Source organism: Megascapheus bottae, chromosome 10 (genome assembly GCF_031878675.1).
Source record: "Megascapheus bottae isolate mThoBot1 chromosome 10, mThoBot2.hap1, whole genome shotgun sequence".
Lineage (NCBI taxonomy): Eukaryota > Metazoa > Chordata > Mammalia > Rodentia > Geomyidae > Megascapheus > Megascapheus bottae.
Window position 1 is genome coordinate 42,843,715 of NC_143518.1, and position 144,179 is coordinate 42,987,893.

The 144,179-nt window shown below is 43.2% G+C and overlaps 1 protein-coding gene and 1 pseudogene across 1 annotated transcript; both read left to right on the forward strand.

Annotated features, from left to right (window-relative positions):
• Positions 1-19,246: 19,246 nt before the first annotated feature.
• On the forward strand, positions 19,247-73,992 carry Capn8 (calpain 8). The gene is made up of 21 exons (XM_090339908.1): positions 19,247-19,483; positions 22,745-22,814; positions 39,278-39,396; positions 39,895-40,028; positions 40,652-40,820; positions 41,651-41,734; positions 43,010-43,095; positions 45,562-45,636; positions 46,435-46,595; positions 48,769-48,944; positions 55,559-55,570; positions 59,728-59,939; positions 61,219-61,255; positions 62,730-62,798; positions 65,314-65,371; positions 66,880-66,944; positions 69,390-69,458; positions 69,839-69,917; positions 71,228-71,344; positions 72,240-72,298; positions 73,757-73,992. The coding sequence occupies exons 1-21, from the start codon at positions 19,247-19,249 to the stop codon at positions 73,778-73,780; spliced, it is 2,112 nt and encodes a 703-aa protein (XP_090196034.1). The 3' UTR covers positions 73,781-73,992.
• Positions 73,993-77,509: 3,517 nt separating this feature from the next.
• Positions 77,510-85,359, forward strand: LOC150058353 (U4/U6 small nuclear ribonucleoprotein Prp3 pseudogene; annotated as a pseudogene).
• Positions 85,360-144,179: the final 58,820 nt, after the last annotated feature.

Consider the following 144,179-nt stretch of genomic DNA (forward strand, 5'->3'; position numbering starts at 1 on the left):
GCAATACCCTTGCAGGGTGAATATGGGTGAATTCTGACCCTCATTCATCACTGCTCTGAAAACTGCAGGCTCACAGTTCTTGATGACTTCTGTGCTTCATCTGGAAGAGGATCAGCTGTGTACCATGGCCTCTGAGACTATTGCTCTTCTCCCCCTCTCCTCATTCTCTTCCAGGGGACACTGCCTCTTCTTTTTCTTTCATCTTTCCAGTTGCTTTCTCTCCACCTCTTCACTAGCATCATGTCCACCACCTAGACCTTTGTGTACATGCTGTTGCTTCCCCTGTCTCAGAACCTGCCTGGGTTCAATGTAACATCTCCTATGTGTCTAACTTCCAATAACAGGGCCTCTTGTAAATGTAGCCAGGACATGAGGGAAAATAGCTAGCAGGCTTCCACTGGCTGAGAAGCTATTGGGAGGTGAGCCTCCCCATTCTCTCCCTCTTTTTCCTTCTCCTTCCCTCCTCTTCTCCCGCTTCCCTTCCTTTCATTTCTTTTCCTCCCTTTTCCTTCAAGCACCTGGGAGACTTTTCTATGTGAACTGAGATAAACTCACTTCTTAGAATGTCAGTTTGGGTTTTTAGGTACAACTAATGGAAGTATGATGATGTCCACATCATTTAAAATCCTGGAGAGACCATTCTTCATATCAGCCTTTCCAGGAGCTAGGCTGGCTGCTCAGTTACAGAGCTCACCCAAGGCTGCCTGAAACCAGGCTCTTCCGCAGCTTAGAGAGAAGCTCTCAAGAGATGTGATGCAAACTGTACTGGGTGCCAAAAAAGGGAATATTCCAAGAAGGGTTCAGATCAGGAGTCTAGGTGTGAGTCATAGCCCAGCAATGTGGCCACAGCTGACTCATGGTATGGAGATTTCCCTACACTTAATGGCAAGTGTGAGAGTCTCAAAAGCTGAGGATCTAAGTGGAAATAGAGGGCAGAGCCTTCGCCTTGCATCTAGTCCAGCCCCTGCAGCTGAGCAGCTGGGGCCAGAAAAGGAAGGTCTGTGGTCTAGAAGGCACAGGGTGCTTTGGTTTCTAGACTCCTGTCACAGGTCCACAGGCTCTGTTCTGCCTGCTGGGATACTGGGAATGTCGAAGTCCAGTTGTTTGTCATGACCCATTAATGCTGAGGATGGAATGGGGGAGACACAGCTTCCTGACTCATACTCAGAAGGGAGTGCCTTAGAGCAGCCGCTTTCCTCCCAAAAGCAGTCTGGGGACTGACTGGTCAAAAATACAAGTTATGTTATGACATGCATAGTTTTTAATGTGAATCAGATGGCTGCAGCTGTGTGGGTTTCTTTCTGGTCTACACATCTGTTTGTGTGCTAGCACCATGCTGTTTTTGTTGCTATGGCTCTTAGAACTTTAAATCAATGTTATGATACTCTAAACAAGGCCTGTTGCTCCAATTTCTTCTTTCACTATCGTGCTTTTATGCAAAATTTGGGATTATTTTATCTATTTCTATGAAGTATGACATTGGACATTTGATGGATTTCTAAAAATCATATCTGTAGATTGCTTTCAGCAACATAGTCATTTTTTTTTTGCCATTCCTGGGCTTGAGCTCAGCGCCTGAGCACTGTCCTTGGACTTTCTCAAGGCTAGAGCTCTACCACTTGAGCCTCAGCACCACTTCAGGCTTTTTTATGTATGTGGTACCGAGGAATCGAACTTGGGTCTTCATGATGCTAGGCAAGCACTCTACCTCTAGGCCAAACTCCCAGCCCCAATACAGTCATTTTTATAACGTGACTCTGGCCAATCTGAACACAGGAAGCCTTACCATCTTTAAGTGTCTTCTTTAATTTCTTTCTTCAGCATTTTTTGTAATTTTCATTGAAGATGTCTTTTACTTCCTTGCTTAAGTTTATTCCTATTTTTTTTTTGCTATTATGAGGAATGTTTTTTTTCCCCCGACTTCTTGCTTAGCATGTTTGTTATTGCTATATAGGAAAAAATCTACTCATTTCAGATGTTGACTCTGTATCCTGTGGGCGTGCTGAAAGTGTTTGTCAGATCTAGTAGTTTTTTTTAAGTGGAATCATTAGAATCTTTTAAGCATAGGATCATCTCATCTGCAAGCATAGATAAGGGATAATTTGACTTCTTTTCTGGTTTCTTATCCCTTTTATTTCTTTCTCTTGCCTCGCTTCTCTGACTAAGAATTCAAACACTACACTAAATAGAGGTAAGGAAGAAGATATCCTACTCATTTTACAGGAATTGCTTTGTTTTTCTCCATTAAGGATACTGTTGGCGATGAGTTTGCCACATGTAACTTATATTATGTCAAGGTAGAATCCTACAAATCTTCATTTCTTAAAGGCTTTATTAAGAGATGTTGAATTTTGTCTATTGGGGTGTATCTATTAAAGATGATCATATGTTTTTTGTCCTTGATTCAATTTAGTTCCTGTGTTACATACATTAACTTGCATATGCTGAGCCATCCTCTCATCCCTGGAATGCAATCAATTTGCTCATTTTGATCATGGTGTACGATGTGTATGTGTATGTGTGTGTGCTGATACTGGGGTTTGAACTCAGGGCTTCACACCCTTATTTTGGCTTTTCTGCCCTTTTCTGCCAGCCTCCATTCTAGCATTTTTCTGGCTAAAGGAGATAGAATCTCGTAGGCATTCTGCCCAGGCTGGCTCAAACCAAAAATCTACCAGAGCTCAGCCCCTTAGTAGCTAGAATTACAGGTGTGAGCCACCAGCACCCAGCTGTATGGGTTATTAAATTTGGTTTGTATGCAGTTTTTCATTAATGTTCATCAGAAGATTGGTTTATAGTGTTTTTCTCTGTTTCTTTTCTTTTCTTTTTTTCTGTCGGTCATGGCACTTAAACTCAGGACCTGGGCACTGAGGCTAGAACTGATCTTAAGGCTAGAACTCTACCACTTGAGCCTTAGTGCCACTTCTGGTTTTCTGGTGATTACTTGGAGATAAGAGTCTCATAGACTTTCTTGCCCCGCCTATCTTTGAACTGCAATCCTCAGATATCAGCTTTCTGAGTAGCTAGGATTACAAGCACGAGCCACAGGTGCCTGCCTGGCTATGGTTTTCTTTTTTCTTGTTGTGTTGTCATATCAAAACTTATTAGCGTTTTTAATGTCCGTATCAGTTATCAGTGATATCAGTGTGTGTGTGTGTGTGTGTGTGTGTGTGTGTCTGTGTGTGTGTGTGTGTGTGTGTGTTAAAGAGCTTCTGGATTGAGAGATTAGAGGAGAGGAGATTTAATATTCTTTGCATGATTATTCCAGAATCTGTGTTTAGAATGGGTGGGACACAGTCGTCTCCTTGTAAAAGAACAAGAACATGGTTCCCCTGAGGTGAGGCACTTGGGCTTCTAGGAGGAAAATGACAATGGGCATTTACAAAAAATACACAAGCATTTCCTGTTGTCTCCTTCCTTCCCCTCAATCTCTGAGATATGGGTCCTGTACTGGTACAGAGAGATGAGGAGAGAAGTCAAGGAAGTCTTCCTGAAGTCTTTGTGGGTCTGAACTGGCCTTTGCTCACATTCAGAACGTCTTCTCCTCTCCATTGCCACTCCTGGAGACATTGATGGGTCACAACTATATAGGCTTGGAAGTCAGAAACGTCCTGGGAATTCCCTTGGCTTTTGGAGAATCTTGTGAGGCCATGGAGTTGAGTGTAGTGCTGAGAATTGTGCTTGTAACGCGAGGGAAGGGTTTGAGGAGAAAAGCATCCAGTGATAATTGTCAAAGCATGGTAAAGAAGACTATTCTGGACCATCATGGTAAGTACGGGCTACAGCAATGGGATTTTCTTTTTCTTTTTTCTTTTTGCAATAGGAAAGAGATATTAGGTCAAGTGACTGTAACACAGCTAAGTAGGAATTGAGGAATTAAGAGGCAGAATTGGGGTCAATAGATGGAAAATTATTAAGAAGAAATATTAAAGGTAAAGGATGCTGGATAAGCCCCCATAATAGCATTCTGTTGAGGGCAAGCCAGGATATCACATGGGGGTGGTGGCAGTGAATGAATACCAGTAGATATCAGGGGTAATCAGATTTGATCAGTTTGCTAAAAGTAGATTTTATAAGGAAATGTGTAGAAAGGCCAAGGGCCTGACTAAAATATAGCCAAACTGGGAATCTTTGTGAGAGACCAGAGAGGAGAAGGAACCTGTTGGTATAAGGCCCTGTAAGGGCAATGGATAAGAGAGGTGTAGCAGCACACTAAAAGGTTAAGGAAGTGATTATGGTTGGTTGGGCAGGGAAGGGGCAGGGATCCAGGCCTGCACTGCTGAAGGGGGCCAGGCCTGGCCTGGGAGCATGCATGCCAGAGGCAGGACTGAGGTCAGGTTGCAGATTTCCCATTCCCCACAGCGCTCCGCTGTGGCCCTGGAAAAGCATTTTGCTTCATTTTATTTTACCTTATCTTTTTAAAAAAGATAATTGTGCCTTGTGGCTTCTCTCAGCTTCACGTAGTCACATTCATTCACTACTGCACCAGGCATGACGGTCACTCCTGAAGTGAAGATAGGGTGATTCCTTTGAATACAGAGGCTTGTACAGATAACTAAGGTTTCCTGACTATGCACAAGCCTGTGGTGAAAGCTTTACATAAAGCCACGGTGTCCACGGGTGGGCCATATTACAATGGGTTAGGTGATGAGGACAAAATGGCAGCTTGGAAGGGCTCTTTCATGTTGCGTTGGCTCCATCATGTGGTCAAATGCAATAATGGTCCTTTTAAGGAAAGATTGATTGGTAGTCACTCAAGTTCCCTGACTCATCCTGTATAACTGTGTCTGTGCCACATTTGTTCTCTACTTGGAAAGAAAGCCAACACAGGAAAAGACTCCTACACCTTATACTTCAGAACTTTGAGAGACAATAAACTTCTCTTAAATTCATTCAGCTCAAATATTTATTATAGTAATGAAAACAGACCAATAGAACACCCAAATTATGGAAAACTTATAAGGATTAACAAAAAAATCCCAGCATATAATTTATACAGATTCACCAATTGTTTACTTTTCCGTCATTGTTTACTTTTCTTCATTTCTCTGTCTTGTCTATCAATCTATCATGTATGTATGTATCTATCATGCATTTAGGTATATACATCTTTGTACTATATATTTACCTATGTGTATATCTATATGTATATCTATATACCTGTGCACCTATGTATGTATGTATCATCTACTTATCTATTGTTATCTGTCATATAGACTTCACATATTTGATGTACACATACATCACTGCATATGCACACATGTCTGTGTGAGTGTGTAGTAACACATTTTTTGGAACCACCTGAAAATCAATTGCAAACATTTGTGTCTATTTAGAGTTAAGGCTATATTAAAGACAGAAGAGTCAATATTGACATATTTCCATTACCTAATTCATTTTTATTTGGTTAATTGTTCAAAAATGTCTTGTATGACTGCCAGAACATTTTCCCTGGGCAATGATGCAATGCAGTTATCAAGTGCTATTTATACCTTAAACCTTTTTTAGTTTTCTTTAGCTCACAGCACTTTTTCAGCCTTATTCTCTAATTCATGACTTTGACAGTTCGGGAGACAATGGTATAGTTAGTTTGCCCCCAAATCCCTCAATTTGAGCTTGTCTGATGTTTTTCATGATTAGATTCAGAGGACACAATTTTGGCAATAAAACAAATCTCATAGACATGATGTACTCTTCTCAAGACATTACGTCAAGAGGCCCAGACAATTGACTCCTTTCATTTTTACTAATATTAATTTTGCTTACTAAGGGAGGATGGTGCCTTCCAGTTTCCCCATTATAGGATTGTGTTTTATTTTCCTTCTGTAATTAATCAATAATTCAGTGGGAAACATATTGAGACTCTATGGATATTCTTTCCCTCATCAAACTTTTCTAGCCTTCGTTGCTAATTCCTGTCTGTACCCTTACTATTGATGATAATAGTGTTTCTTAAAATTTCATGTCTTCTTCCTGTATGGGCAATTACTGTTAGGAGTAGCTTTCCCTTCTCTCCTAGTCATTTATCTAGATAAGGTCACCCAGAGTTTTAGTTCACTCAGGGGGTAATAATGCATTACCACCATCATTCATTTTGATGGTTTCCTTGTTCCAGATTTTGCCAGGGGAAAGTCCATTGAAGCGGGCTCCTCTGTCCTTTGGACATGCCCTCATCGTTTTTTGAGTGTTCTCCTATTTTCTGGCAAATAATGATATTCCAAATTCCTCTTAAAATATTTCCAGTGCAAGCTCTGAGACTATTTCTTCAAGGATCCTTGGTTCCTTTCAGTGGTAAATAGCTTTTGGAAACCAAACTCTAAGTGCTGTTGTTATAAAAATGATATAAATTTTTCTCTGGCAGCAATCTGCTAAAGGAGGCAGCTGCTGCTACTTTTTTTTTTTTTTTTTTTTTTGGTCATGGGGCTTGAACTCAGCCTGGGTGCTGTCCCTGAGCTCTTCAGCTCAAGGCTACTACCCTTCCCTTGAACCACGCCCCATTTCCCCATTTTCTAGAGGTTAATTGGAGGGAAGAGTCTCAGGTACTTTTGTGCCCAAGCTGGCTTTGAATCTTGATCCTCAGATCTCAGCCTTCTGAGTAGCTAGGATTTCAGGTGTGAACTGCTGCACCCCACTGCTACCTCTTTTTGACCTGGTGTGTCCTGGTCTTATTGATATGAGTCTGTGGGAAAGCACAGAGACAGGTCAGGTCATCAAGACCATTGAATAGAACTTGCAGATAGCTTGATGGGCTGATAAGCTTAAATGAGGAATGGGGACAGGGGCTGCAAAAGAATAAGGAAATAAGAACAAAGAAAGAGGGAGGAAATAAGGGCAGGGCTTTCCAGGAAATAGAAACCAGAAAACCATCTTCAAGGATTCCAATTCTCTTTAAGTCAAGGCTGAGCTTGAAGGATGGCAGATATGGGCTGAAGTGTTGTCTTCATTGTGACATGTTTATGCCATGTGGTCTCTTTCTCTGCCATATTTTTTGCCCAATAAACTTTGTTATTGCCTTTATTATGTACAGGTCTTGGCAAACTCTCCTCGTTCAAGATGCAAGGACCAAGGTGGAGGAACCCTAAGTTCCTGTTTATATATTTGTTGTGTAGGCCAAGAAGTTAGAGATTTAGTATATCTTTTTCTGAGTTGGATTCATGTTTTATAGCCCCTGGGCCAGGAAAATCTGTCCTGTATATAAAGAGAATGCTGTCCTGTCTCTAGCCCACTTGAGTTTTCTTACTTTCCAGTGGAATACTGGAATTCTTTCATTTGTTATTCACTATTGAGTTGGGACAAGACATAAAGTGTATTTTAACATGTGCTTTAATACAAATACAAACAACTTCACATAAAAGAGAAATGAACAAAATTTAAACAACCCTCCCCCCAAATAAACTAAAATTTTCCAAATATCCAAGACCCTAGTTTTCTTACTCTGTATGACATGAACCAGTTTTGTTCATAACCCTGAAATTTCATTTTAACATTCTTTAGTGCCCATAATATTTCATCTCAAATTTTATTTTACCAGGTTTTCTACCCTTCTAGTTCTTTGTTTAATTTGGTAAATAAATTAGGCTTATGCATTCAGGCTCTCTTTATGCTTTATGAAAGTGAATAGATAAAACTCAAGTTCAGGGCCGGGAGTTTGGCCTAGTGGTTAAAGTGCTTGCCTAGCATGCGCAAAGACCTGGGTTTGATTCCTCGGTACCACATACATAGAAAAAAAAAAGCCAGAAGTGGTGCTGAGGCTCAAGTGGTAGAGCTCTAGCCTTGAGAAAGTCCAAGGACAGTGCTCAGGCCCTGAGTTCAAGCCCAGGACTGGCGAAAAAAAAAAAGAAAAAAAAACCCAAAAAACTCAAGTTCAACTTCTACAAATTATACCTTGCTACATAAGTTTAAGTTAACCTGTAATTCCAAATAAAAATGAATACCTTGCTCTCTATTTTTATAATCCTTTTCTCCAACAATGAGAACTATGGCTTCCATTTTTTGATATTATTATTCATTTTCCTTAATCGTAGAGCACAAAGAAAGTAGCTCCAGAACTGATAACCCGCCTCACTATGTAAATGACAATTACTAACTAGAGTTGACCATTTGGCAGTGCTGGCATTTGGTCTTGTGTGTGCCACAGAAGTGCTCTTGCTGCAGTGTCATGCCTCCAGCTCTTTGCTGACAGTTCCTGTGTCTTTGGGGGTACTCAGACAAAAGGCTGTGAAAGGTGGAGTCTGTAATTTGTTTCTCTTCCCCTTGTGTAGTAGCTTCTTTCTGCATTTGTTTAGAATTTTGTTTTATTCTGCTACCTTCATCTAGGAGATAGTAGGGAATAATGGAGGTTCTTGTCATATGGCAATGAGTTGTTACTTTTTGCTTACAAAGGTCCTGCACAGAGAAATACCAAATAAATATGTGCTGAGTTGTGCGTGCGTGTGTGTGTGTGTGTGCGCGCGTGCATGCACACACACACACACACACACACACACAGACACAGACACAGACACACGCACATGCAATCCTGGGGCTTGAACTCAAGGCCTAGGTACTGTCTCTCTACTTTTTTTGCTTAAGGTTAGTGCTCTCCCACTTGATTCACAGCTCTACTTTTGCTCCTTTGGTGGTTAATTTGAAATAAGAGCCTCACAGACATTTCTGCCAGGCTGGTTTCAAGCTGGGAGCCTCAGATCTGAGCCTCCTGAGTAACTAGGAGTGTGAACCACCAGCACCAGGACCAGAACACGTTTTTTTAAAGTTGGGTTTTAATCATTTCCTAAGAGTTAAGCATTCAAGTTTCTAATGACTTGCATTTTGACTTTTTTTGAACTCTATCATTACTACACATTAGTTATTTCCTTCCCCCATGGAAAATGACAATGGCCAGATCAACACACTTTAATTAACTCCCGCTTAGGATTTTAAGAAATGGATACTTCTCTTGAGGATTCCTGGTAAGAAGAAGTAATTTCAGTTCTCTAGAGTTACCTCATTTAAAGCCAGTTTTTAACAAGAGGTTACATGATGTCACTGGATATTCAATTTTATATAATGGTTTTTAGCACACTGCCAGTGATAAGAGGATTTTCATGACATACAAATGACATCTTAATTTTTGATAGTGGGACTGTGGGCTTTGTTCATTTTATAATAGCTGACTGTGGTTTTCATCCTGGCAGGATCAAAATTCCAACAAAGCACAACTCTTAGCAAAATTTGTGATTTGTCTACAGGACTCTGTCCCTGATTTTATTACTTTTTCCTACTTTGATAGTATCATCTCCAGTGCTCCTAGAAAATCTTTTGTTGTTGTTGTTGTTGTTAGTTGATAGTCTTGAACTCAGGGCCTGGCCGCTGTTCCTGAGCCTCTTGGTGTTCAAGGCCAGTTCTCTACCACTTGAGCTACAGCATCACTCTGGTGTTTGAGTGGCCAATTGTAGATATGAATCTCATAGGGACTTTGCTGCCTAGAGTGGCTCTGAACTGCAATCCTCAGATCTTAGAGCGCCACCAGCTGATTACAGGCATGAAGCACTAGTGCCCAGCTCATAGCAAATCTTTTAATTAAAAAAACAAACAAACAAACCAACGTTTAAACTTAAAACACATTTTCATTTATGGAAGTATCTGCTATTCATTCATACCAAAGTACAAGTAATAGATACACGCCACTCCTCCCTTCTGGGTGGATGAAATTGGCAGGAGGGTTCCCTGAAGGCTGGCTATGTAATCTGCGTATGTTTTAGGACTCAGTATAAAATGAAAATGTGACCCTCTTGTTCAGAACCTAGGGGAAAAGTGCCATTAAGCGAAATGTGGTGCTTTGTGTTTATAATTCTAGATACTTGGGAGGCAGAGATCAGGAGAATCATGGTTCAAGACTATTATTTCAAACCTCCTGGCAGACCAAGGCCCTGAGTTCAAACCCTTTTACCACCAAAACAGAGTGGTCACCCTGGATGGCCTCAGTGGGGGTAGTAAGTAGTGACAATGGGCGAGCTGTGAACTTACCTATGGATCCATAGCATGAAAATGGCCCCCAACTCAACTGCTTGATGATAGGAAAGAATTGGGCAGCTCTGTGGACTTCCAGTGGCTGGAAGTCCCAGGCTTAAAACTTTCACAGTGTGGGTCACCTCCTTCCTTCTTCCTTCAGCCATCTTTTCTCTGTACTCACCCGAATCCCATATATGCATGAAGCATTAGCTTTAACATATATGTATACAACCCTACTAGTCAACAGAAAGAAAGCCAGTCAAAAAGTAGTCTAGAAGCAGAATGGTGGTTTCAAGGAGGAGGGAAATGGGAATTATTGGTTAATGGGTTTAAGTTTGGGGGATGAAAAGCAGTCTGCATAGATGGATGATGGTAATACTTGCACCACATTGTGGATGTAACACAATCCTGTATACTTAAGCTATTGAGATAAATTATGTCTCTCTCTCTCTCTCTCTCTCTCTCTCTCTCTCTCTCTCTCTCTCTCTCTCTCTCTCTCTCACACACACACACACACACACACACTCTCTCTCTATATATGTATATATATATATATATTTAACATTTAAAGTCTAAGCTAGGCATATGCCTGTAATCCTAGCTCTCAGGAGGCTGAGGCAAGCATATTTTGATTTGGAGACTAGTCTGGCCTATGTAGTGAGATCTTGTCTCAAAATTAAAAGAAAAATCAGGAAGAATAAATGCACGATAAAGCTGGTGGGATGTCAAGGGTAGAATAGAGTGCCTTAGGAGCAATAAACAGAAGAGACATTAAGCTTCTAACTCCAAACCTTATTTCTTACTCCAGACTTTTCTCTGGTTCTCCTGGTGGAAAAGTGACAAGTTCTCCCCCCCCCTCCCACAGGCTGAGCTACCAACTCCAAGTTCAAATTCCAAGGAAAGGACATGGTTCATGTTGTAGCACATTGTCTGTTACAAGACCAACTTTAGCACATGTGCATTTGAAAAGAGCAGTTTGCTGCTGTTAGGCCCAATATGTGACACATGTAAATGAGACTGTTAAGTACAGTGTTCAAATCCTCAGTGTTCTGGTTGACATTTTTGTCTGCTTGTTCTATCAGTTAGAGTAAATATATAGTAAATATATTGTATTATAACCTAATGCTGAGACTGCATATTTTTCCTTTGTTCTGTCAAGTTTTGGTTTATGTATTTGAAATTAGGGGGTTGTGAGTATACAATTTGAAGCTAATTACTATATTCTACCAATGGACTAATATTTTATTATTCTGAAATAGCTCTCCTTATTTCTAATAGTATTGGTTTGTTTATTTATTGCCTTAAAGCAGTTTTTTGTGTTACTTTTTATTTTTATTTTTTGTATTATTATTGATACAGCTAATTTGGTGTTTGTGGACAATTTCCTCCAGTCCTTTGATTTAACTTTTACTTTTTTTGGGGGGGTGCCTTTCCCCCTGGGGCTTGGACTCAGGGCCTGGGCACCATCCCTAAGTTTTTATTCAAGGCTAGTGCTGCATTCCTTTGAGCACCATTTCTAGATATTTGGTAGTTAATTGGAGATAGAAGTCTCATGGATTTTCCTGCCTAGACTGGCTTTGAATCATGATCCTTAGGTCACAATCCCCTGAGTAGCTAGGATTACAGGTGTGAGCCACCAGTACCTGGCAACTTTCCCATTTCTTTTTTTTTTTTTTTTTTTTTGCCAGTCCTGGGCTTGAGCTCAGGGCCTGAACACTGTCCTTGGACTTTCGCAAGGCTAGAGCTCTACCACTTGAGCCTCAGCACCACTTCTGGCTTTTTTTCTATGTATGTGGTACCGAGGAATCGAACCCGGGTCTTCATGCATGCTAGGCAAGCACTTTAACCACTAGGCCAAACTCCTGGCCCTCCCATTTCTTTATAATTAACTCACACCACTTTGCTATTGTTTTCACCTGGTCTGAATTTGTATTTATTTACCAATTTATTGCTATTTTTGTGTGGTTATTGGGGCTTGAACCCAAGGCTTCACACTTGCTAGGTAGGTCCTCACTGCTAAGCTATGCTTTGCTGTTAATTTGTTTTTGTTTCTAGAGTGTAATCATTTAGCCTGACTGCAAATGCGGATATGTTAGTATTTAAGCCTGCCTTCTTCCTGTTTTTATTTCTTCTACTGGTTTTGTGTTCTTTTTCCTCTTTATTTTGTGTTTCTTTTTTGGATGAGTCATTTTTATTTTATTATTCTATTTATTTCCCCAGCAAGTTGGCTAGTTATATATTATGTGCTGTTTTTTTTCCCCCCTGGTTATCTAGACGAGAATAGTCATAATGCTTTGTGATTTGAAAAACCCTGTGTAACCTCCTATTTTCTCTAAGCTGGCAGTAAGGTCTGGAGGTTTGATTAGATTCAATTTGTTTTTGGAAAGAGGACAACTTTCCCCAGAGGTGGCCTGTGTTGTGCATGCTATTACATCATATGGCAAGACAATAGCATTCCGGGCACAGATACAGGGAAGTGGCCTTAGGTGGTGCAGACTGGTCATGGCTGTTCATGTAATTGTGAGACCCTCCACCAGGGGGCAGTTACCTAGATCCATTCTTTCCTCAAGCATCATAAAATGTTAACTCTTCTCATTCTGTTAGCTTCAGTAAAGAGCATTCCTGACCTTATTAACTATTTAATTGAAATGCCATCCAGACAGAAAAGACTGAATCAATGCACCATTCTCTCCCTTTGTCAATTTTCAGAACACTTAGTCTTTTAAGCATCCGTTTAAAAGATGCTTTGTAGGTGTTTTCAGAATAGAAACAGCTAGTGCTCCACTCTCTAAAGACTGAAACAGGAAAATAGGAATGCTACAAAGGTAACGTTACCAAGACGCATGGTTTTAAGTGAGTCCACGTGGCCTGTTGGGAGCAAACTAGGTCCTAGGGGGCAGCAGAGACCACTGACCGCTGGAGCAAGACACCTTGGCTTTGATACTTTTCACATCTGCTAGGGCTGACTGTTGCTGCTTGTGGTTTAATTTTAGCTAGTCAGAATTGCAGCTGATCTGGACGCCGTATGCCTATGATGGCTGACACAGGAATCAAGGGCTGTCCCTTGTGTTTCTGGTCCTTGCTCTCTGTTACAGGAAGGTGATGGAGACACATCCCGTGAATGGCATACTCAAGTTGGGTTTCTCATCTATGGAGTGTGGGTGATGATAGTGACTCTTGGGCAAGACCATTGTTGTGGGAACAGGAGGTGGTGTGTGTAAAAGTCTTGACTGGAAGGGTGATGTGTGCATGTCACCAAGCAAAGTGCTCCTTATGTTCCTGGGTGAGGGTTGGTCAGCTTTGGGCTAAGGGCTGGACTCAGCCTACTTCCAGAGAAGTGCTCACAAGATTGACTGTACAGTGGGGCAGAGCTGGGTTGTGCCAGGGGCTACCAACACTTTTTGTGCAGGTTATCAAGGACATCCAAGTGACCCCTTCATGTGACCTGAGAAAGTGGTACAGTAGAGGCTGGGATCCAGAACCTCTGGATTCTCTGTTTTGGCCTCTTACTGGCTCTATCTCTTAGCATTTTTGTCAATCCTCCTTGGTTCAAATCACATTTGAAAACATTTTCAGAGAATTATTCAGGAAATAAGATTCCTCAATATCTATGTGCACTTAAATTCCTACAGTTATACCCAGCCTGAGTATAATTAATCGTACAATCTCTCACCGGCCCAAGGCAAGACACATAGTAGGCATCCACCTTTCTCTGGGCACTGGGTCAGGAGTTAGGCATCACTTGAGCACTGCTAAATATTGTTAAAACACTGCTAATGATATGCCTTTACTGCAAGCACCCCCCCCCCTTTTTTTTTGCCAGTCCTGGGCTTGAGCTCAGCGCCTGAGCACTGTCCTTGGACTTTCTCAAGGATAGAACTCTACCACTTGAGCCTCAGCACCACTTCCGGCTTTTTTCTATGTATGTGGTATGGAGGAATTGAACCTGGGTCTTTGTGCATGCTAGGCAAGCACTTTAACCACTAGGCCAAACTCCCTTCCCCAAGTACCCCTTTTAATGGTTCATTTTTCCTCTAAATGTGCTGAGATGTTAGGGACTATGGAGATTTAACTCTCTATTTGATAGCTGTGAGACCTTCTTCTGTCTCCCAAAGACCAAATATCAGTGCACCCAACACCCCATAGATACCTTTTTGTTGTTGTTGTTGCTTTATTTGGTGATCATTTGGAGATAAGAGTCTCACAGACTTTCCTGCCTGGGCTGGGTTTGAATTGTGATCCTCGGATCTCAGCCTCCTGTGTAGTTAGAATTACAGGTGTGAGCCACCATTTCCCAGCCTGGCAGACATCTTCAGGGGGCTACATCAAAACTGCTGTGGAATGCCAAAGCATGACTCTGTCCTTCAAAGGCTCTGGCTCAGTAAGCAGTCTGCACTGAACTTGTGCCCTTCACAGGCCTCTGTGTTGTGGAGCCCCTACAGCCAGGGGAGTCTAACCCTGGTTTCGAGCACAAGGCCTGTGATTGGTACAAATATAACTCTTCCTTTCTATGAAGTGCCGGCTGTAATTAGTACATTCTTGGTCATGCTTCTGCTCCTTTTCTGGGCATGTAAACAAACATGCCGTTCAGTCCAGGGAGTCAGCAGACACCCTCCTGTGTAGCCCAATAAAGGCTTTCCTGGAGTAGGCTTTCCTTGCCTACTGTTTTAGGTGCTGGTACTGGAATTTGAACTCAGGGCATGGATGCTTCCACTTCCAGCTCTTGGGTGGTTTACTGGAGATCAGAGTCTCACATTCTTGCCCAAACTTGCTTTGAATTGTGGTCCTTAGAGCTCAGCCCCCTGAGTAGCTAGGATTACAGGTGTGAGCCACTGCTGCCAGGCTTTCTTGCTTATTTTTGACTTTCATTGTTAGCAGAGGAGCTGAATTGGTAATGTGAGGAAGAAAGAGGTGGCCATGGAGGTAACAGCAGTGACTGTGGAGCTGGCAGACACTGGCAGCAGGAGCAGGAGCAGCGGACAGTCACTGTGGCAGAGCTGGTGGCAGCAGGATAACAATGGAGCTGGTGGCAGTGGCTGAGGTAGCAGAGCTGGTAGAGGCAGCATCAGAACCAGCTCCAGCAGCAGGTTTGAGCAAGGAGTGGAAGGAATGATTACACTTGCCTCTGATATAGAGCATGGTAGATTTGGACCCTCCCCAAAAAATCCTTCCTTAAGCCATTTATGTCAGAAATTTTGTCACAGCAATGCGAAAGTAGCTAAGTATAACCACACAATGACTTTGTGTGATTAGCTTCATCTACAAGTCACTATGTGTGTGTGTATGTGTGTGTGTGTGTGTGTGTGTGTGTGTGTTGCTAAGATTGAACTAGCACTCTGAACCACATCCCCAGCCATTGAGTTTTTGAGAAAGGATCTGTCTATGTATGTAGCCCAGGCTAGCCTCGACCTTAAGATCATCTTGCCAAGTGTTAGGATCCCAGGCATGCACCATAATGCCCAGCTATTTGACTCTTTTTTTAATAGCTAAATACTATTCCATTGCATGTATATACCACATTTTGTTTATTCATTTGCTTGTTGATGTACATGAGGTTGTTTCAGCTTTTTAACCACTGTAAGTCACACTGCTACAAATGTTTGTATACAAGTTTTTGTGTGGTCATATGTTTTCAATTTTGTTTCAATTCCCTGTGAAATGTGGAATGTTGCTGGGGGTTGTCATGCAACTCTATGTTTAGCATTTTGACCAGATTGTTTTCCAAAACAGCCATACCAGATTACATCCATACCAGGAACGTACAAGTAGGCTGCAATTCTCTTGACACTGCTCAGGAGGCAGAACTCTCTGCCAGTGTTTACCCATCTCTTTTCTGAAGTGGTATAAACTTTATTTATTTATTGTCAGTGGTGCAGCTTAACTCGGTGCCTAGGCACTGTCCCTGAGCCCTTCTGCTCAAGGCTAGTACTCTATTACTTTGAGCCACAGAGCCACTTCTAGTTGAATGGGGGTTAATCTGACATAAGAGTCTCACAGACTTTCCTTGCCTGGGCTGGGTTTGAACTGTAATCCTCAGATCTCAGCTTCCTGAGTACCTAGGATTACTGGCATGAGCCACTGGCACTGGGCTTTGCAAGCTTCAATCGCCCCAAAGCCTCTTTGGTCCTTTGGGTTATACCAGACCAATTTCTCTTTCTTGATGAGCAGTTGCTTAGGTCTGGCTCTGTCTAGCCAGGGAGGGGCTGTCTGTGAGGAAGATTCAGCATCTGGCTCAGGGGACGGGCGTTAAGAAAGGAGCGCATTCAACTGGGCTGTTTGCCAAGAATGTTCTTATTGCATTGGTGCTGCCAGGCATGTGTCTGCACGTATGTGTCTGCAAGGCCTTGTCACCTCTGTAATGGATTCTGAGGTTTCCTGGCAGGGAGCTGGTGCTGGCTCTTGTAGGTGTCTACAACATGAGGTGGGAGAGACGTCTGGCCAGGTGGACAAAGACAGCAGGGGCAGGATGCTTCCTCCCAGATGGCCAGCTGATAACAGGTAGATGTTGGCTGTCTGCTCATAAGGGGCTAGTGAGCAGAGGCCTCCCGTCTCCATTCACTGTTCTTTTCGTGACTGAGCAAATGAGGTCTCTATTTGCAATGGCTCAGACCTGCCTGCAAGATGAGGAAGGGCTTGTTTGCAAATCATCTGGATGCAGAAGGTAGACAATTTAGGCAGGTGGGGTTTGGAAAGAAGGAGATTGCTAACCCCAGAGGAATTCCCTTGTGGGGAAGGGAAAATTACCAGCTATACACTTATCAGGCAATTGGAGGCTCATTCTGCCTTTTTCTTTTTCTGAGTCTAGAAGGAATGGGAAGACATAGTAAAGAAACAGTCAGGGGAAATAATTCCATAAGGTACTTAGTGATGAAGTAGGGTGTCTCTTCCTCTTTTCACATATACTGAGGGCCTACTGTGTTCTAGGAGCTGTCTAGGACACAGGGATTTAATGATGAGCAAAACAAATGTGAACTTACAGACTTCAGCGCCTGATGTGGTAGAGGGGTGTTAACTTACTGATGACAGGGGTCGGGTGCAGGAAGGGTAACCAAAGGCTGCCATGGGAGGTGACTCTAAGGGGAGCGATTTAGTGGGGGTATGAAGGATAACCTTAATAGCAGGCCGATAGATGTGTGATTGAGGGAAAAGGGACACTGAGGGGATAAAGAGAAATCTCCAAGGGGATAGATACTAGCCTGAGCCTCTGAAGGTCATTCTGACCTTGCATTTTTGATGAACTCTGGATAGCTACATTTCCCCTTCTCATACCTGGGGAGGAGACCCTGTTTTCTGTGGGCCCAGACCCACCACTGAGGTAAGTGCTGAACATGCAGACTGCTACTGATTTAGGCTTTGGAAGTCAGCTAATCTATGGCCTCTAGAGTGTGGTCTTTTGACTCCTATATAAGCATCATCTATGGGGTAAAGTTTTAAAAACTACAGGCTCCAGACTCTCATGTCCAATCTATAGAATTGTAGATCTGTATTTGGGGGATGAGAGCAATGGTTGAGTCTAGTAAGGATTCAGCATTTGAAGCAAGTGCTTGCGGGAGGGGACTATTATGCAAACTATTATACAAACTGTATGGCTCCTGTACCAAGTTAGCACAAATATGGTGGCTTAAAACAGTAGAAATAGGGATTGGAGGCATGATTCAGTTGGTAGTGTGCTAGCCAATGAACAAAATCGGCACGTGCCAAGTCTGAGTCCCAGTCTTGGACCTAAAAAAGCAAAGAAAGGCAGAAATTTATGCTCTTTGTTTTCTAGGATCTTGAAGTCCAAACAGTCCTCCTGGGCTGGCACTAGGCATGGGTGGGGCTTCTCCTCCTGCAGAGGTCCTAGCTGGAGAGCATAGTCCAGACTCCTTCAGCTCTTGGTGGCTGCTGGCACTCCTGTGTGTGGATGAGTAACTCCCACCACCTATCTTTCTGCAGCTTGTGCAGGGTTTGATCTCCAGGCCTCATACTCATTTAGTTGCTTATCTCATGGCTGGAGCTCAACCACTTGAAACACACCTTTAGTTTTTGCTTTCTGTTGGTTCATTGGAAAGAAGAGTTTCTTGGAGTTGTCTGCCTGGGCTGGTTCTAAAATATGATTCTCGGCTCTCAGCTAGGAATTATAGGTATGAGCCACCAGCACCAGGTTTCTGTCACGTTCTTATGAGCACATTTGTTCTTACTGAGGGCCAGAATAATCTCCTTGTGTCAGTATCCTTCATTTAATAATATCAGCAAATAACCTTTTTCCAAATAAGGTAGCATTTACAAGTTCTAAAGATTAGGCCCTCATATCTTTGGGGGTTCATTTTCGGCAATGTTCAAGTCATTACCACCACCCACGTTCTTAGGGTAGACAAACCCAGGAAATTGGTGTCCAGAGAAATGTCATTCATCTAAGGTCACACAGCCTAAAATTCACTTCTGAAATGAGAACCAAGACTCCTGACTCCCAAGCTTTTTTTTTTGTTTTGCTCTGACTCTGAAGAATAATGCTCTCTGACATCTACTGAAAGCTTTTCATGTACTGTTCTATGCAAATTCCATCCACGACCTCATCATTCTTCCAAATGACCACATGAGGTCAGCTCTCTGAGTATCTGCCATTTTACAGATGAGGAAATTAAGAGGAGAGAAAAGAGGTTAAATAACTTGCTCAAGGTGGCAGAGCTAATTACTGGTGGAGCCAGGATAAAACTCAGTCAGAGGCCAAACCTTCATTCATGAGCAGAACAACCTCTAATTGAGCTCACTATGAATCGACTTCATGAATCACTCTTCTCTGATGTTTTTGCCCTTCTAGAAAATATGGAGCTGAAGTTTTATAACAGGAAAAGAGACCTCTCCAGTCACTGGTCCTCCTCTCTTGCTCAGGACTACTCCAGTACCTTGGTGAATTTTAGCCTCAACAAGATATCTCATCTCAGCCAAGGGCCAAAGTGCAGCCTGAGCAGGCCTTGAAGAAGTAGGGCCTAGCCTAGGTCCTAATGAGTTTCTTAGGCTAATAGCCTAGGACAGATGGTAGAAGGTTCCCAGGAAACCCAGTGTGAAAAGCAGGAGAAGGTGTGGTGAACTCATTTGCTCCTTGAATACATATGTGATCCTGGCTATGACTCACTTTCCTTTGGAGCAAGTCCTCAGGTGAAATGTTTACCTGTTCCACCTGCCTTATGCTGCTTCTTATCTTCCCTCCCAGTGAGACAAGTATCAGAGTTCAGAGCAGTCCTGCCTTTCTAGCCACTGCACAGAGCCCACAGCCATGGCAGCCCTGGTAGCTAGGTTATCCAAGCAACGTGCAGCTGCTGAAGGTCTTGGCTCCCACCAGAAAGCTGTGAAATATTTGAACCAGGATTTTGAAGCATTGAGGAAACAGTGCTTGGACTCGGGGGTCCCATTTAAGGACCCAGAATTCCCTGCATGCCCATCAGCCTTGGGCTACAAGGATCTTGGGCCAGGTTCCCCCCAAACTCAAGGCATTGTCTGGAAGCGACCCACGGTAAGGTGGTGGGCTTGTGGTTGGGTGTCACACAGGATGGAGAGTTTTCAAGTCGAGGAAGAAGTTGAAGAAATCTGGATGGTAGATTGGATTTCTGGATCCCATATTTCAGACTCTTCTCCTTCTGCTTTGTATGTTTAGACAATTTGGCATGCAAAACTTAGGAATGGGGCAAGTTTCATATGAATACTGGTTCTGATGAAGTGGCCTTAGGTCATAGCTTCATTTCTGTGAGCCTCAGTTTTCTCATCTGGGATAGCATTTTTCTCATCTGCTGACAGCATTTTTTCAGTTGGCGTGAGAACTAGAGATAAATCCCAGGGCACAATGGCCAACATACCAGAGGCACAGAATAAATGGGAGTTATCATTGCATAGGGCCAGGCACTTACATGCAGAAACAAATCAGTGTTAGACACCGCCAGCCCTGGATAAGCTGTGCTAACATCTTTGCTGAAAGCACAAGATTACTTAAGGTCAGGAAGGGTTCCATCAAGGCTGGTGGGTCTTTGCATGATCTAATTTAGGTATCAGTGTTCGTTTGGCTACTTTCTCTACTTCCTTTGACATTCATACAGCTTATAACCTTATCACATTACTCCCTCTCCCTCAACCCTGTCTTTACATGGTCTCACTGCCTACATAGATAATTTTAGACTATGGGCTGATTTGTGCCTGTTAACAGGGGTGATAAAATTCAGAGGTTAAGACATTGAAGCCAAGTAACATGGAAGTGAATGACTCCTTGTTGGAGTTTTCAAATGCCTGTTAAATAAATGTGTGTCAAAACTTAACCTCTCCATGCCCCACGATCTCAGGGTGGCTTTCAAGCCACACTCATGCTGATGTTCCACAAAGATTCACTAGAGGACACAGCCGTGTTCCCTGTAGTCTTGTAGATTGTTAAATAGACTCCTGAGTCAGTAAGCATGCTGGTTCTCTCTCTACTGGGGATGGGCCTCAGATTCTGAGAACATGAGCCTATTCCTAAATGCTTTGATTTTGTTCACCAAGAAGCCTCTCAGGGCCCTGCAAACAGATGGGGGTGGGGTAGGATATTACAAGTTCATTCACTGTTTGTATGTATGTATTTACAAAAATTGTGCTAAAATACAGAAAGTGTGAAAGTTACCATTTTAACTGGTGTGTGTGTGTGTGTGTGTGTGTGTGAAAGAGAGAGAGAGAGAGAGAGAGAGAGAGAGAGAGAGAGAGAGAGAGAGAGAGAGAGAGAGAAATAGAGAGAGGGACAGAGACAGAGAGAGACAGAGAGACAGACACAGAGACACAGAGAGAGACTATCCTGGGGCTTAAACTCAGAGCCTAAGTACTGCCTTAGCTTTTTTTTTTTTTGCTTAAGATTTGTACTCCACCACTTGGCCCACAGCTCTACTTTCAGCTTTTTAGGGGTTAATTGGAGATAAGAGTGTCATAGGCTTTCTTTCCCAAGATTCGCTTCAAACTGTGATCCTTAGATGTTCACCTCTTGACTAACTACAGTTACAGGCATGAGCCATAGGCACCTGTCACTCTTCTAGTGTGTATTAACTGTACAAAATAATGGGTTTCATTGTGACATTTGCTGTTCTCTCTTATTTCCCAATTGCCTTCTTTTCCCATTCTGTAAGCTAATGGTCTTTTTGTCCCCCCCTCTAGATTCCATAGAAAAGCAAAAACATGCTATCGTTGTCTTTCTGAGTCTGGTTTTATTTAATCATATATATTTCCTGCAAAAGACAGAATTTCATTCTTTCTGGCAGAGTAGGATGCCACTGTGCATCTATGTCCCATTTTCTTCATCCATCCATTGATTGGCATTTAGGCTGATTTTGTAACTTTGCTATTATAGTGCTGTGCTAACCGAGAGTACATAGTATCTCAATTGTGACCTTGGATGTCACAATTATTCTCTTGGATGTATCCCCGGGAGTGGTATAACTGTTTCTATTTAATTCTTCAAGCTGCTAAACAGAAGGGTGGACTTGGCTGTAAGGGTGACTTGCTGCTAAAGTTCGAAAGACAAATTTGTCCTAATGAAGGTCTCAAGGTCAAACCTGTGTTCTCAAGATGCGCTTTATTTGTGATTTGAAATCCCAAGACAGTTTCTGTCCACTTGTGTTGACCAAGAGCTGCATCCCTATTACAAAGTCAATGCCTGGCTGTGTAGATCGGGAGAGCTCTCAGCACCTGCAACTCAGCTTCCTCATTTCCGCGCCCCCCCACCACGCTGGGTCAGTACCAACCCAGTTCTGAAGCTGTGTGGAATGTACTGGAGGGCCATCGCAGCCTCCTCAGTGACATTTTTCTCTGTCTAAAGGGTACTTTTTTTCTTTTTTTTCAATTAAGCAGTTTATTGATCCTCAGGAGAAATACAGAGAGATAGGAAGTGAGGCCCTGCTGGATGCATAATAAAGATTCAAGATGAGAGGCGCATGGAATTATTGGGAAGTTAAGATAAGGATGAAGAAAGAATGAGAGTTCTAAATTAACCAAAACTCTTCTGCGTATATATGTCCACTCATCTCTTCCTGGTGTGCTGTAGCACATCAGCACTTGCTGACCAGTAACTGAACTGGAAAATCCAAAGTATCTCTCTCTCTCTCTCTCTCTCTCTCTCTCTCTCTCTCTCTCTCTCTCTCTCTCTCTCTCTCACACACACACACACACACACACACACACACACACTCTGCACAGAGTCTGGGGTGTGACTTTGCCGGTGGGCAGAAGCCAATTGGAAGCAGGTGAGTAGAGGAAGTGCAGGTCAGACATGTGTCTCTCAGAGTTGAGTTCTCTGCTTCCTGACACCTCCATGATCCCATGAACAACTGAGATCATTATCCCTTAATCAAGTATTTAATGAGTGTCCACAGGGTGCATAGCATTTTGCCAAACATTACTCTAATCATCTCTCTGGGTAAATAGGGGTGTTGCCTGAATTATATTTCATTGCATTATTATCATTGAGTTATTTGCCTTTCTCTTACCTTCCACACACCCTACCATCTTTTCATATCCACAAAATAATAAAAATGCTGGTCACAGCAGGGTCTCTGGGCTCCAGTTCCTGCTCTAGGGAGTCCTGACCAGGGCACTGGGCTTCAAAGACCCACAATGGGGTCTCTACAATAAAATGCATTTGTGATAAACCTACCTCCTAGGGTTTTCTTTTTTTTTCCAGCTCTGAGTTTTGTGCCTGTGATATTCATTCACCCTGACAGCCTCTGTCATTGCTGGGGCATCTTATGACTTGTGTTTTGTCTTTCAGGAATTGTGTCCAAATCCTCAGTTTATCATTGGTGGAGCCACACGCACAGATATCCGTCAGGGTAGTCTAGGTGAGTTACTGGGGTGAGTCCTATTTGTTTTGGGAGAGGGCAGGTGAGAATGTAGAACAAGCAACAGCAGATTAAGGTGTTAGCCTTCACTAACTAAATGCCAAAGGTGGTTTGCCCATGTAAGAGTGTGGTTTTGAGACTGCTTGGACACTATGGATCTGAATACCACAATAGACATTTGGTTCTCCTTCAAAAGAGATTTTCTGCCAGCTCATTCACACTCTTTCATGCCAGAGTGAGGAGCCAGGACTAGATTCACAGAGCAGATAACTATAAACTCTGATGTGTGTGTGTGTGTGTGTGTGTGTGTGTGTGTGTGTGTGTGTGTTTGTAGTTGTCATTAAGCAGACACAGGTACCTATGAAATGATTGTGTCTATATAATTGTAGATGGTCAGAGTAGACAGCTTTGTAATTAGTAAGAAAATAAAAATCCTGTCTTTCTGGTCAAACATTGTTTTGGGATCCTAGAACTTTCATTTAAGGGGGCTGAGGCTATAGCTTAGTGGTGGTAGAGCATGTACTTAGCAAGTGTGAGGCCCTGGATTTAATCCCCAGTACAAGAAATGAGCTCACAAAAAAAGGAGAAGAAAAACCCCATCATTTCTAAGCTATCCTATTCTTTTTAAAGTCAGGTGGAATTGGACTTAGGAAACCATTTCATTTTTATAAATCTAAGATTCACTTTGTGGATCCCTTAGTTCTCTCTCAAATGGGAATTTTTGCATGGCGTTGGGCAATGCTTTACATTTTATGGGACAACATGACCCTGAGTTGAATTCTCTTGGCTACCATTGCTGTCTACTTACCACTGCATGGTTGAAGTACTTAATATGCATGTATGAAACTAGAGCAATGAAACCTATTGGAATAGTTTTAAGAAGGGGAGAGGAGAGATGAGAGTGACAGAGGGGGTGAGTTTGACCATTGTACTTTGTATGAATCCATGGAATTGTCACATACTTTGTATGAATCCATGGAACTGTCACAAGAAAACCCCTCTTCTACAATTAATAGATACTAATAAAAATACTAAAAAATAGGACTGGAAATGAACTTTAATTGGCAAAAATCAGCCAAAAAAGTAGAAATCTAAGCATTCATGTTCACCCCATAACCTTTAATTTCTTAGGAAGTGTCCCTTCCTTCTCTTTTGTCCTTTTTCAGCCAAGAAAACCATTTATCTTCAGCTTGTTGAAAACTATTAGGATTTTGAAAATTGTATTTTATTTGAAGTGCTTTCAATATTCTGTCTTCTAACTAGGGTAGCAAATGTTTCCCCAGCCAGAGCTCATAGAGTATGGCTGCAAATCACAGAGAACAATTTGAAGTGAGTGACCTGCCCCTGATAAACTCCGACCTTCATCTCCCCAGCTCTAAGGGCTCACAGAGGGGTAGCATTCTGACCTTTCGTGTTCTGGGTGAGTGTGCCCTTTTACTTCAAGCTAAACAATTCATCACATTTAGTGTGCATTCCAGGGAAACACAATTTTGAATGTCTGCCTTAATATCTCCTTGTGAGGGGTGTTTTAACTTTGAGAAAGGTTTTTAATGAGTGCTTCTCTAATTGATTGGTATGGAGGGATTGTCCTTTGAATAACTTTAAGGGAAAAACATTGAGGGTTCTCCAGAAGGGGCGGGGCAGGAGTGTTACCATAGAGAGTGTGCATGGTGAGTGGAGACCAAGGCCAGAAGAGTAGGAAATGAGCTTAGTTCTCAGAATCCAGCTCACATCAGAACCAGTGAGGCAGCCACCACCATACTAGCTTTTCATGAGTGGAGCAGAAATGGGCTGTTGTGTACCTGAGAAGGACTGGGTGCTTGGAAGAGTCTTGGCCATAAGCTCAAGCAGGCAGAGAAGTAGGAAGCTCACAACTCCCTCCTAGGGGGGAGAAGACATGGTCTAGTAGCTGCCTTCTGTGTGGCCTATGAGATCTGAGCCAACACTGGCCCAAGAAATGTGTGGATTGTACAAAGGGGAAGATTTCACTGGGCACAGGTGGGTTCTGGAAGAGCAAAGGTCCTCAACAAACAGCAGTTGTTGAATTAGGGCAGGTTAATGGTTGGTTCTTGCTTTGTTGGCTTTTCAGACTTCAACTCAGCTCCAGGGTGGCTACTCCAAGTTTTTAATTTAATATTAGTATTATTTCTAGCAATGATGTAAAGGATGTCTTTTTTTCACAGAGTTCTGTATTATTATTTAGAGTATGACAATTAAAACAACTAAAAACATACCTAGTGAAAAATAATACTTCTCACCTGTCTCCTTCTGGTCTCCATCTGCTTCCTTGTAACTGCCTTGTAACTGCTTTTCAAACATTCCTTCAGTGCTTTATTATGCAAATTAATGCAAATCGATGCCCATATTCTAATTTCTACCCAATTCTATTCTAATTTCTTTCTTACATTGTTGCAGCCTATTATAAATATTGTTTGCACCACTTTTGCTATTGCATCACGTTAGCAAATATCTTTCCATATTGGTCTATAAAGACCTTTGTTCTCTTTGCTTTGCTTTGTTTGGATGAGACAAAAAAAAAAAAGGACTGGGTTGGCCAAACTAGTTTAGAACTCAAGATCTACCTGCCTCAACTTCCTGAGTGCTGGGATTACAGTCCTGTGTTACCACACTTGGTTTGGTGCACACCAGGTGTTTTTGGTGTTGGTTCTGAACTAGGGCCTCCTATTGGATGGGAAAGTCCTCTACTCTGTGAGCCATGCCTCAGCCCCCCGGTGCACTTTTCATCTGCAGGTCCACACTCTTTGCCTTAGATCATTATTAAGATACTTGAGTATAGTCTAAGTCAGAGGCTGCTTGTGTTTTTCTTTCTTGCTTATGAGTTCTACTCTTGATAGGATGAATTAGACAGCTGGAGTAAATGTAACCTGAAGTACATACTAAGTTTCATGCAAACCACTTTTCTGCACTGATCTGTTCCCGGCTTACTGACACTGCTAGATAGGAATACAAAGATGTTTAAAAGTGCTTATTGACCCTCAATAATGGAACAATGTTCTAAAAGTAGAACCCAAATGGTGCTGTGGAGAAAGGCACAGAGAGAAGCCTTTACCAACTGTTCATGACGTCCTATCATCCCTACTGGTATTCTTTTTTTTTTTTTTGCCAGTCCTGGGCTTGAGCTCAGGGCCTGAGCACTGTCCTTGGACTTTCTCAAGGCTAGAGCTCTACCACTTGAGCCTCAGCACCACTTCCGGCTTTTTTTTCTATGTATATGGTACCGAGGACTCGAACCCGGGTCCTCATGCATGCTAGGCAAGCACTTTAACCACTAGGCCAAACTCCCGGCCCTCCTACTGGTATTCTCAGAGCTGGCCTGTCTCTTCTTGACTTGGCAGTGCCTGCAAAGTCGACCTGCCACCTGGGCTCTAGTTCTTACCTTTGCTCATCTGTAGGCAGGCAAATGCTAAGATGGGGTATCATCTGTATCTATGATTGTGAAAATGCAACAGAATTTGAGATGTCTTTAGGTACTAGGGGGTCCAAGGCCACATGCCTTCTACAAAAGTAGAAGACCTGAGTCTCTGGTAAGTAAACTTTGATGAATATAGATAGAAATTAGATTATTTACAGAATAACACAAACTATAATATTTATCCAACCTTTTTATCTATTAGGTGGCCTGCCTTCCTTCCTTCCTTCCTTCCTTCCTTCCTTCCTTCCTTCCTTCCTTCCTTCCTTCCTTCCCTCCCTCCCTCCCTTCCTCCCTCCCTCCCTCTCCTCCTTCCCTCCCTCCCTCCCTTCCTCCCTCTTTCCCTCTATCTGTTCGTCTTTTTCCTCTCTCTCATTAGAGTATCAAACCTGGGCCCTCCTGCATGGTAGGCAAGTGTTCTATCACTGAGTGAAATCCCAAGCTAGCCCTTCGAGTGGTTTATGTTCCTTAAGGGGGCTGTGTTCTACTTTGAAGGACTTGGTAAGTGTAGAGATGTTTTCCTCTAACATGCCTTCTCTAGTTTTCCCTCCCAGTCTTATGTTTGTGCTGAAGTGTACTTATATTATCTCTTCTCACTCACTTTTCTATTGACCTCATTTTCCTTCACCTCTGTGGAAAGGCTTTTCCCTCCTTTGTAATATGTATCAAGTTGCATGTTAGACCCTGTATTCCTGTTTTGAGAAGACAGTGACTGGACGATTTCATATATCCCCAAAGACAAAGAACCAATAGCACTGACCGAAATTCATTGCCTTCTTGTATGCATCCCTCACATCGATTTTCCTTCATAAGCCGGGGCTCCTGAACGGAGCAGGGACTGGACTCCTGGAACAGGGGCTGGCGCACATGCTTGTCAGTAATTGGGAGGAGTGCATTTCCAGACACCTTTTGATCTGTAGCATCCTTTAAGGACTGGAGCGAAGTAAATCAATTCACTAGAACTGGATGCTTACTTTTAATAAGCAATCAGGGAGGCCTCAGAGAACATAAAGGGCCAAATCTGCTCATCGATTCTGGTGAGCACTGGGTCAGACATCTGGGAGGCAGGGAACACCGTGTATGCAGCTCTGTGTGGCCCAGTGGGCTTAATTGTGATGTGGGGAAAGTTTGATTTGCTAATGGGGTACTTCCTCTCTTCAGTGCTTCCCTTCTTCTCCCATTTCTTGTCTTTCTTTTCTCTTTTGAGAGCACTTGGTGCTCTCAAGTTGTGTTCCGCCTTTGTCTTTTCTACTCTGGACCAAGACACTCTGAACAACCTTTATGCTTTAGTGTGAATTAAAGACAGTGTGTTACAAGAGGACTTGCATATTGAGCAGTATGTTAAGAGCATGAAGGAATTCTACATTGTTACTTCCACTAGCCCTCACTAACTTGTTTCTTTCTGGTACCAATAGAAGCAGTGAAACAGTTATATTACTTTCATATCACAAAACAGTTGTTAAAAAACACTACTTCTGCTCACCAGTACCTCATCATTATATATGCTTATTGGGTCTTTCCTCCAAATCTTTTGTAGTAGTGAAGAAGCACAAATATTTATTACAATGTTTAAAGGCTTTTGGGGGGATAATTCTCATTTGAATTATTTTTTATAGTTGCATTTAAAAATCTTATACATTCAGAAGCGTTATTTTGAGAAAAGTTAACAGCCCTGCCCTGTGAGAATGTCAAGCTGTTGTCTGTCTACTAGGCAGATGTTTCTTTTGCAGAAGGGGATTTTGTCAGTGGTCTCCTATTCAGTTTTATCTGCTCAAATTGAAGAAGATCCCAAGGATTCTTTAGTTTGTAAGAGTAGGCTCAAGCAATTCTCTGGGTCTCCTGGGAGGCATTCCTTTAACCTTAGGAAGAGATGGTAGCTCTAGGCGAGGGACTGTTCTCAGAATTCTGTCTCATTTAGCAAACCTAGGGTTTGTTCTACAAATCAAATTCTACAGGGTGTCTGATTTCGTTTATTGGGGAGAGGGTGGGAAAAGGCTGCGGCTTAAATTCAGGGCCTAGGTCCATCCCTACCAGATTTTTGGTGGTTAATTGGGGGTAAGAGTCTAACAGACTTTCCTGCCTAGGCTGCTTTGAACCATAATCCTCAGATCTCAGCCTTTGAGTAGCTGTGATTACAGGAGTGAGCCACTAGTGCTTGGCTTCTATTTTACTTTATGGCATTTATCGCCATTTGGCACATACATTTATTTATTGTCTTTTTCACTAAAAATCTACACTCCATGACTTCAAAGATTTTCTTTCTACTGTTGGATCCTTGAGGCCTGCAATTATACTTGGTACATGTTCCGTATAAGCATGAATTCACAGAGGAAAACCAAGACATGTGAAAGGGTATCAATGTATGTGAATTAATGCACCTTCTATCTGGCAAATATCATGTAACCCTTTTATTAATTACAATAAAATATTTAAAAAAACAATTCTTTTGGAGGCCAGAGTCTCACCACATAGCCTAGGGTAACCTCCGACTTGAGATGTATCTACCCAGCCTCCTGTCTGCTGGGATTGTAGATCTATACCACTACGTCTGCCCAGCTCACACAGGAAATCATTAGTAGATACACCTTTAGCATACCTGCATTGGCTGTTGGCTGATATATTTTCTCTATAGATAACTAGAGCTATGGCTACCATTCCTACAAAGACTTTCTTTCCTCTCTCCTTACATTCTTTCTGATCTTAAATACCACATTCAGGATCTTCCCCCTCCCTAAAAATGCCTTGTTTTCTGTTCACAAATTTATTCCTAAGGGTGTTCTTGCATTTTACATCTGAGTTGACTTTTCCTCATCTCAGCATGTTTGGGGTAAAAAAGTCTCTTTATCCTGCCATGGGGGCTTTCTATTTAATATTTCTGTGTACTTCAAGAACCCAGATAGACATTTGGAAGCCCCGATATTTCTAGCACTGAATATTCTTAGCACTTAAAGAAGTGATGAACTTTTGGCCATTTTAATATTATATTCAACCCACATGGCAATGCTCCATTTTTGTGTCTCTCCATGCGACTTTCAGTTATGCCTGTACCTTATCATTGTATCTTACTACTTATATTTTCATTTTTCCCCTTCCATTACACCTGACTTCTGGCATTTTTTTTTGACTTCTGTCATTTTTTATTTTTTATTTTTTTTGATAAATCCGAAGGGTATTATAATTAAACCCAGTTAGCAAGCCAACCCCTTTCCCTTGAGCCTGACTCTGAGTTGTATTTACATAAGGCCCAGATATATTTACTGAATGATTTTTCTATCTCTGGTGGATCACTTCAATTTTTTATAATCTACCAGAAAATTCTTCACCCCCCCCCCACAAACAGCATTAAAAGTCTGATATAAACCTGGGAGTAGGGGAGAGAAAGACAGAAATCCCTTAGCTTTATGACATTGAATCTACTTTCTTCAACTATCACAGGAATCGGGTTATCATTGGTGTGGAGGGCTATATACACAACCTGAGGAAATTCTGACATAATTAGAATACATTCTCTTGACTATGAACTCTCCTCTTCTCCCATCTCCTCCTTGCCCTCCCTTGTTCTGTCTTCTCCTCTCCCCTCTCCTCCCCCTTTTACTTTCCCTCTCCACTGCCATAAAGCAAAAGGATTCTGATTCAGAGATGACCTGCTAAACTTTTCTTCTGGTTCTTTTTTTCTCCTTTTCATTTGAAGTTCATTAACTCTCTGGGGGTGCTCTGTAGTTCTTGGAAAGTACAGATTCCCCAGCTCAAAATTGTCCCTGGGCAAATGTCATGATGGGTTATAGCCGCCCTCCTGGCTGAGCTGCTGTGGGTTCTGCTGTGGTCCTGAGAGGCCCCTCCTGGGTCACCATGGGAACTAGGAGTTGGAAGTGCGAGTCGACCTGTGGGGGGGCAACAGAAGTGGATCATTTAGTGTACTTTATTATTACATGTAGTACAGTCACCATTATTTTGAGGACATAAAAATTATAGTTGCCTTAAAGTGAGTCACATTGCCATTGCTCAGAAAACTAGCAGTAGGACTTGAGTTTAAGCTTTGCTGTTGTTTCTGTTAGGCCTTAGTTAGGTTATTCGAAAAGGAACTGCCTTCTGGTCTTCAGACCAGAAAGTTTATTTCAGCCACGGTGACTCACGCCTGTAATCCTAGCTACTCAGGAGGCTGGGATCTGAGGATTGTGGTTCAAAGCCAGCCTGGGCATTAAAGTCTGTGAGACTCTTATCTCCAATTAACCACCAGAAGACTGGAAGTGGCGCTGTGGCTCCAGGGGTAGTAGGGTGGTAGCCTTGAGCTCAATTGCTCAGGGACAGCACCCAGGCCCAGAGTTCAAGCCCCACAACTGACAAGAAAAAAACACCACCCCAAAAAAAACTCCTGTCCCCTAGCACAGGTTGGAGATGCACATGGAAAAGTGGGGAGCACCCAACTGGCTGGGTTTCAGTAGGGAGGGGCCTGGAGAAGGTGTGGCCAAGCAGGGTAAGAAGTGACCATGTCAGATGTGGACATGACCTCAGAGCCTGGGAACCTCCCATGGTCCACCGGACTCGTGATCAGGATCTGGCCAAGGTGTGCCAGTCACCTAGGTAATACAGATGTTGGGGGGAGACTTCCTGCATGGAAAGGGTGGGATGGGGATTTATGTGCAGATTCGCACACAGACTCAGGCAGACCTAACAGTATCTGTAACTTTCTTCCAAGAGGAATTCTAATTCTTTGTATCCTATCTAGAACATGGCACCCTGGGATCTCAGCAGTTCCTAGACCTGTAATGCATAAAAACTGATGTACTCTGAAGTCTTGCTTCTAGCATGGTGTTTTGCTGTAACCATAAAAACCAGATGGTATTCAGAAAGGAGTTATAGATTCTTCATTTACAGTCACAGTAGTGGATTTAGGCTGGCGTTGAGATGCTTCTAAAAGTAAAGGAACATGTGGCTTATCTGACAAACCTATTTGACAGAATCGGGAAGAATTTTTACAGCTCTTTCATTTATTTAAATATTTATAATGGCTCTTCTCATGGCTAATAGGTATTATATATACACTTTACCTCTGCCAAGCACGGGAAGATTCAGACATGAGAAGACACTTGCTTTGTGCATTATATGAATGAGGTTGTCACTTATGTGATTCCAGAGAAAACCTTGTGGGTGAATGCCTGAACGTAGAACTGATTTTTTTTCACCCCTCTTCCACCTTCATTTTGTAGGAACTCACCTTGTCCAGAAACCATTGGCTTAACCTACTTAAGTTCTACTTTAGAGGGGTCTGTCATGTGAAGGCAGCTTTCAGATACACAGAGTCTATTGCACTCAAGGACATTTGGCAACTCAAAGGGAGTACAAAGAAAGGACAATTTTAACCTGACTTACTGGGAAGGTGGAGACAGGATGATGACTCAGTCCCAGCTTAGGGGCAGGTTTGCTACCATGAGCTGTGGCTCACAGAAACACTTCCTTTGGTCCCTTGATAGAGGAGGCCTCTGTAGATAGTCAGAAGCTCTGGCAGAAGCTCCACCTATGCTTCCATGAAGGTCCTATTTTGTCCTGGACACAGGGAGACCAAGGAATTTTCCATAGTGAACAGAGGTACCGTCCCTCCCATCTTCACTAAAGCTACTTAAGTACAGCTGGGGAGCTCCACCCACCCCTTCTTAGGTACTGAGCAAGTCTCAGATCTAAAACTGCTTTGATCTTCCTCAGAAGCCCTGGCCAAGGAAGTGAGGAACTAAATTTAGTCCAAGCCAGCTTATAACTGTGTCTGATTCAATGGTTGAAACAGTCATTCCATCATTACTCAATCCAGATTCTCACATCCTTCCATTCCCTCTCATTCCAAGATGGCACTGGGTGTGTCTGTAGTCACTTGTAGACTGGCCTCTGTCTGCCAAGGTCAGGTTAGCCGGCTTCTTACCATGGACCTTCTTCTTGTGTTCCCTGTTGGCATCTCACGGGAGCTGTCCTATCCTTTTTCTGTTGAGGCCACAGGAGGACTGTGTGGGGTTTTGAAGAAATAGCCTGACAGCTCTGTCTACTGATGGCTTAAAATTTTTAAATTGTTATTATAAAGGTGATGTACAAAGGGGTTGCAATTGTGTAAGTCAGGTAAAGAGTACATTATCTTTTTTTTTTTTTTTTTTTTGCCAGTCCTGGGCTTGAGCTCAGGGCCTGAGCACTGTCCTTGGACTTTCTCAAGGCTAGAGCTCTACCACTTGAGCCTCAGCACCACTTCGGGCTTTTTTCTATGTATGTGGTACCGAGGAATCGAACCCGGGTCTTCATGCATGCTAGGCAAGCACTTTAACCACTAGGCCAAACTCCCGGCCCAAGAATACATTATCTTTTTGGATAATGGTCACCCCTTCCCTTGCTCTCTCCATTATTTGCCACTCAATGGAGCTGCCTGGGTCCAGGTAGAGCTTCTTTCTATACCGATTTTCTCTGAGTCACAGCTGGGGAGGAGGCCAAGAGGCTCTCCTCAGTCTATTTGGTCGACTCATCCTTGCCTGGGGTTTTAAAGCCCCGTATGTTACTATTCTTCGGTGTCTTACTTCCCTGTAGTTTCACCGGCAGACAGGAAGAGGGGGAAATATTAATCAAGATATTCAAGAAGTATTCCCAAACCACCACACCTGTCATTATTACATCTACACCCCTGTGTATCTTTTATATCTTTTATGCCTTTCTACTCAACTGGAGCCTATATACACTGCCATGCATCACTCAGCATTGGAGAGAATTTCTGGAAAATGTGTTGCTGTGCCAGCATCTTAGAGTAAACTTACACAAACCAAGTGATATATGCTAATCCTTGGTGGGTCATCTTGATGCCCTCAAGAGATGAGATAAACACGAGATGTATGGACTACTGCTGGTATAACATGAGATACTCCTTTACAATACATGGCTTTTTATAAATAGGAGAACACTATAAGGATCAAATGATAATAGATTAAGCAGAGCAATCAGCAACATTGTCATTACCAAGTGTTATGAATTGTATATGATCATATGTTTTGTTCCTTTATAGACCTAGAAATGCAGTAGGTTTGTTTACATCAGCTTTATAAAAAACACTTGAGTACTGGGTGAATGAGGACTTACAGTGGCTACAGTGTTGCTAAGTGACAGGAATTTTCCACTTCTGCTGTAATTGTATATGCAGTTCATGGTCCGCCAGAATATCATTATGTAGTACTTGATTATAAATCTATATATCTAAACATTTCTCCTGTTACAAATTATTCTTTTGCTCTATATCGAATGATCTTGTTCCATATCAAATGGAATATCAACCAGAATGTCATGATATAGTACTTGATTATAAATCTATATATCTAAGTATTTCTTATGTTACAAACCTTTCTTTTTCTTTTTCTTTTTGCTCCCTATCAAGTGGTCCTGTTATATCAAGTTGTGAGGTGCAGATCCACGTTACAGGTGGAAATGCTGACAACCAGGAGCTCAGCAACTTACGTGGCTTAGAGGAAGCCAGAGTCTGGGAATATGAATATGTTCCCACGGGGCTCAGAGCCCAAAGCTTTTGTATGCATCCAAGCGTGTAGGTTTCTCAAGGGTAGAGAGCATGTTGTTTACGAGCGCTCTTGTGGCAGGGTCCAGGCCTTCCTGCTCACAAGGACACTAAGTGCTAATGCGTGATGAAAACATCCCTGGTGACTTCCTAAGTCCAAAAGGAGAGAAATCCTCAGGACATGTTTTCTGCAAATGGTTGGAGGATGGTGGGAGGTGAGGGTGACTGGAATTTAAATGGAGGCAAATGTTTATGACATTCATGGGTGGGGACCTGAGAACTCTCCCACAAGCACTAATACTGGATGGTGACATGCCTCGGAGGGCCAGGTAAGCATGATCTCAGAGTCAACAGGAGGTCTAGGACTTGTAAAAGACTATAGCAGAGCTGGAGCCAGGTGTCCGGGGCCACTGTATCTTGGATGAAAGATGGCCATAGAGGAGGGCCAGATCTGCAGGCTGGGGAGATGAAGGACCTCCTTGAGTTAATGTCACCTCGGCTTAGCAATGTCTGGTTTTGTCTGTGTTCACAGGAGTGAGGGCTGACATCATTAGGACTGGGAAGGAATGGGGACTGGTATAATTATAGGGCTTAAAGGGCCTGTAAGGGGCCAAGAGTTCAGGGAGACCTGAGTCAGACACCGTGTGCTAGGGATCTTCAGAGGAATGATGCTGGAAGCTGGGAGAGGTGAAACTCACTTCTGGCATAGATGCCCAGCTTAAGAAGCAAGGCAAGTCTGCCTTTGATTGCCACGTTTTCCTTTAGCCCAAATAAGCTCACATGCAAAAAGAAAGAGGAAGCAGAAGCTCATCTCCCAAATCTCTAATAGCCAAAGACAAATTGCACGATCACCAACATCAGTGCCAATAATAGTGTAAAGCAATAGTTTGGTGTCATAGACTTATTATTTAAAAAATTTTCCTTGGTGTCAATTAGTTATATAAAAGGGCTTCATTGTAATTCACATATGCATATAACGTACTTTGATCAAATTTATCCCATCTATATTATATTTAACTCCCCTGTTATAGTCCCCTTTTAACAGTTTGAATTTTATGGTGATACACACAAATATACACACATACACACACACATATATATACATGTATATGGACTTATATTAATTATATTCATTTTATAATTCTTCCTTTTTTTTCTCTCCCAAGAAGTCTACATTTTATAATCATGGAATCTTTTCCTCCTCCCCCTCCTCCTCCTCCTTCTCCTCGTCCTCCTCCTCTTCCTCTTCCTTCTTTTCCTCTTTTCTGTCTAGATTCTTGGGTGAAACATCCAAAATTTGTCTGTGTTTGGCTTACTTGCTTACCATAATAATCGCATGTTCTATCCATTCTCACACAAATGACATTATTTCATTCTTATCTGTTACTGAATAATACTCCATTGTGTAGATGCAGCACGTTTTCTTAATTGAGTGATTGTTGGGCACCTAGGCTCATTTCACAACTTGGCTCTTATGAACAGTGCTGCTATAAACTAGGGTGTGCTGTCGCCTCTCCAATATGCTAACTTACATTCCTTCTGATACATATCCAAGACATCATAAGATCATTCTAGTTTTAGCTTTTTGAGGAATCCCAGTACTGATTTCCAGATTGGTTGCTCTGATATATAGTTCCAATAACAGAGGGTAAAGTTTTCTTTTTCCTGAATCCTCATCGAAACTTGTTGTTTGTTTACTTGATGTCTGCCACTCTAACTGGGGTGAGATGGCATCTCAGAGACAATTTTTTTTTCTTTTTTGCATTTTATTTTATGGTTAAGGATGTTGAAAATTTCCCCATGAATTTTTTTGTCCATTTGAACTGTGTGTGTGTGTGTGTGTGTGTGTGTGTGTGCACTTACACATGTATGGTGCTTTCCCCTCCCTTACACATAGGACATTAGGCAGTGACACAGTTTGGTTGTCCTATTGGGAAAGGTGTTTTCTACTGACGTCTAGTGGGCAGAGGCCAGGGGCACTGCTCAATGTCCATATCACAGAGGGCAGCCTCCAAAATAAGAGTATCAGTCATTCTAAATATCAGGAGTTGCTGGGGCTCAGGAGCCTTGCTCTAGCCTGTGACCTCTACAGGAGTTTGACTCACTGAGTGAGTAGCTTTCGGTTCTAGGTCTTGCTCTAGTCTTATATAATAATTAGAATATAAGCAGCCCTATCTTCCCCTGTTTGTGATCCTGACTACTTGCTGGTATTCAAAGTCTATGTTTTCAAATCATGTTGGACAATTTATTTTGAAGTGAATGTATCCAGTAAACACTTGGTACTTTTGTGAGAAGCATGAAGCCCACAATCTGTCTCCAGTCAACTTCCAGTCTAGTCCGAGAAGGTGATTGTCAACTAAGCTTCCCTGCCATCCAAATGCTATAAATGACACATGGAGGGCTTCAGAAGGCCTGTTACCAACAGCAGGGGGCAAGGAGGCTTCTGTGATTACTTAGCAGTAGGTGCAGAGCTAAATAAATGCCCTGTGCATACAAGCTTTTGAATCTTATTATAAGGAAAAGAAGGCAAAGGATACCTCAACTAGGATGAAATATTGAGCATGGGTTTTTTTTTTTAAAGTACTACTGTTTATTAACAAGGTCAAAATCTTTCCATTCTATTTAGATGGATAATCAGTGAAATGTTCTTTATTTTTCTCAGCTAGTTTCAGCTTGCGAGGGAGCCCCAAATTCCATTCATTATGAATGGGATGGAACTGTAAACTAGCCAATCAAATATATCACACCTCTGTCTGTGTCCAGTTCTCATTTATTTTAGATAAAATTCCTCATTCAATTACCCCATGTCAGTGATGATATAGACTGTCCCTCTACAATTTGTATTTGAAGTCCTAACACCCAGTGTGATGGTATTAAGAGGTAAAGATTTTAGGAGGTGATTAGGTCATGAGGACGGATCCCTTACAAATGGGGTTCGTGCCCTTATAAAAGACACTCTGGAGAGCTCTCTTGTGCTTTCCACTCTATGAGGTAACAGTGAGAAATTCTCATGTACAAATCATAAAGATAGCTGTCAATAGACACTGCATTTGCCAACATCTTAACTTTGGACTTCCAGTCTTGAGAGCTGTGAGAAACGGATTTGTTGCCACAGAGTGGGTACTATTTTGTTATAGCAATGCTAATGGACTAAGGCAGATGGCTTCTCACCTCTTAAAAGACTCATTTTCCACTCTCCCAAGATGGTGCCTAGATATATAGAAGACCAAAATATCTTGGTCATAGGAGAAGGGCCAGCTAGTCTAGGCAGCTGGGCACTGACCTTCTAGACACATGATTTATGAATTGTGTGGTCTCTTCCTGATCCATCAGGGTGCACTGGAACTTCCCTGGCTGACTCAGTCTCGCCTGAGTGCTGGACAGAGCTGCTGACATGACACCTTGCACAGTGGGTCAGTGCACACACAGTAGCATACCGTCTCTACACTAGACATCACAGCCTCAGAGACTAGAGAGATAGAAAGGCTTGTCCCAGGAGCCAAACATAATCTTCATTGCCAATAAGGCCAGGAGGAGTCACAGAGCCCTGCAAGAAGGCCAAGATAGACTTCCCTTCCCTTTCCTTTCATCCCCTCCCCCCCTAACCTTCCCCTCCCCTTCTCTCCTCCCCGCTCCTCTTTTTTGCATGTGCTAGTATTAGAGCTTGAACTCAGGATCTTGTACTCCCACTGGGTTTTCTTGCTTACAATTGGTGTTCTACCACTTGAGCCATGCCTTCAAACTGACCTTTTGATGATTATTTGGAGATGGAGTCTCACAGACTTTTCTGCTTGGGTTGCCTTGGAATGGTGATAATTCAGACCTCAAGTTCCTAAGTAGCTAACATTATAGGCATGTGCCACCAGCACCTAGCGTCTTTTTGGTCATTCTTCTTTGTCATCTAATATGGGCCCAACAGCTTCTTGACTGCTTTTGTAAACTTAAACTGTGCTCAAGGATCAAGGCTATATGTCCTTACTAAAAGTCCACACAATTGTACGATAGGCTTTGAAGCAGTAGTTTCTAAAACATTTTGGAGCAGTAAAAACCATGTCACTCCTTCCAAGAGAATTTTTAGAAAGGGATCACATTCATTTGTCCATGTCCCCTAGACAAAGCATCCTTGCACAGCATTTCGACAGATACACTAACTGGCAGGAAACCAGATGTCTTCATATCTATGGCATCTCCTCAGAGCCTCTGGGTTTGAGGCAGTGACTGAGTAGACCATGTAAAATGTCAGGAGTAAAGCAGATGAAGAGAAAATTAAACCCTCCTCTGCTTGGGCTGACCTATTTGATGTCAACAGTTGATGGATATTTTGTTGAAGGGCCTCATTGTAATGTAGGGTTTGCTCTGAGTGAGCTGTGAAGGATCTCAGATTGGGAGCAAGAAATTCACCTCAGAAGCAGCTACTCTGGTTCCACTGAGAAGCCATGTGGCAAAGATGTGGCAGGGTGGTCACCTTGTACGCTCCCAGAGGACTGCGTGTGTGAGTTCTTCCTACCTGTTTATCTCTTCCACCACAGACAGCAAAGTCCCTGATGCTGGCAGAGGAGGGCTCTAGCAGGTCCAGTGCATGTCCTCATTGGGATTTCACCACACTCTAGTATACTCTTAGGGTGAGAGAGATCTGCAGGGAAAATAGAAAGAGGCAATGGTAGGCAGTAAGAGGAACTATTCCTTCATGTGATGTAGAGGTCACTCAAGGACACTGGGTCCTTGAAGATGCTGTGCCAAGAGTACATAGCTGGATGTGAGTAAAGTCACATCATATCCAAGATAGCAGCCCCCAAGCAGAGGTTAAAGCTAGTGATGCCCAGTGCCTATGTGACTCATTGATCTGGACACTAAAGTATGATGATGACATCCCAGGAAATAGCATTCAGAGGTGGTGGTCTGCTTTCAGAGATTCACATAAATGAAGATCTTCTGTTTGCTTTTGAATTTAGTTGAATATCTGAAGTGATCAACACTGAGGTCCAGGAGTTTTAACCTTTCTTGACTTTTATTTCTTCTGCTTCATATTATGGTGATTTGATGTTAATTAGTACCTCCAGGGCATTATAAGCAATGAGGCAAAGAAGACTCACACCATAATCTCACAGTGAACTCTGCAATACAAAAGGGCCATTCTGAGTCCATGACTTTTATCCACGGGAGCCAGGAAAACACACACACACACACACACACACACACACACGCACACACACACACACACACACTCCTTCAGCCCCATTTATTAGTTGCCAATAAAGAGACCAAAGAGACTAATTTTCCCATTTTTGATTCCACTGACTGAGTGCCTAGAAGACGTGCCGGGAAGGGGTTGAAACAGAGAGGAGTGGAGAAGTTACACTGTGAGAAGTAAATTTGTGTTCTTTGTAAGTCACTCAGCCTCAGGAATTTTGTTCTAGCAACAAGAAAAGGTGAAGTCAGACATGGAAGAACTAGGACAGTGAGGTCCTGACCTGACCAATGTGTGTCCCCTATGATCCTCTGCAGGTGACTGCTGGCTTCTGGCAGCCATAGCCTCCCTCACCTTGAATGAGAAGCTGCTTTATCGAGTAGTCCCCAAGGACCAGAGCTTCCAAAAGAACTATGCAGGCATCTTTCATTTTCAGGTACCAGGCCTTGTGTATGGTCTTCCTGACTACATTCCTTATCTCAGGTCCCACCCCCAGGTCTTCTGAATCAGAAATTCCAGAGGGTGAGGATAGTTATGTGCGTTCATCAAGCCCTCCAGGTGCTTCTGATGCACCCTGGACTGCATCCATATCATCATGCCTATGTCTACACCCTGGGTATCCCCGGCTACATAGCCATGAGGAAAGCACTTTGTATTTTAAAGTCAGAAGAGGAGGTCTGAGTCACATAGTGTTTCTGGGGGTGATGTTGGGGAGCATTCTCTTATCCACTAACTCAAGAGACCAGATCAGATGTTTCCTGGCACATGTGGCCAGTGGCCGTTCTATGTGCATGGATGAGGAGACATAGATCCTTTCCTTAAGGAGCCTGAAGATCAGACCCCAAGACTGATAAGACAGAGACTCCACTGAGAGCCAGTGAAGAGCTTCCTGACCTCTCCCCATGTGAACAGTCCTGTGCTTTCCTATCTCTAGTTCTGGCAGTTTGGAGAGTGGGTGGAGGTGGTCATCGATGACAGACTGCCCACCAAGAATGGACAGCTGCTCTTCCTCCACTCTGAAGAAGGCAATGAATTTTGGAGTGCTCTGCTGGAGAAAGCCTATGCCAAGTAAGTGGGCAAGCTGGGAGCTCGGTGACTCCGGAGCCTGCCTGAGGGCTTTCCCTTGCCCCTTTCCACACCTGGCTCCCCACCCCAACTCAGGGTGGTATAGCCAAATCTTTGCAGTACTGGACAGGCTAGAGAGAAATCATCCTTAGGGAATGAAGAGAAATGAAACATTTGTGCTGAAAGTTTAAGATTTCGGCTCTGCACCTTCTAAATATGTAGATGAGGCAATACCTGCCTCTCTGGGCCTTAGGTTTTTTTCCCGTTTTAAAGCCCAGTGTAAGTTCTTAGGACATTGTAAATTCTTAAAACTGATGGTGATGAAGAAGGAAACAAATGTGCTGTGATCCTAAACACAGCAAAGTTTCTTCTCATTGGCATTTAATTTTCAAAGGTTTCTTTCTGGTTCTTTGAATTAATGTTGTTTATGGATACTCTTTCCTGTAATGCAGTTTCCTTCCAGTCCTATTTCCAAACCAAGCCTCGGCCAAGGTCTAATTATTTTCCAGGACTGGAGTCAAAAATCAGCAAAAGGGTCTCCTTGATCTTCTCGATCATAATATTCTAGGATTGTCCCTTGGTTGTTAATGGCAGAGGGTGATGCATTTTTCTTTCTTTTCCAACAGGCTCAATGGTTCCTATGAGGCTCTTTCTGGAGGCTCCACAATTGAAGGGTTTGAAGATTTCACAGGTGGCATCTCTGAGTTTTATGATCTGAAGAAGGCACCAGGCAATCTGTATCCTATCATCCGGAAGGCCCTCCGTTCAGGATCTCTGCTGGGCTGCTCCATTGATGTGAGCCAAGACATGTCTCTTTGTCCCTTTAACTCAGGTATGAAGAGGGAGGGATGGGACAGAGGAAAGAGGCCTAGGAAGGCTTTTGGTAAGCACAGTCTAGGACATGCTGGGCAAATCTGGTGACATATTGGTCCTCAGTGTGTGGGAGCTGGTGAAGATCTCAAAAGTAGACAGTAATTGGTATTAGCTGCATTGTAGGAGGCCCAATTTCTTTCCGTTAGAGTCCCCATAGTGTGGCTAGAAGTGCCCTGAGAACATAGCTTGTTTCCTGAATCCTGGGCCCTGCCTCTTTTTGCTAAATGATTTTGGAATTTCAGACACCAAATATGATGATTGACAATACTCAGTGGGCGCTGAGATTCCTAAGGGACAAGGAAGAGGTTGTGAAACCAGGCAGAGACATGGCCTGATAGGAAGGGACGGCTGTATGGAACTCTGATGTGGTTTTGGAGTCTAGAGGCTGGAGGCCAGCATCCCCACAGCTCTATTGTTCCCTCACCCTCTGACTGCTCGCTTTTCTTCTCTTGCTGTCATTTCAGATAATCAGGTATCAGGGGCCAGGCTCAGAGAATAAATGTCTGGTGGCAGTTTTCAAGGTTGGTTAGTTGAGCCATGCTCCAGACTTGGCAACCACTCAACACCTGTCTGGCCAATAAAGAAGGATGACTGGAGAAGGCTCTATTTGTGTGTAGTTTATTGCTGCACCTGTGTGGCGTGTCTTTGCAAAGCCCCCTCCCAGTTGTGTGATGTGTCTTTGTAAAACACCACAGGACTGGTCTCAAAGAGCTCAGGTTCATCTGTGCTAAGTGAACTTTCTTTTGACTCAGGTCTCCAGTGCAGCAGAAGCAGAAGCCATCACCAGGCAGAAGCTGGTTAAAAGTCATGCATACTCTGTCACTGGAACTGAAGAGGTAAAATTAGGCAGGAAGAGGGGAGAGGGCAAATATAAAGTGCTAATGCTATAAATCTAGGGCACTCTGGAAAGAAAGAGAGGAGATCACCACTAAGAAGTTCACAGTTCAGTCCCCGTTTGCACAGAGCCATGAGCAGCAAAGGGACTAATTCTCAGCTTCTCAGAGATAGGAATCCTAATCCCGCTGAGCTCCAGCTCTCTGAATCTAATGAAATGCAAGTTCACTTCCAAGGTATGGACAGGAGAGTTTGTTGGTTACATTTTATACATATCCCAATAAAATATGATCTACAGATAAAGCAGTGGAAACTCATCAGAGTCCCCCAAAATGAGTGGTAAATTCCTTCCCCAACTTTCAGTATAAGATATAATAATGAAAAGTATGTAGGTAATTATTTAGCCCAAGTAAAAGCATGGCCTATAATTTTCATTACTTCAATCTCCTATATTCAGCCAAACAGATTTAAGGTGGTTTAAAATCAAAATCATAGACACAATCAGAGCATACAGCTAAGGTAAAATTTATCAATGTAGGTGAAAGGCTGTGCTACAGCTGAGGAGTTGATTTTACTTTGTGTTTCCCAATGGCCAATGCAAAAAGAGAAATGTAATGGATATTCTAGCTCTTATTGTTTATTATAATGACATGAATACTTATTTCATGTACCTCTAGTCCATGAGTATGTTTTTAAAATCAAGTCAGTTCCAGAAATACAACTTGAATATGCATGTGAAAACATTGAGCAAGGTCATAGGGAAAGATACAAAGGAAATTAAGATAATAAAGGCCTAATAGAACATGGTGCTTGGGTGTGTATAGGAATGCAAGCATATGCATAGAGGTAGATGGCGGCTCATACATGAGTGTTCAATAAATTGTAGGGTCAGGTAAAAATCCTAGATTATTTTCTGTTCTTATAACAAAATACCCGAGACTGGCTAGTTTATAAAGAAAAGAGATTTATTGAACACATGGATATGGAGGCTGGGAAGTCTAAGACTGAGTGATTGTGAAACATTTATGCTACTTTATAACATGGCAGAATGATAGGTGGACACATTTAGAGACAGCTAGAACTCACTATGGTGAGAATTAATCCAATCCCTTAGAAAGGCACCAATTCATTATAATCTAATGATCTTGTGAAAGCTCTACCTCCAAACAAATGTCATCACGAGTCTGGGAGGGGACAAGTTGTATTTAACCATATATTGTTAGGGGAGACATGAGTGCAAAGCAGATGCTTTGTGTGTATGTGTATGTAACTTGCAGGTGGATTTCCATGGTCGCCTAGAGAAGCTGATCCGGCTCAGGAACCCATGGGGTGAAGTGGAGTGGTCGGGAGCCTGGAGCGATGAGTACGTTCCTCTAGACCTTCCCATTCTTTCTGTTTCTGACTGCAGGAAGGTGGCAGGTAACTCACATGGTAACAAGGCCTACATCCTAGAGAATTCTGCAGTACTTTCTGTTCACAGCTTGTTCAGGAAAGGTTATTAAATGCTTCCAAAGTAAAATAAAACCATTTGCCTACACTCTTTAATTTTGGATTTCTGCTTTGGCCTTTAAAATGTGGCAGTTCCTTTGAATTTTGTTTAGCACAGAGGGTTCACCTGTTTTGCTGTCCACAATGCAGTGGTAGTCCAAAGGTCAAATCCATCACTCCGCTCTGCTCCTCCCCCTCAGTGAACACACTTTCTTTGACAAAGGCCAAACTTCTCCTTGGTACTGAGAGGATGGGTTGGGGCCCCGGCAGGCAGCCATGAATGGGGGTGTTGTTACCTCCATGAGCTCATGACTGGATGGTTATTGATCATTTGCTGGAGAGCAACTTCTTGGATACGCCTCTGTAGTGGTGAGGTTAGTTCAGTCAGGGGTGGTGATGTTCTGAGACACCTATACCCTGGAAATGATGTGCCCAGAAGTAGGAGGATGGGGAGGACAGGAAGTCGTTTCCAGGCCTGGGGGAGGTTGATTGGTACCAGAGTTGGAGTTGCAGTGCACTAGTTTTATTCACCGACAGGCACCGGAAATAAGAATGGCCATAATACTTCTCCTCTCCCAGTCTTCAAGCTTTCAACAGTCAGAGCTAAAGCTTGGTTCATCCATATCCTGTGACATCACCAGGACTTTGGAAGAGAACTTGACTGCATTGAATGATGGCATTGTTACTATCTGGAACTACTGCATAAACCTGGTTTCTGTCAGAAAAAAAACATGTGCCATTGGAACCATGGATATGGAACCTATATGAAAGACTTTTCATTCCACTAAGATTGAGAACGCCCCCAAACCTCAATTCAGCAAACTTTCTTGAAAGGATAACATGGCCAAAATGAAGTTTGAACCCCAGGTTTTGGTCATTAGCTTTTACTGATGTGCAGCTGCCTAATGGATTTGTTTGACTTTATTCTCTCTCTGTGATGATACCACCCAGATTCCTCATAGACTGGGAAGGAACTAGGCATGGAAACAAAGGTTGGTGAGGGAGACAGGGTCAATTTTGGGAGTTTACATCCTGGCTGCTGAAGAAACAGTGTACTTAATGTCTGAGGTGCCAACCTGAAAGTTCAGCTAATGTCTAGCTAGATTTTTTTTTTTTACTATTGGGAATTAATCTCATGGCCTCATGCTCCTCACACATGCTAGATAAGATGATTTGTCTTTTGCTTTTATCTCATTTTTTAGATAGGGTCTTGCACTTTTGCTTTTGTCAGTTACCTCTGCCTTTGGATTATCTAGGATTGAATACATGAATCAACATACTTAGGTTTTTGTTTTTTAAAGGATAGGCTCTTACTAACTTTTGCCTGGGTTGGTCTTAAACCATGATCCTCCTATTCTTAGTAGATGCGTGTGGGGGAGGGGCAGTATATTATCTTGAAAACAAGTTGCAAATACAAGATTAGGTTAGATCTCAAATTCTCTAATATGTTCCCTAATCCTTGTTTATAACAAGCTTATGCTGAGATTCAGTTCTGATTAATCAAATGTTTCAATGAATAAAAGAAAGCCCCAAGAACTCTTTCCTTAAACCTTGAGCTCTTAGAAGCCAACTCTAGCTGGGTAAGCTGGACTTGGGTTTGCCAGCTTCTCTGACAGGGAAGGAGGGTTTGGGCTTTGCTGAAAATGTTCAAAGAAAGGTTTGCCTTTTTATTACTTTTTAAAGATGGAATCTTAATACAGCTGTATTATTTAGACATTGCACACATATTTCATGAAAATGTAATGTTGCAAAGGTCAGGTGGCTCAAGATGGCATTTAAACAATGGACATGGCTATTGTAATGGAAAGGCTGCTCGCAGGAGGCCTCACAGGAGGCATTATTACAAGGAAATTGCCATAAAACTGTGCCTCCTGGTTTTTCTTGCAGGCTCAGGAGATGGACTGTGTCCATGTACCTAGTGCTAGTCAGAATCTCTCATAATACATTCCCCACACTGACAAACCCATGGGAATGACAACTTACTAATTGACACTGGAGTACCTGTCCTTCTTGTGACAGGATCTCTTGCATCTTCTTTCTTTAACTTCCTCATTCCTGTGGTCAGGGGCCAGGGAGTCTTAATTGGAAATGGAAAACTTGCCCAGAAAGTGAAAATGAGAGCAGTCCGTTATGTCTCTGTTGCATATCCAGAGTCGTCCTGCGCTGCCACATCCTCAGCTTCAGCCCCCTGTCCCCCTGGGCAGTTCCACATGCCCAGCCCAGCCTGCTTCCCATCTGCTGATTTGGGGGCATCTTATTTCTGGGTTTTCTTTGTGGGTATGGCGGGGGGAGGCATTTAGCTTGCTCTTCAGGAATGACCACCTTTGCTTCTCTTTCCCAGTGCCCCGGAGTGGAATTACATAGATCCCAGGAGGAAGGAAGAGCTGGACAAGAAGGCTGAGGATGGCGAGTTCTGGTGAGAACCTGATGCTGCTTCATGCCAAGACTGGTCCAGGTGGTGGTGGTGGTGGTGGTGGTGGTGTGTGTGTGTGTCCAGACACTACCACACCTGGAAATGCAGCGTGTGTCTCAGTCCAGAGGACTTTCATTCTTCATTCTCCTGCCCACCTCTTTTTTATTTTTATTTTTTGCCTTTCTGAGACAAAATCTCTTACATCTTCTCTTGCCCTAGTATAATTCTACCTTTTGTACTTAGGTCAAAAGTATTGAAAACCACATTTCTGAGCCCTTATCATGGATTGGCCATCCACATATGCGCCTTTTTAATGAACCCAGAACACTATGTCTATTTCTTTAGGTCTGAGACTGACCTTACCATCTATACAGGCTGCCTTCCTGTACTACAGATGCTCAGGAAGAAGATTCATGGTACACCTTGAACCTAGGAAAGCTTAGACCTCTCTAGGCTGGTCATGTTTAGAATCACAGAACTATGGGCTTCGAGTAAACCCAGCCTAGAGGAAGGGGCTGTGTATATATCACCTCCTGGGGTCTCCTCCAGGTTACAGTTCAGAGATGTGAAGAGGCTTCTGGAGGACCTGAGAAGCTAATCCTAGAGGGGAATTTGGACAATAGTCTCTGTGTGCTTATATCAGTGGGCGAGAAAAGATTCATTCAAGTCAGCTTTGAGGCTACTCACAGGGTTAGCTCCTGTGTCTCAGGAGTGTGCCTTGAGTCACCCTTCTAGCCCAGTCCCCTTGACTCTGGTTCCTCCGCCCCTTTCCCTTCGTTCCCTGCCTCCCGTCCCGCCCAGGATGTCATTTTCAGACTTCTTGAAGCAATTCTCTCGCCTGGAGATCTGCAACCTATCTCCAGACTCTCTGAGCAGTGAGGAAGTGCACAAATGGAACCTGGTGCTTTTCCATGGCCGCTGGACGCGGGGCTCCACTGCTGGGGGTTGCCAGAACTACCCAGGTGAGGTGAAGGGCTGCCTGGTGGTGTCCTTCTTGAGCTGGGGGACATTGTATACGAATCTTTGGATAATGCCTTTGTACTTGAGGCCCTGCTTTCCCTCCTTCCCCTGGCTAGGAAGAAGGGCAAGGAGGATTATGGTAGTGCAGTTAATTGCTTGAGGCCTGATCTCAGTTCTGGTATACAAATCACCCCTACTTCACCTACCTGTCCCTACTCCCAAGAGGCATGTGTCTTGCTAACCCAGCTAAGGGCTCTTGTTCTTCTCTTGGCCTGTTGATCTTGGGGACAGAGTGGCTGGCTAATGGTGTGCTAGAGGACAACATTGGCTGTTTCTACAGATGGCACCCAGCAGGATGGAGGGGATTGGGATGGCACACATAGGGCTCAGTCCTTGGCGGGGGGTCTATTCTGGTGCAAACCATGGCTTCTGTGCCAACTTTGGCTCGTCACCTTATTAAAGATGCATAGAGGTCATGAAAGGTCATTAATATGTACATAATAGGCTCCTCCTAAGTTGACCCTCCTAAGGCAGCACCTGAAGAGGCAGTTCTGGTAAAAGGACCCCACATCTCTGAGGAGGAAGCAAAACCTGCGCTCTCCACCTCCATGCTCCTGGCTGGTGTGCTGTGGACTGTGCTGATGTCTGTTGTGGATTTGTGTTATGATTTGTGTGTAGGCAGGGGTGGGGCTTGTTGTACTTTTCCTCACCCTAGTGCATTGCAGGGCTATGTTCAGCACCATGCAAGTCAAATCATCCTAAAATCCTGTGTGGAGGCAGTGCTAGGATCTCTACCCATATCCAGCAGCAGGGAGCAGATTGGGACAGACAGAAAGGGGGAGCTCACGCCCTGCCCTGATGATTAGGCTAGCAGACTGTGAGACCCCAGGGACAGTTTCTTTCTCCAAGCTTTGGTTTTCCAGTCCTCAACATACGGTAGTTAATTCCTACCTTCCTACCTCAAGGGGTCTCGGTGAGCATGGTATTATGGAGTGCATAGGGAAGCACTTCGTAAACTGTGTGGAGTTGTACAAATGGGTTGTATTATCTTTATGGCCCATTCTCTTCCTCTGGTACTGTTAAGAAATAAACAAAAAAATGTAGGGATTGCTGTAATGCGGCATTTGGGAGAAATTAAAATATGCTCATCATTAGCAAGCTCTTAGAAAATGCAGAGAAAATTTGCATGGATCATTCTGGGAACTCAAAAGTGTAGGGGGAGGAGGCCAGCGTACCTGTACACACCAAATCATATCCCCTCTGTGTTGCCAAGTAGCTGTCAGGAAGAAATGGAATGCTCTTGCCTTTGGGTAAGGATGTAAGTACAGAAGATTACCACATTCTCTTGTCTCTCCTGGAAACTGTAAACACTTGGCTTTAAAATCCTACTACACTTGAGCCTTCCACTTAAAAAAGAAATCTGGAAGTGGAGATTGTGGGAGATAAAATTGAATAAGTTATTGTTCTTGTTAACCACCAGTGGCCCTTGGTCACTTGCCAATGCAATTGTTATTTCATCAAGTGGTATCCATGCATTATTAAATGACTTGTCTTGAAGGAAATGTGTCTCCTCCTGAGTGTCAAACATCATTGTGTGACACCCCAGGGTGGTGGACAGAGGATTTTTTTCTCAGGGATGCTTTGGGTTGGGATCCCAGCTGGAGACTCTCTGAAAGAGAACATATGCTAATCACATGGCTTTCTAGCCTGTCAGCCAGAGGCTTCTTTGGTAGCTAGACTCTCTTGAGATTGTGTCACAGGGATATGCTTTCATTCAGCAGTCACTCTTTTCCTGCTTAGTGCTGTCCAGCTGAGAACAGGGACTGGTGCCCCATTTTTTCCAGGAGGTCTCAGAGGTTACTCCCTATCAAAGCTCAGAGTAGCCCTGGACTCATGGGATCTTGACTAGCTCCAGTCAAGCAAGTCTGGGTTCTTGATTGGTCATTATGTGGACAAGTGTTAACTTTTCAAGTGCTATGGGCTGTGTGTGTTTGTGTGTGTATGTGTGGGTGGGACAGGGAGATAGGTGGCTGACTCATTTTCCAAGGCCTGCTCAGCAGGCACAGTCTAGCCTGAGATGCTTTTATTAGGATGATTGAGGTTCTTTCCTTCTATTTTGTTCTTCTCCCTCTTCTCTTCCCCACATGGGGAAACCCATCACTGGGGGACTTCCAGCCACATACTGGACCAATCCCCAGTTCAAAATCCATTTGGATGAGGTGGATGAGGACCAAGGAGAGCACAATGGTGAACCTTGCTGCACGCTGCTACTTGGCCTGATGCAGAAGAACCGCCGGCGACAGAAGAGGCTCGGACAGGACATGCTCAGCATTGGCTATGCCGTCTACCAGGTACTGCAGAGATGCGTCCCTCCTCTATTGTGTACTCATGTTGAAGGTTTGGGCCAGTTATTGGACTCCATCTTTCCTGTTGCTTGAATACTCTTGATCCAGTGTTGTCTTTGTTTCTCTAAATTCCTCTGCTAGTGGCCAACCTGGGATCTGAATTCCACAATTAGAGACTCATTCCTATGACGTGAGTCTCTGTTGTTAATAGTGAAATGTCCAATTCATTATATTTTTGCCTGTAATCAAAAGCTCCATGCAAATGCATGGAATAGATTTTTTTTTTTTTGCCAGAACGCAGGGCCTGAGCACTGTCCTTTGGCTTTTTCCTCAAGGCTAGCATTCTACCACTTGAGCCACAACACCACTTCTGGCTTTTTTCTATGTATATGGTACCGAGGAATCAAACCCCGGGGTCTTAGTGCATGCTAGGCAAGCACTCTACCACTAGGCCAAACTCCCAGCCCAACAGATGGTTTTTTAAACAGAGGTGTCTTAGGGGGATAGGATCAAAGAGCAGTAGGGCAAAAGCCCTTTTAGTGATTTATGGCCTTACAGATTGGACAAGGGGACTTGGACTGGATATAGGAGCCAAATATACATGTTTTCATGAACTACATATTGAGGCCCTTGGAACACATAGGGGATGAGATGGGGTGAGGGAAGCCACATAGCCACAAGTAGTTCTAGTTTCATATTTAAATCCCTAGCTGAATATGGTATTTGTGTCTGGTAAGTGCCTACCCAGTAACTTGTCTCCTAGCTAAGTTATGAGTTAAAGTGAGATCCTCAGATATTCACAGCTTAGCCAGGAATAAGTAAGAGTTCACTTCTTTCTAGAGGCAAAGACTCATAACAGAAGATTTCATAGTGAGGTTTTTTTTTAAAAAAAAATGTCTTAAAAATGAATTTCTTGAGGCAAAAAATACAGTTCTAATCAGAAAGACCAGATCAGGCTGGAAGTTTAACATATCAGAGTAAATTAATCCCTGAAAAGGAAGCATTGTAATAAGAAACCAAGATGGAAAAGCATAGCTAAGCTTTTGCCATACTCCTTCTGTTCTTTTACTTACCATAGATTTGAACTCAGGGCTTGTGAAGCAGCATCCTGCTGTACTACCTATGAAAGATAAGTGTGTGTGTGTGTGTGTGTGTGTGTGTGTGTGTGTGTGTGATGTTAAAGAATTGGAGTTGGGGGCCAGATGCTATTACTTCACACCTGTATCCTAGTTACTTAGGAAGCTGATATCGAAGAATTATGGTTCAGTCAGCCTGAGTAGAGAAACTCATGAGATTCTTCTCTCTAACTACCAAAAGCTGGAAATGGAGATGTGGCTCAAGTGGTAGAATGCTAGCTTTGAATTTAACAAACACACAAAAAAGCTCAAGGACAGTGCCCAGGCTCTGTGCTCAAGTCCTAAAATAGACACAAAAATAAACAAATACATAAGTGAAAAAGAATAGAAATTGGTAAGGATTTTCTACTGTATGACAGGAGAGAAAAATTAAAATACATAAGGCCCAACTGTACTCCATTTTAGCAATCTAGTTCTATGTAAATTATAAATAATCCAACAAAGACTCATAGCTTACAGGCATAAAAACCTGAGGCAGACTTTTTTTTTTTTGAGAGGTTAAATCTTGTAGTCTTTATTAAAAGGCCAGCAACTACATGGTAGATTCCTGTCTCAAAGTCCAGCAGCCAGCAAATACACCTAACACAGCTATGAAACAGGCCAGAGAGGAAAGAAAGAACATAAGCACGAATACCCATTTAGCTCCAATGGACAGCTGAAGTAGGACCCCATGGTGACTGGAGAAGAGCCAGGAGACAGGACACAGGATATGAACTTGAATACATATGGCATGGTATGATGGTGTCTGAGCTGGTACAGGCCTAATAGTATCAGATCAGCTCAGGGGGCAAGGTCACAGGAAATTCCCAGCCCCAGGCACTGGACTGACAGGTCTACTAATGTATCAACCAAGTGTCAAATTTTACTGAGTACCTACTATGTGTTAGGTGTGGTTCTGGGAGTTAGAGGGATAGAGAAATGCCCCACAGTCATAGTTGTCAGAGTGCTCATGATTGAAAGGGGGAAATCAGAAACACTCATCTGACCACAGGGAAGGCCAGGTCTGCCATGATGAGATGGCTATAGTGCACTGGGTATCTCGGCTCCACATGGGAGAGACTTTGACCAGAGATTCAGGAGATGGTCTAGATTGCAAAAGTGGAGGAAGGAAAGCAGTCTATCCCCAGGGGGTTCCATGTGCTTCTTTTTTCATATAATTTTTATTGTAATTAATAGAAGGGTTACATTACATTCACCAGATGGAAGGTGCATTGCTTCACATACATTGATACCCTTTCTCATGTCTTGGTCCCCATTTCCCTCCCCCCCACCTCCACCCTCATCTTGTTTTCCCCCCTTTCCTATCCAATTTCAAATAACCAAATATACATATATACAATATATCAGATAACAAAGTGAAATACTGTAACAATATGAGATAACCAAGGGAAAGCAAAAGAGATGAGAGATAACATAGTACATTAAGGATAACAATCACTCATTATATGGATTTTGTTTCTATAGCCTAGAGGTCCTTTCATTTAGCGTCATACTGTATGGCCTTATGTATCTAGGTTTTGCTCTATTGCAAATCTCTGCTAGAAGAGTCCAAGGTTTCTACTGATTATGGCAAATGAGGGAAACCATTGAGCCTATGTTCCTTTGAGTCTGGCTTACTTCACTTAATAAGATTTTTTCTAAGTCTTTCCATTTCCTTACAAATGGGGCGATATTGTTCTTTCTGACAGCAGCATAGAATTCCATTGTGTATAAATACCACATCTTGTTGATCCACTCATCAACTGAGGGACATCTGGGTTGGTTCCATATCTTTGCTATGGTAAATAGTGCTGCAATGAACATCATTGTGCTAGTGGATTTAGTATGCACTTGTTTCTGGACGGTTGGGTAAATGCCAAGTAGTGGAATTGCTGGGTCATAGGGGAGCTCTATGTTCAGTCTTTTGAGGAACTGCCATACTGCTTTCCATAGTAGTTGAATGAGTTTTCACTCCCACCAGCAGTGTAGTAGTGATCCCTCCTGGCCACATCCCCTCCAGCATCTGTTGTTATTAGTTTTCTTGATCCTGGCCATTCTAACTGGAGTGAGGTAGAATCTTAGAGTTGTTTTTATTTGCATTTCTTTTATTACCAGAGATGTTGAGCATTTCTTCATGTGTCTATAGGCCATTTTTGTTTCTTCTTCAGAGAAGAAGTCTTTGGCCCATCTTTTGATGGGATGATTGTTTCTTTGGAGATTAGTTTTGGAGTAATTCAATTTTTGGAGCCGTTGATAAATTTTAGATGAAAACATTAAAACCCTGAAAAAGGAAATTAAGGCAGAACTGAAGAAATGGAAAAACCTCCCATGCTCCTGGATTGGAAGAATCAACATCATGAAAATGACAATCTTGCCAAGGGCTATCTACAAATTCAACGCAATACCCATCAATATCCCAATGTCATTCTTTAAAGAAATAGAAGAGGCAATCAAAAATTTCATGTGGAATAATAAAAGACCCCGTATAGCAAAAACACTTCTTAGCAGAAAAAACAGCACAGGAGGAATTTCAATACCAAACTTTAGACTCTATTACAGAGCTATAATAATCAAAACAGCCTAGTACTGGCACAAGAACAGGCCTGAAGACCAATGGAATAGAATTGAGGACCCAGATATTAAACTACAGACCTATGGCCACCTAATTTTTGACAAGGGAGCCAAAAAAAATAGAATGGAAGAAAGACAGCCTCTTCAACAAGTGGTGTTGGCAGAACTGGTAAGCACCTGCAGAAAACTAAAGTTGGATCCTTCTTTGTCAGCCTGCACTAGAATTAACTCCAAATGGATCAGAGACCTCGAGGTAAAAGCTGACACACTGAAAACTTTACTAGAAGGAATAGGAGACACACTAGGCCTCCTTGGCACAGGTCAAAACTTTCTTAATAAGGACCAAGAATCACAAGAAATCAGAGAAAGGCTGGATAAGTGGGACTGCATTAAACCGCAGAGCTTCTGTATGGCAAAGGACATAGCTAGTAAATCAATTAGGAAGCCTACAGAATGGGAAAAGATCTTCGCTAACCATACAATGGACAAAGGCCTCATATCTCAAATATATCAACAGTTCCCTGTGCTTCTTGACCCTTGGAAGTAGGTGATCATTTTGGAATGAGGCAATGAGCCAGAATGGCAGCAGTGCAATTTGACTCAGGGACAGTGGTACCAGTTCTACATTCATAAGGCCTACTTTACACAGACAGATCAACAAAATATTTTTTTGGAAATAGCTTTGGTGTGGCATGGTATTTGAGCTCATAAATAATATCTAAAATGTATTAGGTTTTCAGAGATCAAATTGTAGTTACTAATAAACTATTCTAATGTGTGTATGATCTCTGGTCCTTCTTTTTATGGCCAGGAGCATATAATTCAGAGCATGACATCTGTGAATACTAGCTGTTTTAGAGTCAAAGTTGAGAGAATGAATGTTGCCAGTAGCTGGGATTGTTAAGAATAGTTGAATGCCCGTAGCTGGGATTGTTAAGAGAAGTTGAACATAATGTGAACAATTTGGGTCTAGGGAGTAGATGGAGTAGTAGGGAGAAGCTGAAATGTAAGGAACAGCATGATTAGTATGGAGAATCTGTGGCTTGGGGAGTAGTTGGAATGGGAGTATATGAAAAATCAGGAGTAGTAGAAGTACTAGAGTAGCTGGAGTAGTAGGGAGAAGCTGGGGTGTAAGAAATAGTTGGAGCTTGAGTATAAGGGTAAGCAGAAATAGTAGGGAGAAGCTGGGTTTCCTGGAACAGTAGGGAGAAGCTGGGCTATAGGAAGTAGCTAGAGCTGGACTATATGGAAGAGCAGGAAATGTAGGGAGAAGCTGAGGTATAGGGAGTAGATGTGGTTGCAGGCAAAAGCTAGGACTATAGGACATAGGAAACAGCTAGGTGTTAGTACTAGCTGGGGTAGAGTAGCTGGGGTATAACAAGCATATGAAGCTATAGGGGACAGCTAGAATACAGAAGCTATAGGGGATAGCTAGAATATAGAGAAAGCTAAGGAAGCAGTGTTACCATACTCTTATCCCTGTGTCTCCCTCCTCTCTGTCTGGACCTGGAGTCCAGTTAGATATTGAAAATCTGTCTCTGACTGAGAAGCAGCCATAACCTCAGAAGGCTAAAATACTCTCCTTCTTGCCCCTTTATCTTCCTGTAGTGACAGCAGGCTTCTGTCCGGTAGGCAGCCTGTCATTTATACTTAGGATCCTGCATTTCACACTTGACTGCCCTTTCCATCTCTCTGTGGGTCTGCTTTCCTGCCACTCAGCTTTTGTCTGGCTCCTTGGTGACTCTTGGCAGAGTGGACTCAGAACATATTGACCACAGGATGGTGGTCGTGTTGTTGGTGGAAAAACAGCCAAGGTAGTTAGGTAAGTGACTGCTGGGTTAGGGAAGGCTTTTAGGCCTGCACAGAGGAGAAGGTTCCTGCCAGCTCTTTGCTTACCCAGCCAGCAAGGTCCTCTGCATAGGTAAATTTGGTTTAAAACGTGAAATTTAGAGGCACAGTAGTCAGTGCTCTGTCTCTGTTACAAGGATCTGGCTGATCTTAACTCCCCTGAATTTAGTCATTTCTAAGGGCTATAGGCAGTTGTTCAGCTTGCCATTCCTGGTTTTTTTTGTGTGTGTGTGGTTTTTTTTTTTGTTTGTTTGTTTGTTTTTTTTTTACCAAACAGACTCTGTGACAGGGTAAGAGGAGGGAGAAGGACACAGTGAAGACTAGAACATGACACAAGAACCCAGCTGCCATTCTGCATGTGTGAGCTCATCTCTAATGGGAGTCAACATCTTTAGTTATAATAATAGAGCTTTATCAAGCTAAGCTAGTGAGGAAGAACTGAGCATCTTAGGTAACCAAAGTAAGGGGAGGAGACGAATGATTGGGACAAAGGACTCACTTACTACTTGGACTTTCTCACACATTCTATCACAAGGGTTGATGCTACTCTCCTGGCTCAGAATTATTCACTTCCTAAAATCACCAACATGAAAGATGGGCCTCCTTTCCTTAGTTTCATCTTTTTTTTCAATATTAGAGAGGCATCTGATAGGCCCAGCTTGGGTCACATGCCTGTTTTCTGACCACTCACTATGGCCAAGGGCAGAATCAATTATTGGCTCACGTTGAGTGAAATCCCTTCCTCTGGCTAAGTCCTCCATCTGGGAGTCTATTGATTTATAAGAAGACATTAGCTCTTAATTAAACTCCCACTCTGGAGGGATTTTGGATTTTGGCAGATTATACAATTTGAAAATAAAGTTAAAAAAATAGACTCTTCTGCTACTGGATATCTGGAACTCAGCAGGCCTTAGATGGCCTTGGAATTCATTAGTGACTTTCTCAGCTCAGAAATGTTATTTTCTCTCTTTAGCATGCACTTTCTCTTCTTGATTGCAATCTGTCTGCTAGACATGGATGGTTGCACAAGCACACATGAGGGACCTTAAGCTCTTGGGAAACCTACCTTTGTCTTCTGTCCTGCAGGTTCCCAAAGAGGTACGTGAGTCCTGTGCTGAGAGATGTCTTCCCTTGGTAAGAAAGAGCTTGTCTGTCTTTGAGACAGGCTCTCAGCCTTGTCTGCTTCCTGTGATGGAAGCTGGTTCTCCTGTGGACTCTGAAGTCTGGTAAGATGGTAGCTCTGAGAGCTGATGAATACAAGCCCAAATTTCATCTGTCGGGTCCCAAAGGAGAGGAGCATGTATCATCCTTTCCCTTACCCATGTGCCTTGTGGTTTGATCTGAACAAAGTGATTAAAACACAGAGTAGACAAACAGAAGAGATGTTCTGATTAGAAAAGGAAGTACTAGTTTTATGTTCTTGGCTCCTAAATTTCTTGAGCCCTTCAGTAATATATGCCTGGGTTAGGGAGTCATAGGGTCACTATCACACTTACGTGGTTACATTTACCTCTATGTCAATTGATTAAAGATGGAGTCTCTGTGGCACTCTTGAGTGGGGAGCTGCATGGCTGGATGTAAGAGCACAGCCAGCATGAAGTAAAGCACCAGGGTATGCCAACCGCATGGCTATGTCCTTGGTTGCAACCAGGGGAGTATTTACAATGAATGTAAAGGCCAGTCTGTATCCCAGATACATTGTAAAAGAACCATTGTGGTAAGAGGACCCAGGCATGATAGGTCTATAAACAATCCAGGTAACTCCAATTTCAACCATGGTTGTACTCTGGGGCTTCCAGTTGTTAGTATCAGTTGCACTAACCATATAGTTGTGCATCTGTCCAACTGCAGACTTCCCTAATCTCCCAGGTTTTAAGGTGTGGCCAGTGGGATAGCATACCACATTTAGATCAATTTACAAGTTTAGGCCTATGCAGCAGGCCAAGGCTATAGCCAACTGGTCTACCTTTTCCTTGACTCTCAAGTGCATGTTATTATTGAGGGAATACAAGAAAGTATTTTAAACTAAACCTGAGTTAAATCCAGTTCATGTCAAATCCATTTCATGGGGGTTCCCACCACAGAGGCTCCATTTATATGAGGGGTTATATGCACACATGGTAGAAGTCTTCCAATAGCATTTTGCAAGGTCCTGAGTGTGTCCCCGTGGGTTCTATTTTGCTATTATCAGGGACTCTTCAGACAAATCCTTGGCAAAGTTGAATTTGCCTTAGAATCCTCTGGAGGGCTTATAAAAGCAGGTTGTTTAAAATTTCTGGTTCTGTCCTGCCCCTCGTAGCTTCTGGGCCCACACTGAGACTTACCTTTATTAAGTCATGTCAAGGGAAAATGTGAGGATCTAGGACCCATGTAGGTCTTTGGTTCCCTCTTTGGCATATTAGACTTTCTCTCCTCTGCACCACCCTGGGATTCTTGCTGGAACCTGACTCGTACCTTTCCCAGTAAAATCCAAATTAGAACTTGCAGTTCCATTTTAATTATACCAAGTACTTTTTCCTGATAGGACTCTCTTCTCCTCTTGCTATCATCAGGAATAACAATAATATTGAACTCATGACACTTAGGTGTTGGCCATGATTCAGCTGTCATGCTTCTGGCTTTCTTTTTTTCATATATTTTTATTATAATTAATAGAAGGGTTACATTATGTTCACCAGATAGAAGGTACATTGCTTCACATACATTGATACCCTTTCTCATGTCTTGGTCCCAATATCCCTCCCCCCACCCCTGCCCCTCATCTTGTTTTCCTCCCTTCCCTATCTGAGTTCAAATAACCAAATACACATATATACAATATATCAGATAACAAAGTGAAATACTGTAACAATATGAGATAACCAAGGGAAAGCAAAAGGGATGAGAGATAACATAGTACATTAAGGATAACAATCACTCATTATATGGATTTTGTTTCTATAGCCTAGAGGTCCTTTCATTTAGCGTCATACTGTATGGCCTTATGTATCTAGGTTTTGCTCTATTGCAAATCTCTGCTAGAAGAGTCCAAGGTTTCTACTGATTATGGCAAATGAGGGAAACCATTGAGCCTATGTTCCTTTGAGTCTGGCTTACTTCACTTAATAAGATTTTTTCTAAGTCTTTCCATTTCCTTACAAATGGGGCGATATTGTTCTTTCTGACAGCAGCATAGAATTCCATTGTGTATAAATACCACATCTTGTTGATCCACTCATCAACTGAGGGACATCTGGGTTGGTTCCATATCTTTGCTATGGTAAATAGTGCTGCAATGAACATCATTGTGCTAGTGGATTTAGTATGCACTTGTTTCTGGACGGTTGGGTAAATGCCAAGTAGTGGAATTGCTGGGTCATAGGGGAGCTCTATGTTCAGTCTTTTGAGGAACTGCCATACTGCTTTCCATAGTAGTTGAACGAGTTTTCACTCCCACCAGCAGTGTAGTAGTGATCCCTCCTGGCCACATCCCCTCCAGCATCTGTTGTTATTAGTTTTCTTGATCCTGGCCATTCTAACTGGAGTGAGGTGGAATCTCAGAGTTGTTTTTATTTGCATTTCTTTTATTACCAGAGATGTTGAGCATTTCTTCACGTGTCTATAGGCCATTCTTATTTCTTCTTCAGAGAAGATTCTAAGTCTTTGGCCCATCTTTTGATGGGATGGTTGTTTCGTTGGAGGTTAGTTTTGGAGTGATTCAATTTTTTGAGCTGTTGATATAGTTTAGATATGAGGCCTTTGTCCGTTGTATGGTTAGTGAAGATCTTCTTACACTCTGTAGGCTTTCTAGTTAATTTGCTAGCTATGTCCTTTGCCATACAGAAGCTCTGCAGTTTAATGCAGTCCCACTTATCCAGACTTTCTCTGATTTGTTGTTTCTTGGTCCTTATTAAGAAAGTTTCAACCTATGCCAAGGAGACCTAGTGTATCTCCTATTGTTTCTTGTAAAGTTTTCAGTGTATCTGCTTTTACTTTGAGGTCTTTGATCCATTTGGAGTTAATCCTGGTGCAGGGTGACAAAGAAGGATCCAACTTTAGTTTTCTGCATGTGCTTAACCAGTTCTGCCAGTACCAGTTGTTGAAGAGGCTGTCTTTCTTCCATTCTATTTTTTGCTCCATTATCAAAGATTAGGTGGCCATATGTCTGTGGGTTAATATCTGGGTCCTCAGTTCTATTCCATTGGTCTTCAAATCTGTTCTTGTGCCAGTACCAAGCTGTTTTGGTCATTATATGCTTCTGGCTTTCTTATGTTTAAAGTATAAATATTTTCAGGGTGAACCCCAAAGTCTGTGACTGCCCTAGTGGCTGGGTGAGCAGGGACTGCTTGGGGGAATCCTTGGGAGTCTTGGACAGGACAACAGGACCTGAGGAGTAGGAGGAGATTGGTGGCCTTGCTTTTCTCCTTTGATCAGTAGAACTATGAGCCAACAAGGATCTGATGGTCACAAGTGGACAGTGAACAATTCAGGATGAGAATTCTGTCTCTGGGCCACACAAAACTGACAGCTTGACAGTTTGGCAGCACCTGTCATAGGCATTGTGATGGGGATGGATGGTAAAGGTACAGTCCAAAGAGAAGTCTCATTATAGCCACAACAATGTGGATACCTGTGTTTTCAAAACCCACTGCAGTCACTAATTAGCCTGTGTCCCACAGCAACATCTCCCTCTTTCCCCACAAGTACATGGGTGACAGGATCATTTTCCCCCTTTTTCAGAGGGGAGTGAATATCCTGAGGAAGCCAAGAAAGGCCTCAAGCTGGACCTGACTGTGGTTGTTTCCTTTGCTTATCTACTCCATAGCTGCAGCATGCTTCCTTCAGAGCAGCCTGACCACTTTGGTTACCCTTCAGAACAAGCTGCCCTTCTGATGGCTTTTGCAGGATTGACATTTATTTCTACAGGCTCAGGTCTGTACTGAGAAGGTCAATGTCACACCTACAGGGATAGTTGCAGCTTAAGAGTCTGTTAGAATTCCAAGGAAAATATCCAAAGAGAAACAGCCCACATTAGAGTCCTGGAATCATTTCTTCATTTAATGGGGGGAGGCAAAGGGTTTGGCCAAAGTCATACATCAAGATCAGTGTCTCCAAAATGTTCAGAATATACCTGATGACTGACACAGTGACTTCACGGCAGAAGACAAGGCATCCTGATCGTTGGTACGATGGTAACAATGAATGATCTTAAAATCAACAGGCTCTTACCACTCAGGGTTTGGGGAAAAAATTGATCTGCTTTTTCCTTTGTACAGTTGGAGAGTCATACAGATGTGCATCTGGGCTGGGACTTCTTCCTGGGCCACCAGCCCTCCACCCGGTCCAGCACCTACATCAACCTGCGGGAGGTGTCAGGCAGGGCCCACCTGCCACCTGGGCAGTACCTGGTGGTGCCATCTACCTTTGAACCCTTCAAGGATGGTGACTTCTGCTTGAGAGTGTTCTCAGAGAAGAAGGCCAAGGCCCTGTGCGTCTCCTTTCACTCTGTTATCAAGGATGGTTGTTGAGTTCACAGGGAGCAGAGGGAAATGCTAGGTAGAGGAGCTGGGCCCCATTCCTGAGTGACTAGCCCCTGGTTGCAGCTGATTCATCCAGGAGGAGTTTGTGAAACACCTAGGCGCGTAGTCCCTTCTCTGCTGCCCCCTTCACTTTGTTCTATAGGTCAAAAAGGAAGTGCCTTACATAAAAAGCCAAGGCCGGGAGAAAAAGCATGGAGAGCCACTTGGTTAAAGGGGTTCCACCATCCAGCAGGGGACCCAAGATCCAGAGAACAGTGTCTAGGATAGAGCCTCGCCACCTCCCCTCATACATACCCCACTAGCACACACACACACTGCACACACCATAATACACACAACCCACATACCATAAATACCACCCATGGAGCACCGTACACACATAACACACACCATGCACAACATGCACACACAGCACACAATCACACACATAGCAAACATGTATAACATACACTGTGTGCCCACATATCTATAATATAACCATACAACATACATGTCCGATGTACATGACACACACACAACACCTAGTCCACATAGCACCCACACATACCACATAGTACACTTCATATATATGTATATGCATACACACATGAGCACACTGTAATACATACCACATATCTGTACACAGTATACCCGTACATACTCATGAATCTTTTACATACCTCTGTACCACACAAAGACATACTCCAGATATATCATACACTACCCAATTGCCATGGAAGTTCTAGAATACCACATACCTCGCCATATATTCTATCTGTCATTCTACACGTGTCACATACTGCCTATGCACAGCAGCACACACTGTATACATGCATGTGTTTAAGAGCCAAGTTTCCTGCTGGCTCATTCTCCAAGAGGCCATTTCCACAAGGGTTCTTATAGTAAGGTTCTCCGGGAAAGAGAAGAGTGGCCACTGAGGTAAGGTGGTGAGAAGATTCCCCAGATTTGGGGGAATTGTGAGGATTCTTCAAATTTGGGGGAAGCTAAACATTCTAGATCCCACTGGAGCTCTGTTGCCCTTGAAGCTTTTGTCTCTGATGAAAAATTCAGGTTGAGGTGAGAAGTGGGGAGTGAGGGAGGGAGTCTGTTCATGCAGTTTTCAGGAATGGAACATCTTGTGTGGAAAGGTCGGTTCCCAAGATGGTCAAAACCTTCCAAAAAGCATTGTGCCATTGGCTGAACTTTTCACTGTCTCAAGTCTGGTTTATTTCTTTCTTTGCATTTCAGGGAAATTGGAGATGTGGTAGCTGGAAACCCACATGAGGTATGCAGTCTTTTAGCACGCTCAGCTCTGACACTGCTGTATGGTAGCTCTGTTATATGGCTTTCTTTTTTTAAATGGATTTGTTTGAGTTCTGTATATATTATCTGTCAGATGATGGCATTTCTAGGCCTTGGCTCTTCCTGATGAAAATGAGCTAGAAGAAGCAGTGGAATACAACCCTTGTAATGCATCCCCACCCTTGGAAGAGAGAGCTTAGCATCTCTCACAGCCAGTCAGGAAACCACTCACTGTGTGCTTGAGAGTTCGGTATAGGATAGTCAACCAAGAAAATAGATCCAGTGTTTGTCCTTGGACTGATCTCCAGGCTTTTGGAGAACCAATGATAGGAGTGTATGAGAAAAGAAGAAGAAAGCTACATCTTTTCTAAGCTTGTGTGTGTGTAGTCCTAGGGGTGTTGATTTTTTCTTCTGATGTGTGAAGCTTCCAGACATCACTGTCACACTGTGTCTGCAGACAGGGCACTGTGGCACAGGACTCAGAAGTACGGAAGTGCTATCTTTATAGTGCTCAGGCATGACATCCCTCTACTGTCCATCCAAATGGATTGATGTATATCTGGATGAAGATGCCACACAAAACACGCTGGTGGCTGAGCTCATACTTATATTAAATAGTTGCTTATATTAGTAAGCAGCCTAGGGCTATCTTGTGCCTTTTGGATTTATCTTAGGGATGGTTTTGGAAGAACTTGGTTTTCTAGAAACTCTTTGAGCCATCTTGGGAAGTTGTGACTTTTTTGTCCTCTCTGTTAGTGACAGTTGTGAGGAAGGGGGGCACTTTATGTTGACTAAAATCCCTGTTATATCAACAAGCCTCTGGCTAAAGGCATCTGTATAATGGCTTGTAATTTTCAAAAGACTTTGACACAGATTTGCTCTCATTTGATGCTCAAAATGACCTAATGAAACAGGTCTAGTTAATTTTAATATTAGATTTAAGACAATGGATCTTCAGAGCCCTTTGGGATCCAATGAGTGCCTAATCTGCTATATCAGTCCTGGTTCTAGCTATGTGTCTTTGTTCTTAATTATTTTTAAAAATCATGTTCTTCTTTGAGAATTTGATACAAGCCAGGGAAACACATATAAACATGCCCTCCAAATTTCATGCAATTTCTGGAGCTTATGAACTTTGCTAAGAAGTCGGTGGAGCCTGACTTTGTGTTGGCCTTTCTATTGTTCTCTGAAAATGATTCAAGGTTGAAATTAGAAATACAGAGGTGGTAGGGCTCACTTCCCCTCACGTTCATAGAGAAACCCCATCCCTGGAACAACATCCCTGCTGGATTATAAAGATTCAGTCTGGGACCTTGAATGGTCCTCTTGTCTTCCACTCTAAGCCCCCAAGTAGCCTGTGTAGTATGGGGCACAATAGATACTAATTGATGGAAGGATGAAGTGAGTCTTTCATTCAACAATTCCTATTTTAACTTTGCAACTGTCCTTTCTCTTAGCCACATGCCAGTGAGGTGGATGAAGGAGATGAGCAGTTCTGGAGCCTGTTTGAGGAGTTGGCAGGGAAGGTAAGCAGAAGGTGGACAGCTGCAGCTTCCACACTGGGCCAGAGCATACTTAAGAATGCTCAGGTCACAGCTGTCTGTATTCCCTCCCATGTCATGAACTACTGAGCAGGAGGCTGCTTTCTCTGGGGTCCCCCATTTTGGGGCCTGCCATTTGTCACTTCATCCTGTCTGAAGAAGGTGGACCTTTCCTGCACTGCCAGGAGACAGTAATCATCACCCTGAGGCCACTTTTCTTGCTGTGTTGACTGACTTGAGAAAATAGAAAAGCCGAATCTCTGAATCCTGCCAGAGCTTTTCTGTTTGTAAATTGGCCCTGATAGATGGAGCCTCTGACTCACAAGCTAGGGCAGCAAAAGCTCTCTAAATCGATATCCTTCAGAGGTGGAATTGCCCAGCTTCAGCACGCAGCAGCTCGGTTAACCTGGCAAGGGATTGGAAAGGCACCTGGGCTGGCTACGTGCCCACATTGCTCCCCATGAAGAAACCTGCCTATTGCTCAGCCCCTTGCCCCCGGCCTGCTGGTTGGGGCTCTTTTTGGTAGATATGTGGTAGAGTTGACCCAGGAATCATTGTGTCTTCTCTGGCCCCCTAAATACTGACTGGTGTTGCTTTTGGGGGGATAGAGGTTGATAAAGTGCCTAAAAGGACCCTGAAAAGGGAAAAAAAGCAATGCTCTCTACTCCCCAGGGAAACTTAGAGAGACTTTCTAGACCTAAGGCTAGCATAGAAGCTGGGTGTTGTGCATTTCAGTAGTTCCAGCTACTCTAGAGTTTGGGGCAGAAAAATTACTAGAACCCGGGAGTTCAAGGTCAGCCTAGGTAATACAATAAGACCTTGATCAAAAAGAAAAAAAAAGAAAGGAATAGAAGTAAAGCCATTAGAAGCCTTTGCAGGAAAGAGAACCTTTGAACAATTCTGCCCTGCCATTCCAGGGAGTATCTGAAACCATGAGTCAGTGTGTTTTAGGAGAAGGCTCAAGCCAGAACTTTTGTTAATAAAGTCTTGCTTCCTTAACTGAACAAGAGACTGCATTTTATTTAGCACTTCCAAGGGATAGAAAGGAGAAGCTCATTTGTGGCCTGTGGCTGAACCCTTCATCTTGTTTTTCTATTGTCCCTGCGAAGGAGACAGCACTGTTCACTTGGGAGCTCTGCTCATGAAGTCACAGGGCACAGAGAGGTTAAAGAGCAAACAGCCAAGGGCACACAGCCTTGTGAGGGTCAGGACAAAGGTCTAACTGTCCATTCGGGATCTCAGCTTCTTTTCTGGCAGACAAGTGCCTTAGTCTGGAGGCTTCCCAGAGGGACCTCAGGTGTTACAACCTGGGCCCAAAGGAGGCCAGGTGTCCTTGCAAGAGATAGTTCTGAGTGCAGCTGTGGTCTCCCTTCTCAGTGCTGGGGCCTGGAAGGATGGGAGAATGGGGAGCAACTAAACCATGGCCAAAGGTGAGAAGGGGGAAGGAGTCCAGATTGGAGCCCAACTCAGTCCAGCGCACCTTCTTTATACCTCTTTTTCCATTTTGCCTGAGGTACAGCTTCTGTTCAGGGTCAGGGCATGGATATTCTCTCAGAGTTGGGAAGGGCTATCCTGCCCTTCCCAAAGTCTTCATCCACTCTGAAGTGGGCTCCTGTATGGAATAGCACCCCTCCTCCCATAGGTACAGTGGGAAACCCTGGCACTCGGAAGTGAGACAGTCACCACTCTGCACTCAGTAGCCAGGAGCCCTGAGTTGTTATATCAGGGAAATGGCAAGTGACGTGGTGAAGGTAGGAAGTGTTTTGCAGTTTACCTAATCATCGATCATGGGCTATAGTTCACATGCAGACTTGCATGAAGGTTTACACACTGGGGTGTGAGGCACACCTGGGATGGCTCCAATTATTGTTATTTGTCGCACTTTGTTCTCTGAGCAAAACTCCATGAGAGACAGCCTGGGGCAGGCCCCTGTGCAGCTGGGTACTGCATTCATGGCATCAGCACACACCCTGCCAGGCCCCGAGGGACCTCAGAAGAAACAGGGAATTTGAAAACTTCAAGGTGTCATATGTCTTTTCCTTCCTTCCTTTTCCCCACCCCTCTCTCCTTCCCTCCCACTCTCTTCTTCCCTCTCACTCTTCTTTCCTTTTACTCCTTTCTGTCTTTTCCCTCCCTCCTTCCTTTCCTATTGTCCTTCCCCACGTGGCTGGCTGACTTCCTTCCTTCCTTCCTTCCTTCCTTCCTTCCTTCCTTCCTTCCTTCCTTCCTTCCTTCCCTTCTTACTTTCCTCTTTCTGTTTTTTTTTCTCCCTCCCTTTCCTATACCAGGAATTGAATCTAAGGTCATGTACATGCTAGGCAAACACTTTACCCCTTAAATCATACTCCCCTCCCCCAGCCCAAGAGTAACATGCTTTTAAAATCACAGGGCCAGAAGGTGTGGTGTCTAAGTGTGGAGGAAACACCGCTTTAATTTAATGTCTGGCCACGGGCAGGCAAGGTTAAGTTCTGATGTGTTTGCATTTGGGTTCCTCTTCTAGGAGTCTGAAATCAGTGCCAATCAGCTCAAGAGAGTTCTGAATGACATATTATCCAAACGTAAGTCCCCGAGGGCCTCTCAGAAAGCTGATGGGCACCTTTGAGAGATGATGGGGTAAAGTGGAGCAAGGGGGCAACTGAAATGGCCAAAAGCACTCAAGGTGAGATGTGGCTTTGGCCTCTGACACCATGAGTCCTCATTCTGGCCTGCAAAGCAGGTGCAAGGAAGCAGGAGGGGCTATGGAGGGGATGCTGAGCAGAGGTTAGGGTGACACTGGAGATTAGACTACCAAGAAGGCACGATTTCAAATGTAGTTATTTTCTGGAAGTGATGAAATTGGGCTGTGGGGGACTTGTGTAATGCTTTCATACAAAATTAGTAGTGTCAGTTTTGAAGAGACATCTGCAAGTTGCAGATCTTTGTTGTTGTTTCTCTAGGGAAGTGGGGTGGGAGGGATGACTGATTGCTTTGTCTTGTCCTTGGTTTCCAAAGTCTTTAGACTCCAACAAGCCTCAGAGGCTGTCTGAGGGTTAAATTGCCCTTCTGAGGAAGCCTCATACTTTCCCTTCAAGACTTGGGTCCAGGGGAGGGGCAGGGAGCTACATTTGTTTCCAGCACAGGTATGGGCCAGGTATGTCCTCCAGTTCTCTAGGTTCTCATTCATCTACTGTGGCAGGTCCTGGAGTGACCTGGTGGAAAATTGGCATCGCCTAGTTTCCTCCTCTCAGAGCTGGGCATATGACTAGATGGCCCTCAGGGGCTCAAAGTCTTGAGCCTGGTTCAGGATGGCTCTTCCATTCTCTACTTTTCTCATGATCTTGTTGTTGACAAGAAGATCAGAGTGAACAGGAGTGGACTGCAGTATCTTTGGTACTGACTTTGGTTCCTAGGAACGTAGAAGATGAGGGGTGGAACTCCTGAAATTTAGCAAATAAAGGATGATGCCATCATGGAGCCATTGTGTGTTGTGAAAAGCACAGATGGGGAAGCACCTGGCTTGTGTTTGAATCCAAGCTGTGTCCACTACTGGGAGTGTGACCTTGAACTAATGAGATCACTTCCTTGAATCTCGATTTCTCTATCTATAAAATGGGGACACTAGTAGCATCTGTCAAATGGGATTATTCTGATAAGGAGATGTGCAAAGGCTTAGAACAATCCTTTGTTAATAACAAGTTAGCTGTGTTATAGACTACGTGGCTGGGCTAAGACTTCATGTGTCTTGTTTCAATTAAATCCCAACCAGTCCTTCAGGGAAAATATCGTCATCATTGTTGTTTTTATTCTCATTTAGATAGAAATAAGGCTCAGAAATATTAGTCCTCTCAAGGCTGTGCTCCCCAGGAGCAAAGCCAAGGTTCAGAGGTTGAACTGCCATGGTGGTATTGGTCTATACTGCATCTGGGACACTAGGAGACTTAGAATATCTGTTCTGAGCTCGCCATGGTGCTCTTTCTTTTGAGCGGAGTCCATGTTCTCTTAGATGCTCTCCTGTTGTAGAAGTCATGTATTTCCCCTGTCTTCAAACAATTCTGATTCTCGCCCTCTTTGCTACTTGAATATCTAGGAACAGACATAAAATTTGATGGATTCAATATCAACACTTGCCGGGAAATGATCAGCCTGTTGGATGTATCCTTTAAATGTTTGTAAAGAGTCCAGTAAAAAGAGAAAGCAGGAGAGAAAAGGAGGAGAATGGGAGAAGGGAAGGAAACAATCATTGAACACACATCAGGAATTGTACCCTTATTTTACAGGAGGAAAATGGAGGTCTGCCATATTGAAGTGGTTTGTCTAATGTCCTGTCATTTTGAGAGAGCAGGAATGTAGCATTTGTGTTCTTCCTCCTCCTCCACATTATTACCCCCCGTGAATTTTCTGCTAAGCACCACCTTCACTATCTAGCCTCTGCCCTCAGACCCTGCCTGGCTCATCTCTGCTCTCTCACCTTTGTTTTAGAATGTAGCATGGACGTTGAACAACTATCACCAATAGATTAAAATGACCACATGTGATAAGAATGTATCTATTCTTTCTGATATAACTTAATTCTTTCCTACTGAAACATGGCCATTTAATTTGTTCTGGTTTCTATAATGGAATATCATTAAATAAATGGCTTGTATGTAGTAAAAAATACTCCCTACAGTTTTAGAGGCTAGCAAATCTAGGATCAAGGCATGGACATATTTTATGTATGCTTCCTGGTTCATGACTACAACCTCCCAAGGTGAAAGGGACACGGGAGTTCTCTATGGTCCCTTGTATAAGGGCACAATTCCTTTCATGAGGACTTCACTCTTAACCCAGTTACTTTCCAAAGGGTCTAGCCCCTAACACCTTCACATTGTGCTTAGGGTTCTACACTTGAATATAGAAGACATAAACAGTCTATAACAATGAGGATGATAAAGGACCTTGCCAACACCCCACTCACAGCTCCTAGTGGAGTTTGTGTCTCTCATGGTTCTAAGAGGGCTGTCACTATATCTCTCAGGAAATTTTATTTCACAGTGGAACTGGTAAGGGGCAGTGATGTAGTCATGGCATAGAGCAGAGCGAATTTCCTTGAGATACAATTCATATACCAAGTAACGTGCCCACCTAAAGTGTACAAGTCATTGCTTTTCTTGGTACACTGAATGAGTTGTACAGCTATCAGCACACAATTTAGGATGTTTTCATAACCCCAGAAAGAAACTATATATTTATATCAGCAGTCTTCCTTTATCTCCTCCATCCCTTGGCAACTTCTTTCTATCTCTGTATATTTTTCTTTTTTCTTTTTTGTAAGTTCTAGGCCTCAAACTCAGGGCCTCAGTGCAGTTCCTGAGCTTCCCTTGGTCAAGACTAGCACTCTATTACAGCTCCACTTCTGGCTTTTAAAATTTTTGATAGTTGAATGGAGATAAGAGTCACATAGACTTTGTTGCCTGGGCTAGCTTTGAACCACAATCCTCAGATCTCAGCCTCTTGAATTACAGGTGTGAGCCACCAGTGTCTGCCCTCTCTACATATTTCTTTTGTGGACATTCATCTAAATGGAGTCCTATAACAAGTGATCCTTTATGACTGGCTTCTTTCATAAGCATGATGTTGCAAGTACTATAGCATGTATCAGTTCTTCCTTACTCATGGAGACTGAAAATACAGTTGCCTGCATTCCTAGGCTGTTCCAACAAGTCTGGTCTCCATGTGCAATACTTCCTAGAAGTGAAGACCACAGGTGTTCTGACATGAGGACTTTGGAATACACAGAGGTCTAAATGCTGACTTCATTACTTATTAGTTGTGTGAATTGGGGGAAGGTACTAAATGCTTGGAATCTACTTCTTCTCCTGGAATAGATAACAATATCTCTCCTGTGTGAGTTTCATGAAAATGAGATGCTAGAGTTTGACATAAACTTATTTAGTGTGCTGTGTCATGCTTGCCTTTATTCATTAGTGATGATGGCTGAGAAAAGGGTAGCATTTCAAAGTGCCTTAGCTTTATGAGGGTAAGGACAGTTTACAACCAAATCCCTATAGTCTTGCCCAGGGAAGAATAAATATTAATGCAGAAAGCATAAGCAGGATGTGGAAAATTTGACATGACCTATCTATAAGTTTTGGTTTTGTTATGGCCTATGCGTAGACCTTATGGCTGAGAATCTTTCCTGCTTCCTCCTCTCAATTTTTCTCATAACAGGTGGACCTTCCAACAAATGGTCATTATTTGAATAGTTAATCATAAAAAGTTAAATGAATTTACAGGTCATGTAGCTCCATTGATTCTAGCACCCAAGATGATGAGGGCATTCAATATGAACTAGTGATATTGCTAAGAGTCTTTAGGCTGCTAACTTGTCCTTCAGTTCCTTACTCTTACGCTTGGCCTCCAAGGGAGGGCCTTACTGAGTATTTGACTTTTTAAATCTTTGAATTTGTTTCCTGTTATCCACCCCTACTATTCTGCTTGCTGAAGACATGAAAGGTTCACTGAGACCTCAAGGGACTCACGAAAGCTCACAGGAGAAAGACATCCATAAAACAAGTAGACTTTCAGCTCCATCACGCTGACCCTTAACATACCTAGAACAATGGGACAGGTACCTTGGGACCTGTAGAATTCAAGACACTGTGGCTGAAGATTCAGAAGTATCTGGTAATTGTACTTTCCCCATGGACATCCATCAAGTCATGGCCCTCACCTGCATTCAGATCCTCTGGGACATTCATTCATGGCTTATTTTAGCCACAAATGGAACTGGTCACTTAATTACAGTCTACCCCATACATTGCCCAGGAAGATAATGAGAGATGCTGTTACCAGCTGGGCACTGAAAGCCCTATTAAGAGAGCAAAGGGATCATCACAAATGTCAGCCCAAGCTATTTTCTCTATTCTGGAATCTTTCTGGAAAGTGTCAATCAGGTGGTCTGTTTTGAGTTTGTCCATGGCATTCTGAGGGAAGTAGAGTGGAAAGAAAGAGTGTTGGGGGTTACAGGCTACTGTTTCTCATCTGGAATTTCTCTCTGGCTTTAGGAGATCTATAAGGAAATGGATCACAACCACTTAGGGGCCATCAATGCCCATGAGATGAGGACAGCCCTCAAGAAGTCAGGTGAGGCTGGATGAGGTGGCTCATGCCTGAAATCCTAGCTACTCAAGAGGCTGATATCTGAGGATCAAGGTTCAAAGCCAGCCTGGGCACAAAAGGACCTGAGACTCTTATCTCCAATTAACTTCTAGAAAATGAGGAAGTGGGGCTTGGCTCAAGGGTAAGGCAGTAGCCGTGAGCTGAAGAGCTCAGGGACAGTGCCCAGGCCAAGTTCAAGCCCCATGAACGCTTCCACTCCAAAAAAAGTCATTTGAGGACACATCTTGTTGTCAAGGTGTCAGGACCCAGAGGTATCCATTTAACGTGTTTCATCTCATGATGCTGACTGCTAATGATCGTCAGTGGGAATTCTCTCGTATTGGATATCAGTGAGCTAACGTTTTATTGAGATGAAAGAATAAAGATGTGGTAAAATGTAATGCATATCATATCTATGATCTATACATACTTGGTTATGTGTATATGCATAGACACATACAATGCATATATAGTCAATTGTGCAATAGAGTATTATTCAGCTATAAACAGCAATAAAACTATGTTACTACAGGAAAATGGATGGAATTGGAGAAGCTATTAGCTAGACAAAGAAAGACAAACATTGTGTGCTTTCTCCCTTATGCAGAAACAAGACTTTTTTTTAATACATGAACGTAGAAGTAGGGGCTATAGGGGAAAAGGAAGGAGAATACTACAGGAGGAAGGGAACTAAGAGAGGGTAATAAGGAGGTAACTATGATCAAACTACATTATATACATATATAAAATATCATAATAAAACCTATTGTTTTCAGCAATTAATTTACACTAATAAAATTAAGAAAACAGTAAGTAAAGATTAGAAGACTTAAAGAAGGAAAGAAAGGAAGGAAGGAAAGGGAAGGGAAAAGAAGAAAGGAAGAAGGGGAAGGAGGGGGAGGAGGGGAAGAAAGATAAGGCAAGTGAGCTTTATTGAGCTTTGTATCTATGCAGGAAGGTTAGGAGGCTACTGGATCCTCTATAACGTAATATTTTAGGACTTATCCAAGCACTCTGCCTTACTGAGAATGTGACAGCAACTAAAGCAATTCTCTGTTTTTACTTGCCAAGGCCACCAGGGTTTATCCAGGGGTGGTGTTGGGCCAGAGAGCCGCTGGTAATGTATATGTAGGAAGAGAAGGACCAGAAGATGGGGAACCTTCTGAGAACCCTACAGTGAGGCCCTGATATATACAGTCACAGAAGGCCCCTGCTATGTCAGTCCCTTGAGGTTTTATTGGGAACAGTGTTGAATCCTTGACACTACCTGTGACCCTGGTCCTCTTTGCCCTCAGGTTTCACCCTCAACAACCAGGTGCAGCAGACGATTGCCATGCGCTATGCATGCAGCAAGCTCTTCATCGACTTTGATGGCTTCATGGCGTGCATGATCCGTCTGGAGTCTCTCTTCAGTAAGCCAGTATTTTCTTTATCCCCACCCTGCAAAATGCAGGAGTGGTGGGGGCACGGCCAGACATTGCCATGACTAGACATTGCCTTTCAGAGGCTCAGGAGTCCAAAGAGGGACAGATGGGACTTTGGGAGGGGGGGCAAGTTGGGGACAATTACCTAATGACAGGCTGAGGAAGTCTGAGGCTGCCTTGTATTAGAGTCTTAGAAAACAGCTGTGCAGATTACAGAGCACTTGTGATGTGTAGGCACTAGGCCAAGGTGAATGAGCGCCATGCTGTGCTTGGCTAATGTATCTATTTGCAGTTGTGCTGCCAGGAAGCTCTATTTAGAAGCTCTCCATGCTTGGGGAAGGGATAGGACCCTGTCTGAAAAGCAATAGGTATTCACCTTCCACCAACAGCTTATTGAGGGAGGGCATTTCCTTCCCCCTGAGGAGATGTGTGGAAGGTGATAGTCTTATCAGGGAAAAGATCAGGTAGGAAAGATCAGGTAGAAAGAGACAGAGCTAAGGGACTGGATTATCCTTACTTGATCTTCTGTCAAAATAATCGCAAGTTTTGGGTAGGACGCCTGTAGAGGTGGAGAGGCCAAAGGGACCATCTCTGCTGATAACTAGGTTGTTCCATGTAAGTATGTGTTGTGGGTGGGGTGTACTTTGCCCGCCTCCCACCCCAGGAGAACAAACTTCAGTTGCCACAAAAGCTCACTCTGGCTGCTGGATCTAGATCTTGCTGTCTTAGGTCCCAGGGGCCAAGGGAGAGCTAGAGTGAGAAGGGGCATGGTAAGAGAAAGGGGAGAGTCCCAGATGGAGATGGGTGGGTAGAGGCAGTTCCCTGATGGTTCCAAAGTTCAGCAAGTGATCTGATTAATGTCTTTTCTTTTCTACTGTTTCAGAACTGTTCAAGCTTTTGGACAAGGATCAGGATGGAATTGTTCAGCTCTCTCTGGCTGAGGTAAAAGACCTGAGATTTGATAAATGACTTCAAGATTCTTGGAATGTATAGGTGCTAAGTCTTATTTTGTCCTATTTCCTATCATATATTTCAGTGTAAATACCATGCATGTAGGTGGGCTGGAGTAGGAAGAAAACAATGTGATTGTCTTTCAAGCAGCCTGTCACATATTTTATTTATTATCATCTTAAGATAAAGCTATAGCTATGCTTGAAATAAGTTCAAAGATGTCAGTCTCTTCATTTGGATGGAGTTGTAAGTCATCAGTATGATTTAAAATGTCTGACTTCTAGGACCAGGTGTCTTGGGTGTTGACATATAGATGGATATTGGAAACAAAAATGAAATTGCAACAAGGTAGAATGAAGGTACAAAAGAAAGGAGTGTTTTGACTGCGCACAAGTCACATAATGTTTTACACAGAGAGCAGGCAATCATTTCTCTGAAGAGGTGGAGCTCTGGAGAGTGGAGGCCACAGTAAGTGGAGGGAACAGCAGGAGGCCTGGATGTGTCCCCAAGGTCCAGCTCAGTGGAGAGGCATTAGCCTTTGATTTGCTTCTGAGACAAGGCAGCTAGAGATTATTGCTGACCAGGCTGGGTGGTCTGAACTCAACCATTTTCTTTCTTTCTCTTGAATGGCAATGTTATTAACCCCCTTTCTGTTGTCTAGGAAATACTTTCCTAGGATCCTATCTGTGGATTGCTGTAGACATCTCAATAATAGTGTAGAACCTACAATTAGTGTATATGTAGAATATATACACACATATAGGAATATATATATGCATGTCTCTCTATATACACACACATAAGAAACATGAGAATATAGTCAAAGATATATTAGAATATAAGCCTATATGCATATAGATATGAATATATATGTTATATATACAATTGTCTTTCAGTATCTACAGAGAATTATATCCAAGACCCTCATCAGAAATCAAAACCCACAAATACTCAAGTTCCTTATAGGAAATAACATAGCATTTGCATATAGCCTACATACATCTTCCTGTAGCTTATTTATAATACCTAATACAATGTTAATGCTATGCAAATAGTTGTTACACTGTATTGTTCAGTGACTAAATGACAAGAAAAAAATGGATGGTTCTGATTCAGCACAGATGAAATTATTTCTCTGAATATGTTCAATCTGTGATTGTCTGCATGCATAGATGCAGGGCTTGTGGGTGTATGAGGTCAACTATACACATGCATCTGACTTTGGAAACCCTTTTTGGGTCTAGATTCTTTTTCTAAGTCACATTTCAGTGCTGCTCTGGTTTAAGAACTAGTCACTTCAGTCATGCATGTGACTTCCTGTGGTGAAGCAGGGAACTTACTGGAGGATGGAAATAGGAAAAGTGACACCACAGGACAGGAGGCTGTATACGGGGACAGAATTCCTTCTGTCTAGAAGCCACCACCAACTCACCTGTCTCTCTTTTCCAGTGGCTGTGCTGCGTGTTGGTCTGACCAGCGTTTTGGATATCGACAACATTCTCCACCTTCCCCTTTGACCCTTTCCCCAACTTCTTTATGGTCTTATGAACATTTATCCTCAATTGGCATCTACTGGTTAATCATATGGTTTTAGCCTATCAGTGTTCCTGGAGACACTGGCCTGGCCTGTCCAAGCAGGCCACTCAGTAGAGTTCTGAGCTACATAAGCAGATCCCAAGGCCCAAGGCCCAGTGAGGGATAGCAGCCTATTAAATGTGTGGTCTAGGATGGTTTCTGTCTTTCTCTGCTGACTTCATGTGGGGAATACCTTTTCAAGCTGTGGCAAGATGTTTTCAGAAAGTTAGCTTCTAGGAGGAGAGGTCTGTTGTAGATGAAGCTCTACCTTGAGGAAAAGGCCCATCTGCAGCCCTAGTGAAGATAAGTGCAAGAAAGAACAGAGCTTTCTTCTGGTGTGTGTGTGTGTGTGTGTGTGTGTGTGTGTGTGTGTATGTGAGAGAGAGAGAGAGAGAGAGAGAGAGAGAGAGAGAGAGAGAGAGAGAGAGAGAGAGAGAGAGAGAGAGAGAGAGAGAGAGAGAGAGAGAGAGAGAGAGAGAGAGAGAGAGAGAGAGAGAGAGAGAGAGAGAGAGAGGGAGGGAGAGAGAGGGAGAGAGCTGTCACAGCCCTGGTGTAGTCCCTGAGTTTTTTGTTCACTTGAGATACTACTTCTGGCTCTTTAGTAGTAAACTGCAGTCTCATGGACTTTCCTTCCTGATCTGGCTCTGAAATGCAGTTTTCAGATCTCAGCCTCCTAAGTAGCCAGGATTATAGGCACGATCCACTTCTGCCGACTCTCTCCCTTGAGAGAGAATTCCCTGAGGGAATTCTTCCTTGACAAAGAGCTGGAGGGCCAATGCTATTCACATTAGTTTTGCTAGGATCTCTGTTGGTGGGAAAATGGAGGCTATAGCCATAAGGTCTTAATGAGTAAATGAAAGCAGGCCACCATCTTCTACATTCTCCCATGTAGGCCTTGCTCCTCTCTTCAGCTTTTGGGGATGAAATACAAAGGGGAAAACACACGTGTATGACCAGGCTTCTATATTAGTCTGATCAAGGACTGATTTTCTTCACCCAGTAGTACAGCTAGTGCATATTCTATACAGGAATTAACCTGTAAGTCTGGTGCCACACAATAGCTTTAGTACTGTCCCCATATCTTCCAGGCCAGTGGGACAGAAGAACAGGCTGAGCCTTAGCTGGAGAGGGGATATAAAAGCTCGGAGATTTTATTCTTTGCGCAGGGAGGGCTAAGTGAATGTTATAGTGAATAAACAAGTATATTTGCCTTATTAACCTGTGGTTCTGGAAGACAAGAAGTCCTTCCTCATCCATTTGGGGGTGTGCAGGTGGAAGAAGAGCACAGCTTCCACTCAGGACTCAGTAGGAATCTAGAACTTTCTGGATCCATGAAGAGATCTCCTACTAATTCCCATGGGCCTATTGATACTTTTCTCATGCCCATCCTCCAGGTTCAAGTTCTCACCTATACATTCTTTTTTTTTTTTAATGGGTCATGGGGCTTGAACTTGGCCTGGGCACTGTCCCTGAGCTCTTCATCAAGGGTAGGCTATTGCCCTACCCTTGAGCCTAGCCCCACTTCCCATTTTCTAGAGGATAATTGGAGATAAGAGTTTCAAGTATTTTTGTGCCTGGGCTGGCTTTGAGCCTTGATCTTCAGATCTCAGCCTCCTGAGCAGCTAGGATTACAGGTGTGAGCCACTGCACCTGGCTCTCACCTATACATTCTTTAACAATAGAGTACTATAGCCCAATTCTCTACAAATTTGAAGTAGTCTAGAACTGCTGCTTGATTTATGCTGGGGTTCTATCCTGACAAATATTAGATATTAGAAATAGCACCTATTTAAAAATGCACTAAATATATTTTTCATTTTATTTTTGATGATTCTTTTTTTCTTTATGTATGGTGTATTCAAGTGTATATCTTTGGGAAAGTGGGAGAAAGAGTACAGAACTCAAAAGAAAAGGGGTGAAAAAATGCAGCAGTGGAGTTCACTGGACACTAATGAAAGTGAACTAAACAACTCGTGGGTGGAAATGGGAGGGAGGGACTGGGAGAGATGAGGGAACAGAAGACACTGTTCAAAAGGAAATGTTCTCATTACCTGACTCATGGAATTGTCATTCCCATGTTCATCACCTTTAAAATAAACAATAATGTAAATTAAAAAAATAAGAGAGGAAAATGCACTTAGGAGACCTAGCCCAATAAACAGTACAATCTCTTCAGCATATTTTAAATGGGTTCAGGATGCTGCCATTAGCATACAGCCAGGCAAAGTCTTCTGACACAAGCCTATTTAAGAACAGTTGTGAATATCTCATGGAACTTATTGAATGCTTGTGTCTAAGAAGCACAGCAGCATAGTGTATTGTGGAATGGAGCTGGGAAGAAGCTCAGGCTCATCCCCACTGCTCAGTATCACAAGAGATTATTACACTTAGCCTAGGACAAGACTAGCATTCAAGATAAAGTATGCTTCCTTTTGCATGTGTTGCTTTCACAACCTTATTAAATCCAGAATGTTAAAAGGAACCACCCTAACAGGGGAACTCTCTGTCTTATAATCAATATATAACCCGTAGTTTTATTTTATTCTACTAAGTAATACTTTGGTAATAAAATATTTTATTACAGAATGGCATTGCGTTGTGTGTGGGGAGGAGGATGGGGGATGTCTTAGAATCTAGGGGAAGATTGTTCCGCACACTCCTTTCCAATAGTGCCATAAAGTAGGCTAAAGACCCAGAACTACAGAGCTCCCCTCAAACAACCTTAGGCATGGTTTATTCCTTACCCCTCGTATTTTCAACTTTCTGTCACTACAATGAAATGCATGAGGCAATACATTTAGGAAGACAAGAAGTTTATTTAGATCATGATTTTAGACGTTGTAAAGACCAGATTTTCCCATTATCTTTGAGTCCCTTGTGAGAACAGGACATCATAGTGGAAGCACATGATAGAGCAATTACATCCTGAGCCAGGACATAGAGAGGATAGATTTGTGTATGGGAAAAGAGATTCCACAGTCCTTTTCAAGTTCGTATGTGTGTGTGTGTGTGTGCATATGTGCCAATCCTGGGTTTGAACTCAGGCCCTGGGTGCTCTACTTGAGTGTTTTTTGCTCAAGGCTAGTGCTTTACAGTGGTAAAGTTCTATTTCTGGCTTTTTGGTGATTAATTAGAGATAAAAGTCTGAGTGAGGGAGCCGGTGGCACTGTTCAAAAGAAATGTACTTTTTACCTGAATCGTGTTACTGTAACCCCTCTGTGTATCATCTTTACAATATTTTTTAATGTCTTACAGACTTTCCTGCCTGGGCATGCTTCTAACAGTGATCCTCAGATCTCAGCCTCCTGAGTAACTAGGATTATAGTCATGAGCTAATAATAGATGCTAATAAAAAAGAACTTCCACTTTTTAGCATATACTGATTATACATTGTAAAGTGTTTCTTTGTTATGTAGCCCAGGCTAGCCTCAGGCTTATGATCCTTTCGCCCTAGCCTCTCGAGTATGGTGACTACAGTCTTGTACCACTACACCCAACCCCACAATCCTTTTTGAGGCACAAACACAGTAACTTAAAGATCTCCCATGAGACCCCACCTGGGATCAAGCCTCTAATGGATGTGCCTTGGTGAGTCACACTCACTTTCAAACACTAACACCCCAAAGCATGGCTGCACCTCAAGAAGCACCATCTTGCCACAGCAGGAGACTTTGTGTTGTAGATGCTTCCACCTTGTTTTTCCAGGAGAAAGAACGGTTTACCCTGTTTTCTCAAGACAACACAGCAGTGTATGACAGTAAGGAACTCAGCGAGGACATTGTTGTCTTATAGACACATTGAAACCAGGACTCCACAATGCCAGGGGCAGAGGAAGCAAGGCCCAGTGAGCCGACCCCATGTCGGCAGGAGCACCTAGATTTTTCCTTTCTTCTGTGAGAAGAATAAAGCAGCTCATTGGGGAGCTTAGGTCAGCATGGAGAGACATCTCTGAGGGCTGGGTTACTCTTCCTCTCTTTGCTCTCTATTTCATTCCTTAGCCTGGGAGCCAATTCTCTTCTAGAGGCATCCGTTGTTTGTTCATCAGTCAACGTGAAGAAACTCAGGTCACCAGGCACCCCACAGCCTCCTCTGAGATCTATAACAGAGAAGCACATAGCTGCTTTGTATGAGAAGCAGTTGGTGTGTACGTACTATTCTGTGTATCTTCACAGCAACAGAACCATTTTGGTGCGTTCCCCTTTCCTGCTGAGAATCATGGATTAGTTTTCTCCTCACATCCACCTGCCCAGGCAGAGCTTTTTGTAATTATGCACAATCACAGAAGCAGCTTGGAACTGGGTTGGGAGGATCAGGCAGACAGCCCATCCACAGGCTCTGGGGGATCTTCCAGGCTGGCTCTGCAGGGTTGTGCACACATCACACCCTGTCAATTGGCAGTGAGGCTCCCCTGCCCCACCTGGGTGGTCTTGCTCTGGCTCCTGGCTCCTCTCCATGCCAGCTGCTCTTCTGAGTTTGAGCAGCAGGCCTCAGGAACAGGATCTTTTCTCTCAAATCAGCTGGGCTTTCTCTGCTTCACTTGATTTAATCACTCAGACTTTCTTTGTGCTTCAAGCCCAACTGGCCTAACTTCTTAGATGTCCTGTTTTTCGTTTGTTTGTTTTCCTTTCTTCCTAGCTTTAGATGTCTGTTTCAGGTGAGCCTCAATCACTCTCAGCTCTGGCCCTAGGACATGGCTCTCCATCCTATTTGCCCACTTCTTTAACGTTCTTCTCCTCCTGGAAGCTACAAGTCATCATGAGCCTTCTCTGTTGCACATGAAGCATTTTCATTAAGTTCTATGGCTCATGAGTTCACCTAATAGAAGCGGAATTGCTGCAGACTTCTCTTTGAACCTCAGAAATGGTAGCATCAGGAGGGCCCACTCAAGGGGACTTAGCTGCTACCTTTCCTCTATTCTTAGTTGTTTTTTTTTTTTTTTTGACTGTGGAGGTCATCTATTTGGCAAAGCAGAAGTTCTAGATGGAAGTATGTGCCCTCCTCTCCATGTCCATTTAGTAAACGTGATGCTATTAGAAGGCACAGCTTTGGGAAATGAATAGGTCATGAGAGCGGAACCCTAGGCATAGGTTTAGTGCTTTAAAAGGTGCCCCAGGAAGCTCCTGCCACCACACGAGAACGCAGAGAAAAGTCAGATGTCTATGAACTAGGAAATGGGCCCTCACCATAAATCTGTTTGGATTGTTGGACTTTCCAGGCTGCAAAACTTGTGGTGGAGAATGTCTGTGGTTAGTAAGCCATCCATCTATAGCACTGTCTCATGAACACAGGAAGGAGGCCAGAATGCATCCTAGATGGTCTCTGCATGTTATTCCTGGCTGATGGGCAGCTTGCCAGGCTGAGCTTCATCTCAGTGCCTCTAGTCTTTGGGAAGGATCAGGGTAACCACTCGGAAGGAGAGCCACCAGTGGGGAGCTGGGAGACAGTTGAGAGTTTGCAAGATACAGAGAGGTCAGCTCCTCACCATTTTGCCATGTCTGCATGCAGTTCACTAGTTGATAAGTATAGAAAGGCCCTGTTGGGGATGGAAGTAAAGTAGGGTTGTCTCAGCCACAGAGTTACTTAAGCTGTCCTGAAGGCTGACGGTGTCTGCCCTGCTTTTACGTGCTGGAGCAGAGCAGGAGCAGAGCCTGGAATATGTTGACATTTACTTTTCTTATTTTATGCTTATATACTATGAATTTAGTATTTCATGATGCTAGGAATGCTACACAGAGCCTCTTTCATGCTGAGCAAGCATCCTCCCCCGCAGTGGTCCCTGTAGCACCTATAATTTTATAAAAATTTATTTTTTATTTTCTTCTTATTGATGTATAGAAGAGCTACAGTTACGTAAGTCAGGTAATGATTGCAATTTTTTTTTGAACAGTGTCACCTTTTCTCCCAGGTTTTCCCTCTCAACCCTCCCCTTAAAAGTTGCATAGTAAAATTTCAGCATAGTGTCTGGTGAGAATCTGCGGCATGTATTCACCCTTTGCGTCATCATGTCTGTGCTCCCCTGCACCCGCCTGAAAACAGATAAACTTACATACAAGATGAATGATGCAGAAATAAAAAATCAGTGACAGAGGAGAAACATGCAAAATAACTTAAAAAGAAGCCCTCTTGTTTCCATTTCTTGGGGTTCAATAAACACAATTTTCTATGATCATATGCACATAGCTATTGAGCCTTTGTGATCCTCTCCTAAGAATATCCTCTCCTCCTTTGGGAGTCCTGTGTAATTTATTATGTGCAAGTATAATTTTTGTCTCGTACCATCCAGCAGCACCTAATTTAAGTGCTGGGAATTGAGCCCAGGACCTTTCACAGACTAGGGAAGCGTTCTGTCACTGAGCAATATTCCCAGTTCATTTTTATTTATTTTTTAATTTTTTGCCAGTCCTGGGGCTTGAACTCAGGGCCTGAGCGCTGTCCTTGGGCTTTCTCAAGGCTAGAGCTCTACCACTTGAGCCATAGCACCATTTTCAGCTTTTTTTCTATGTATATAGTACCAGGTCTTTGTGCATGCTAGGCAAGCACTCTACTTCTAGGCCAAACTCCTGGCCCAATATTCTCAGTTTCAAAAAAAATTTTTTTTGAGATAAGGTCTTCCCAAGATGTTCAGGCTTGGCCTTGAACTGATGATCTTCTTGCCTCACCTTCCCTAGCATTGGGATTCCAGAAATTCTATAGAAATTCATTTTTATAGAGAGTATTCTTATTATGATCACCATCATTTTGTTTAATTTGTTTTGAGAAAGGGGCTTGAAGTATATTCCCGAGTGGCCTGTAACTTTCTGTATAGTCTAATTTGGTCTTGAATTCACAATCTCCCTGCTGCTATCTCCCAAGGGACAGGATTACAGGTGCATGCCACCATGCTTGCATGTATAAATTATTTTGATTATTCATTAAATTTTGCATAAATTAATGTATTTCATATTTATATAAGTCATATAAGTAAAACAACAGTACACTTAACTCTATATAGTATATAGTTATATAGTATATAACTATAGATTGAGCAATGTTTAATATTTTGTCCTATTTTTTAACATAAAGAAGTTTTTGCTAAAGTAAATCACAAATATCTTATCTACTTATTTTATGCTTCCCTGTGAAAGGATATTTTGGTACACAGCCACAGGTCCCTTATTGGACCTAGTTAACAGTAATTCTTTAATCACATCTAATAGCCAATCTTTATTCAAATTTCACTGATTGACTTTAAGCAATTCTATTTTTTACAGTTGGTTTATTTGAATAGAGATCGAAACACATTGTACTTCGTAATCTACAATAATCTTCCTCATTTTCTATGCCATCAAATAATTAATACTTGTACTTTTTTCAAAAGAACACTGACTGTGAATTTGTTCTACTTGTTTCTCAGTCTAATTAAATGTCACACAGTGTTTCCATTCTATCCAGCTTCCTCCCTGTCTCCAGGGCCATGCAGAACGGTTTACAGGACCCTGGAAAATGAGAAAAGGGTATCGAATTTTCATTCTGCTTCAGTTGCTGCCTGAGCCTACCCATCCTCAGAAGAGGCTCCTGGTTCCTGGGCCTATTGGCTCAGGACTATCTGGAATGAAAACCCCCTGACCTAGCCCCAACACTATGTCTTTTTCTTTCCCTGAGCCTCTCCCTGGCTCCAGAAAACCCTCCTTCCTCAATTACTTCTTATTCCCTCCTATAGTCCCAGCTTGCAAAACAAGAAAAGCCGTGGGCTCAGATGTAGCTCATTGGTAGAGTGCTTATCTGTCATCCATCAGGCCTTGGGTTCTAACCCCAGGCAGCACTTTCAAGAAGGAGAATCCCAGAAGACCCTCCCCTAGGACTGCCTCTGTGCTAGCCATCCCCTCAGGCCAGACAGCACACAGCTTGGCCACCAGCCTAGGAAAGAAACGTCAGAACAGAGAATAGACAAGTCTTGAGATCTTTAGTGAATTATTTTCCACATTAAAGGAACAGTTCAATGATGAAGAGAAGACAATGGTTGGGCAATTTAGATTTCCTAGGCTGGAATGTCACATCATTAATTCATTCACTCTCACACAGGTAATCATTGTCTCCAGTTTAAAATAGATTTCTTATACACTTTTTAGACCATTTCTGCCAGTTTCTATGCCTTAGCTTCCTTCTTTGTAAAATGGATAATAACAAATTCACGCCTTACAGAATTGTTGTGAAGATCAGCAGATAGCAGAAAAGTACATAGAACTGCAGAGTATGCCCCAGGAAATGTTCCATAAGCATCCATTGTTTTTGTAGTTATTGTTAGAGGCAGCTTTTGGGTCTCTTGTGTTTGGAGGTTTGCCTCTGGGCTTCCCTTCCATCCTGCTCAGTCTCGGAGCCTGAGTTTCAGCATCATTCTCAGAACTCTCTCACTAAATGTTTCTTTTCCCCAGAGTGGGTGGGGTTGAACCACTCTGGTCTTCCCAGACTCTAAAAGTACCAGGCCCAGTTGAGGGGCCCTGCTAAATTGATTCTCCTTCTGAGTTTTCAGCTGGAGGGAATGGCTCCATTAGCAAAAACCGAGCAAGGCAGATGGGAACACTCCAGGATTGTACATGGTTCTGTACATATTGTAAGCCTTCAATTTAGGCTTGTTGAATGGAATGAGATGAGAGCAATGATCTGGTGATGAAATTCAAGCCAAAACCATCCTGTAGCTGAAACAATTCTGCTTATGCTCTGCAAGGGATTACTAGGGAGTCTGTTCCAGAACACTACAGATGCTCTTGCATAGATTTGCATGGCAAACTTTCCCAGTGGTCACAGGACATTCCAGTCTGATCCCCAAGCTCCTCCTAGCCACTGTGAATGGAAGTCCCCCACCAATTTGGGGGTGGTGAGGGAGAAATGGGTTGGGCTCCCAAGGCATAGAATTATCCTCTCAATTCTCAACAATTCAATCAATAAGCCTTTCTTATCTCCCTCCCCCAACCACATATCAAGCTCAGCACTTGCCCAGACAGTTGCAAGAGAAATGAATAAGTCCTCGCCATCCAGTAGGAGATACAGATTCATACTTGAGTAACAATAATAAATGAGCATGACAGAAGTGAAGTAAGACAGCTACAAAGAGGGCCTGCCAAGAAGAGAGAAGTTAATGCCACCTCAGAAAATACAAGTCTCAAGAAGGATAGGTAGGAATTTGATTGATGGAATTTTTTTGGTTGGTGTATATGAAGTAGACAAAGGTGTTTCATTGTAGTATTTCGATACACAAATATAATGAATTTTGATGAAATTCACCTCCCCCATTATTTGTGCCAGATGGATGTTTATTCATTCGTTTTGCTCAGTAAACATTAGTTACCAAGCATAGTGTAGATATTATGTAAACACTGGTAAATGAGAGAAAAGGAGAGAACGGCATGAGAGAAGAAGGCAGGAAAGGGCAGGGCCTAGGCTTTCTGGAAGTTTCTGAGCAGTTTGGGCCTATTTTCTTGCTTATTCTTACCTTCAACCCACAATTCCATGTTAAACAAAATGGCACTTTACTCCTTGCACCAATGGGTAGTAATTTCAGGCTTCTTTCCACAAAGGTGAGATCCTCTGACTCCCCTAGATTCAAGTTGCTTAGAAACACAGATCATACTCATTTCCTCGGCTGGAACCCGAAGAGCTCTTTGGGGAGATGAGAGATATTTCTCCTGACTGCTATCCAGCAGGGACCAGTGAGCCCTAACGAGGCCCATGTGTGGTCTTTGCAGCTAACTTCCCATCATCAACAGTGAAGAAGAGAGGACCAGCCCTCTAGCCTCTCAGAGATCCAGGCTGTGTTCTTTGCGAGCCCAGAACTGTTCCCTGGGTTCTGGAAAGCCATCCAGCTGCCCGGCTGATGGAACGCAGTAGGTTCCCACTCCCACCTGCATTCCTGAAGCATTTACTGCTAATTAATTTCTGAATTACACAACAATGCACTTCCTAATTACACAGGGGAAGCACTAGCAGCCATAACGGGGTTGTTATCTATTGCACAAGTGATTCTAATAGATGCTCTACCAGCAATGAGGGAGGGAAGAGTAAAGGAGAGAGCAGGGGAAGGAAGCGGGGGGGGGGGGAAGCAATGGACATATTGAGATGGAGGAAGCAAGCTCAACTGATAAGATCCTGTGTCAGAGCAAGTTTGCTTTCTGGGGACCACAGTCCCATGGGGTTCAGATGGGAAAGCTTCCTTGGGAACTATGCCGACTGTGCAAACACCAACATCAAAATGTAAATAATAACATGGATGCTTCCTGCAAACATAATTATAGCTCAACGTGATGGGGAGGGAGACACAGGGGTACACGCTCATCTACACATCTGCAAGTCTCAATTTGCATGGTGGTGATGATTAAAGCAGAGACTTCTATTTTTTTCAGAGTTTCTCTGTGTGTGTGTGTTTTTCTTTCTGCCACCTGGATTTAAAAAACAAAATTATACTTCCACAAGGCTCTCTGTCATTGCTCCTAAGAAGGAATTGAAGGAGAGATCCCTGAAATTGAGTGGTGGGACTTTTGCATAACTCCCCATGGCTTTGACCTTACAGAAGAAAATCCCAAGAGAGAGGGTTATTTTGGGGTTACTAATCTTGTTGAACATCCTACCCAATTCAATCCTCCAGTTGACAATGATACACCAGTCACTCTGGGAGTACATCTGATCAACAAGGAATAGAAGAAACTTTGGAGACAAACAAGGAGGGTTTCTCAGAAGGAACTGCAGAAAAAAAAAATTAGGGTAGGCCTGATGTCAGAGTTTCTAATTTGACGCCCAGTATTAGGAGTAGAAACTGTTCAAGACCTCACAGAGGGAGAAGCCCACGTGAGAGCTCCGAGGGCAAAGAAACAGAAAGCTCATGAAGAGGTCAATACCACCTGAAAACTTACAGCACAACAGAGAAAGGTTAAGAAAATGTAAAAAGCCTAAGAAGACATTTCAGAGAAGGTACACATATCTGAATCTAGAGTTCAAAATCTGAGCAATCCAGCTAAGAAGTTCAAGACTGAGGCCCATGCTGGTCGAGTGTACTGACAGGGTGGTGAACTGCGCAAGGATCTCAACGTGGTAGTAGTGGAAGGAGACCCAGAAGCCCAGGAGAAACTTCAACGTCTCATGCTGTGTCAGATAAAGTGAGATCAACAGACACCTCGCACGAATGCGGATGAGGAGGAGGAGGAGTCTGATACCAAGAGCTGCGAAGAAAACCAACCAATGTGTACTGGTTTGGGAGGGTACAGCCAAGGACCATTAGCAGCCAATAAAGTTTAAACAGTGCCCCACAAAGAACATGGCTCGAGAGCATTTCAAAAAGCATGGGGCTGAACACTACTGGGACCTCGCACTTAGTGAATCTGTGTTGGAGTCCACTGATTGAGACTACTGCAAGCCCCGCCTCTCCCCCTTGCCTTTGTCTTTCAGTCCTTCCCTTACTCTCTCTCCTTCTCCACCTACCCCACTTGTGTGTGTGATCACAGAACTGTGCCAAGCACACTGGGGCAAATGGAGAATACTTGGCTCCTTTTCCCCAGTCAGCCTGGTGCTACCCTTCATTCCCTACATGTGCATATGATTAAAGAGCTATTTAAAATTATACCAGGTTGGGCAGCACATTAAAACGAGGGTTTTTATAAGCACAATGGAATATCCGAGTACTCACATGCTTATGAGGCCCACTGAACACTATCAAGTACCTACTGTGTGCTGGGAGGTATGCAAGGTACTAGGGCAACAAAGAAGAGTAAAGTGAGATGTATTAGCACAGTCTAATGGGGGAGACGTGAGAAAATGTGTGGTCTCATTGGGAGATGACAGGAGCAATGACAGAGCCAGGTAGAGAGCTGTGAGGACACAGGAGTCCTGAGCTCCATCCTGGGATTCAGGTCAGGTGGGACAGAGGAGTATGGAGTCTCTTCCAATCTGACCTAGACTGTGAAGGCTGCGGGGGAGGGGGGTGACCACTCCTCAGTACCTAGGTTACAGGGAGGTACTCAGGTAAGGGTGGCTGCAGGTGGTCATCCTGAATGTGGATGCTTTCCATATCTGTGGGTAGGCAGAATCTGTACTAGTTATTCAAGCAGAAAGAATTTAATTTAACAGATGTAACTAGATATATAAAGTTATAAGTAGGAAGTGAATGGATTAAAAAGAATACTTCAGAGTATCATGGGAGTAATAACCCAGGAATGCACCACCTGTAAACAAAAGGACAAACGAGATTATTATTACTAATGCTGTGTGTTTGTGTGTGTGTGTGTGTGTTTATGTGCTTGGTCCTGGGGCATGAATTCAGGATCTGGGCACTGTCGCTGAGCTTGTTTTGCTCAAGCTTGTTTTTACTACTTGAGCCACAGATCTACTTTTAGCTTTTTGGTGGCTGATTGGAGATGAGTCTTACAGATTTTCCTGTCTAGGCATGAAACAGTGGCACCTGGCTAAGAAGTAACTTTCTATTATTTTTTAGTCATAGTTTCATGTGTTTTGTTATAACAGCACAGAGTAGAACAGAAGTCTTGGGAGGAATTCAGGAAGAGTGACAAGCTCCTGGCTGCACTTGATCAAGGGTCAGTCTGGCTGTTGGGAATGAAGTTGAGAAACAGCAGAGAGCCTGTAAGGAGGCTGTAGGTAGACAAGTATGGGTCAGTGTGGACTAGTACAAAGTTGTGGAGGTACTGAAGTAAGAAATGGCTGAACTCTGGACATGTTTTGGAAAGAGAGTTCATAGGGTCTACATAAGCAAAAGGGAGGCTGGCAATATGGCTGGAGCAACTGAAGGCTGGAGCTGACATTTGTTTGCTTGTTTGTATTTAATATTTCAATCATCTATGATTATATAATGATGAAAGGATTTCATTCTAATTCATTAAAAGGATGAATCTGAGGAATGCAAAATCATAATGACATGGTATATACAAATTATTATAATTGAGGATGATTTGTACCTGGCATTTAACTCAGGGCCTTGTACATGCTAAGCAAGTACTCTACCACTTGAGTCACCAACCCAACATGCCACTGTGCATATATTTGGTGAAACAGGAACCTCCAGCCTGGTACAGAGAGAAGGCAAGGACTGACCAGAGAGAAAGGTCTGAAGCCCTGTCTCTTACTGTGTCTGGAGAAGGTGGTACTTCCTTGAATGCTAGGATGGGGTAGGCCCTTGTAGGAAATCACATACTGAAAGCATGTCTTGCAGACTTTCTTGAACATCAGTATTTACTCTCCAGAGGGAAAAAAATCCTTCACTGAGTTCTTGGTCCCAGTGTCTCTAAGCCAATCTCTCTAATTGACCCACTTCCCCATGTTTCTTCCACCAACTGGGTCTGGACTCCACTGGCCTTGCACTTATCATTCTCTTATCCCTGGTTTTCCTTGAACTCTGGAAGAGGGATTCCAGCTATTCCTAGGCCCCCAGGCCTGGTCTTCTTTCCTTAGATAGGGGAAGGATGCTCTATTGACTTCTATTCTCCATTTGGAATTCTGTAGAACTTTTATTTTTATCCTTCCCTATGTTCCACCTCTAACTGTGCTGCAGGACAAAGCTGAATGGGGCCTGGAATACGTTTTGGGAACCACTCAAGATGTGTTCATATAGCTCCTGAAATTACTGTCATTGAGACCAGGAGTTTATGGCCTTTATATAAGATCCAGGCTCAAGAGTTTGTCCTCCCCTACTATTCTCTCTCCCCTCCCCTCTCTCTGCCTCTCCTTCTTTCCTACCTTCTTGTCCTAGGGCTTGAACTTTGGGCCTGGATGCTGTCCCTGAGCTCCTTTTGTTCAAGAGCTCTACCACTTGAGCCACAGCTTCACTTTTGGTCTTTTCTGTGGTTAATTGGAGATGAGAGTCTTACGGATTTTCCTGCCCAGACTGGATTAAAACTGTGATCCTCAGATCTCTGCTTCATGAGTAGCTAGGATTATAGGTGTGGGCCATCAGAATCGCAGCACCTCTACTATCTTTGGTACTCTCAAATCTAGAGGAAATTAGTTGACAGGCTAATTCACCTCATTTTCCAACAGAACTCAAGAGGGAAGCAAAGCACAAAACCAACCAGTGACCAGGATCTTCATACCTAGTGTGTAATTTTCAAGGCTAGTGTCTAGTATTAAGGGCCGTGGCCTTGAGGGAAACCACATATGAACCCAAGGTCATACTGCTCAACTGCAGAATAGAGCTTTCCAGGATGCACGTGGACCTCCAGCACCAACATGTCAGGAAAGACAAACTCGTCTATACCCAGTGCACACACAAACACTCTGGTGTATCTACAGGCCTAATGAATTCTGCCAAGTCAATAATCAGCAGGAATGGAAAAGTCAACCAGAGCTAATTCTTTCAGAGTGCAGTGTAATTAATTCAAAATGACTTATTTAGGAAAACGTAATGATGAGGCTAATGTTATCTCCCCAGATGACAAGCCTATTAGTTGCACGCTGCCGTGGGGGTGAAACAGAGAACAAGGTGGTCTCATAAAAGAGTCTGACGTCTTGGAGGGCTTCCCCCTTTCTCCCTCCATCCCAGACATTGATTTCTTTCTGCTTCTCACTAGGACAGAGCTATGAGGGGAACTTTGCTTCCCTTGCTGCCATGACCTCTTCATCCATTCCCAGGAGACACAGGGACAAAATAGCCACTGGTTCTTTCGTCTCTTCATCTAGCCACTGTGGCTGGAGGCAGTCCCTGGTAAGCTGCTGGACACTTGTGTCAGGAAGAAAGTCTAGCCCCAGATGACACTGGAGCCATGTTCCTGGGCTAGCTCTCTGTAAAGACCTTGGAATTTGTCTTTTAATTGGGCAAAGCAAGCTTCAAATCTCACCTCCATTTCCCAGCTGTTTAGCATGGGATGAACTACTCCACTTACGGTCTACTTGCTCTTCTGTGAACCAGACATGGTAAGAGCAGCCTCCAAGAATCACCATGCTGTAGAGATTTTAGAGACCTAGTTATCACTCACACTGAAGAAGGAATTTACATAGAGTATTTTTGCACTCTTATCTTGGTTTATGTGCCCCATTACTCTTTTCTTCTTCCACTTCTGATTTTCACTCAAGCTATTTGGTCTTTTATGTTCTCTCCAAGGGCTTTTTAACCCATTTCTGGAATAAAGCGGAAGATAAATAAGTTACCAGTTGTGAGGACTAAGTGACAACTGCAAAGACAGTCTCTTTTCAAGGTCTTCCCTTCCCCTCTCGCAGATGGAATGTTCTGACTGCTTCCCATTAACAGCTGGGGAGGGCCACATAGAAGGCTATAAAGCTTCAAGGGAGGAACTGTTAGCGGGGAAGGGGAGCCAATGGAAAAAAAAAAGAAAGGAAAAGTGGGATTGAGGAGGCCGAAGAGTTGAGTTGAGTAAGATGGTCCTGGAACTCGATCACTGTGGGGTCAATTGGAAAAAACAGAATCCATCCAAAGTGATTAGCTGGGAAGTTTGGAAGAACTGGTGACGAGGGCAGTCAGTGGATAGATGTGGCTAAAGAAGTTCTGACAACAATGGCAGCTTTTAAAGATGTCAACTGGAATTCCATTTGGTAACTATGGGGCACAGACATGCAGACAGTATACATGGGCCCAGAAAGGAGGAGAAAAGGGTATCTTATAGCATAGGGGACTTAGTGCACCAACTGAGTCTGGAAGGCTGACTTACACCCTGTAAGTCAACAAAGGACTTCCTATGCACAGATTCCAGAGGTCAGCCTAATCTAGTTTAGGAGAGTTCTTGTCTATATCATCCTTGGCTAAATAAATGTTAGCACAGGGATGTGGCACAGTTAGACTGCTACAGTTCTTTAGTGCTGATGCCTTTTGTCAAACAGCCCTGAGCCCTTGCGATCATGTCTCACCTTGGCAGAGAACCTTATTCTGAATTCAAATTCTACACTCTAACGCAGCAGACAACTGGGCATCTGAAGAGGTGGCAAATTCTTTCTCAGTCTAAGCAGAAATCTATTTTTTTCTGAAACCTGATGAAAAGGAAATATTCATCAGAATGAAATATTGACTTTTCTGCCCTGGTTGACTTGAAACTGTAATACTCAGATCTCAGCATTCTTGAGTAGTCAAGATTGCAGGCATGAGCCATTAGCCACATTCATCCTTTATAGGACTGGTAAGTTAGACACTATGTGAACACTTGGTTCCCAACTTTACTTTTAACTTAAAAAAATAATCCTTTATGATAGCTTTAGTGAGGCCTAGGGAAAATTAGACGTCTATGTTCAATTCACTATCCAAACCTGAAAGTTTGTCTTCTATTTCTTTCTAAATCAGTGAAGTGAGTTGTTTAGGAACTGGTTCAGTTTATTGAAGTTTTTAGCTTTGTTGGCACAAAATTGTTCATATATTTTCTTATGAGACTTAAATCTCTCCTGTATTTGCAGTTATGCTGTGTTTCATTCCCGTAATACTTACTTTTGGATCAAATTTTGTTAGGTTCTTGTGTATTTTGTCATCAGTGTGTCAAAGCTTTGGCCTGCCTGAATTGTTTGTCTCACTTTGAAATAGAGTTGGCAGGTCACCAGGATGGCACTTAGCATTTGTTTTGAGCTTAGAGCCAGAATTTCTAAGGACTGCATGCTTTTATACAATCATATTGTACTTCTGAAGCAATTTTTTTTCACAGTGTGAGAAAAAGTTTCTTTTCTATCAAGGTAGTTAGTTTCCTTTCTGATAATCTTGAGAGAATGGTTTTTCTGAAGGGTTCTTGTTTTGGCCAGGTGGTTTGGCTCTTGTTAATTACATTTTAGTTCCCTATATCATTCTTTTCCTGAGCACTTTAATGAAGAGATCTTGTTAGATGCTCCTTGAATTTTAGTTACATCCTTAATTAAACTGCATCCTTCTGTAGCTGGTAGACAGCTCAGCCAATGTGAGTAGAGGGGCTGGGCCTGCTGGGTTAGGGCTAAAAAGGAGCAGCCTACCAGCTCTATGTGCTTGCCTGCCAGATTTTTGGCTGACTGTGAACCCTTTCCAGGGGCCAGAAGTGTGGCCTACTGGTAAGGGTGCTTGCCTAGCATGCATGAAGCCCTGGATTGGATTTCTCAGTACCACATACAAAGAAAAAGCCAAAAGTGGTACTGTGACTCAAGTGGTAGAATGCTACCCTTGAGAAGGCTCAAGAACAATGCCCAAGCCCCAGGACTGGGCAGGGGGTGAGGGGAGAAGTTCCTTTCTAGTTGGTGTCCTTATTCCTATGTGATACTCCACACCCCCAGCTATTTCTAACAACAATAAGAATAAAAGCTATCTCAGCATTGCTAACAGTAAGAATAAAAGCTAGCTATATTGTTCCATCAACATGGAGGGAAGATATATATAACCTTATGTATCTTTTTCTTTTCTTTTTTTGCTGGTCCTGGGGCATGAGCTCAGGGCCTAAAGACTGTTTCTGAATCTCTAGGCACTCTACCACTGGAGCCACTTCAGGCTTTTTCTGAGTAGATTATTGGAGATAAGAGTCTCATGAACTTTCCTCCCCTGGTTGGCTTTGAACCCCATTCCTCAGCTCTCAGTCTCCTGAGTAGCTAGGATTTATAGTTATGAGCTACCAGCACCTGGAATATCTTATATATCTTGTATCTTAGAGAGAGAGCATGGGAGAAGGAGAGGGAGAGGGAGTGGGAGGAGAAGTGTTGACAATGAGAAGTTTGGCCTTGAGCTATTCCATTAAATGGTATCTCACTAACACACCATGCTTATTAGGAGAGGATGACTCCCTCTTTAGAAGTCTCTAGAGGAGCTCAATGAAAGAAGAGTTAGCAAACCTCGCCCAAACCCCTAAATTCCCAAAACGAAACAAAAAACACAACTAGCCAACACAAAAGAATGTATGTATCTTATACTCTTGTACTTTTCAAAGAATTAATGACAGTAATTAGTAGATCAGAGCCACCTAAACATCCCATATCAATACTATCTTAATATTTTAAGTAGATTTGCTGCTGGAGATTCTTAGTACTCCAGGAATGCTTCCATTCCCCACTGTCTGTCTGAGATGATAGGGAAATGAAGAACAAAGAGAGGGTCTCTACTGACTCATTCTCAGTACATGGCAGGTGACTCACCTGTGGCCTGCTTCTTCTGTGGAGAATCAGGTGTCTGCCTGATGCAAACTTTTTTTTGACGTCTTTAGCATTTCATATACATATGACCCTCACTAAGTGAGGAATTATTTATGTGGCCCTTTGCAAAGGGTTTTGAATTTGCATCTGTTGTTCAAGTAATTTTTCCACAAGTCCCTGTGAGAAGATTCAGTCCACACATCTGACTCAGGAGGATCTGGAGGCTCAATGCAACTCACTGAGCTCCCACAGAGTCACAATCAGGAATCCTGGCTGCTACCCCAGGGCTCTGGATATCTCTATTTGTTCTGGAACCTTCTTTTATAGGAGTTATTTCCAATTCAAATGGGAAATGTGCAGGGAACAGATAACTGGAAGTAGGGTAGCTAGTATTGGTTAATATACCATGCTTCGGACACCTAAGAACCCTCCTCACCAGTGCAGAAGCTATGTGGCAGAAAAGTTCATCCTTATAAACAATAATTTTCATTAGGATGTTCTTCCAGAAGGGTCATGTGGGCTATTATCCTTCCCCACATGGCTGACCTCCCTCCTTCCCTCCTTTCCTCTCTCCCTTTCAATTCAGTATGCTGGGGATTGAATCCAGAGTCTGGTACATGCTAAGAATGTGCTCCACAATTGGGCTATGCCTCCAGTTCTATGGATATATTTAAATATTCATGGACTCCACAGAAATTGGGCAGCATAACTGGAATACAAGTGTATCTTGTTGGGACCTTTTGGGGTAGGCAAGAGAGAGAGATGAGGATGGTATCTCTAATCCTTGAGGGCCAAAACTTCTCCTGAGTGACAGAATCTGGAAGCCATTACATATCCTTTATAAAGGCAGGCTCAGGGTAAGGTTGGAAGAGGCAGGATAAGCCAACCCTGGGATTTGCAGCATTCATTGTCATCTTCCCCAAGGCCCTGAGGTCTGCCATTTATAAATGGGGCCAAGAAGACAGAGACCCAAATATGTGGGCATCTGAATAGGAGTGAGTCTCTTAGAGGGCTCTAACTCACCATCAGCCCATTTCATAGAGTTCTTGACTGATGCCACCCGCCAAGGTGGGCACTCCTATGGGTGTTCCCCTATCTACTTGTTTTTCCTTTCCTTTTCTTTTTTTTTAATCCAGCAGCCTCAGAATTGAGGAGGGATGTCCATGCAGTAATATTACCCAGATCTCTGCTATCCTACGGTAGAGGGAGGAGGTGGGATGGGGGCGCGGTCACCCCCCACCCCTTAACTCATCTTGTCTGATGCTTTCCACCATGGCCCTGTGGTCAATGCTATTAACTCTGTTGGTGGAACAAACCAGTGAAGAAACCAATATTCTAAGAGGTTATTAACCTGTCCAAGATTATACAACTAATTAGAAGTGGAGTGTGAGTTTATTAGCCTCTCCAATGAGCCAAAGTGCCTGTGTGTCTGTCTCAGAGGGCTTGGTTTCACTTAGGCTTCCTTTGAATTCCTTCTAGCTCAAATGGTCTGAGAGCCCTCTGGGAAGAACCCAGCATTCATCTCAGAACTACCTGTGATAACGTCCATGTTTGATCTCCTTGTGTAGAGAGTTCTCTGGTGAAGTCTCCAACTTCTCTCTGGTTTCATGGAAGAAGCAAGGGCTACACAGTAAGAATGCTTGTCAGGGGCCCATGGGCCACTGGGATCCATGAGCAGATCTGTCCTTACTGCAGGTTGAAGAGGCTGTGACATTTTAGTGAGTTCTTATCTACATTGGAAGAATAAGTCCCTGCTGGAGGCGGAGCTCTCAGACAGGATGACTTCCTGTGGCTCTGAATTATTGCTCTCTTTTCTTGAAAGTCATTTGTCTTAGTTTCTCTAAAGGGTCTGTGTGAAGTCCCTGTTTTAACTAAGAGTGTTTTTGATTTCCTCAGCAATATGACCAAAGCCCTCCTATTTCCATATCTGAGGTCAAGCACAGGAAAAGCTCACATCTCTACAGGGACAGCTTTGGCCTGTTGATGCTTTTCTTCTGCAGGTTTCCCCAAGCTTCCACTGCCTGGGGAAGTCTGTCCTCATGTTTCCATAAACAAGAGGATGATAGACTTGAAATGTTCCTCTACTTATTTTCTATGTCAGCCTCACTAGCTGTTTCCTGGCCAAGATAGGAGAATAGGAATTGGTTCATGGTGCCGTCAAAGGAGGGTAACTGTATCAAAGTTGGAATTTCCCCAAAGGAAACTGAGCTGAATGAGCACTGGCTCCTACTGGCTCTTGAGTGCTTTATTTCTTAACTTTGTATCAGCCGAGCACGATGAGCACCTTCTACAGGCATAACATTGGCTTGTGGCTACAGGAGAGAGCTGTTAAGTGGCAGGATTGATGCTGCTTTCCTGAGCCAGCAATCATGCCCAAGCTCTTTCTTCTCTAGTTGAGCATATCATACATGACAGAGGCCGAAATGGCTTCTTCTCAGCTGAAAGTGTACATGTGACCCTGATAAAATTAGAAATGAGAAGAGGGGTTGTCTTGATGCCACTGAGTGAGGACGGGCAGTGAGTAACCATCTTGCTTTCTTGAGAGGATCAGGTGAAAAGATGATGGCAGAGTGGGGCAGTAGAAAGCGGTAGGTCCTTGTTGACTTCATTACATGGAATTAACAAAGCTGAAAACTTGCTGTCTCCAGGATTCTTGATGTAAGAGATAATAAATGTCTTTATTGTGTAAGTCTTTTCAGTTATAATATTCTGTAATTATAGCCAAAAGTATTTTAATTGATACAGAAAACAGAATGATCTCCCTTACAAGATTAGTGTCTAGAGAGAAAAATACCTGTCAGGCTCCTGCAGAGAATTTACCACCCTATGCCATACACATCATTTATTTAAAAAAAAGATGCTTGTCTAGAAACAGTGTGTGGTGCAAACTAATTCTCCAGTGATTTCATAAGTATTTCTGAGATTCTTTCTTGGCTTTCACAACTCAAATAACAATAGCTCCTAACCCTTTGAAGTTTCTTCTGAATCAACAAATGGTAAATGTCTAGAAATTCCCATCCTTACAGTAAGTTATTTTGTAAACCGGGTATTATTTTTAGGCAAGTGAATATTTATCCTTTGTTTCTAGTATTTAGATTTTTGGACATAAGCATCCTGGAGCAAGATCCCTCCCACCTGAGTCTTAAGGCTCTGTGATTTATCTGGTATTCCCAGAGACAAGTATGGAGCACAGTGTGGAATTTAATTACCTCTTCATTATTCCAGGTACTCATGGTATCCTTGGTTGTTGTAGATAGTTTGGGATGTTAAAATGGTGCTTGTGGCTGGGATTCCTAGAACGTGTTTGCATCATTCAAAGGAAAGAGACGACCTGCAGAATTTATCATGGAATTCTCTGAAATCTAGCTATGTGTATCCCTGAAGTCTGCCCTTTAGTGAGATCCTTAAAGACTTTGGAGTTAAACATTAGAAAGTGAGTTTTTAGGCAGTTTTCTGATGAGCCTGCCTGGTTCACTCACTGGTCTCTTTTGTTCAGGAATTCTAGCAGCTTGCTCCGGAACTGCCTTGTCTATAGAGCACAGTAGGTAGATCAAATCTGCCAACAAGATGTCCTGGAGTTAGATTTGGAAACCATCATGAAGACAGAGCTGTTGTTTGTCTTTCTGCATAGTGACAGGGGCTCGAGCTCTGGCCAAATTTTCCAGAGGATTCTCTAATTTGAAGCCAGTTTCCTGCCTTAGAGCTGCTGGGCAACTAGCTGTAAAGCCTCATGTGGTTTCTTCATTTTCAGTCTTTGGGCAGCAACAGAAACTCCAGGCTTTTTGGAACCATTATCACAGGGATGAACCCAAGGCTCTGGGGTAGGCCAGGGATGGCAGGCCTGAACATACCTTCTGTAGTTATCCATGAACTTAACCAGCATCTAATTCCTGAGTGACTCAGTTAACTGCAAAGCCACAGAGGCCAGCATACCAGGTTCTCCTCGCTCTGGTACCAAAATCCCCCCAAATATTAGATTCTACGATCCTTCTTTTCTTTTCTTTATCTTTCTTTCTTCCCTTCTCTCTTTTTTTCCTTTCTTCTTTCTCTCCCCCCTTCCCTCCCTCCCTCCCTCTCTCTTTCTTTCCTTCCTCCCCCCTCCCTTCTTTGTGCTGGACCTAGGGATTGAACAGATGGCCTGAGTGCTGTCCCTGGGCTAGCACTCAGTCTCAGGAACTTTGCCACCTGGGCTGGATTTGAACTGAAATCTGCACATCTCAGCCTCCTGAGTAGCTAGGATTACAAGTGTGACCACTGCTCAGTAGATTTCATAATTTCATTAGAAGACCTCTCAAAACTTTTGCTATGGGTGTGAGCAGCGTTGAGTTCAAACAAGAGTCCTTACCCAGAGAATTTCGGTGCCTATTGTCACTTTTCGATGAAATCACTCCTCAGAGCGAAGCCAAGAACTCAGAAACCCTCATGCCAAGTTTGTTCTAATGACAGTCTCTAGTTACCGACCCAGTAGCCCTTCTGCTCTGCTGGGAATCTAGATGGCTCACACCCAAAGGCAGAGGCAGGGCACTGAGAGTCTGGGCTTAGATTAACATCTCACTCGTTCTGTCCAGAAGTTCTAGGTAATTTTTAGACAAAGAATCACATTTTCATCTTGCCCTAGGCTCTGCAGTTTATGTAACTGGACCTGACCTTAGAAATGTGAGGTTCCTGGAGATTTACCCATGTAATTCCAGTCCTGAAGAGTCTGCCACTCACTGTCACCTCATTCAGTCTGCAATAATACTGGAGTGTGCTTTTATTCAGTGTCCACCAGGGGCCAGACACCATGCTAATAAGGGCTTTACAAACAAATCCTTTATCCCTAAGAAGGGATTCCAAATCTCACATCCAACTTGTAAGCTTGTCAGATAATGAGATGGAGCTTCATGGTTAACATGTTACTCATTCAAAAATCACACAGCCAGGATTTGAGATCAGCCTGTATCAGTCCTGAATCTTTTCATGAGATAGTTAGCTCTTGTGTACTTGGAACAGGGTGGTGATGTGGAGATGTAGAGTGCAGACCCTGTTTAAAAGAGGTTAAGCATTGTCTTAACAATGACAGCCAATGTCTGTATGACACCACGTATGAGTCAGACACTGTCTTAAACAACACACACACACACACACACACACACATCTTAGCCAAATCATATCTCTCTGTGTTTGGGTAAGAAATGAGCTAGGGAGCTCCTTGGGGATTGCTACACTGGACCAGATCTTAGAGATACAATGGAAGAGTCACAGTCCTGCCTCTCAGAGCTTACCTTGGAGAGAGAGAGACTGACAAGGGGAGCTGAAAGCTATGGAAGTGGCTCATAAGGGCTTTGGAGGAAGTTCCAGGAGACTGGTACAGGAGAAAGACTGTCTTTGGAACGTAGAAGGATCGGGGCAATTAGCCAGGAACAGGGGACAAGGAAGGAACTGTCTGAAGAGGGGCAAGGGAAGGAGAGGGCTTGAATGCTTAGGTGGCAAAAAAGAACTGGAAAGGGGGAGAATGACAGACCTCAAAGGCCTTACACTTCCCTGACTGTGGAGTTAAATTTCTGTCACAAGAAACTGGAACCTTCGAGAGTAGCATGGTTAGGTCTGTCAGGATGGGAGACAGGTTGATGTGGGGGGCGGGGTCCCCATGCTATGAGGAAGTTCCCATGTTCCTCCAAAGCTAGCTCTCCTAGCTCAGTTTTCTCTGCCCTCCCCCATCTAAAATGTGCCTAATACTAATCATGGGTCAGAGGTGGTGATTTAAACATGTAGGTGTTGTCAGTGTCATCTTATGTCACCAGGAAGCAGCCTCTGCATACACAGCCAGAAAGAAGCTGCCATATGACTGAGATTCAGAGCTGTCTGTTGCAAAACACATTCACTGCGCTTTCTGTGTCCAATCCCACGGGGATTTATTTTCTCACCTCTCTGCTTGGCAGATGGTCTGATTATGCTGCTCACTTTTAAAGACAAATCTCTCCCTCTCCATTCAGTTTGATTCTGGGGCTGTAGGTGCTCTTTGTGTCTGCTCACTAAAACCGGAGCCCCAGAAGAACCGAATCCATGATCTACTTGCCAAGAGGGCCGAATGTGTGTGTTTCTCCTGCCTTTCGTCCCACAGTATACCCTCCTCATGCTGTGCTTGTGGAATGATATTCATTTTATAGTGTTCTTGCAAAGGCATGATGGGAAGAGAGATTAGAAAGCCATCTCCCACACACATTCCAGGTGTAACACCTGTGTCTTTGGAGTCTAAGCACAAGTAACAGAATTAGTGGCAAATCTTTATTGTTGATTAGATGATTGTGGTCTACTAGGGATGTGAAGTCAGACTAGCTGGGAGCCTGCAAATTAAGGAGGGCTGAAGGAAGAGAGGGAAGTTTAAGCCGGGTGAAAGAAAAAAGGAAGGCTGGAGAAGAGGAGGAAATGTCAGGCCATGGCTTTCTATAGAGGCTTTAAAACTAGATGGTTGTAGTATTTAGCTTTTTCTCATTATAAGGAGTATCTGAGATAGTCAACTTATAAAGAGAAATGGTTTGCTTTTCTTCTGATATTGGAAGTTTTAGCCCATAATCACTTGGCTCTGTTGCTTTTGGGCCTGTGGCAAGGCAACACATCATGGTGGGAGCATGAATCAGTCACTTCATGGCCAGGAGCCAAAAGAAAGCAGAAAGAGACCAGGTGTCTCTCATAATTCCCTTCATCGGCACCCCCTCAATAACCTAATGACCTCTCTCTAGGCCCTGCCTCTTCAAGTTTCTATCATCCCCCAATAGCCTTTAACTGGGAGCTTAAGCCTTTAACACACAGGGCTGTGGGAAGCATTCAAGATCCCAACTATAGCCACCATCGTTTCTAGAGGGATGGTGGCATCCTCTTGGAAGGGTCCTAGATCCACAGAGAGGTCTGAAATTGGGATTTTGAGGAAGACTATGCTCCCTAGTAAAATACCCAGTGGGTATCTGTGCTACTGGTAGGCCCCAAGATTGAGCCAGCCCCTGAGAAGTTACTAGGCTAGAGGTTACAGTTAGTACCCCTGGATACAGCAGAAACCCTCTCCTTCCAGAGAACCTATTAGTTTAGGAGAGAGGACAGACCGAAGAGGAAGGGGAGAGGAACACACTGGAAACCATTTCACTGTAAGTCACTATCTTCTTTTCTTTGGATAAAGATCACAAAATATCAGCATAATTGGTTAGGGAAATTAAACAAACGAAAGAAATCAGACTACACGAGCATTCTATTTCTTAAAAGAATGTTAATTGGACTCATTGGTGATATTTGGGTGGGGTAGTGGGCCTGGTAATCTGGAGGCCTGTGAGATCACTATGTTCATAGCATTCATCATTTCATATCTAAGGCCTTTATTGTCTAGTTTATAAGCCTTCTTGCCCAGGTCACTGTCGTTAAATGAGAAGTTATTCCCACAGGATCTTATCTAGAACAACAAATGGATACAAATTATTGAATTTATTAACATCTAAATTAAAAAGTCAGAGAAACTGAGTTGTAATTAATTGGCTTGCAAACAGCTACCCCCAAGGATAAGATAACAGACTCTTCAGTGCAGGTTATGATAGAACATATTGTTTTTTTAAAACAATAATAATATTTTCACAGTGGCTCATATCTGAGGAGTTCAAAGCTTTCCCATAAATGTTAATTATTTAGAGGCTTTCTGAAAATGAACAGATAATTGCTGTTTTCTCAGCCTTCCTAATGAGGGGGGATGGATGAGTGCCTTTGCCCAAGGTCACAATGAGGAAAGAGAGGGGAGGGCGTTCATTCTCTGGCCTGGGTTCTGCTCTGCCTCAATGCCTCTAGGAGTCTGGTTCTTGCTTTGTGTAACCAGCTTCCCTCTTAGCCACATGCCTCAGTCTCCCTTTTATTCAACAGCTCCCACAATGACCTTTGTCTGTACACCCAAAGCTTTGTCATAGGACTATGTGGTTCCAGTCCATGCTATAGATCTCATTCCAGATGACTTGCCTCTTAGCCTGGGTGAGGAGTCAGACCAAGGGGAAGGAGAGGGAGAGAGGAACACAATAGAAGCCATTTTCCTGTATGTCTCTACCTTCTTTCCTTTGGATACAGATGAAGCAAAGTCAACTAAATGCAAAAGAGCCAGTATGTTTGAGTGGAGAAATTAAACAAAAAGTCAAACTATGCAAGCACTGTACTGTCTTCTAGGAATGTTAATTGCATCTCTGTTGTGCTGAGCTGACTGTGTTCACAGCTTCTCAAGGATTTGTTCCTGAGTCACAGGCTTCAACGTGTGACCACAGCGAGAGATGCCCAGGTACCTAGGTGAGCTGCCAGCCTTTCCCAGCATTCTTTTACCTGCAGGTCCAGCTGGCCCTACAGCCAGCATCACATGCTGACTGGGGACCTCCAGCCCTCCTGACTGGGATGTTTGGCCTGTGGACACCCTAATGTGTGCTCCAGTGTGGTGCAAGTATCTGAACTCTGATGTCTCATTCTTCTGGGCTGCTATCTTACAGTTCCTGTCTTTTCTTGCAATGGCAGGGATGGGCCTCTCCCTCTTCGGAGATCTGCTAGGAGACAGAGTAAATCCTTGTCTCCTTAGGCAGGGATGAGTAGGGACCTCATTGTTCTCTTTGCTTTGGATCTGAGTGATAAAATTGATATGCCAGACTCTTGACCATTTATACATTCAAGGAGGCCTGTAGGTCCGGGAGAGGGGAGGGGTCAATGTCATACTTTCCCCATGAAAACAGGAAGCTGTGATCAATACAGATGAAGAGAGAAGGTCACACAGCATCTTCCTGTTGGATTCCGTAGGCAGGCAAGATGAGTGCTATTTTTATACAGGAGAAGGGAGTGAATGCTTTTTTTGAGAAATATTGTGGTAGGTAATTTATACATGTTATCTTTTTGAGTTCTCACAGTTTTGGTCTTTTATTACCTTTTCTTTAAATAAGAAAAGTGATGTTCAGAGAGGTTAAGAAGTAGAGTTAAGGTCACTAAGCTATAAGAAAAAAATGGCTATGACTTGAACCGACACTGTTTCCTCAGAACTGGATACCTGCTGCCACTATAGCTGGGAGGTCCTGAGGCCCAAGAAAAGCCAAAGGAGTCTCCCAGGGTACGGAATCAATGGAACAGGGCTGAGAAACCCAATACAAAATGGCCAGCTCAGCCCTCTTTCTTTTGAGGGTGAATGAGGTCAGGGCTCCATGAATATGGCCAGTGGTCACCTTCTATCTAGCCACCGGTAACATGGGGTGGGTAGGGTGGGTAGGGAGGATCTTTAAAGGGATTTCCTTTCATCCCTATTTGTTTGGGTTGTGACTTTAGTTCCTGGGGAAAAGAGAGGCTCTTTTTATTCCCACCTGAGCAGGTGCAAAGGATAGAAGTTTCTAGGCCAGTTTAGCCTTTTAGCCCAAGCCATCAACTCCCTGCAGTGTGAGTAATCAAGCTCCTACTTTGTTTGCTATGAACTAATTAGTTCTCCTCCCTGGGAGTCCTTCCCAGAGCTCTTTATCATCTAGAGGGCTGCAGCCCTGTGTTGGAGGTTGGAGGTTATTCTGTGGTGGGAGGAGGACTTGGCACCTGGAGAAATAACATTGATTCTATGTGGAGGAGTGGGGAGCTGGGTCGGGGCCCAAGCTTGCCCATGTGTATTGACCTCTGCTTGCAGGTAGCAGCCCATGCAAGGTGTAGATCAAGGGTCTCCCTGTTCTTGGTGACTTCATATGTTCTCTTAGCGTCCATGCATCCTCTCCTTCCCTCATTTATGTATGTGAACCTGATGTATTAGTTAACTCTTTTTAGGTTTCCTTATGTTTAAAATGGGCACTGTGTTAGCATCATCTCCCAAGCCTGTTGTAGATTTGATGATAAAATATGCATGCCTCATTTAGACAGTATATTCAGTGCTCACTGAGAGTAGCATTCACCAACACCATTGCCACCCATGTTATTAACTACCTCCCTGAACTTCTATTTGGTTGCCTGTCAATGTGGAGGAATACCTCATAAGCTGTTGAGAGAATGAGAGATCCAAAAAAAGTACTTAAAGTAGAGCATTGGGTCACAGCACCGTTGAACACTGTTTGTTCCTTCAGATACATTGTGCCTATGCAAACTCTTCTTAAAAATGCATTTATTATGTATATTTTAATTTTATTGTCAGGGTGATATATCGAGGGATTACAGTTACATTCATGAAGTGAGAAGTATATTATTTCTCAAACATGGTTACCTCTTCCTGTGTTTTTCTCCCACTTTCTCTCCCCCCGCTCCCTCCTGAGTTGTAAAGTTCATTTCCAACATATATTGTCTCGTGAATAGCGCTGTTACATTGTGCAAACTCTTAGATATAAGTGTAAGACAAGGTTACTTCTATGCTTGGTCTGGGCACAGGTCAGAGTTAGGGCAATAGCTTTGTAGACATAGTTATCTATGTCTATCAACTATCTCTAAAGCTAAGGATTGTTTAGGCCACATAATTTCAGTTCTTCATAAGAACTTGGCCCTGTATTGGGCACAGATCAAGATTAAAATCCCGTTTCCTAATAACATTATATCATTTGCAGGGAAATGGATGAACCTGGAAAAAATAATGTTAAGCCAAGTAAATCAAACTCAGAAAGACAAAAGAGTACATATTCTCTCTCATATGTGGAAATTAGATTGAAATGAAAAACATAAGAAAATATATACAAGTTCACATGCAGATATACACAAACAAATGGAGTAAAGTAAGGTATACCCCGGGGCAGGGGGGTCCCATGGTATAATTCTTCCTACAAACAATTCACCTGCAGTCTGTGAGGACCATGTGTTGGAGGGGAAGTCAGGGAAGGAGAATAGACAGATGGTCAGAGGAAAGGTGTGTGAATACCATCATTATATTCAATGTATATATTCAATGTATATTGGAACCAGACCAATTGCAGGCATGGGTAGAGTGAGGAGACATGGGAGAGTAATGGAGGAGATGACATCACTCTACAGCCATTACTTTCTAGTTGGCCGGTGTCTACTGATTTCCCTAGCCAGGTGATGAGCTCTTTGGGGACAAGGCATTGTTCAGAGCAATGGCTTGAACACTGGGATGTTTGGAGCATGAAGAACAAGGCACAGCCCCTCTGGAGTCAGGCAAGGTCTCTGGAATCCCGTGTTTATTCCCCAAACCATGTCCTAATCCCAGCCCTCATCAAATCCATGGGCCATCAGAAAGGTATGCAGTAACTCATCTCTGTCTCTCCCTGTTTTCACAGTTCCCCCAGTCTCCACTGTCCTGGAGCCTGAGAATCCTCTGATCAACAACTGTCTCTGTCTCCCCCTTGCTCCTGAGGCATAAGATGATTCACCACTGTGAGCCCCAACAAGCTAGATCTCAGGGTGCCTGTCTGCTTAGCTGAAAAGACCCAACCAATCCTTTGAGGTTGAGCAGAAATATCATTATCATTCTCAGCAGATGCCCTGGGCATGGCCCATTTTTACTTCATGTGGATTTCATGCAGCTCCCTCTAGTTGTAAAGCCCTCCATTTCTTGGCTTGTTGGAGGGCTAGACATGTAGCCTTATGTGCTGGGCTCAGTGTACCCTGGGGAAGCATCCCTCCCATGGCATGGCATTGAACCCCATTAAGGCTCTTTATGCTTCTCACTCCTCATTGTGCTATTTCTGTCAAGTCTTTACCTTAGAGAAAGGCTAGGGAGACAAAGAAGATAATATGTAAAGGGCCTTGAGCTCCAGAGGAGAAGCCCTATTGTTCCGGGATAAAGCTCTCCAGTGGAGGAAATAACTGACTGCAGTGAATAGAGAAGGGGAAGGCAATGGAGGGGAGGAGAGAGGGATGGCTAAAGAAGCCTGCTCCCTTGCCAAGAGTCAGGGAGGGGTCAGGTGGAGTCAGAGACATGGTGCTCATCTCTTAGAAGATGGCGCATGGCCACTACTTGGGTGTTGTGGCAGAGTAGAACATGATGAACACTGTGAGCTGAGGCCTCTCTTGCAGGATGGTTCTTGCCTGAGCTGTGTGGATGGCATACTTACTCAAAGGCAGTGTGTCCGTCCTGGTCTCCCTGGAAACCACACCCTTGAGAAACAAAGGCTCACAGCACTGTTCACTGGAAAAAGAGGAGATCATTAGAATGGGAAAGACCTGTCTAGATTTCCTCCAGCCCTGACTAACTACTGCCTTCTAATATGCTCATTGACAAGCTCCTAAATGTTCTGTAGAGGTTGCCTCCTCCAAGAAGTGGGATGCCTTCCTTCATAAGCCTAGTACTTCCTGTACATATGGTTCTCCACACCCCACCCCAACTGGCCTTGCAATCAGCAGTCCCTAGAACAGGAACAGGAGTTCCTAGATTGGGAACTGTGCCATGTGGGCACAGGGAGTGAGTACACAGCTGGATGATGTGAAGAAAGAGGTTAGCAGTCCTTAGGGGACTTGAAGGTTATGCCAAGGGTGACGGGTTTCTCCTGCAGGCCATGGCATAGCTGGAGGGCTCCTCAGGAAGAAGTATAGCCAGCCTGGGTTCTGACTGTCAGGTGGTAAGGAGGTGTTGCATTAACTCTGGTGATAAAGAGCCTCCCCATCTTTTGCTTGTTGCCATGGGGATAGTGAGGAGGATGTGGCCAGTGGAGATGTTTAGTATAGTCTGGTCAGGTAGGGGGTGGTGACTGAGGGGGGAGTCAGGATAGTACTGATAATGCTGCCTCCTCCCAGGGAAATGTGAGGGTTGTTTTTTTTTTTAATGTGTAAGAATATTTTGAAAGCTACTAGGAATCTGGGAATCTGATATTAACTCAAGAAGGGGCCCCAGGAAAAACCATGTGTCTCCCAGCTAAGGAGTCCGTGGAGTTTCCTAGGTAGGATGTCATCGCTCTTACTCCTGGACCAGATCTGTTCTCAGAGTTTCACAAAGAACCTTCTGTTGCTGATGCCTCAATGACACGGACTATTGACCTACTTCTCCTCTTCCGCCTCTGCCAACACTACTGCTGGCAGGTCCAGAGTGGTCCTGACTTTTCCTTGAAGAGCCTCAATGGGTTCCGTGGGTGATAGTGCAGCTTGTTGATTGATCAGTTACTGGGTTCTAGTTGAGCAGGGAATGATTCAGGACTCAGGCAGGTTCTCTGGGACCACAGACCCTCTAGACACACATTCCTTTAAGTATATTCCTTCCCCGTCTTCCAGAAGCATCTGCTTGCCTAAGTCCAAGTGGCTTCTTCCTTAGCTCTACAAAAAAAAAACAACAACAAAAAAAAACAACAAAAAAAACCATTAAGCAAATATTTAAGGAGTAAGGGCTTTATAATGATGAGATTAAACACGGAGGAATACCAGCTATTATGGAAGATAAGTGAGGCTTTTAACACTGCTGGTCCTGGTCAGGCCAGTTGTATGGAGGAAAGACAGAGGCTCTTCCAGATATTGGAGAGCCCAGATGCCTGGGCCCCTTTCAGCTCACACAAAGATTGGCCTAAACAGCATCACATTCTAGTCATTTCCTCTCCACTACACATTCCTTATGGTGACAAAGCCAAGGAGTAGCAGGATGGACATACAGGATGCCAAGAGCCTTAAATTTAGCATATGCCCAAGTACCATGGAGTCAGGCTGCTCCCCTGAGAGAATTAGGGATGAGATGATGTGGAGTAGGAATCTGGCCATTCTGGGGTAGCTGCTTTTTGCAGGGGGACTTCTGGTTCAAAGTAGTTCACACAGACTCCCATGCCACTGACCCCTCATAGGTCAAAGCTCAGAGAAGGGCTCATTCTGAGCTCTCTGTCTAGGGGACTATTTGGGCCCATCCCCCCAGATTTATGGAGGTATTTGTGTATTGTTTATTGAGCTGGTATCTCTTAATTTCTGTCACATGCCACTTAATATAATATTGTATAACACACTATAATAATATATAATATTACAGACAATAATATATTCTGTTCTTTCTTCCTTTCTTTCTTTTCTTTTTTTTGCCAGTCCTGGGGCTTGAACTCAGGGTCTGGGCACTGTTATTAGACACTTTTTGCTCAAGGCTAGTGGTCTGCCTCTTGAGCCATAGCTCCATTTCCAGCTTTTTCTGTGAATATGGTATTGAGGAATTGAACCTAGGGTTTCATGCACACTAGGCAAGCACTCTACCACTAGACTACGCTCCCAGCCCTAACTATAATATGTTTTCTTACAATCATTTTTATCAAAGTAAAGTTTGTATATAATGAAACATATCCACACTTATTACACAGCTTAATATGAGTTTTGGTTTAGTTCTGCTGGCAATAAACCACTCTAAGCCTTAGTTGCTGGGCTGAAAGGTAGCTCAGGAGTGTTTTCCTTGCAATGGGTTCTAGTCTCAGTACAGCAAACAAGAACATAATGTTTTAAGCTAAAGGCTCAAGCCTAGCTACTCAGAAGGCTGAGATCTGAGGATTGTGATGCCAAACTAGTCCAGGCAGGCACATTTGAGAGACTCTTCAATTAACTGGCAACAAGCTGGAGATGGAGGTATGGCTATAAGGGTAGAATGTGAGTCTTGAGCAAAAAAGCTAGGGTGGGGTAAGAGTCAGTGAGTTCAAGCCATAGTACCACCAAATACACAAAAATGCTTAATGTCTTAAAACAGTTTTTTTTATTTGTGTGTGTGTGTGTGTGTGTGTGTGTGTGTGTGTGTGTGTGTGTGTGTGATGAGGCTTGAACTTGGCCTGGGTGCTGTCCCTGAGCTCTTCATCTCAAGGCTACTGCCCTTACCCTTGAGCCAAGCCTCACTTCCCATTTTCTAGAGGTTAATTAGGGATAAAGAGTCTCAGGTCCTTTTGTGCCTGGGCTGACTTTGAACTGTGATCCTCAGATCTCAGCCTCCTGAGTAGCTAGGAGTAGGCGTGAGCCCTGCACTCAGCGTAGTTTTGTTTCTTATAATAATTTCTTATGACTTTGGAGTTGACTGTGTTTGATAATTCTTACTTTGAAAATCCTCCATGACTTCTGTGAGATGTCACCTGTGACTCCATTTCCCTGAAAGAAATGGGGCTCAGCATCCCAAACAGTTCTCTTGGCTGGTGGTTCCTGCTTGCTGTCCCTGGTAGTCCATGGGGCCGGGCACTCAGCTAGAGTTGTCTAACGGAGCCCCTGTACACAGCTCTCCGTGTTACCCTGGCTTCTCACAGTTAGTGTTTGGATTCTGGATGGCCCCTGTGAAGGGGTAACTGGTAGACAAACACTATTCATTGTTATTGTATAGAATTTGTGAGTAGGTACCTATACACTTGTGCTACTATCACTACAATCAAGATAATCAACATATTGCTTTGGGGTGCTGTGTGTGTGTCTGTGTGTGTGTATTAAAGACACATAACACAGCTGAGCTATGGTGGTTCATGCCTATAATCCAAGCTACTCAGGAGGCTGAGATCTGAGGATCACAATTCAAAGCCAGCTTGGGCAGGAAAGTCCATGAGAGTCTTACGTCCAATTAACCATAAAATAAAAAAGTGGAGTTGTGGCTCAAGTGGTAGAGCACTAGCCTTGAGCAAAAAAGCTCAGAGATAGCATTCAGACTCTGAGTTCAAGCCCCAGGTCAGACACAAAAAATGAAATGAAAGGAAACAAAACAAGCAACACTAACAAAAAAAATCATTTAACATGAGATCTGCTCTTTCCATACATGCACAGTACCTTACTGTGAATCATGGTTTCTACATAGCAAGAAGATCTGTAGCTCTTACTCTACTTGTAAGACCACAGCTTTACATAACTTTCCAATCCAAACTCCCAGGAACCATTACTGGCCCTCTCTCAGCTGTCAGGAGCAGTTACTGGTCTCTTCTGAGCTGTGGCCTCCTTATCTCTAAAGTAGGAAAACTAAATAAGCTTCTTTCTAAAGTGATTAGGATTAGAAGAGATGCGTCACAGGACAGTCCAGTCTGGGGCCCTTTGTAGCCCCTCATACCTCCCCTTTTCCCCTCCTGCTGCAGGCTGGCAGCCCCCAGCTGGGTCCCAGGAGAGCCTCTTTACTGCTGAGAAATGTTCTTTTGGAATGTGGGCTTGCCAGGCTCACCTTAAAGCTCTCAGGGCTCTTGATTTGGTTTGGCCTCTTTCCAAACTGCTTTCTTAGCACCTCATATGATCTTGAAAGGTTAATGGCTGCCAGGGAGCCTCTTTACCTCCCACTGGAAGCTGCTATCACTTTATAGAAAGATGTGTTTCATTAAATTTTAGAGCTAGAAGGGACCTTTAGAAGACATTTGCTGCACCACAGGCCTCGCCGGCGGAGGCCATCTCCAGATGGGCCATCAGACTTTCCACAGTGCCGTGAAATAAATAGGCCTCAGTAAGAGGAAAGGACCTGTGCCTCCCAGAAGGACCATACAGGTGTGGTCTTTCTCTAGGTGTAGTCTTAAAAATAGCTAAAAGTGATGTAAACTTCTGAGCCATTTATTCTCATTGGGTTCCATGGGAGAGCTGGTGGTAGGGAGGGGCGGGGGGAGGAGGGGAAGGCTGGGCATAAGGTGAAGGTTGTCTATTTTACGGATGAGAACATCCAGGCCCCACTAGCACAAGAGCACGCAGCTAAAGGAAAGAGTGGGGGAGAGATCCAGCCCTTCTCAATCACCTCACAGAGACCCCAGTGCAGGCCGTGCTGATGTGTGAAGAGTGCTGTGGCCATTACCAGCTATAAGGTGGGGCACATTAAAATAGGCACCATTTTTTCTATCCTTTTGTTAAATTTACTGCAACAGGGCATTCGTTTCTTTGAGGTTGCTTTGGGCTTGTTTTGGTTTACTTAGAACCATGTTAGTGGGCGGCCTCCAGCTACCATGGAACGGAGGAGGCATCTTTGAACTCTGTTTCTGTTGAGACTCCATCCCAGCTCAACTCCTTCCTCTGCCCAACTCTATTTCCTCCACATCACCCAAGTAATGTGTTCCCAGCACGCTGACCAGTAACCAACCCTCCTGCCTGTTCAACTCCCTCCTGGCCTGGTTCCCAGGAGCCAGACTGAGACAGCCCTCATGCTGTGGTCTGTGAATCAGCACACTGCCTGCTAAGAAGTAGGAAAAACAGGGAGCAGGAACTAGAGACCTGCCAGCCACTTTCAAGTGACAGCTCTGCCTAGCACGGATTGAGAGCCATGGAGATATGCATACAAATGGAAGGAGTCCAAAGAAAGGAAGTATTGTGGGTACTAGTACCTTGTTTCCTCTCAGTAATGTCCTCAGCCCCACGAGGGCTTAGGAAAAGCAAAGGAAGCAGAGTTCAGTCTAACTTGCTCTTTATTAACCCAATAGCTCAATGACATCACAGGAACAAGCCACGCTAGGCTTACTTCAAGTCAGAGAGCAAGTTTACAAAAATTTGTAAATGAGTCCAACCCCTTTATAGTAGACAGAATTTTCCAGGGAAACCAAGCAAAGTACAGGAGGTATTATAAGAATGAGGGATTTATAGCTAGACATTGGTATACATGATAGAAGACAGTGCTGATAAGACTAAAATCTTCAGAATTACACAACAGACTGAAGCCACAAGAAATAGCCGGGGAGACAGAATTGAGAAGTTTGAAGGCCTGCACCCAGCAGCATTCTTTCTTGATTAAGGGATCTCTAGCTTTGCTCTAATTAGGCCTCTAATTGATTAGATGAGATCTACCACATTATATGAATATACGAATCCATTTTTTCTATTACTCTAATGAATTATCTGGAGCAAGATAACTTTATAAAGAAGAGAAACTTGCTTGGATTCATGGTTACACAGTACAGGGACTATTCTAGTGATTATCATCTTGTGACAGAGTCCTGAGGTGTTACAAGATATCAGCTGAAAGACTGATGGACTGTATCAATGTGTATTCTTATAAAACCTGCCAGGAATCACACATGAGCCTCTCTCCCTGCCACTCCCTGTGGACCTTATCTAATCCTAATCATATCCTAACTCTAAGCACCATCATGAGATTAGATTTCCACACTCTTAATACTTCACCCTAGGAAATTAGATTTCTACACATGAAATTTTTGAGGGATGCTCAAACCATATTCAAACCATAGCAGGAGAGTTAGATGTCTTACTCAAAACCTACTGGTAGAAACATTATCTTAAAATACATTCACAGTTCACAGCAACATCTGAATACATGTGACCAAGTGCCTGGAGTCACAACTAACCAAATTAACATCACATCGACCATCACACCCTCCAAATTCTACCATCTCAATTTACTTCTGTCTTGCAGACTTCTCCCCTTGCCATCTCATATCCCATAATAAGCAGACAAAGTTCAGCTGAGAGTGTTTGACCTCAGGGCTCCTTCTGAGTCTTTTATTTTATTTTATTTTTCTCATGCTACTTACCAGAGCCTGGGAAATTGATCAGGTAAAGGGCCAGAAGATTATTTTAGGATATATGAACATAGATGGCTCTGTGGCACATTCTTTTTGTCTTAGAATCCCTTATAAGTATAAAAACAAACCACACATACAAAAACAGCCTTAGTGAGGACTGGATTGGCCTGCAGGCTGTCATTTGCCAGCCTCTCATTTGAACTAATCATCCAGCTGCACCTGGATGCTTGGCATTCCTGGGCCACTGCTAATCTGTAAGTACTCTCCTCCATTTGCCTCCAAGGCCAAGTTGTGCCACAGAGACCTAAATAACATGCACTTGGTACTGTCAACAGGAAGAGAAGGGCCTCTTTTCCTTCTGCTGTAATCATCAAACCACTTCCACAGATGTTCCAGAAGCTTGTTTTGAGGTAAGGAAAGCTGCAGACTCTGGGTTAGGCTTCTGCAAAGTGAAAATTTATGTCACAAGAACCAAAGTGAAGAATGCATTGGCAGAATGCATCCTTTCCTTCATTTACCTCTCACCAATTCTGTAGCATGCTTTGGATTCCCAGCAAAGATGACAACCCAGAAGGGCCTCAGAGGCCGCCCATACCCTGGCTGAGAAGAGAGCTGAGGCCACTGTCCGATGCCCTGAAACCTGATGACCAGCTGTAAATGCAACAGAGCCACATCTGTCCAGGGAAGCCATTAGTCTTTATGTGCTGTAATGTGTTTTTTGGAGGAAGAAGTTGGTAAGGGAAGGCGTGGAAAAGAGTCACCTATGAATCTGCTTCCCTGTACCATCTTGTTGAGTGGACTTTGGAAAACATGAGCTCTTAAGCTTGCGGATGTACTTGTCTTGTACTTGTGATCAGCAGTTGCTGTGAGAAACCTGGTATCAAACCTGTCTCCAGGTTGCTTGGGGGAGAGCATGTCTTAAGCTGTAGAGAAGAGTCTATGCTCATTTGTGGTCTTTTTCTCCCTTGCCCACGGTATTGTTTCTTCTACAGCAGCTGTACAATGGAGCTCAGGGAGGAGGGCTCAGCTGTTTAAGAACTTTCCGCCTGGGGATGAAATCTGTTACAAACACCTAGCAAACGTCACTCCTAGAGAGACCACCAAGATGTGAAACCCAAGTACAGGAGGTCTTTAGCAGAATAATAAAACAGAGGGTTACATAGTCTGGGGGAGAGAGCAGAAACATTTTTTTTTTAAATTCTGCCTGCTAGGAAAATGTAATTGCTGATCCCCTCAGAATGCTATTGATTGGATAACTTTAAACACATTTCCAGAAAGTATTACTAATGTATGTCAGGAGAATGCATTGTGTGTCTTATTTGAATAATGTTTATTTCTTCCTAAGTTTGCCTTTAGATTTGATTACAAATGTATTGTCCCTGTTGCTGCTCTTTGGATTGATTGAAAGGAAGCTTTTAAGCCCACAGAGACTGTCAAAGTCTGTTCCAGGGTCCTAGGAATATTCACTAAAAAAAACCTGGGGAGTTACTGTGAAGTCTGTGATTTCTCCAAACACCAGCCCTATCCTGATGATTTTAGAATTTGTACTTCAGTCTCAATTAACATAAGTTTTTTTTTTGCCACAGACATACCTATTTTTTTTATTACTTTTTCTTTATGATGTAAGACAATTAGACTGGATCCTTAGGTTGTAACACATTCAGATCTAGCCAAAGTTCAGCCAAATAATAATAGGTGCTCTGAAAATCACCCTGTGCCTTCAGAACTTGCCACGCCTCTGAATAGCACAGCTATTTTCATCTTTTCCTGAATCGTTCAGAAATCATATTGCTTTAATTTGTTTTTAATATTTTTCCTCTCTGAGGGATTTAAAAAAACTTTTACAATTCAGAAAACATACCACCTTTGTATGATAGAAAAGAAGAGAAAATGGCATTGTCATTTATCCGTGCCTTTGTCTCATTTCCTTCTTGTCTTTTTAGATCAGTAAAACCAAAAGAATAAGAATAAATACCTTACTTATAAGACTGCAGGAAGCTTGACATGAAGGAGTATATGTGATGTATTTCCCAAGTGGGTACTGCATTTGTGGTATGAATAAAGAGGGTGACTGCGGGAAATTTATCTATGACCTAAGCCTTGAGGAAAGAGAGGGTAAGAGAAGGCTCTAAACCCACTGAAGCTTGGGATCTGACTGGAAAAGGTAAAGGACATCATTAGGTAGTCTTGAGAAATCAACCCCACCAAGACCAGTTCCAACTCCATCTACCCTTAGATATTTTCCCCCCCAATTCCCAGGAAACTGTCGTAGAATTCCTTCAACATTGGGTTCATAGCTCTCTCATGGCCTTTCTAGTTGTAAAATCATAGAACTGTGAAGTCCTCAAGGCAGGAAATGGCTCTGACAAATCTTTGTATTCCTCTGCCATGGCTGATGAAATTTAATAAGAATTCCTTATTCTTGATTGATTCAGAAGTGCATGCTATTAGCCAATATCTATGGGAGCTTTTTTTGTCTACCTGGCAAGCTTTTGCACCAGCTTTTCTCCTATCATCCTCACAATACAACCTCATGGCCAGGACTCTGTGACAGTCCGTGGAGTAACAAATGGTCAGAAGCAAGAGGCACCTTCAAGGCTGAGCCTAGGTGTTCTGGCTCAGCGTAGGCTGTGCATCCCACACTGCAGGTCAGCTGGCTCATGCACATGGGGTCCTCAGCGACAGCCACAGTGCATTCATGCTTTGGAATATATCAGCATTGCATTCCTTTTCAAGGCTGAACCACACCCCATGGAATGTGCATACCACATTTCGTTGACCCATTCCTGGATGAACATTCAGGATTTGTCTGTCTTTGGGCAAGTATGAATAATGCTTCCTCTGTCCATGGATGTGGAGATCTTTGTGGGAGCCCCTGCTTTCAATTCTCTTGTAAATACAAGTGGCATTTCTGGTTCATATGGTCATTCTATGTCTGCTTTTTTGAGGGATCACCATACTATTTTCTGCAGCTTCTGCACCAGCTTTCCCCACATATCGTGTGGCAGTCACTAGCGGACATCCTCACCTGTCTTCTGCTCTCCTCCTGTACTCACACCAGTCTCCAAGCTTCATTCTCCAATCCTACTCCCTCCTACTCTGAGCTTTCCTAAAGATGTCTCCTTTCCTCAGAGCTGTAGTCTCATAGGCTTCTGCACGAATCTATCTTGGCTTTCTCTTCCATGGTTATGAGAAGTTGCTCTGTCTCTCAGAGCCTCTCTTTGCTCTCCTGTAAAATGGAAAGAATGCCTGTCAAAAGATTGCTAGAGGATGATAGAATAATTCTCACCACAGAGAATGGCATTCAGTGACCATCTAGTGCACATTAGTCTGCCTCCCCATCATTCCCCTGCCTCTCTCTAATCTCAGAAACCACCTTCCCACGAAATGTGCATTTGAGAAGAATCAGGAGAGAAACAGCTGTAAACACAAATCCGGACTAAATTATAGAAGCCTTAAATGTCACATAAAGAATTTGGCTTGTAAAAAGTCTGTGGACAACTGCATTTGCAGGTTGAATTGTCTCTTCTTATAATTTACATATTGATCTTTGAAATCCCAGGACAGATATGACCTTACTTGGAACAAATGGTTGGAAAAGCTAGTAGCTAGGCTGGGCCAAGGCTCTACTTGTATAGGAAGGGCTCTAAGATACGGGATGGGAGTCATTCAGAAGGGGAAATCTGAACACAGACATCCATTTGTATATGAAGAGGAAAGCAGAGATGTCAATGTGCTGAGACCCAGCTTCCAGAATCATGGGACATTATGTCTGTTGCTTAGGGCCCTGATCTGTGATACTATTGTGGTGGCCTGGACCTGCTGGGCTGGAAGCAGAAGCATGCAGTGCTCAGAGCAAAACGAACAGCTGGGGTCACGTGGTCAAAGGAATGTGCAGAGTGGGCTTTAATGGGGGGAGTAAGATGCAGGCAGTAATGTCTGGGTGATGACAGGAGGGGCCAGGAGATGAGGGAAGCCAGAGGCATCACAAAAGCAGTGCTGACAGATGTGCAGACATATTAAGATGAAAGGAGGAGTGAGGAGATCCAAGGCACTGTGGGTTTCAGCCATCATTGTGACAGCTTGTGGGGCTCTTAAACCACCAGCCAGGCAGTTTGGGGCTTTGCCTCCACTGACTCCCACGGGTCCCTCGGAGGTCTCTGGTATGGTGCTCATCCCCTTGGTGGGGATGAAGATACTTCCATGCTGCCTCCCACTAAAGAAGACCAAGGGTGATCTGCAGAGATGTCAAACCAGGTGTGGCAGGGAGAAGGGTGTGGGCAAGGCAAGCATAATGAGTGACTTCTCATCCCCTCAGCTTCTTGCATCCTGGCGGCTCATAGTCCTTTCCAAAAGACAGTGCAAGAGAACATCTGTGTAATTAATAATCCTCATCATCTTTGAAATGCAAATGAACAGTCTCAGTCCTCCCTGGCACGGGAGCATGAGACTGGTGGGCACAACACCTGGCACACCAAAAGGGGAGAGGAAGCCCCCTGTTCCTCACAATCTGAGACCCCCTCAGGGCCTTGGGATTAATGGAAAGCCTTTTTACCCTAATAGTTCCCAAAAGGGTCTGCTTTCATTTCATAAAAAGAGCACCCTGCCCTGAGGAGGGTAGAATTACATGTTGCTGAAGGTGTATGGTCCTTCAGTGCTTTTGTTCATGGCACGCTGTTTATTGGGACTATATTATGGATCAATAAGCACCATTTTAGCCTAGATTTAAAACAAATAAACAAATACATAAATAGCCAAGTGCTGGTAGCTTTTGCCTGTAATCCTAGCCATTCAGCAATCTGAAATCTAGAGAATCACATTTCAAAGTCAGCTTGGGCAGAAAAGTCTTCAAAACTCCCTCTCCAAAATAATCAGCTAAAGGCTGGGATAGAAATATGATTCAAGTGGTAGAGCACCAGATGAGAGCAATTGTGAGGCCCTGACTTCAAACCTCAGGTCTGGGAGAAACGTATTAAAACCAAGGGATAGCTGGTGTCTTTGGGAACCTAATTCTAGAGTCTGTGCCATGCCATTCTGAGAGTGAAGACCAATGTGGCCAGGTGTGGGCAGGACTTGTGCACTGTGGGGGCAGGGAGCTGATGTAGATTGAAAAGAGAAGGGTAAAAACTGAGAGAAGAGCCCCAAGATCTGGAGAGAGCTGTGGAGGCAGCTATGTAGAAGTGATTTTGTTCTAGGTGTGTTGCGCACCCCTGGGGAGTGATGGGATCTGATACACATTTACAACAAGGGATGCCCAGAGAAGGGTTCTGACAAAGTGCTCTGTTAACTTTTGGGTGCTGCCCAAGCGTATAACACTGAGATTCTTCCAAGGACAGGGAGGTGCTCTAGAAGCTGGGGAGGTGAGGCCCATGCTGTGAACAGAAACAAAGCATGTCAGGGATTTTGTCTGTGTTGCAGTTTTCTTGAGGAAATGTCCTGAGCAGTTTGAGTGAAGACAGAAACTTTCAGTGAGCCCCCATTCAAAGCCAGCAGCTGAATAGGTATGTGGTACAGTGCCCAAAGATGAAAAGGTCTGTGGAGGTCCTGCATCTTCTGCAGCAGGCTGGTGAGGGTGGGGGTGGGGGCTGGAGTTTGCTGCAAACATAGCCTTAAGAATGAAGAGTCCACACACTAGAGCAGGGCAAGGTAGAGCCAAGCAGACTCATGATCATCGCTGCCATTTGTCATTATCAAAAGATAATTATTAAGCCTCTCATTGGGCCTGATATTCGTGTGTGTGTGTGTGTGTGTGTGTGTGTGTGTGTGTGTGTGTGTGTTTTAGAGTTCTTAAGGACTAAACAATATACAAATGAGCAAAATAAATATCTATATAAGCACATTTTTTGTACCATTTATTTTCCTTTTCTCTGTCTCCTTCTTTCTCTTCTCGTAGTTTCTGACTCATGAGACCTGACCACCATTACAAATGACAGCACAGAGCTGCTGTTGGGCCCCTTCTTAGCTGTCCTCCTTCACCTAAATCCCTGCACAGGCATGTTTACATTCGTACATACATAGAGACTTTCTACCACACATCTCTCACATCCCACTACACTTACAACACTCTCCACGAACACACACTCAGACCAGACATGTTCATGCAAACCACATGCATGCAATCAGTGGGCACACTGTTCACCCACAGACACGTGCAACATCTCCCCTGGCCACACACATACATTCTGCAAGGTGTCTGGTGGTGGGCTGCAGCCTTCCTTTTGGAGTTGTGGAGAAATATCAAGCTTTAGAGACTACATGGGGTCAGGAATGGAGGAAAAGAGGAAGCTAAAGACCCTCAGGAGAACAGAATCCCATTGGGATTTATTTAATGGGTAGAGAATCTTATTTGGGAAAAGTAAATGCATGTCTGGAGTGATAATAGTTAAGCAACAATGTGAATGTCTTTAGTAACACTGACCTGTATAGTTAAACATAGTTAAAAGTGTAAATCCAGAGTAGGAATGTAGCTCCATGGTAGAGGTGTGCTTAGGGTGTGTTAGGCCTTGGGTTCAATCCCCAACACCTTCCTTGAAAGACAAATTTCATGTTATACACGGTATTACCAATCTAGTTAGGTAGATAGATAGATGTTAGATAGCTAGATTTAGCTAGAGGATAGGCAGGCAGATAGATAGATAGATAGATAGATAGATAGATAGATAGATAGATAGATAGACAGATAGATGAAATCAAACGAAGGGTTCCACTAGACTCTTCACAATGGCTCCTCCAGGCTGGCATCTTGCCAGCCTGACTGGCAGCCCTTGGAAGATCCACCCTCTTTATCAGATCCACAGGGCCTGGACTCTCCCCTCTGGCTGTCCAGTGAAGGAACCTGGAATCCAGAGCAGAAGTGTGGAACATTGTTTTTGCAAGGTTTATTAACCAAATGTGTTTTCCTCAATGTGTCTATGTTTTCACAGTACGTTGTTTTCTTTTTGTTGGGAAGAGGATATTAAAGCTAATTAGGTTCACAGCTTCGGACAGTTCTCTGAATAATCAATAAGTTGTTTCTTATGTAAACATACTAGTTAGCCTTGCTATCCTTTATCAAAAAATCATACATCTTTAAGGCCCACAGGGTAGCAAAGCTCTATGATTAGGAGATTTGCAAAGTGGGCTAAAGACAGACAGAATTCTAGAATACCTTTCCTTCTACCTCAAGAACATTTTTAGGGCTTAAGCTGACCTCTGACCGCTTGCCATGCTAAGTCCTTGGCCAAAACGACACTGGACTCTACAGCCCTGCTCCATGAAGAGCATCCTGCAGGATCTTATTGCAGGGATGCCTCACCATCTTGACCCACCCAAAGGGATGTCTTCCTTTCTCCACATTGAGCTGCTCTTTCATACCCTAAGTTACAGGAGTAAAGTTTGTAAGTGGCAATGCCCCTGTCCCATCCTGCCCAACCATAGCAGATTTGTCTTGGCGTGAGCACTGCAGAAGCCATTGCAGACATGACACAGAGCCAAGCAGATTTTCCCTGCAGGAATTTGTAATAGAGAGATGGAGAAACTATTTTAAAGTTCTTTTGTTGCAGTCATGGGAATCAAATCTGTTGCTCCTCTCCGGGGCAGCAACACAGGAACGGGGAGGGACACACAGGGCCAGCCTGTAGTCCCCCGGGAGCCGAGCGAGATGGTAAGTGTCGAAGACCCAGCCCTCCCCCAATCACCGGGGAAGAAAGAACCACGCTGAGTCAGAAGCAGTGTTAACCATGAAAGCGCATCAGATCTCTCTGCTGATCTCTGCTGATCTCTCGTTCTCTCTCTGATGCTCTCCTGTTTATTGCTTCACACAATTAGTTGCATACTGTTAGGGTAGGAGAAGGTGGGCACTGGGAAGCTAGCCAATAGGAAGAGGGCCCCTGTGCTACCACTAAGGGTCTGGGTGGGGCTTTCAGGTAGTGGGCAGGACAGGTGCAGGAAAGCACTCGAGACTTGAGCTGCTGCGAGACCCGCGAAACTGCAGGGGGTTCAATCGAGTCACGTACACAAGATGCCTTAAGAGAGGTATGCAAAAGACCGAATGCCTAGACAAAGCCCTTTAATTGCAGCTGAGCCAGAATCAGGCCTCAGAGATGGAGGCTAGGCCCCAACAATTCCCCCTTTTTTGTTTATTAGAACAGGGGGGGACAAGCGCGCAAAGCCCCTGTCTTAGGTCGTCCCCTTCAGGGGATCTTACCCGTCATTGAGTGCTCTGCGGCCTTCTGTCCCACAGTACAGATCACCCCCGGGCCTGTCTTAGGTTGTCCCCGCTCCAGAGATCTTACCCGTCATTGGCTCTCGGGGAGACATCTAAGGGGAGTTGAGGCATCCCTCCTTGTCATTGGGCTCTCCTTGGTCATAGCGGTCATTGGCATTGGTAGCAAGCCTCTGGTAATGCACCTGTACGTTCATCAACTGAATGGATTCGTTCATCAACTGAATGGATTCTATCCTGCTTTGAATGAATTGTAACCTTATTGATAACACAGGGCCCAAAAGTTAAGAGTAAGAAGAAGAGGAGTATAGGACCAAGGGATGGAAGGACATAGGGTAGCCATCTGTGCAGTCCGGTCCAGAGGATGTTGATGATGGGTATCTTGACTCCAAGAAGAAACAGGATCAGCACTGTAAGGTCCATCATTTATTCTGAAAAAGAAGAGAGAGAGAGATATCCTCAGGAGGCAGAGAGCCTTCTGGGTGTTCATCAGTATTATTGGGGTCCCTCCATATTTGGGGACAATATTTAAGATCCCTTGTAGGGACCCAAATTGGCTTTGTTTCATCAGTGGGGAAAACACAACCAAATCCTCTTCCAGCTGTAATGAGGGGGTCAGGGCCCCTCCACTCCCCATTAAGGGGGTCCTTCCACCGGACATAGACAGTTCGATAGGGAATAGAGGTTGTCCAATGTTTCTGGAAGGGTGAGAGATGTTCCCCTTTGGCAAAATTTAAAATATTGAGAGTAAACAAAGCCATCTTTAGCTGATCATGGGGGGGGAGTGTATTCCCCCTTTTTTGTTTTATTAATTGAGATTTAAGGACATGGTTATATCTTTCTACTATTGCTTGTCCTCTGGGATTATGAGGGATGCCAGTAGTATGGGTAATTTGCCATTGTTTAAAGAAGTCATCAAGAGACTTGCTTACAAAACATGGACCGTTATCGGTTTTTATTTGGTCTGGCAATCCGAGAGTAGCAAAACATTGAAGAAAATGACTGATAGCATGTTTAGCTCTCTCCCCGGAATGGGCTGTAGCCCAACAGGCATGGGAAAAGGTGCCTATTGTTAAAAAAATGTATTTAAGTTTTCCAAAAAAGGGAAAATGTGTAACATCCGTTTGCCACAGATTATTAGGCCTAAGACCTCGAGGGTTAACACCGCCCATTTGGAGCGGTGGAACCTGTAAGAAAGGGTGACATGATTTGCAGGTCCTAATAATCTTTTTTAGGTCTTTAATAGCGACTTGGGGAAATCGGTGGTGTAGTCCCCTCCAGTTGGCATGCGTGAGCCGATGGAAAGAGATAGCCTCCTGTAAAGTGTAACATTCAGGATTAGAGGCTAACTGGTCAGCGAGGGCATTGCCTTTGGTCAAAATACTTAGAAGGCTTTGATGTCCCCTCAGATGTTGAATAAACATAGGCGCAATCCTTTGTTTGAGCAAATTTCTAGCTTGAATCATCAAAGGAGTGATGGGGTTACTATCAAGTTTAATATGAGCTTCCATGAGGTTAGGTAACAAATTGACCACATACAGGCTATCTGAGAATAGGTTAAGAGGACCAGTAACCTCAGATAAAGCTAAGACCACCGCATAAAGTTCCTTAAACTGCGCTGAGCCCTGTACTTCATGAGACAGGGTCACTGCAGGAGAAGAATTGCCTTTACCTGGGGGGAAAATAACAACAGAAGCCCCCTTCTTGCCTCCATCCGTGAATATGGTGGGGAAGGAGGGATCAGCTTCACCTAGAAAAAGTTTTGGAGGTTGCCACTCCAGCTGACTAAAGGAGCGCATCCATTTATGGGGACCATAATGACAATCCACTTTATCTGGAAAGCCTTCCATGGCTATTGCAAGTCTAGCATTATTTAGCCAAGAGAAATCATTAATCCTAAAAGGAACAATAAGAGAGTGGGGTTCACTCCCAAAAAGACAAGTGGATAAGTCTCGTCCTTTGACAATGCAATCTGCCATCTGGTCAATCATGGAGTAAACTCTAGGTGTTCCTCCAACTGACAGGTGAATCCAGTGAAGAGGTTCCCCTTCCTGGCCTAAAAGGGCAGTAAAAAGGGTCTGTCCTGATAGGACATAGAGTGTTAGGGGCATAGCAGGATCATACCTCTTTAAGGCTGCTTCATCAATAGCTAATTGAATTTTATTTAGAACCTCTTTATGATCAGCTGACAATGTTACTATGGAGGTCAGATCAAGAGCCTTTAAGAGATCAAAAAGAGGTGTGAGGGTTGCAGTGGTTATAGGGATCCATGGTCTCATCCAATTAATTTCACCAAGAAGTTTTTGAAGTTGGGGCAGGGTATAAGTATCTTGGATAGATAATTGGGGTTTTAAAGGAGACACAACATCCAGTGTTAGGACAGCTCCCAGGATTTTAAAGGGGGGTATCTTTTGGATTTTTTCTGGGGCAATCTGGAAGCCATTAACTTTTAACAGTTGGAGACATTTATTAAAAAGACAATCTAAATGCTGAGTGTCTGGGCTTCCTATAATGATATCATCCATATATACATAGAAAAGTGAGTCTGTCTCCTCGTTAAGAGGGGATAAGACTCTAGACATATAGTCCTGACATATAGGAGGACTATTGGCCATACCTTGAGGTAGAACTGTCCATTCAAAACGCAAATCAGGGCCCTTATAATTTAATGAAGGAAGGGAGAAGGCAAACTTCTCAGTATCTTCCGGGTGGAGAGGAATAGAGAAAAAACAGTCTTTGATGTCTATGACTATGAGATATTGGTCATTAGGAATGGCAGGTATCCAGGGCATCCCCCTTTGGGGGGTCCCAAAAAGTTCCATCCTCTCATTTATTTTTCTCAAATCTTGGAGTAGTCTCCACTTGCCATTAGGCTTTTTAATCACAAATACTGGGGAGTTCCAAGGGCTTAAAGACTTCCTTTTTATGCTTTTCTCAACTCTATCAACAAAAGTAGACAGGTCCTCTACTGGTCTTTGGTTAATTTCTGCTATCAGAGACTCAGAGGGACCCTCCTCCAGTTTTCTCCAGGCCACTAGGCCCAAAGCTGTAATCTGATCCTGATAGGGAGGGGGGATGGCGGCCTGCTGGATCCCCGTTGAGTACTGATCAGAGGTCCCTGCAAGCATCCCCAAAGTAATGGGGATTACAGGTTGCACGTGTTGGTTCCTCTCCGCCTGTTGGCGGCATTCTTCTTTATACAGGGCACACCACTTAATGAAAAGCGGGCCTGGAAGACCTGCTTTGGCTAGAGCCATCCAATCGGCTGCAGTACATGGTTGATTAGCAAGGCCTTGGAGGAGGGTTTCCGTCCAAGGAGCATTAGGGCCAACTTCTAAGACAGCTTTTTTGAGTTCCTTAAGGTCGCCAGGCTCCCAGGGATACCCGGTTGCAGGGCGGTTACCACCCGGGTCAATATTAACCAGGAATGGCTGGTAGGACTCCGGGCCAGGTTCAAATGGTGCCTCACTAGTGACACTGTCTGATGGGGTCACGCTCTCCGGCCTTTCTGACACACTTCCATTCAAAGGCTGCAATATCTTGTAGACCTCAGAAGCACCGTGCAGAAGCCTATCTGGTGAATGGAGCCCTGGCAGGCCCAGACCCTCCTGTGAGACTACTGAGGGTGGATGGAGCCCTGGCGCTGTGGGGGTTGGGAAACTAACTGAGCAGCCCACTAGGCCCGGACCCTCCTGTGAGACTACTGAGGGCTCATGGCCTGGGTTTGATGGGGGAGGGGTAAAGGGTGGCTCCTTCTCATCTCCCTGAGGGGAACTTGGCCTTTCAGTAGACAATGAGAGATTAGCATCTCCGCAGGGAGTAAGGGAGGCATCTGGCCCCTCTTTGTTAACTGTGTCCCCAGGGGACTCAGCCCTCTCCTTGGAAAGTTGAGGAGAAAAACTAGACTTTAAGACTGAATAAACTCCTCCTGAAGGAATCTCCCCTTGATTTATCTGGGCTTTTCCGATTAGATGCTCAATTTTGTCCCAAGTATTCCAGTCTACCAAGTTGCTAGTTGGCAGCCACAGGGCGATTTTAACTAAAGTATCCCAAACTTTACATGTCTGTGCAACTAAAATCTCTAACCCTCGACTTTTAAGGAAGAGCTTAAGAGAGTCGAGGGAAGGCTCATTCTTAGAAAGGTTCTTTCCCATATTTGATGGGAGTACACTTACCCGCAGTCCGATTAGCTCGTCGGCGGTGAGTTTCTCGAGCACGTGGAGCCCTCACACGGGCGGCAGTTTCCTCACACGGGGCACCAGCTGTTGCTCCTCTCCGGGGCAGCAACACAGGAACGGGGAGGGACACACAGGGCCAGCCTGTAGTCCCCCGGGAGCCGAGCGAGATGGTAAGTGTCGAAGACCCAGCCCTCCCCCAATCACCGGGGAAGAAAGAACCACGCTGAGTCAGAAGCAGTGTTAACCATGAAAGCGCATCAGATCTCTCTGCTGATCTCTGCTGATCTCTCGTTCTCTCTCTGATGCTCTCCTGTTTATTGCTTCACACAATTAGTTGCATACTGTTAGGGTAGGAGAAGGTGGGCACTGGGAAGCTAGCCAATAGGAAGAGGGCCCCTGTGCTACCACTAAGGGTCTGGGTGGGGCTTTCAGGTAGTGGGCAGGACAGGTGCAGGAAAGCACTCGAGACTTGAGCTGCTGCGAGACCCGCGAAACTGCAGGGGGTTCAATCGAGTCACGTACACAAGATGCCTTAAGAGAGGTATGCAAAAGACCGAATGCCTAGACAAAGCCCTTTAATTGCAGCTGAGCCAGAATCAGGCCTCAGAGATGGAGGCTAGGCCCCAACAAAATCCTGGTAAAAGCTGGGTAATAATAGTAATTCCAGTGGATATGGATGGAAGGGGACCAGACACAACTTTCAGGCAGTAAGCAGCAGGGCTTCCTGAGCTGCCACACATGTGATTCTAGTCCAGTGATTCCAACCCCTCCTTTCCATGCTCAAATCTGCAGGAACAACTGGCCGGCTCAGCTTAGATTGGAATAATCAGCTTGGTCAGGAAACAATCACATGAGCAGAGATAGTTCCTAGGGCTTAACATCAGAATTTCAAGTATTTTTCCAAAGAAGGAAGAATTCTGTGGGCAAGCTGTTCCTTAAGGGGTGTCTATGGGGAAAGTCATGATGGAGATGAACTGAAGAGTATATAATAGATGAGGTAGGGGACAGGAATGAGAGATGAAAAGGGGAGGGCCTTCAGGATGGCATTCAGGAGTGGAACTCAGTCTACACTGTTGATTCCTGCCACAGTGTGGGAATGGCTGGGTAAGATAACTCTGTACCTGTTTCATGCATCACTGCTCTCTCAAGAAGGCTCAGCTGCCTTTGACTCTGAAGCCCTTATAAAGTGTGGGGAAGGATTTGCTCTTATTTGATCATGCCCTTTGCCTGGGTCTAGAGGCCAGGGCTAGTACACTGCAATGCCATTGTAAAGATGATGGTCTCTGTGCCTGCCTTTCATCTGATGAGCTTCACCAGGCTCCTGGAATCTGAATGGAAAGAACTCTTCAAGCTCTGCAGAGACAATGAGGCTTAGTACCTCGACTAGAGGTCTATACTCTTCCCACTCCAGGCTTTTCAGGCCAGCCAAATATCTACCTGAGCACGAAGGTAGATAGAAGAGCTAAGGTGTTCCTGAATCTCCTGACACTTCTGATCATCTTACCAGCCTTTACTCTGACAATATTGTGTCCCAGAAGGGGTGACTGAGTTTGGAGGTCATGAAATAGTATCTCATGAGAGCTTTGAGCCAGTATACAGTGTAGGTAAGACATGACAGCAGGAGGAGCTGATCATGTCACAGTCCTTCAGGGTGGGCAGCAAGGGCCTTATAGCACAGTTCCAAGTCATCAGTCTTCTGTAGACTTCAGAGGCGGAAGGACTTTTCCATCTCCCAGAGGAGATGGAAAAGATTTGGGAGACGAGACCACACTGGACTTTAGAATCAGCAGAGAATCAGAACAATTAAGGGAAACTGAGGTAAATATTCTGTTAAATGGATGGCACTCAGTGTACAGACTTCCCTTCCCACTGCCACTCCTACAGTAGGCATCACTAAATGATCATATTTTTCACAGTACATTCTAGACAGCTACTACCAGTGGAAAAAAGGCTGGCCTAAGGAATGGCACTTACTTGTCACATCTAGACAAGGGCCCTAACAGCAGTAAGGGGGGAGTCTTGAGGTTCAGGCCTGGAGTCTGGCAGCAGTAGGAGTAATGGTAGTCTGTTGGGCACTGAGATGAGGTTGCTAATGGATTCTGTCCTACAGAGGCGGTGGGGGTGATCATGCTGATACAGGTGGAGATGAAGAAGATTAAAACTGTTTATTTGCTTAAATGCCTAAGAATGAAGTATGGGTGGAGGCTGGTAATGCGATAAATAGAAGGACAGGATGACCACACTGAGAGGCACCACTGGACTTAGGGACCATGTGCTCTGGAGAGACAACTTGGCATACAGAAAGCAATGGGTGAGCCTAGCCAGGAAGGAGAACCACTCAGGACAAAAGCATAGTGAGCCGCAGGATCTGGGGACATGGAGGTCACAGGGCAAGCACAGGCTTCAGGAGTCAGATAATAGGAGTCAGACAGGGTTTGGAAGCTGAGTGAGCCAAAGTGGGGGTGGATGTCCAGAAGGACTGAGAGCAAGGCAAAAGGGAGGCAAAGGACAGGTGCCCGTAATATCCCCAGCAGGAGAGATGGGGAGCTCTTTGCACAATGGCTTCAGGGTGTCAGGAGATAAAGAGCAATAGGTGGGATGGGGTGATATGTGAAGAATCATAACTTGTCTGAGAGAGAAACAAGGCTAACTCAGATGGAAAGGAAAGTTGTGGCCAAGAGAGGAAAGTTTCCCACTCACAAAATGTCAGTCGTGATCAACCTACGATCAGGGGATGGTCATTTCACTGGTCTCTCTTCACGAACACGTGCCTGGCCAGAAAAGGTCAGAGAGGAGTCTGTGATATTCTCCTAGCTGGCATCCTTGAAATGACAGATGAAGATGAGAATCTTACAATCTTTGAGTTACAATGAAATTAGGGCAGGGACCCAGGGACCAGCTACTACATTTTCAGTATCATGATTTTTCCCTTTAGGCAATCCTGTGTGTATGTCTGATAGATGATCTGCTAATCCTTTAATAGAATTCTCTAGGCCTAAATACTGTCAGAGTTTTGGTTGCTACAATTCAGTCCTTCTTATCTGAAAACAGTGTTTTCCGAGGAAAAACTGAGACCTAGTTTATGCCATTACATACTCATTTGTCCAGCAAAGATTCATAGAATCATATGTGGAATCATGCTAACAGTGAATGGAAAAAAATGCATTCATGTTGTAAAGCTACTGAGAAATAAGACAAAGATTAGGCAGATGGAGACTGAAATGTCGTAATTAGTACTGCTGAAGCCTTGGTTTAAAAAGCACAGCTTCTTGCTGGCGCGAGGTGGCTCATGTCTGTAATACTAGATACTCAGGAGGCTGAGATCTGAGGATCAGGGTTCAAAGCCAGCCCGGGCAATACAAAGCTGAGAGACTCTTACCTCCAATTAATCACTAGAAAACAAGAAATGGGGCTGTGGCTTAAGGGTAGGGCAGTAGCCTTGAGCTGAAGAGCTCAGGGACAGCGCCCAGGTCAGAGTTCAAGCCTCATGACCCCCCCCCCCAAAGCACAGCTTTGAGTAAGAGCAAACTATCTTTCAATCATCCATTCTCATAAATACTGGATGCCCCACACCCACGCCTCTTACTAGGCACAGTAAGAGTCAGTACCCTGGCTCTCAAGAGGATCAAAAATACCTTGCCCATGCTATATACCCATGACTCATGCCTGTTAATCCTGTAATCAGGAGGTTGAGATCTAAGGATCATAGTTTGAAGCCAGCCAAGCAGGAAAAGTTCAGGAGTCTTGAGCTCCAATTAACAACCAAAAAGTAGAAAGAGAAAGTATGACTCAAGTGGTAGAACACCAGCCTTGAGTATAAATAGTAAGGACAGTGCCCGGGCACTGTACAAGTTCCAGTATTGGTGTGTGTGTGCAAGGACACACACACACACACACACACACACACACACAGAGTGAAAACAACACCAAAAGTCATGGTCCTTTATAAATTTTTCCCCATCTCAAGACCAAATAAGGGAAGGCACCTCAGGAAATAATAGAATTGAAAATAGTGTACTCATTTCCTGACTTACATAACTGTAACCCCTCTGTACATCATCTTTAGAGTAACAATAAAATAAAAAATAGTAGACACTGAGAAAGTGACATATGCTAGGTGTGTTAGTTGGCTTTCTAGAGATATGACAAAATATTTGAGACAATCATCGTAATAGGAAGAAAGGAAAGGAATGATTGGTTGGCCATTGTTTTGGGGCCTGTGGAAAGCAGCATATAATGGTGACAGTATGTGGTGGGACAAAACTTCCAACTTGTGGAGGATGGAGGCAAAATGGGGAGACTGAAAGGAGTTGTGTGGGGGTCTCAGCAATCCCCATTCAAATGAATTATAAGACACACCCTCGGTGACGTAATTGCTTCCTATTAAGCTCCACCCCCTCAAGCTTTCACCACCTTTCAATATATTTCAGGTTGAGGACCAACCCTTTAACACATGATGGATTTTGGGGGGACATTTCAGATCCAAATGACAGCATTTAACATTATTCCAAGTACTTTCATGTCTATCACATGCTTTATTTTTTTAAAAAGAATCTTTTAAGGCCTACAGTTTTATTGTCCTTATATTACAGATGAGAAACAGAAAGTGTAAAGAACTCATCCAAGGTCACATAGCTTGAAGGAAGCCAAGCTGAGACTTGTTTCTAAACAGTCTTGCCCAATAAACAAAGCACAAGTCTCTTCTCAGTATAGTGGGGAGACAATACTGGTTCATAAGAGGGGCGCATAGCTAGGACGTACATTGCAAGATGAGAGGTGCAGATGGGAAGCTATTGTTATTCAGAGAAGAAAGAAACGTCCTCAGAATAGTGATCCAGTATAAATGGGTCTAAAAAAGAGCCTATTGCTAGGCAGTAGTAGCTTTCAACTTTTATCCTAGCTAGTCAAGAGGCTAAATGTGAGCTTAGTGGAGCAAAGCCAACTTGGGCAGAAAAGTCCATGAGACTCTGTCTCCAACTAACCAGCAAAAATCTGGCCTGGGGGTATAACTCAAATAGTAGAGCTCCAGTCATGAGTCAATGGAAAATAAAAAGCTGAGCAACAGAAATGGGAGTATTTCCTGGTGAATGGTGTGAAAGCACTTTGATTGGCTTTTTGTCAGAAAAATCAAAGTAGCAATTTTGGAATAAGGTTTTTTCTTTGATTTAATACAATTTAAGTGATAATTATAACATTCTCTGATTTTTAGAATGACTAAAAAGTGAATCCAGAGTTGATTAGAAAGTTTTTTCCTTCTCTCTATAATTATGAGACAAAACAATTTTGCATAAGACAACCTTAGTCACTGTTGACTTTTAGGAATCTGTCTTAAGTTTGCATGCCTTCTTAGTTTTCCAAGACTCTGAATAATTGTTTGGTGACGCCACCATGGCTTTCTTTCTTTGTTTTTGTTGGTTGTAGGGCTTGAATTCAGGGCCTGGGTGCTGTCCCTGAGCTTTTTACTCAAGGCTAGCACTTTACCACTTTGAGCCACTGCACCACTTCTGGTTTTCTGGGATTTAATTGGAGTCTCATGGACTCTCCTGTCCACCCTGGCTTCCAACCGTGATTCCCAGATCTCAGTTTTCTGGGTAGCCAGGGAATTACAGGTGTGAGATACCAGTGCCCAACTTCCCTCATGGTTTTCTAAAGCTCCTTCAAAGTTATCTCTGCTTTGGCACTCTGATCTTTGTTTCAGGGCAATGTGTCAGTCTGAGCTCCAGTCTCACTTTCACTGACCTTATGAAATCTTTCTTTTCAAAGATTCACTTCCTCTCTTTGCAATCAACATGCCTTACCTGTGCCTCATACTCTGCATCCTTGCAGGGGTAAGTAATGGGCAGAGACTGGACGGGGCAGTCCTGGTGTTCTGAATCATCAAGCAGGACTAATTGGATTGGGATCAATTGTGGAGTCAACATTTGCATAATACCACGGTCATTTCCAAAATACAACATGGATCTGTGAGACACAGTCAGACGTATACAACCTGGCCTCACTTTCCCTTCCCTCACACACAAAGGAGGTCCTGGACCTTACAGAGGAAAATACTGGATATGTAATGCCCACAGATGGGGCCTTCTGGTAGGATGATATGAGAGTGGCAAGCAGAAAGTTGGTTAAATTCAACAAGTTATCAGGAGTAGCAAATAGAGTGTTAAGAAGACCTTGTCTCAGAGCCAGATCTTGGAACACTTAGAGAAATGGACTGCATTTTGTAAGCAATAGGAAGCTATTGATGGCTACTTATCATGAGCTTAGAATGGAGCCTGGCATTATTAAAAATTGAAGAAAAAAGAAGGGTGCTGGTAATCCTGGCGCCTGTAATCCTAGCTACTGAGGAGGCTAAGATATGAGGATGGATGATGGTTCAAAGCTAACCCAAGCAGAAAAGTCTATGACGTTTTTAACACCAGTTAGTTGAAATTTGAAAAGGGAAAAAATACTTAAAATCTGATATTAGAGTTTATGTGTATGAAATCCCAGCACATAACAGAATAATAAAACCTAGATGACAAAACTCCCTACATATAAACTCCAATTACTTGATTACTAAAATGTATATTGGAAACATAAGACTGTACTTTGAAGTTTCTCATGAAGGGGTTTAAATTGTACACTGGAACGTTTTCCCTTGCAGAAGGAATGTACTCCACATACTATTTTTAAACTGAAACTTCAATGGCATTTAGTCATTATATGCCGCCATGTGGGTTTTGAAGCTGTCGTCTATGAAGTAGCAGCACCTGGCCTTGCTGGCTCTGTGAAGGATATGCACAGTTATAGGAGACTTGTTTTCAGGTCCATTGAAACCATTTGTATACCATGTTTTTAGTTCCCTCTGATCTTTCAGTACAGCAACTGTTGAGCCTGTGAAACCCTGAGATGCTGTGCATGCACAAGATCAAGGTTCTGTGGGTTTGTTCAAGAATTGATCACCGCCAAACTTCCTTAAGCAGTAACAATGAGATGCGGAGGGAGACAGGAATTGCTAGAATTCCCTTGGACAGACACACAGGGCTGGGGAATTTGTCTTGCCTTTAAGAACCATGGAGGGACCACTGATACTTAGCTTCCTTACTCCGCAGTCATAATGATTAAAGACCTATGAACTCCTTCTGTTCTCTTTTAGCAATAAACCCAATAGTATGCCAGCAATAAGACAGGATTTGAAATAGGCACTAGGCAAGGCTTATACTAATACTAATGTCCTAGGCAATACTAATGCTCTACAGTGGCTTTTCAGGTGGGGACGAGGGAATAAAAAACAATGAATGCTAATTAGCTTACATTAATCAAAATTGTATTCAGCATTTTTTTCTCTTTTCACAGCTCTTAACTGTGCAGAAACAGGTTATTCAAATCTCACTCCTTTTTTCCCCCCAAAATTAATAAGGGCCATACATTAGTGTAACATTCTGACTGCTTCATAGAATATATTAGTAAGGGTTTTAATTATTGAAATTATATAGTCATAAAAAGACGATTTAATGAAAGCAATCATATTATTTGCATTCTGGGCCTGCCTGCATACAGACATACTGAGGAGAAGGAAATTATACTGAAGCGTGGTCAAATAATTACCATCATTGTAATTCTGCCTGAGGATCCTGGGCTCAACTGACTTCAAGTTCCAAGTAAATACCTGTCCAAGGGCTTTAGCTTGGTTTGAGAAGGATTAAAAATGACAAGAAAGTCCTAAAATCCCAATACCCAGAGCCAGTCTTTCCTAGAGGAATTCATCATAACCGAATCACAGATAAGGGGAAATTAATTGCTGTGCTCTTTTGTTGAAGAGGCTTTTATGGTGGTTAAAGTAATTACAACCATGTCAGGAAATGATGGCTTGGGTAGGAAAAAAAAGGCCAGATGACTGTGTCCATGTGACCATGTGAGGCAGGACAACAGGTGGGCATGTGGAACTGTGTATGAGAAGGTCTGGGCCCATCTTCTTTGCCCACCAGACCCTAAGTGTGGGTAATAAAGCAGAACCTGCCCCATGTCCTCTTGGGCTGAAAGTGGCAAGCATTAGTGACACTTGATCAGACTTGTTAAAACCCTACCAAGGAACTATCTGGAATTATTTGCCATGAAGTAGTGGTGGTAGCCAGTGGCTATGGCTAGTAGCTTGAACCATTTATTTTACTTATTTAATGCTCGCACCCATCTTATTTGTAATAACCCAATACCCAGAACAACCCTACTGTCTACTGATGGTAAAATGGATGAGAAAAAGCATACTGCTCTACTCAACAATGTTGAATGAAATTTCACCATGTGATTCCATTTAGATGATATTCAAAATCAAGCACAACTCTGGAAATGAAAGGCCAAAATAGCAATTACTTTTTGGGAGAAACAGTGGAGGGATGCAAAAGAGCCTTCTGGATAGCTGAAAATAGTCTACATCTTGGGCAGGGTGATAATGACACAAGTAAATATGTATTTTAAAACCCATCAAGTGGTATCCTTAAAATAAATTTGCACTCATTCTATGCAAGCATCCTCTCTTTTTTTTTCTCTCTCTTTCTGGTTTTCTTTCTGCACATGTACACACACACACACACACACACACACACAATCATGCTCAGAATTATAGTTTGAGTTCAGGATCTTTTTTGAGTACACGCAGAGACAATAGTGAGCTATGGTTTGGCAAATATTTTTTTTTATGAATTTAGTGCCCTCCTTGGGCCATGGAGTGTGTAGTATATGGTGGTTCAGAGAACAGCCAGTTGTTTTGTCACCTTGAAAGTTCTAGCACTCCCTAGGTGTCATGGTTGTGCCTGGCAAATAGAGTGGGCTCCAGAGAAAAACAGATTCCTTACTACAAGTGACATAGCTTGTAGGTGTTAACACCATGAGGAAGAGCCAAAGGAGGGTAAATAGGGTAAAGGCACTAATGCATGTATGAAATTAGAACATGGAAGATGGGAGATATTATTATTTTTTTATTTAAAGAATTTATTATCATCTATTTTTACATCATATTTCAAATGACGCGTTTAACAAGTATTCAAGAAGGGAATCTCTATAGGAGAAATTATTTTAAGAAGAGGGGGAAGAAAGACGGAAAGAGATAGAGGGAATGAGGCTGATTGGGGTATCTTATATACATGTATGGAAATGATCCAATGAAACTGTGTACAACTAATATGTGCTAATAAAAATTATGACACAGGTGCTAGCAAAAGGCAGAAGATTTTCTCATATTTTTTTACTGCTTGTCAGAATTTAGAGAATTTTATCCCTTTAAATTATATTTGAAGGGTAAGGTGAGTCCTTAAATTCAGAACATCTTCTTTTCCTTCTATTGAAAAATATAATATGTGTTGATAATGTGTACGGATCTAGAATGCAATGAAGCTCAATAATATCGAGGATTTCAAATAATGTTAAAGCTTTTCCTTAAGCCTACCCAGATGTTTCTCTGTTGGTTTTGATCATTTTTTTAGAATTCTTGTATAAGTTCAATTAATATTACAGGTAAATTATATTAGCACCACTTATCTAAAGTTAAAACTTTATTTTGTGTGCATGTATTTTGTCCCTATACATTTACATATTTTAGGCAGTTCTTTTCATTTTATTTATTTTTTTTAAGTAAACTGCTTTGTTTTTTCCCTCCAGTCCTGGGGCTTGAACTCAGGGGCTGGGCACTGTCCTTGGACAGTTTTTGCTCAGGGTTAGAGCTCTACCACTTCTGGCTTCTTCTGTGTATGTGGTACTGAGGTATCAAACCCAGGGCTTCATGCATGCCAGGCAAGCACTCTACCACTAGGCCACACTCCCAAGCCACTTTTCATTTTAAATCAATTTCAATCAGATGCTTAAAAATGATGAGTTTAACTATTTTAAAGAGCTATAGCTGTTTTTTAGTACATCTGCACAGTGCCCATGATGTGCAAAATAATTTTTTAATTCTTAAAATTGCTGGCACAGTTTATCCTTTAGCCAGCAATTTACCTCTATGCAAAACTTTCAAAGCGGGTATTATGAAGTTGAAAGCAGATGAGACGAAGCAGCTTGGATTTCATTAAATTCACCATTTTTATAGCATCGTTCAATACACAATTCAGATCTCCAGGCAGACTTGTTTGCAGAATTCCTGTGAATAATGCATATATTATTTGCATCTTGTGGTTTTCCGAATAAACCCTTGATATACCTTCCTGCTCCCTACCATGGCGACTTTACATGTGATCATGCACAGATTTATGCACCACTTCTATAATGTGTTTCAATATTTCTATTTGTCACTTTGAATATTTTATCATCTGTGTGTTTGGCATTTGTGTTTGTTACAGAACTAATAAAGTTCTTCCCAGTCTTTTTCTTCAGGGATTCTAGCCATCTCCATTACAGAACACAGATCCAAACATCTGTGGATTTATCAACCTGTAATGGAAACATCTGCATGTGGTAATCCACCTAAGTGCTATCCCAAATGCCAAGGAACTAAGTAACAGCATCATTCAAAAGTGACTCCCTCTCTAGTTTCTTCGCCTCATCAATCCCAAACACAGTGTTGGTAAAGTAAACCATTATGAAATTGTATGAGGTACTGGGATCTTTAGTTGTTAGTTGCATGGCTTTCTATGCAGCTTCTTTAATCTGACTTGATTCTATTGTAACTGATATCTTTCTTATTTTGCATTATGAGACACATAGAGTGCTATTTTTTAATTGCCTTCAGTTGTAACTCTAATCTTCAATTAACCACCAAAAAGTCTAAAGCAGAGCTGTGGCTCCAGTTGTATAGCACTAGGCTTGAGTACAAAAGCTAAGGGACATCACCTAGACCCTGAGACCCAGTAATAGCACAGGGAGAAAAGCCAAGATTTTTGCTTCCTACCAGGATTACAATCCACTTCCTTTGAGCTTCTCACCATATCTGAGATGATAGGCGCCCACCATCACGCTAAGCTTCTTTTCAGTTCTTGTACACTTTCCTGCCTGGACTTACTTGGAATCACAATCTTCCTAATCTCAGCCTCTCATCAAATAGGATGATAGGCACACATGACTACACTCAGCCATTGCATAAGAAGGTATCTTGCTTGGATTCCTGGGTTGGCCTTGAGCCACAATCCCCCTGATCGCAACCCCTGAGTAAGATTACAGGCACAAGTCACCAGTGCTTAGTTAGAATGCCACCCAACCCCTTTATGGAAGCCCTACATGTCATTCCATTGGATGTACAGACCACATTTTGTTCATCTAAACATCACTTGAAAAACACCTGCTCCATTTCACCTTTTTTAAAAAACTAATGTGATTAATACTAGTCCATATATTGAAGTCTTTTTGAGTATAGTCCCCAAAACTGCTGAATCATATGGTAAGTCTGTTCTAATTTTTGTGGAACTGCCATAATGGTGACATAGTGTGTGTGTGTGTGTGTGTGTGTGTGTGTGTGTGTGTGTGTGTGTGTGTGTATTCTGCTTTCTCTATGTCCTTGCTGATGTGTGTACTTTTTCTGTTGCTGTTTATAGAATCCATTGTAGCAGTTATGAGATGATTAGTGGTCATTTGCATCTACTGCCCTATGGATAAGTGTCTCATAGTGGCCTATGTGATAAAGTATTATTAGCTTGCCATGGTGCTATTGAGACATGGTAGAACTTTTATGAGATAGTGCCTAGTGGAAGGAAGTTAGGTCATTAAAGAGTGTCACTGAGAGGGATATTGATGCCCTGGTTCCTTTCTTCCTTTCCTTTCTCTTTCTCCTTTCCCTTTAGCTCCCCTCCCCCCCTCCCCTCCCCTCCCCTTCCTTGTCTTCTCTTTCCTTCCTTCCTTCCTTCCTTCCTTCCTTCCTTCCTTCCTTCCTTCCTTCCTTCCTTCCTTCCTTCCTTCCTTCCTTCCTTCTTTCCTTCCTAACTTCCTAACTTCCCGCCCTCCCTCCTTCCTGCCTTCCTGCCTCTACCATGAAGTACTAAATCATCTCAGACACAAAGACGTGAACTAAAATAATCCTTTCCACAATGTAAGCCAAAATAAACCTTTCCTACTTACAAGTTTTCTCAGGTATTTATTATAGCAATAGAAAGCTGATCTATAAGAAATTTTTCCAGATACGTGCTGACATTTGAACATCTTCTTTGAAGGAGTATTAATTCACAACCTTCGTCCATTTTAATTTAGTTATTTTGTTCTGATTATTACTCCTTCTCATGTATGTTTCACAAATATTTCCCTTCATTCAGTAAGTTGTCTTTGTACTTTTCTGATTATACCTTTTGATGTACAAAAGTTTTACGTTTTGATGTAGTCTAATTCATCTTTTCTTTTGCTTTTGTTATCTGTGCTTTTGTTATTGTTTCATTTTGATAACTTGTCCAAAGAAAAAGAAAAAAGTTCTCATATACTCTAATTTCAGAGAATCTACATTTTAGGGCCTTGTTAATAACTTTAACTTAGTTTGATGGTGATTTTCCTGTAGAGCTGACGGGGTTTGCTGTGCTTATATCATATAGGCATAGTGACTCCATGCTCTGCATTAAAGGAGTGAGAAACCTTGAAGGAAAGAAGCAGATTTAACTTTGTCTGAGTAGGTCAATCTAGAATTTTCTAAAATTATATGAAAACATTCCTTATTTTACAAAGCATATTACATTACATTATAAGTTAATAAAGGTTCATGAAATGCATTTTGCTTGTCTAGATTTTTAAGTTTTCCACATTCTCTCTCCTTTTTTCTTTCCTTCTTTCTTTGTGTGTGTGTGTGTGTGTGTGTGTGTGTGTGCTTATACTGGGACTTGAATCAAGGCCTAGGCATTCTCATTTGGCTTTTTTGCTCAAGGCTGAAGTTTTACCACTTGAACCAGAGCTCCATGCCCAACTTTTTACTGGTTAATTGCAGATAAGAATCTCTTGGTTTTATCTGCCTAGGCAGGCTCCAAACCGAGACCTTCAGATTTCAACCTCCTGAATAGCTATGATTACAGTAATGAGCTACTAGTGCCCAGTGTACATTCTGAATACATATCGAGTAGATAGTTCTGACAGTCTGGGCCATAGTTACCTTACTCATCTAAGCTGAGCCACACTTCTGCAAGTTTTGGTGGATGATGTGGTAGTTACCTCAGCTAAAATGGTCCAGGCTAGACATATTTTCATAGTAGGAGCAGAAATCTGAGAGACAGAGAGAGAGAGAGAGAGGGAGAGAGAGAGAGAGAGAGAGAGAGAGAGAGAGAGAGAGAGAGAGAGAGAGAGAGAGAGAGAGAGAGAGAGAGAGAGAGAGAGAGAGAGAGAGAGAGAGATAGATAGGGGGGAGAGGGAGAGAGAGGAGAGACAGAAAGAGACACAGAGAGACACAGAGAAAGAGACACAGAGAGAGAGACAGAGACAGAGAGACAGAGAGAGAGACAGAAAGAGAGAGAAAGAGAGAAAGAGACAGAGACAGAGACAGAGACAGAGAGGTGCAGAGCCAGTATATCTGAAGCCTCTTGAGTTGCAGAATTAGATCAGGAAGATGGACACTTCGGTTACATTCTACCAATAGGCCCAAGGGTTACCTTGATCCAATCAGGGAGAAGGGGGAGAAGGGACAGTTTCCATCTCTTAATGAGAGGAACTAGAGAATCATACACGATTGGGAAAAGTAGGTAACTATAGACGTTTCTGCAATCAGCCTTCCACAGTGGCACCCAAGGTAGCTTCTCAGTGGGAAACCATGCTGCCTAACTTCAAAGCAGTCTACTCTGATTTCCATAATTTTGACAAGAAACATCAACTCCTTCCTCTGGACTTGCAGCAAGCATGGCCTCCAGGTGTGCAAGGCAGATCATGTGTATACGCTCTCTATCTTCTACCCAACTCCCATGTTTTTCCCTCACTATGCCTGCTTCTGAAAAAAGATTAAAATGAACATCAAGGATATCTCCCAAAGGAAAAAAAAGTAACCAGAATTCAGCATATAACATAAGAGCTGTGAGATGGAGGAGGAAGGGGAGTAGCCCCAGAGTCTCCCTAATATTTGCAGGGCCCAAGCAAGACTAAAGACACAGTGAAATGAAAGGTATCTTAACCTCCTACTTGGTAAATAGGCATTCCAAACTTGAATTAAACATTCTTGACCTCCTTAGATTTAGCTCTAGGAGCCTGAAAAGAGCTGGTCCATGGACTAGGACTCTGGCTCATACTCGGTTCCCTTCTGATTCTTACAGTATCAGAGGATTTGTGTACACACATGAAGATATGTGTGCATGTGTGAACACAAGCAAGCTCTGGCCACACTGCACCCAGCTATCTACCTTTCAGGAAGCTCACAGATGAGGTACAGCCTATAGACATCTCATAGGTGGGTTGAGTCATCTAAGCAAGCAATTCTAAGGTCTCAGTCACAGGAGGGAAACAATCGTAGCACAGGCTTTGATTCTGTGGAGTGTGGTGTGGCTGGAGGAGAGCTAGTTGCAGATTCTAAGACAGCGACCCTCTTGCTTGTCACTGATGGCAGTATTGTATAGGCCAGTGAATGATGGAAAGACTTAGAGTTAATTTTAAGAAAATAAATCCTAGGTCCCATTAAAGCCACTTCTTCCCCAGATAATTGTCTCCCTAAGTTCTGGTGCCATTACTAATTATTGCAGAGCTAAGGGCTTAGGATAAGGAGAAACCAGGGAAGACTTTCTTAGGAAGATCCTAGAGATTTCAAGCACAGTGCTGGAATCTTGCCAGAACCATCCACACATTAGAATATTCATAGAATGAATTAAAACCATCCCCTCCAAGCAATTATGCCATTGGTTAGTCTTCCATCTCTATAATAAATACCTGTGGTGAGTATTTTGGCCCATAGTTTTAGAGATTTCAGTCCCTGACTGGTCAGCCTTATTCACGGATCCTGTGATGGTATGTCATGGGAAGAGTGCACAACAGAGGACAACTACTCACCTCCTGCGTGGGAAGTAGGAAAGAAGAAGCAGAAAAGAGAAGAGGCCATGATATTATAATTGCTTTTACAATATCATAATCTCTTTTATGGGCATGCCTCCATTGACCTAAAAACCTCCCATTTAGCCCCTCCTCTTAAAGGGTCCATCAGCCTTTGAGAGTCAAACCATAGGAACTACAATTACTATGTACCTTGTTCAATGAAATATTTTAACACACATTTTCATAGCAGCTTATTTTACATATGGTGGCCCCAAAACTGAAAATAACCCAAGCATCCATTAACAGATGAGTATCAATAGTAGTCGACAGACATGCAGTTAACTGTAACTCTATAATAAAAAGGAATAACTTGTTAATACATACAATGTCATAGATGCCTTAATTAAACTGAATGGAAAAGGCTGGATCTCATAAAAGAGTATATATTTTACAATTCCACTTATAAAGAAGTCCAGAAAAGGCATCAAATCGATAGTGTCAACAAGCAGATTGGCAGGGAACAGTGGCTCACAACTGTCATCCTCAGGAAGCTGAGATTTGAGGATCACACTTCAAATCCATTCTAGGCAGGGGAGTCCATGGGACTCTTATCTCCAATTAAACACCCAAAACAAACAAATAAAAACCTGGAGCTATGGTTCAAATGGCAGAGTGCTAGCCTTGAGCACTCAGGCTCAGGGGCAGTGCCCAGGCTCTGAGTTCAAACCCCAGGACAAGCATAAATTTAAAAAAAGAAGTAAATTAGTGGCTGTCAGAGAATAGGATGGGCATAGCAGGAAGGAGGACAACTCTGAGGTCACAGGCATACTAATCAGCTCGATTATAATTATGTTGTCATTCTTGTATACTTCTATACCAAACTATACTTTAAGTACAATTTATTATATGTCCATTATAAATAATCAACAGGGTTGCTAAAATAAAAGAAAATAAACCAGATCTCCCACAAAGCTTTCCCTTAGAATAGAACGTAATCTCTTCAACATGAAGAAACAGACTCTTGTGTCATACTTGATCTCAAGTTCTTTCTTGAAAAAGCCTACAGAACTCGAAGTTGAAGGTCAGCCTTTTCTTTGTATTGAGTTGCAGATCAATTGATTGGCGCACTCCTTTTAACTTCATGGGCTGCCCACACATGTCTTCCAGCAAGCCCTGTCTTAGATGACAAAATGTCTTTGCTTGTATAGAGGGTCACTGTCATTTCCTGACCCTGCCAGTGAGGAAGTCTCCCCATTAGGGCACCAGACATAAACAATGTAATACATGCCATCTCTATCCTCTGCTGTGAATATTCTGGGCCAAGAGAAATGCCTGGGACAGCAGGGCAGCTTCAAGGTCCTCCTTTCTGGGTACTTCTTCCCTAAGTCTTGGAGACACTTTCTTCTCTAAGTAAATTCCTGTCTCCCAGCAGGTGCTATGAGGGCTCATGAGGTAATGTCCAGAAGAATCTCAGAGGCTCTGCAGGGCTAATAGCACATGACTGTTAGACTATCCAAGGGAAACCACAGACAGGGATAAGATTATGGTGAGAAAAATGTCTTGAGGCTTGTACTCCTGTTTATCATCTGCTGAGGTCTGGAAGGAGAAAAAATTATTTTCTGCCATTAGCATACTTAAAGCCTCATAGAAGCTCTGTGGTTGTCGGGGGGGTTGTCCATTTCTGGATTTTTGGTGGTTAATTGGAAATAAGATCCTCACAGATCTTATGTTCTTGTCTCATCTGGCTTTAAATCACAGTCCTTAGATCTCAATCTACCATGTTGCTAGGATTACGGTCATGAGCTACAGATGCCCAGCTAAGGAGGCCCTTTTTCATAGGAAAAAAAAACATACATGTGATAGGTTGCATTGTAACTCCCCCCTCCCTGTCTCCCCCTACCACACATTGAAATAAGATCATTGTAGATGTGATGGATTAAGTCACAATAAGGCCATACTAAAACAGGATGAACCTCTAACCCAATATGTCTGGTGTTCTTTTTAAAAGGGGAAATTTGGACATGGAATCAGTCATAGATTTTTAAAAAGTGCTAGAAAGAGATTCAGGAAGCTTAGAGCTATGCACCTACCATGGAGGAGATCAGGAAGACATTTTCCCTTCATGTTCTCAGAGAAGACTGACTCTGTGGGCACCTTGTATATTGGTTAACTTTCTTTAGGCAAAAAACCATGAGAGAACAACATTACAGAGAATTACGAATTGCTGATTTTAGCTCATGATTTTGGAAATTTCAATCCATAGTCCTTGGGTCCACTGATGCTAGGCTCTGTGAGGAAGAAAACATGGTGTGGATGACAGAATGTGGAGGAGGGTGGACAGGAAGTGAGAGAGAAGAATGCCCTGGGGACCAGGCATAATCTTAACGGTAACTGTGATCTGTTTTGTCCAGGTAGAACTAACCTCCCCAAATAGTACCACCAGCTAGGGACCAAGTATTAACATAAGATCCTCTGGGGGACATTTCATAATCTAAGTATAACATTTCTACCCTTTGCCCCAAAGGGAACATGAGCATCTCATAATGCAAATGCATCTCCAAGAGTCTCTGAAGTCTTCATAAGTGACAGTGTTGTTCACAATGTCAAATCCCAAGATTCCCCTGGAACTGAAGGAAAACTCACAGCTGTGAGCCCCTGAAAAATCCAAAGCAAGTCACCTTCAAAATTATGACATGGTAAATTTCTATCATGGAAGCCACCAATTTGTGGTACGCTATCATGACAGCTCTAGCAAATTGCTATTCTTTTTAGGGAGAAGTTAACCCATCCCTGTTCCTAAGGATGTGTTAACTTGGCTTCCATTGAACAGTACAACACTATGTCTCCTGATCTCCTTTCACTGCAGGCAGTAACAACATTCAAGTCCGTGTAGCACAGATATGAGATGCCTGAATCAGCTACAGCCATTTAGATGCCAGGAGGAAACTAGTCTTGAGGAGACAATGAGCAAAAAAGAGATGAAAGAAAAAAATATATATATATATTACACTCTCAAGTGCTTTTATCCACTTTAAAATATGCCTTGACTCAAGAATATAATATATTCTTGAACTAATATATCTTCAAGGCAGTTCAATATGGCTTTTCTATTTCTTATTCCCCAAATCACCCGGATTTTAATGTGAAAGTATGGTGGTTTTGAACAGTTTTAATAGTAAGAACTATGTAAAGAGTACGTTCTCTCTCCATCTACCTCTTCCCTACCCTTCCTGGTCTCCTGATTTTTCTCCACTATCACCACTTTGATTTTTATTGGGAAATAGAAATTATATTTGGAAAATGGAAATTCTAATTATATGAAAAAGACTTGGTTCAAGAGCACTATTGAGTGATTCCCATTTCAAGGCATGTACGAAGCAAACAAGACGCTATGAAACTGCTTTTGCTACAATGACTAAAGAAAACCTAGGTTGAATCTAACAAACAGAGTAGAGAAAAGGCAAATTACTTCCATCTGGAAATATACTGATTGATGAAAAACTCAAAAATATAATACCTTACTCAAAAATCTCTGGAGCTAAGCCTGCTTCCAATCCAGCTTTTTTTTTAATTTAAGAAAGGTAATTCTATTCCTCTACTGTACATTATGTAACTCCACCAGTGGTGAGCAGGACAGCAATCTGTAATCAACTCATTAATAGTTCTACAGTGTAATACATGAATTTTCATACTGAGAGGATAAACAAAGACATTGCTCTTCACCAAGAGGAAGAACAAAGAGAACATAAGGACAACCCTGCCAGTGCTGAAAAGGTCCTAGCAGCTACAGCAGGCTAACTAGCCACGTACTAGTTGAGTGATTATTATAGTGATGCTATAAGCCTTAGTTTCTCCTCTTCCCACCCAAGCCAGGGTGAAGCTAGGGTGGTGGGAAGGATAGAAAGGGGAGAAAGCAAGGGTCCTGGCTGAACCTTGGGGAAGCTATCTCTCAAAGAGTGAAAGGAAGGACAACAGCAGGTCATCAAAGACCTTGAATACCAGGCCAGAGAGTTTGGTCCTGGTGTCACAGAAAAATCAGTGAGCGTCACTCAACTGATTCTTCTTTTCTTTGTAGAAGATACAGAAAAATATGGAGTTTGGAATCAGGAAGAATTGGGACAAATTTTTGCCCTGCTGCTTGCAGACTGACCTCTGAGTGGAAGCTTCCTTTACTTAAAGGTGTTTCTCTTACAATTAGATAATGAAAGTTCCCAATGCCTAAGTTACCAGTAGCTGCCCTGCCCCTCTCTTAATCAACTATTACACTCACACTTAGCCAGCATGAAAATGGGCTTCTGTTCTTTGCAAGTTACAGTGATTACTATTGTTGGTACTACAATAAACTTAGTGGAGGTGTGTGTGTGTGTGTGTGTGTGTGTGTGTGTAAAATGCAATTAAAAAATCCGTATTATTTATTTGCCCTTGGTTCCTGGCATAGGAATGCCTTGGAATTTTCTGTGTAATCAGAGTCTTCTGTGTTAAGGAGACAATCTTTGGTTGGTCCCCAGATGGCTTCAGGGTAGAATCTGGTTATCAGAAAAGCCAGACTATGATTAGAAGGTCCTTACTTTCAGCCACATCTCCTGTGGTCTGGGGAAGAAAATGAGGGCTGAAGATTGAGTTAACCATCAATTGTTTGTATATCACAACATTTCCATTTCAGAGAGGGTCCAGGTTAGTGACCACATGGGGCGTCCCCTGGGAAAGTAGGGCATGGAGAAAGGGGTGATACTTTGACTTCCTACTTGTATGCCTGGACCTAGGCATGTTTCCCACTTGGTTATTCCTGTGCTATATCCTTCATAGTAAATGGATCAATGGAAGATCTGTGAGCCATGGTAGCAAATGATTAAACCTAACCAGTCGGTCAGAAGTTTGCTTGGTTATTTCTATAAGGTTGGGGCAGGAGGGGGAACACTTGTGGATCTTTAAACCCTAAGGACTGCCTTACCACTTCATAGTGTCAGAATTGAGCTGAAACTCAGAACACATAGTCAGTGTCTGGAGAGTTAGGTTATTTGGTGTGAAGAAAACCCTTACACCTTGAGAGTCAGAAGTGATGTGGTTAAAAATATTCATACTGGCGGGTAGTTTGGCCTAGTGGTAAAGTGCTTGCCTAGCAAGCACAAAGATGAGGGTTCGATTCCTCAGTACCACATACATAGAAAAAAGACAGAAGTGGTGCTAAGGCTGAAGTGGTAGAGCTCTAGCCTTGAGAAAGTCCAAGGACAGTGCTCAGGCCCTGAGCTCAAGCCCAGGACTGGCAAAAAAAAAAACCCCACAAAAAACAAAGAACAAAAACAAAAAACAAAACCCTTAAAAACCTATAGGGTACAGCTCCAGAGCTAGGGCCAGTTTCTATTCATTTGTCCTTGACCTTCAAAGCCATCCCAGGTTCATCGCTGCTGGTCTGAGCAGAATTTAATGCAGCTGGTATCTGAACATTTTCATTGTGCTCGCAGTCAAGATTCCCAGGCATGGCTTTCTGCAGATGGTTCCTGGGAAGCATGGGGACATGCTGTTTGGATCTGCATTGCAGGCAGTTCCAGCTGGACCCACTGCCATTTTGCAGGCCAGGCCTCCCTAGAGCTAGTGCAGTTAATGACAGAGGAAGATAAAAATAACAAGGTAGGGTCATTTCTGGTTGATGAATTCCTTTGATCAATACTTCGTTAGAGAGGCTCCTATCACCCTGGGTTGAACCTTTCTTAGAAATACCCAAGTATCTGATGTGTAACTCAGCTTGAACACTAACTACCTCGAGTCAAAAGCACTGGTTCACAGACTATCCTTAATTCAGAAAACAGTCACAAGTTCAAGGCCTCACAAACTCTATAGAGTTGGGAGTTTTTCATGATTCTTTCTAACCAACTGTCTATAGAGTTGGGAGTTTTTCATGATCCTTTCTTCTGCTTCTATCATTTGTTCACAAAACTCAATGAGTTAAAGTCTGAAACGTTTTTGTTCCCAATCCTTCATCTTTGTTCCATTGTCCTCTGTAAGAACCAGCCTTTCATCATCGTCTGAAGGCTCTCCTCCCTTCTTCCCTTCATTGGGCTGTTTTTCTTGTAAACTTCTTGTTATTTTCGTGCCAACTTCCCAGGGGGAGTGCTATATAAATCCAATCCTAAACGGTTCTGCCCAGCACTACCCTTTGTGACAGCCAAAGCAGAGCCTGCATGACCTCTAGGTATTCCAGCCTTTTTGTCTTGACTTCAAGACTGTCCTTACACTTGGACTGCAGAAAGAATTTACTCTAGTGCCTTGGGAGTTAGATAGGCTTTTCCCTTTTGGCCAAAGCTCCCATTTGGCATATATTTTTCCCCTGTATTTGCACCTGGCTGTTTTGTTCTGAAACAGATACCAACCTGAATCAAAGATGAAAATGTCTATAGAGTTGGCAACCTAAAGCAACTACCCTAAAAATCAGGAGCTCAACCTCATTCATTGTTTTAAAGAGGAAAATAAATCTCCTGGTCCTGCAAATATGTGGTCATGTAGAGATAACAGTGGATTCTATGCTTTCAGAGAAAAGCATCCTTTAGGAGGGCATGAATGTTTCATGGTTTTTTAAGTCCAGATTTGAATGTCAGTGAGGGAGAGGGGGCATAGTGCCATAAACAATATGACAGGTTTTTATTCATCTTCCCCAAAGATAACAAAAAGAGGAAAAAGAAATTGTA

Bases quoted from the DNA above. Each gene is read 5' to 3' on its own strand.
- Capn8 (XM_090339908.1), top strand. From the start codon at position 19,247: ATGGCAGCCCTGGTAGCTAGGTTATCCAAGCAACGTGCAGCTGCTGAA. The intron at 41,735-43,009 runs GTAAAATTAGGC...TGTAACTTGCAG, and splicing joins CTGTCACTGGAACTGAAGAG to GTGGATTTCCATGGTCGCCT. The intron at 72,299-73,756 runs GTAAAAGACCTG...TCTCTTTTCCAG, and splicing joins TTCAGCTCTCTCTGGCTGAG to TGGCTGTGCTGCGTGTTGGT.